Source organism: Pituophis catenifer, unplaced genomic scaffold, assembly GCF_029215685.1.
Source record: "Pituophis catenifer annectens isolate HBS135680 unplaced genomic scaffold, rPitCat1.0.hap2 SCAF_10, whole genome shotgun sequence".
Taxonomy (NCBI): domain Eukaryota; kingdom Metazoa; phylum Chordata; class Lepidosauria; order Squamata; family Colubridae; genus Pituophis; species Pituophis catenifer.
In genome coordinates this window covers 30,261,989-30,368,293 of record NW_027256890.1, presented here as the reverse complement: position 1 = coordinate 30,368,293, position 106,305 = coordinate 30,261,989, and the positions used below count along the sequence as shown (strand labels likewise).

At 46.1% G+C, this 106,305-nt stretch overlaps 4 protein-coding genes across 13 annotated transcripts in view; 2 read left to right on the top strand and 2 right to left on the bottom strand.

Moving 5' to 3' along the window:
• Positions 1-4,225: 4,225 nt before the first annotated feature.
• Positions 4,226-34,666, bottom strand: CTSF (cathepsin F). Of its 2 annotated transcripts, none has more exons than XM_070950968.1 (14): positions 34,437-34,666; positions 30,553-30,675; positions 29,393-29,468; positions 27,902-28,014; positions 26,562-26,637; positions 24,767-24,880; positions 19,984-20,129; positions 18,944-19,040; positions 10,834-10,914; positions 9,229-9,348; positions 8,639-8,703; positions 7,119-7,209; positions 6,151-6,209; positions 4,226-5,655 (listed from the first exon to the last, which is right to left on the bottom strand). In XM_070950968.1, the coding sequence occupies exons 1-14, from the start codon at positions 34,647-34,649 to the stop codon at positions 5,581-5,583; spliced, it is 1,449 nt and encodes a 482-aa protein (XP_070807069.1). In that variant the 5' UTR covers positions 34,650-34,666; the 3' UTR covers positions 4,226-5,580. The 2 variants fall into 2 exon arrangements, with proteins under 2 accessions (XP_070807069.1, XP_070807068.1); XM_070950967.1 differs by having other exon boundaries at positions 27,902-28,018; positions 29,394-29,468.
• A 1,912-nt stretch (positions 34,667-36,578) lies between these two features.
• Positions 36,579-49,152, bottom strand: BANF1 (barrier to autointegration nuclear assembly factor 1). Of its 9 annotated transcripts, none has more exons than XM_070950700.1 (5): positions 49,070-49,109; positions 43,067-43,205; positions 42,246-42,307; positions 38,438-38,582; positions 36,579-37,220 (listed from the first exon to the last, which is right to left on the bottom strand). In XM_070950700.1, exons 4-5 carry the CDS (start codon positions 38,558-38,560, stop codon positions 37,074-37,076), a joined length of 270 nt encoding a protein of 89 aa, XP_070806801.1. In that variant the 5' UTR covers positions 38,561-38,582; positions 42,246-42,307; positions 43,067-43,205; positions 49,070-49,109; the 3' UTR covers positions 36,579-37,073. The 9 variants fall into 9 exon arrangements, with proteins under 9 accessions (XP_070806801.1, XP_070806804.1, XP_070806803.1 ...); XM_070950703.1 differs by having other exon boundaries at positions 42,251-42,307; XM_070950702.1 differs by having other exon boundaries at positions 43,080-43,205.
• A 459-nt stretch (positions 49,153-49,611) lies between these two features.
• On the top strand, positions 49,612-73,856 carry TAF6L (TATA-box binding protein associated factor 6 like). The gene is made up of 11 exons (XM_070950699.1): positions 49,612-49,671; positions 52,198-52,381; positions 55,355-55,441; positions 56,342-56,492; positions 58,046-58,096; positions 58,897-58,991; positions 59,376-59,450; positions 63,808-64,028; positions 68,465-68,597; positions 68,681-68,809; positions 72,779-73,856. Exons 2-11 carry the CDS (start codon positions 52,235-52,237, stop codon positions 73,568-73,570), a joined length of 1,881 nt encoding a protein of 626 aa, XP_070806800.1. The 5' UTR covers positions 49,612-49,671; positions 52,198-52,234; the 3' UTR covers positions 73,571-73,856.
• A 22,382-nt stretch (positions 73,857-96,238) lies between these two features.
• Positions 96,239-106,305, top strand: part of TMEM179B (transmembrane protein 179B) — a 14,536-nt gene continuing 4,469 nt past the window's right edge. The window contains exons 1-3 of the mRNA XM_070951305.1: positions 96,239-96,345; positions 98,718-98,902; positions 98,981-99,115. Of these exons, the coding sequence (XP_070807406.1) occupies positions 96,247-96,345; positions 98,718-98,902; positions 98,981-99,115 (419 nt within the window). The 5' untranslated portion in view covers positions 96,239-96,246. The remainder of the gene's footprint in view (positions 96,346-98,717; positions 98,903-98,980; positions 99,116-106,305) is intronic.

The window sequence follows — 106,305 nt, the reverse complement described above, 5'->3', positions numbered from 1 at the left end:
TATGTTGGGGTCTAAATTAAAGGAGATAGGGGTCCCCACGTACTTGCCTAGCGTCTCCTCAAAAACGTCCCGAAACTCGTGAAGAAGGTTTTCTTTGAGGGATGGCCCACCGATGCTGTGGACGCATCGTGAAGCCCATGCCGAGGGCTCGGAACCATGCCATGCCCAGACGACTTGATAGCGGCTTGCTTACGATGGTCAGGGGCAGCTCTTTCTGGAACTCGCCGTAGGTGACCCGGAACGTGCCCACGCCTTCTACGGGAATTCGGTTTCCCTGGTAGTCGAGGAGGCGAACTTTCTGTCGAGACAGCTGGGCTTTCTGGAACTTAGGCAGGAGCGCTTTGAGTGTTGTCGAGGACATGATTGACAGTGTAGACCCGGTGTCGATTTCCATTTCGCACGGTCTGCCTTTGATTTCTACTTTTGTGTAGACTTTCTCATCGTCGGTTGTGCTGGCTTGGCCAATTCTCGTGCTGTAGGTCTCCCGCTTTTGAGATTCGCGCTGTTTTCTCGCTCTGTCATCTTTGATTGGCTGTTTTGAACGAGCCAGTTCTGGTTGGTCGCGGTAGTCACGTGGCTTGCGACTACGCGGAAATTGAGCTCTGCAAACTCGTGCTAGGTGGCCTTTCCTATCACAACGCCTGCAAATGGCGTCTCTGTATTTACACGATTGTCTCTCGTGATCCCCGCCACAGCTAGAACAGTTCTCGTGGCAGCGGCTTTGCTCGCTCTTTTTCTTCTCCGTGTGGAAGACGTCCTCGTCCGACTCTTCCTCCGTGCTGGTTCGCGCCTCCTCTCTGTGGACGGGGGCTGTTTTCGGGCCGTCTTTGCTTGGCAATGGCCGCTGTAGTGCTTCAGAAGCTTTTGTAGACGCTTCATGTGCTCTGGCTTCGTCAAGCGCACCGGCTAGCGTTAGATCTGGCTTGGCCAGTAAGCGCCTCTGTAGTCGAGTGTCTCTAACGCCACAAATCAATTGCTCGAGTAGCGCGTTGTCTAGATCTCTGTAGTCACAATGTGTTGCGGCTTTTCTAAGTGTGGCCACATATGCACTGACCGGTTCTCCTTCCCTTTGTACACGTTGCCGGAGTTTGTAGCGCTGTACAAATTTCGAAGGAACTGGAGCGTAGTGGGCTTTCAGATTTGCTTGAAGGACGTCCCAGGAGACCGTCTGGACTGGGGTTGGCTCGCAGAGGGACTCGGCCATCTCAAAAACGTCTGGCCCGCAGTGGCTTAAGAACAGGGCTCTTTTTCGGTTCGCTGAGAGCCCTTGCATCTCGCTTGCTTCCAGGGAGCACTTGAACCTGGTCAGATACGATCCCCACTTCTCTCGGGTCGGATCGAAAGGTTTGGGCGGGACGTAGGCAGACATCGCAATATGTCTCCATAGTCCACTCGTTACCCTGGCTGGAAGTCCGAGCTCTTTTAGTTTGCTTCTTGTGGCCTTAATCCCACCTTCGTCGCCAATGTTGTAGCGCGGGAATAACGAGAGGCACAAGCAAGCTAGTGACAACAGCTCTTTAATTCAGGGTGAGACTTCAGCAAAGAAACACAGGCAACAGTGTTTATATACTTTTCAGAGGCAACCATGAACCAATCAGAATTCACTGCACATTTGAATTTCCCGCACAAAATAGATACATACATAACACCTTATCTAGCACCAATTGGCTTCCCTGTTAGTAGATCAGATTCTTATGTATAGGTTGCATGTAATAAACGTTTCGTGCTTTGAACTCAACTCCTGTTCCTTGTTCCTTGCCCAACCCAAGAGCTGATATTGAAGGATCAGGTGATTGAATATATGTCCAGATGAGGCCCTGGGGATCAGAGGAAAGGTCACATGTGGAGATAGGACCCAGGTGTGGATGGAATGGACAGGAGAGTGAGGAATATGAATTCTGATAAAACATTTTTTCTTGTCTTCATTTCTTTGCCTTACAACAAACAATTAAGAGCTTTGCTCTTTCCTGTCTTCTCTCACTGCAGAAGGGGGAGGGGGGTCATGGGGAGTGGTGGGGGTGCTGCCTCAGACAAAGACTTAAAACTGCTTTTACTTTTCTATGCGGAGGGAGGGTGGGTGGGGGTGCTGCCTTGAGCTGCTCTGTAATAGCACTTTACCTGTTAGAAGACCACTAGCCAGGATATTAGACACAAGAATAGCTCACTTATAAGAAAAAACCCGAAAACCAAATAGCTGGCACACTTTGCAAAATACCCGTGACCTGGAGTGAAAAACAGGTGATGCAACATTTAGCTATTTAGCATAAAAGGTTTAGGGGGGCTGAAATCCAAATAACCAATCAATATTATCTGTTATGCACGCATTATTAGGGTGTTGGAAGAAATCTCCTTCTAGGTTCTGCTCCAAGTGGGGAAAAAGACACTGGAAACATGGAGACTGCTTGGAAAGATGGTTTAATGGTTGAGTTCCTGAACAGAAAAGGGGCAGATACAGTAAATCCTCGGGTTTTTATGCTCTCTCTGGCTCTGCATTTCTTGGGGCCACAAAAGAGTATCCTGATTGGTTGTCAGACTCCCGGGGGGGTTGGGGTCTTAGCTAGCCTTGCTGTCTGATGGTCACATGTGCTTCCCAGGTCACATGTGGTGAGTTTCTGCTGCTATTGTGTAGAGGGCTAATCCTATTTTTGTTGGATCTTTGGCAATTCCTACTATGGCTCTGCCTGAAGGAGGCAGATCTTTGTTATGTAGAATAGACTGGCCCAGGCCTTAATGGCCCATTGACAAAGGGTGGGGGCAGGAAGATGGGAGCTGCTTCAAAACATGCTTATCCTAGGGAAATATAATATTCTGCCTTTTTCATATTTCCTAAAATATTTCACTCTTCCAGGAAAGGGAAAGGGTGCTAACTTCCTACAAGGGGAAGGGCAAAGGGTTGAATGTGACCATCCCTTCGCTATAAAAATTGCTGTAAGATTCTAATCTGGGCCTTTGGTTAGCTTTTTGAATCCGGGTCCTTTTATCTTGGTATCAAAATAAAAGTATCATTCTGTATCACACCTTGTGTCCGGGGACCTATCAGCTTTGACACCAAGCAAGAGACCAGTTTTGGGGACAATATCACCTGTCACTTGATTTGGGATGTACATTATGCTTGCATCATATAGCAATAGCACTTACTTATATCCCGCTTTACATTGCCTTGTTACAGCCTCCTCTAAGCTGTTTACAGAGTCAGCATATTCCCCCAACAATCTGGGTCCTCATTTTACCCACTTTGGAAGGATGGAAGGCTGAGTCAAATAACTAATAGCATGTTTCCCCAAAAATAAGACTTTTTTTTTAACCCTGAAATAAACACTTGGCCTTATTTTCAGGGAGGTCTTATTATTTGGGGGCGCATGGAGCAAGATGGGGCTCCTCTTGCCGTCTTACCTGATTTCCAGCTCTGCCTTTAAATATTTTCAGGGAGGGCTTATTTTCAGGGAAACAGGGTACATCTATTTGCTTTAATGGTATTTCAAAATTTGGAGCATTGTTCTGAGTTTTAAAGAATCTCATAATTTATGGATGTTTAAAAGGTATCTCTTCTTAAGACCACAAAAGATTTGTATTTTTGTTCTCTATCTTTTCTTCCTTTCATCTGTGATATTTTGCTTGGTTCAACAAAGCCAAAATTAAAAGCCAAAAGACAACCCTCTGGATCTAGATCGTGCAAACCAAATTATAGTAAGAGTAACAGTGATTAAGTCAAGATTCCACCGTCACAGCCCTTCTGGGGTGGTTCAGTGCATACATGTTTGGCAGTTGCCACTGTGTCAGTTACTCTACGTGCAAACGCTGGAGTCTCACTTAAGGCAGACTTAATGGTCCTTGGAGATCCTACTAAGAAACAGCTGGAAACAGGCTCTGTTTTGGGGGGAAATCCTGCAGAGGCCCAGAAGAAAAGAAACATCCATTGCCCAAGTTGAGCTCGACCAATTTTAGATGACTTTAAATTGCAATACTGCCAAAATTATTTTCTTGAGCAGGTTGACAGCCTGGGGATACCAGGACTAAAAATAAGAACTTGGAGACCTTTTGTAGGTCCCCAAACCTCTTCTTCTCCAAGTCCTGCAAGGACAGCTCAGGCAACACCCCAACACAACCCCAGGCACCTTGCAAACACCTTACAAATATCTCGTAGCTCTTCAGGCTCAGGAAACTACCCCGTTTATGATTGCGGCAGAAGGTAAGAAAGGAGTAGAAGGAAAAAAGGAGGCCGGTGTTTTGATTCTTAAGATATTTTTGTTACAAGTGCATTTTATTGGGTCTCAAAGCAAAGAAAAGAATACTGATGTTGACCTACTGACAGAGCTCCTAAAAGGGGCTCTCGCAAGGAAGAGGAATTTCTCAGAACATCCCTCTAATACAGATTTTTTTTTTAAGTTAAATTACAAGAAGTCAGACCACACGTTCAACTAGCACACTACAGACACCTCTATACTTCTGGCAGAAGTTCTCAATCAGGACTCTCCCCTGTAATTAAATGAGAATATAATTTATTCTGTCCTCCATAACTTATTAAGTCACCTTCCTGCACAAAAGCAGGAACTGTCATCTGAAAACTTAAATGAATGAAAAATAATTGTTGAGGTTGGAGCTCCAAGGATCAGCTCAGAGTTCCAAAAGTTTGCATTGATACTATTTTAATGTATTTATTTAATAGATTTGTTTGACACCCAACTCGTCTTATAGGAACTCTTAAATTTAGCTGTGGGTAGTCCTCGACTTATGACCATTTGTGTGGCAGCCACTCAAAACACTGAAAAAAAGTGTCTTATTCACGCTGCAAGCATCCCCGGGGTCATGTGATCAAAATTTGGGTCTGTGGCACCCAAATTGGGTCCATTTTTACAACGGTTGCAGCAGCCCAGGGTCCTGTGATCGCCATCTGCGACTTTCCCAGCCAGCCTCCAACAAGCAAAGTTAAAGGAGGAAAGCTGGATTCACTTAATGACCACCTGATTCATTTAACAATTACAGTGTTTTGCTTAAGCAGCCCTGGGCAAAAAGCTAGTAAAATCAGGCATGACTCGCTTAACATTTGTCTCGCTTAGCAACGAAAAATCAGTTCCCAATTGTGGTTGTAAGTCAAGGATTAGCTGCCTTTCCAATCCTGTTTTGCTCAAACAATACACAGAATCATAATCACTTGCTGGGTTTACACACACACACACACACACACACACACACACACACACACACACACACACATTAATCAAAGTTAAAACAAAGCAAACTTAGGATCTTGCAGGTCTGCAGCCCACAAGAAGAAAAACGATTGAAAAATCACTTTGGTGGAAGTGGTGAGAGAAGAGGTCAAAGGCCGATTCACGGAGAGGGGCGATGCGTATTCCACACAGGTATACAGTCGAGAGATACGCCATTGCCGATTCTGGACCCAGGAGAAGTGGGTGTGGTGTGGAGGTTCTATCCTGTGGCATCAGCTCCACTTCTCTGGGCTGCAGCTTCCCACGGGGGACGCCTGCCAGGCTCTGCCGGAACTGGTGGGACTCCACAGCAGATGCTGCCCGGATACCATTACCAGCACTAAAGAGGCGACTGAGAGGACGAAGCTGGCTAGTTTACCACCGCAGAGCTGCACATGGTGTTCATGCCACAGGAGTGGCTCCCACGGTACAAGTAGTAGTAGCCCTGTAGGAGAGGAGACAAGCGGTTCAAAGCTCGGAAGGAGGAGTGGCCTACAGCCAGGTAGTCCTCGACTTACGGCCAACTTTTTCATTGCTTAGCAAACCAGTTGTCGAGTAAGGTTTTGTCCCACTTTACGACCTGTCTTGCAACAGTTGTTAAGCGAAGCATGGCCGTGGTTAAAATTAGTAACACGTTTGGTTAAGTGAATCTGGCTTTGCTTGCCAGAAGGTCGCAAAAGGGGATCACGTGACCCCGGACACTGCAACTGTCGTAAGTACATGCCAGTTGCCAAGCATATGAATTCTGACCAGGGATGCTGCAGTGGTCCTGTCAAAAACGGTCATAAGGCACTTTTTTCACTGCCATTATAACTGAACAGTCACTAAACAAATGGTTGTAAGTTGAGGGCTACCTGTAGTAGCAGAGTCCCATTGGAGGACTCTCTCCTCCCACCCTTCCCTCCACTGATAAGGATGGGGAAGAGGAGGGGTCCCATACCTTCTCCCCCCAGTTTCCACCCCAGCTGTTCTTGATCGCCCAGAAGGGAATTCGGCCACCTGTGGGAAGAAGACACAACTGTCAAGAAATGGCCCTGCCTGCTACTTGCTTCCAGGGACCGACTCAGAGAAGAAAGCAGAGCAGGCTCATGGGAAAGGCTGATCACAACTCCCATAATCCTCAAATGAGCCAAATGGAGTTGTGAGAAATAGAAATCCCATCCAGAATTCAACATGTTGGACTAGACAGTGTTTCTCAACCATAGCAACTTTAAGAGGGGTGGACTTCAACTCTCAAATCCCCCAGGAAGAACGGCTGGCTGGGGAATTCTGGGAGTTGAAGTCAGGCATCTTGAAGCATGCTAGCTGGGGAATTCTGGGAGTGGAAGTCCACCCATCTTAAAGCATGCTGGCTGGGGAATTCTGGGAATTAAAAGCCACCCTTCTTAAAGTTGCCAAGATTGTGAAACACTGAATCAAAGAAATCCTACTCCAAAAGGGATCTTCCTACTGTGTTTTGCAGATAGCTGACAATACATTCAGGGTGAAAATGGTCTCCTCCGTATTGAATGCAATGTCCAAAGTAATCGCATGAAAGGAATCCACTTCTGTTCAGTAGCATTCATGCTCCAAAAATAAACTCACGTGTTTCAAAATAAACATTTTAATTTATTCTGGGTTCCATCTGCCAGGGGAAGAAGAGGAAGGGCCATTTTGTGTTTTTCCACCCTGAAATGCTTTGTTCAAATCTATCAGCTCCAAACGAGCTTGGGCAGCTCCTCCGAAGCATCATTTCCAAAGGGGTGGCCCAGTTCTGCCATCTCAGGGAAGAGAATCAAAAGCACACAGGAGGAGTTAAAAAAAAAAAAAGGAGGTTCAGAAAGAAAAATCCAGAATAAAGAAGCAGAAATAAAGACACACGAACACAGACGGCCCACAGGATTTTCTCAACCCAAAACAGCCACTCACGTGTGCCGTAGCCCACCAAGAGGACGGCGTGGTCGATCATCCAGGGATTACAGAGCACGAAGAAGGGGTGGGAAATGCCTTTACGGTAGAACTGGAGAGAGAGAGAGAGAAAGAAGAAAAAAGCAAATTAAAATGTAATTATGACAAGCGAGACCACAGAATACCGAGAGTTGGAAGGCTTTGGAGGCCCTACTCCAATCCCCTGCTCAAGCAGGTGGCTGGGGAACTCTGGGAGTTGAAGTCCACAAGTCTTAAAAGTTCCTAAGGTTACACACCTTTACCCCCCATTCCAGACAAGTGGCTGTCCAGTCTCTTCTTTAAAATCTCCAAAGATGGAGCCCCCACAACTTCCCAAGGCAAGCCGTTCCACTGGTTAATTGTTCTCATTGTTAGGAAATTTCTCCTTAATTCTAGGTTGGATATGTCTTTAAAAAAAATATTCCTACCTATTATTTCTTGTCCTGCCCTCTGGAGATTTGGTGAATAAGTGGGCCCCTTCTTCTTGTGGCAGCCCTTCAAATATTGGAACACAGTTATGAGCTCATCCCTAATCCTTCTCTTTCTTAGACTAGACATACTCATTCCCTGCAACTGTTCTTCATATGTTTTAGCCTCCAGTCCCCTAACCATCTAACTATTTTCTCTGCAGACTTTCTAGGGTCTCAGCATCTTTTGGTGCCGAAGACAAGCTCAGGATCCAAAAAAGATCTTGACAGACTTCAACAATGGGCCCTATCCAACAAAATGAATTTTAACGAGGAGAAAAGCAAAGTTTAACATTTAGGCAGGAAAAAATCAAAGGTATAAGTACAAATTAGGCGAGACCTGGCTCAAAACAATAACTGGTGAGAGGGACCTTGGAGTCCTAGTGGCCAATCACTTAAAAATGAGCAGTCTGCAGCAGCCGCCAAAAAAGCTAATATAATCCTTGGTTGTACAAACAGAGGAATCAAAATCACGTGAAGTATTAGTACCACTTTTTAAAGTCTTAGTAAGACCACAGCTGGAATACTGCATCCAGTTTTGGTGACCGTACTAAAAAAAGATGTTGAGACTTTGGAAAAAGTTCAGAGATGGGCGACTAAAAAGATCAAGGGCCTGGAGACAGAAACTTATGAAGAACGGCTGCAGGATTTGGCTCTAGCCAGTCTAGAGAAGGACTAGCGGGGATTTGATGGCAGTCTTCCAATATTTGAGGGGCTGCCACAGAGAGAAGGGGGTCTATTTATTCTCCAAAGCACCAGAAGGCAAGACAATGGATGGAAACGAATCAAGGAGAGAAGCAACCTGGAACTAAGGAGAAATTGCCTGAGAGTGAGAACAATTAAAACAGTGAAATAGCTTGCATTCAGAAGTTGTGGGTGGTCCAACACTGGAGGTTTTTAAGAAGAGATTGGACCAGCTACCTGTCTGAAATGGTATAGGATCTCCTGCTTGAGCAGGGGGTTGGACTAGAAGACCTCCATGGTCCCTTCCAGCTCTATTTTGATTGATCGATTGATTGATTGGGAGTCTCTCACCTGCATAGCAAAGGCGTTCAGAGCAATGGAGATGGGACCGTTCTTGGCCAGCCAAGCTGCAATCTCTGTCCAAGAAGAAAGGAGCATAGGTAAGACGGAGGGTCACCTAAGGAAGAGGGGGGGCTGTCTGAGGTCCCACCCTTCCCCCCATAACAGAAAATCTCTCACACATCATTCATTTCAAGTGAAAACTCCTTACAAGTGTGGATATACGTGCACTGCAGGGGTTACATCACTTATATAGGTAGTCCTCAATTTATGATCAAAATTGTGAACGGAATTATAATGATATTGTAATCATAAGTTAAGCCTTTCCTTTCACTTCACTTCTCTTCCCTTCCCCCCTTCTTTCTATTTTCCTTCCCTTCCTTTTTTTAATTCCTTCCCTTCCCCTTTTTCTTCTTCTTTTTCCTTTTCCCTTCCTTTCCCTTCCTTCCTTTTCTCCTTCCTTTTCCTTTCCTTTCCATTTCTGTTCTGTTTATCATTTTTCTTTTACTTTACTTTCTTTTTTTAAAAAAAGATTGTACTGTTTTTACTTTGTAAACAATTTCTTTCCCAAAAGCTAACTAAGCAAAAGTCGTAGAACGCACCGCTCTCGTCTTGGGAGATGGCCACGCTGCTGTTGATGTAAACGGCCACTTTCTCCTTGGAGAAGCCACAGTTTTGTTCGAAACCTTGGTAGCTGTAATCTCCCTCGGTCTCCAAGCCCCCTGGAGGAATGCAAGGCAGAAAACTCATCAAGGAAGGTTCCAGAAGGAACTTGGGAAAATCAGAGGGGAAACAGAGGCTACAGTTGGGAAGCAAACAGACATTAGAGTAGCGGTCTCCAACCTTGGCAGCTTTAAGCCTGGAGGACTTCAATTCCCAGAATTCCCCAGCCAGCTGGCTGGGGAATTCTGGAGTTAAAGTCCTCCAGGCTTAAAGCTGCCAAGGCTGGGGACCCCTGCTTTAGAGCCATGTTAAAAACAGGGAAAATTCTTCCCTTATCATTAGGAAAACCAAGTCCCGAACAACCTCAGGTCTTGGATCCAGCTTCCAAAGGTTGTCATGCAATTCTTATTTTTAAGTCTGAGAAGAAAAAAGCACAATACACTAGAATACAGCTAGTCCTCGACTTATAACAGTTCATTTAGTGACCGTTCAAAGTTACAACGGCACTGGAAAAAGTGACTTATGATCGTTTTTCACCCTGATGATCATTGCAGCATCTTCAAGGTCACATGAAAGCTCAGCTACTTGGCAAATGGCTCATACTTATGACCGTTGCTGCGTCCCTTGGGCGACCTTTTGACAAGCAAAATCAACGAGGAAAGCCGGATTCACTTACCAACCTTGTTTCTAACTTATCCACTGCAGCGTTTCACTTAACAAGTGTGGCAAGGAAGGTCGTAAAATGGGGGCAGAACTCACTGAACAGATGTCTCGCTTAACAACAGAAATTTTGGGCTTAATTGTGGTTGTGAAATACTCATCCTTACCCCCCCCCTTAATTTTGACCCACCAACTATTAACCTCACATGATACCCAAAAGGACAAAGCAGACTTTTGCTTGAAAAAACTGGGCAGCAGAAGCTTCACAAGTTGATGGCCTCAAAATCACCAGTCCAGGACTGCCCACTCAGCAAAACACCACACAAAACAATTTGTTTCACTGAGTTGCCCAGAAAGCCTGGCCTTGTTCTCTGCTTAAAAAGTCCCAGAGTTCGGGCTGAAGCAAAGGCCAATTTAGCCTCTTCCTCCTACTCTTGTTCTACTCCTCAAACTGCCTCCCCTCCCAGTACAGTTAATGAAACATCTGCAACAAAACAACCAAGTTCAGAGAGCACCAAGGACACCCTAATCCTCCTCCTCTTTTTCTTCTTCTCCTAAAATCCCAATCCCTTCCAGCACTGGTGATATTCAGTTGGATCATGAAACATCTGCATGAAAGCAACCAAGCTCAGAGAGCACCAAGGCCCCTACAGTCCTTCTCTTCCTCTTCTCCTAAAATTCCACTCCCTTCCAGCACTGATGATGTTACATAATTAGTGAAATGTCTGCAAGAAAACCACCAAGCTCAGAGAGCACCAAGGACCCCACAGCTCTCCTCCTCCTCCTCCTCCTCTCCTAAAATCCCAGTCCCTTCCAGCACTGATGATACCCAGTTGGGTAGTGAAACATCTGCAAGAAAGCAACCAAGGACCCCACAGACTTACCCAACTTCTCAATAGCCTCGTAGGCGTTAGAAGGCAAGCCGCCTCCACAGGCTTTGTCTATAAGGTCACAGTCCACCAGCTCTGCAGAGGGAGAAGGTCGGATGAAGATCAAGTGGATGCTGGAGATGGGTGCAGGCAAATGGACTACCTCCTAGGCAATGTTTTTGAATATCTCAACAATTTGGGTGAATTAAGATGGCTCAGCTGGCTGGGGAATTCTGGGAGTTGAAGTCCACCCACCTTAAAGCTGCTATGGTTCAGGAACTCTGCTGGGGAGACAGCTACATCCAACATGGCCTTTCCTATAAGGGCTGAACTTACACCTTGGGGGCTCTAAGCTATGGGGAGCTGCAACAGGCCTACCTAGCCATTGCTCAAAGGGCATAAGGTTGTAGAGCTTCTGAACATGTCAAGAAGGCCAAGAAGGGTGGAGAATGGCTTTATTTACCTTCATTTATTTTGTTAATGATTATCAGGGCCAACATGGTGTAATGGGGAAGGGACAGGCTTCACAGCTGGAAACCCAGATTTGGGTCAGAACTCCAGTCTAGAGGTTTCCTAGGGGACTCCAAGGGGGTCCAGTGGGGAAGGGGCTGGCCTCTGAGCAGGGTGGGAACTCAAGTTCCAGGCCTCCTCAGATACAGAAGACACCTGGGTGACCTCAGATGGTCCTTCTCCCTCAGGCTGAAGGCAACTGAACCCCATTCTTGTTGCCTCTGGCTCTGAGACCTTCTTTAGGTCCTCCACGTCAGACCAACACTAACCACAGCAACATTTGTTGTCAGTAGCAATGGCATGACCCAAAAGAGTTGCTGAGTCTTCACAAAGCCTGTTGACCAATGGCTGCTCAGGACACAGAGCTTCCTTCCTCCTGGCTTTGGGTGAACATCACTAATCAAGGTGAGAAGCAGCCACAAAGCTATATTATATATACTATAATATATATATATGTTTTCTTTTCTTTCTGTAGGTCTTTATGTGCATTTTTCTTTAGCCGGGTTCTTCCTACGTAAACCAAGATTTTTATGCAGCCCTAGTTCAGTGAAATCCCAATCCACTAGTTTCTAGGCTTTTTCTTTTTTTCTCCAGCAGCCAGCAAGCTCCCTGCTGCCCATTGGGAGACCCATTGGGAGCTTGCTGGCTGACTTAGTCTCCCAATGGGCAGCAGGGAGCTTGCTGGCTGCTGGAGAAAAAAAAAAAGCCTAGAAACTAGTGGATTGGGATTTCACTGAACTAGGGCTGCATAAGAATCGTAGGAAGAACCTGCCTAAAGATGTGTGTACATATATATATATATATATATATTTATGTACACACAAACACACACTATAATAATATATAATATATACTATATATATGTATGTATGTATGTATGTATGTATGTATGTATGTATGTATGTATACACACTGCTCAAAAAAATAAAGGGAACACTTAAACAACATAATGTAACTCATGTGTCTGCTCAAACGGTCAGAAACAGACTCCATGAGGGTGGTATGAGGGCCCGACAGGTGGGGGTTGTGTTTACAGCCCAACACCGTGCAGGACGTTTGGCATTTGCCAGAGAACACCAAGATTGGCAACTTCGCCACTGGCGCCCTGTGCTCTTCACAGATGAAAGCAGGTTCACACTGAACACATGTGACAGACATGACAGGGTCTGGAGACGCCGTGGAGAACGTTCTGCTGCCTACAACATCCTCCAGCATAACCGGTTTGGCAGTGGGTGAGTAATGGTGTGGAGTGTCATTTCTTGGGGGGCCGCACAGCCCTCCATGTGCTCGCCAGAGGTAGCCTGACTGCCATTAGGTATCGAGATGAGATCCTCAAACCCCTTGTGAGACCATATGCTGGGTTCCTCCTAATGCACAACAATGCTAGACCTCATGTGGCTGGAGTGTATCAGCAGTTCCTGCAAGATGAAGGCATTGATGCTACGGACTGGCCCGCCCGTTCCTCAGACCTGAATCCAATTGGGCACATCTGGGACATCATGTCTCGCTCCATCCACCAATGCCAGGTTGCACCACAGACTGTCCAGGAGTTGGAGGATGCTTTAGTCCAGGTGTGGGAGGAGATCCCTCAGGAGACCATCCGCCACCTCATCAGGAGCATGCCCAGGCATTGTAGGGAGGTCATACAGGCACGTGGAGGCCACACACACTACTGAGCCTCATTTTGACTTGTTTTAAGGACATTACATCAAAGTTGGATCCGCCTGTAGTGTTTTTTTCCACTTTAATTTTGAGTGTAACCCCACATCCAGACCTCCATGGGTTGATAAATTTGATTTATCAAGAAGCCTTCTCTGGACCCGGCCGTTTTAGCAAACTACCGTCTGGTCTCCAACCTTCGCTTTGTTGCGAAGGTTGTGGAGAGTGTGGTTGCGCAACAACTCCCACAGTTCCTGGATGAAACCGTCTATCTAGATCCGTGCCAGTCCGGCTTCAGGCCTGGGTACAGCACGGAGACGTCATTTGGTCGCATTGGTGAATGATCTCTGGAGGGCCCGGGACGGGGGTTGTTCCTCTGTTCTGGTCCTGTTAGACCTCTCAGCGGCTTTTGATACCATCGACCATGGTATCATGCTGCGCCGGCTGAAGGGATTGGGGGTGGGAGGCACCGTGCTGCGGTGGTTCTCCTCCTATCTCTCTGACCGGTCGCAGTCTGTGTTGGCAGGGGGGCAGAGGTCGACCTCGAGGCGCCTTGCTTGCGGGGTGCCGCAAGGGTCAGTCCTCTCGCCGCTCCTGTTCAACATTTATGTGAAGCCGCTGGGTGAGATCATCCGTGGTTTTGGGGTGCGATGCCATCTGTACGCTGATGACACTCAGCTGTACATTTCCACCCCAGACCACCCCAATGATGCCCTCGAAGTGATGTCCCAGTGTCTGGAGGCCGTGCGGGTCTGGATGGGGAAGAACAGGCTTCGGCTCAATCCTTCCAAGACCGAGTGGCTGTGGATGCCGGCGTCCCGGTATAGCCAGCTGGTGCCATCGCTGGCTATTGGGGGTGAGTCACTGACCCCCACAGAGGGGGCCCGCAACTTGGGCGTCCTCCTGGACACACGGCTGTCTTTAGAAGAGCATATGACGGCCGTGGCCAGGGGGGCTTTTTATCAGGTTCGCCTGATACGCCAGTTGCGCCCCTTTCTGGATCGGGACTCCTTGTGCACAGTCACTCATGCCTTGGTTACGTCACGCCTGGACTACTGTAACACTCTCTACATGGGGCTCCCCCTGAGGAGCACCCGGAGGCTCCAGCTGGTGCAGAATGCGGCCGCGCGGGTGATTATGGGAGCGACGTGGCACTCCCACGTAACACCTCTCCTGCGCGAGCTGCATTGGCTCCCGGTGGTCTTCCAGGTGCGCTTTAAGGTGTTGGTTCTCATCTTTAAAGCGCTCCATGGCTTAGGGCCAGGGTATTTGCGAGACCGCCTGCTGCTACCGATAACCTGCCACCGGCCAATACGCTCTCACAGAGAGGGCCTCCTCGGGGTGCCGTCGGTCAGGCAATGTCGGCTGGCGGCCCCCAGGGGGCGAGCCTTCTCTGTGGGGGCACCCGCCCTGTGGAATGAGCTGCCTCCTGGAATACGATTGATCCCGGACCTCCGGACCTTCCGTAAAGTCCTGAAGACGTTTTTATTTCATCAAGCCGGCCTAGCCTAAATGGTTTTAATTGGGATTTTAAATTTTATGGATTTGGGGTTTTAAATTGGGTAGCCAGTGATTTAATTCTTTTAATTATCTTAACTTTTGCATTTGTATGTTTTTTAATTTTGGCTGTTCACCGCCCTGAGTCCCTTCCGGGAGAAGGGCGGTATACAAATTAAAAAAAAAGAAAAAAAAAGAAAGAAAGAAAAAGATTTCCATTGATAATTTTTGTGTGATTTTGTTGTCAGCACATTCAAGTATGTAATGAACAAAGCATTTACTACGAATATTTCATTCATTCAGATCTAGGATATCTTATTTTTGTGTTCCCTTTATTTATTTGAGCAGTGTGTGTATATATATTATACATATATATAATATATATGTGTGCATATGTGTGTAGGTCTTTGGTTATTTGGGTTTTCTCCTGTGTAAAATTGGAAGTACCTTGGCGACTTCCAATTTTATGCGGGAGAAAACCCAAATAACCAAAAACCTATATACAAATACCCGAGAAAACCTCAGAATTAAACCTCTTGTCGTAGGTTTTAAAAGTACCGTATTTTCCGGCGCATAAGACGACTGGGCGTATAAGATGACCCCCGAATTTTCCTATTAAAATATAGGTTTGGGCTATACTCGCCATATAAGACTACCCCTCTTCCAACGCACACCAAATAAAAATTAAAAAAACATCAACTGGCTCACCCACAATGTAAAAGCAGCTGTGCTAGACCCAAAATGGCCCCTGAAACAAGCAGGAACCTCACACAGCCACAAAAAGCCCAAAAACCCAACTTTCACACTTTACACACACAAAATTCCACATACAGCTTTGTGAGATTTTGTGTGTTTGTGTAGTTAGAGTGAAACACTACAGAAACACACTAAATCTTAGAAAGTTGCACAAATATTATTTTATTTTATTTTTATTTTTATATGAAAGCTAAATTTAAAACTTCCTAAACTTTAAATGGCTAGGTCTAAAAAAGAACAACTAAAAAAACCCCAATTAACTATTTTTTTTAAAGATCCCAAAAGGGAAAAAAACTTACCCAATAGAACAGGGGTCTCCAACCTTGGCAACTGTAAGACTTGTAGACTTCAACTCCCAGAATTCCTCAGCCAGCTTTGTTTTGCTGGCTGAGGAATTCTGGGAGTTGAAGTCCACAACTCCCTGCCTGCTTGATTGCAGGCAGGGAGTTGCTTGCTGATGGAATGGATTCAGGCAAGCGAAGCAAGGCAAGCAGCTAAGGCAGTGGTTCTCAACCTTCCTAATGCCGCGACCCTTTAATACAGTTCCTCATGTTGTGGTGACCCCCAACAATAAAGTTATTCCTAAAACCATCAAAAATATGTGTTTTCCGATGGTCTTAGGCCAGCGGTCCCCAAAGTTTTGGACCTCAGGGACCACCAACTTCATAATTTTAATTTCGCGGACCACTAATACGAATCCAGTGCGCCGCTTGCTGAAGCACCTGGACTCCCAGTACGGGATGGGGTCCTTCAGGCACTCTCCCTCCTCTCTGTCTCTCTCTCTCTGTCTCCCACTCTTTCTCTCTCATTCTCTCTCTCTCTCATTTTCGCTTTCTCTCTCTCTCTCTCTTTCTTTCTCTCCCACTCTTTCTCATTCTCTTTTTCTCTCTCCACCCTCTCTCCCCCACTCTCTCATTCTCTTTCTCTCTCCCCCTCTCTTCTCATTCTCTTTCCCCCACTCTTTCTTTCTCTCCCCCCCTCTCATTCTCTTTCTCCCTCCTCTTTCTCATTCTTTCTCTCTCCCACTCTTTCTCTCATTCTTTCTCCTCCCTTTCTCTCACTCTCTCTTTCCCCTTTCTCTCTCCCCCCACTCTCTCTCATTCTTTCTCTCTGTCCCTCTCTCCCCCCACTCTCTCTTTCTCTCCCCCTTTCTCTTTCTCTCTCCCACTCTTTCTCTCTCATTCTCTTTCTCTCTCCCCCTTTCTCTCTCTCTCTCCCCACTCTCCCTCTCGTTCTGATTCTCTCATTCTGATTCTCTTTCATTTTGTCTCTCTCTTATCTCATTCTCTCTGATTCTTTGATTCTCTTTCGTTCTGTCTCTTTCTCTGTCTCTCATTCTCTCTCTCACTCTCTCTCTCTCTGATTCTCTCTGTCTCTTTCTCTCATTCTCTTTCATTCTGTCTTTCTCTCTCTTTCATTCTTTGTCTCTTTCTCTCTCTGTCTCATTCTGATTTTCTCTCTTTCTCTCTCATTCTCTCTCTCTCTCATCTCATGGGCCAGCCAGTGTCTTGGGGCTGAGAGGAAGTCAAGCATCTCCCTGAGAGACTGAGGGCCGGAAGAAGTGTGGGAGCGAAGCACTACTTGAACTTGTGCGGCATGAGCATTCGCCTTGGTATATTTGCGCCAGCCGATGGCCAAGGCAGCCCTCATTTCTCTGCTGAAAGTGCAGCATCAGGATTCTGCCTTGGTATATTTGCGGCGCAAGGCAGCCTTCGGTTCCTGCTGCTTGGGACTCAGAGCGGTAAATGGTGACTGGTCCGGGGAGCAGCTGGATTTTGCTCTCCATTGCGGACGCCAGATCGGCCCCCTGCGAGATCTCATCTTTCGAGGAGCGCTCCCTGAAGTGGCACTGGAAACTTTGGTTGGGCTCCTCGAGAGACGAGAGCTTGCAGGGGGCCGATCTGGCATCCGCAATGGAGAGCAAAATCCGACTGCTCCCCAGGCGGAATCCTGATGCTGCTCTTACAGCGGAGAGAAGAAGCTGGATTTTGCTCTCCATTGCAGACACCAGATCGGCCCCCTGCAAGCTCTCCTCTCTCAAGCAGCCCAACCAAAGTTTCCAGCCCCGCTTCAGGGAGCGCTCCTCGAGAGACGAGAGCTTGCAGGGGGCCGATCTGGCATCCGGATTAGAGAGCAAAATCCAGCTGCTTTCCGGATCAGACGCCATTTACCACTCTGAGTCCCAGGCAGCAGGAGAGGAGGGCTGCCTTGCGCCACTGGCTGGCTGGCACAAATATACCAAGGCGGAATGCTGTTGCCGTACAAATGAAAGTAGTGCTTCACTCCCACAGCTTCCAGCCATCGCAAACGCCGCTTCTTCCCGCTTCTGCCGCCCCCTCCCCCACCGCCACAACAGCACCATTCATTCCGGATGGCGAGGGCTGCGCTCATTTTTCTGTATTGCACCACCTGCAAAAATGCAAAAATACAAAAATTTCTCCGTGGACCACCAAAGGACCACTGGTTGGTGACCACTGTCTTAGGCGACCCCTGTGAAAGGGTTGTTTGACCCCCAACCACTGAGCTAAGGTAAGCAAGCTGGAGGGGGAAAAGTTTTTCCCTTCTCCATGGCTCTGGCGATCCCAGCTGCGTTGCCTGATTAACAGATCGTCAGAGCTTGGATCGCCAGAGCCATTTAAGCCTCATCAGAGCCTTTCGGGCTGGTCTGCCTGGTTACAGGAGAACGACACCCAGCGTATAAGACGACCCCCGACTTTTGAGAAGATTTTCATGTGTTAAAAAGTCGTCTTATACGCCGGAAAATACGGTATGTATTTTTCTTCAACCGGGTATTTTCCTACGTAAACCAAGTTTTTCAAATTGCAGCCGTAGCTCAGTGAAATCACATCCACTATGATTTCACTGAGCTCTGCTGCAATTTGAAAAACTTGGTTTACGTAGGAAAATACCCGGTTGAAGGAAATCTAGTTCCTAGTACCGGAGCTCGCAGAATGTCTGTTTCTTTCTTTACAAATATACCTGGAACTCATACAGTATAGTCTATAGAAAAAAGAATAAAAACTTGATATTATACAACATACTTGTATCTATTGTATCCATGGTTGTAACATACTTCTCCTTTGTCTTTAACTTCCATCGTTAACCTATCCATCTAATGTTTTCTTTCTTACCATTTCCTCTGTGGGTATTCCATTTTTCCAATTTTGTGCATACGTAATTCTAGCCGCTGTTATTACATGTAACATTAAATATTGGATTCTTTTATTGCATTTCCCCATTAGCAGGGGTGAAATCTAGCAGGTTCTGACAGGTTCTGGAGAACTGGTAGCGGAAATTTTTAGCAGTTCAGAGAACCGGTAGCGGAAATTTTTAGTAGTTTGGAGAACCAGCAAATACCATCCTCTGGCTGGCCCCCGACTGGGGTGGGAATGGGGATTTTGCAATATCCTTCCCCTGGAGTGGGGTGGGAATGGGGATTTTGCAGTATCCTTCCCCGGAGTGGGGTGGGAATGGAGATTTTGCAGTATCCTTCCCCTGCCACGCCCACCAAGCCACACTCACCAAGCCACGCCCACAGAATCAGTAGTAAAAAAAATTTGGATTTCACCACTGCCCGTTAGTATGGGTGAACATCACCAGTCGAGGTGAGAAGCCGCCACAAAGCATGGCACTGGGGTGGATCTATCTTTTCCAACAGGGCAACCCCCCCCCCAGCAGATTGTGAACCCAACCCCTCACTTACCTTGCTCAGAGAGGGAGAGCAAGGTACCCTTATGAAGGTACCACTGTCCTTCTATGTTGCCCGTTACGGAAAAGGCCCAGCAGGAGCCACACTCGCCCTGCAGAGAGAAGAAGAGACAACACAAACAGCATCAGAAAAGCCCCATCCAAGCTTTAGAAGCAGTGCTCCTAAACCTTGGCCACTTGAAAATGGTGGACTTCAACTCCCAGAATTCCCCAGCCCGAACCATGTTTCTCAACCTTAGCCACTGGAAGATGGGTGGACTTTAACTCCCAGAATCCCCCAGTATTAAACAATGATTTTCCCAGCCCAATCCCCAGGCTTCCTTGTAGACCAGGGGTGTCAAACTTGCAGCCCATGGGCTGGATGCGTCACGTGTTGGCCCCGCCCAGTTTCACGAAGGGGATAAAAGTCCCGATATGTCATGTGACGCCGCCGTGAGGGCGCAGGTTTGACACCCCTGATGTAGACAGTATTAAAAAGTTCTCTTTGTTGTGGGAACCATCTGACTTCTTCTGCACACCTTTTGATCTGACCTTGAAAGGTTTCCAGAGTCTCACAAACTCTCATGGAACTGCATTAAGTTTCATTTCTCTGAAGTAACCCATTAGTAGTCAACATCCCCACTCTCCTAACTCTAATGACAAGTTGAAATGAAGAGGCACGTAGCTGCCTACGTTTCAATTTTGGCACTAGTGTTTCTCAAGCAGGAGAAGGCCACTGGAGGACAGGTGGACTTCAACACCCAGAATTCCCCAGCCAGTAAAGCTAGAGAAATTGAAGTCCACCCATCTTGAAGTTGCTATGGTTTAGAAACACGGTCCTAAAGAGACATCGAGCTTAATTCAAGGAGGATCAAGCTGTTCAGGTTAGGGAATTCTGGGAGTTGAAGTCCGCAAGAAGTTGCCAAGGTTGGACGCCCTATTGACCAAACAGACAGGCATCACCACCTAGGCAGAACGACCACCAGCCCCACCCAGGACCCCATCTCAGAATCCATCCAACTGTTTGTCCAGAGGACCTAGCCTAGGAAGACCCACCTGGTTTTTGACCCCTGTGACAGCTCCATGGTCCCGCCAGTCCCATTCCTCAGGAAACGAACCATTCGGGATGGAGGCCACTTTCATGGGCTGGCCAGGTAGCTTCGTCAGCAGTGGATTCAGGTACCTGGAACGGAACTCTTCCTCTGCAAGAAGAGAAGCAGACCATGAGTGACGAATCCTGCCCCAAACCTCGTTCTCCATTTCCATAGAAGATAGAATCATAGGGTTGGAAAGGAACTTGGAGGTCTTCTAGTCCAACCCTCTGCTCAAGCAGGAGACCCTGCACCATCCATTGTCCACAACTCCAGGAAGCAAGCCACCCATCGTCTCTCTCATCTATCACGTCAGACAAACAGATAAAATAGATAGATAGATATAGACAGCAGATGAAGTAAATGATGGATGGATGGGTAGATAGATAGACAGACAATCCATCTATCCACCCATCCATCCATCCATCCTTTACTTTGTCTGTCTGTCTATCTATCTATCTATCTAAACCAGGGGTCAGCAACCTGCGGCTCTGGAGCCGCATGTGGCTCTTTCACCCCTCTGCTGCGGCTCCCTGTCACTCAAAATATGCATCATAACCAATTTGCAAAATTGCCGGCACACAATTTATTGAGCTTTTCAACCCCCGGTAGGCCAACCATGGATAAATCCAAAAAAAAGTTTCAGAAGAAAACAGAACACTTAATTCAACTACATATGCTAGTTTTGTGGCCGCTCAAGAAATAGTCAGGCACTGGAAGGGTTTTGTGGCTCCCGGTGTTTTCTTTTCTGTGGGAAAACGGGTCCAAATGGCTCTTTGAGTATTTAAGGTTGCAGATCTCTGATCTAAATCTAGGGCTGGAAGGGGATCCAGAGGTCTTCTAGTCCACCCCCTACTCAAACAGTAGACCCTATACCATTCCAGACAAATGGCTGTCCAGTCTCTTCTTGAAGACCTCCAGTGATGGAGCACCCCAACTTCTTGAGGGAAGCCATTTCACCATTTGGTTGTTCTCGGTGTCTGGGAATTTATCCTTAATTCTCGGTTGGCTCTCTCTTTAATGTTCTTCCACCCATTTATGCTACGACTATTTTTTAAGGTTTATTTTATTGAAAGTGGTTTTTTTAAAAAAAGACAAAAACTACAAAAGATCCCTCAAACCTAACTATCTACCAAAAACAAATTAACAAAAATTACAAAAAAATAATAATTGAAAATTAGAAGAACATAACAGCAAGCAATAACAAGCAAAACAAAAGCAGGAAAATATCAACCCTTGAGGCATATCAAATATTAAAAGCATGAGAAAATGTCCACGTTTCAAAACAAAAGTTTGCAAAATGACCATGACATTTATTTATTTTATTTATTTGTTCAACTTGTATGCCGCCTTTCTCCGAAGACTTTGACATCTGTGCCAAAGGGAAATATACTGAATCTGTTCTTCCTGATAAAGGTAGAAAACTCTGCCTTTTGCTCTCCCAAATCCTGTTCCTACATATACCTGCAACTTATATCTTTTAGACTGGGTTTTGCACTCAGTGTCATGATTTGCCTAACACTGGTTTAATGAATAAATCTTGTTCTCATTCTAAATAAGAATAAGACAAGAGTCTGAGCCACCTTAATTTGAAATAGATTTTCTTTTAAAAAACAAGGCAGGCATTTAAAAATCTCCAAGGAAGTCTAGAGGATTTCCACTTCACGCTTGTGAATCTCTAAAACATTTTCAACAGCAAAAGTTCCACCTTCTCATTGGAAAGGAAGTCAGGCCTTACTTTTCAATCAAATCATGACTCCAGGTCATCGTGGACCGACATTATATTGACTTAGCAAATTTAAAACATGCCAGGCAGGAATAATAAGTGGAGCCAGGTTGAAATCAGAACGTCATAAGATCGGGTCATGTCATAAAATGCGGCTGAAGAGATCCACTCAACCCTGACTAGGTGGCTCAGTGACTAGGACACTGAGCTTGTCGATCAGAAAGGCTGGCAGTTTGAATCCCTAGTACAGGTCTCCTGCGTGAGCAGGGGGTGGACTAGATGACCTCCAAGATCCCTTCCAACTCTGTTACTGTTACATGTTATGAGTGGGGGGACGACCAAAATTAATTGCAGGATTATGCTGGAAAGAGACCCCAACTTTGGCACAGCTTCTCTGAGAGAGACATCTCCAAACTGCCAAAATTAAATAATTAACCTCGCGGCCAGATGGACGGCAAACAAATTTAACTAACATTTCCTGAAACTCAACCGGAATCCTTTGTGATTTCCTGCTCAAGAATCAACAGGATTTATGACCTTAATTGAGCCTGCGGTTTTGGTCCTAAGTGGTCATCCTTTTACTTACTTACTTACTTACTTACTTACTTACTTATTTATTTATTAGTTCAATTTATATGCCGCCCTTCTCCGGAGACTCAGGGCGGCTTACAATGCATTACTGTGCCTGATTTTATGACCTATTTTCCAGTGGCCGTAAAGTGAATGTGGGAGTCATTCAATGAACGCATTTTCCCTATGGGATATTTTATGCCAGAAACCAGAAATTTCTGATAAAAACATCATAAATCACACGACCACAGGACATTGCAAATGGCAGGCCATACATTGAGGCTAAGTAACTGGTCATAATTCGAGGACTACCTGTTTATTTTTTCCCCAGAAACAGACTACGTAGGTGCATCTATCTACAATTAAGGGATCTATCCAACACACAACACACAAAGCCACAACTAAGCACCACAGTCTTGATAAACAGGACTAAAATGAGGCTGACAGCATAATTAAAGTGTTCCCTCTTATTGGTATTATTATGACAGTTATTGTTAAAGGCAGTCCTCAAATTACGACCACAATTGAGCCCAAAATTTGTTGCTAAGTGAGAAATTTGTTAAACGAACTTTGTCCCATTTTATGACTTCTCTTGCCACATTTGTTAAGTGAATCACTGCAATTGTTAAGTTAGTGACATGGTTGTTAAGTGAATTTGGCTTCCTCCATTGAGTTTGCTTGTCAGAAGGTCACAAAACGGATCACGTGACCCCGGCACACTGCAACCGTCATAAATGTGAGTTAGTTGCCAAGCATCCACATGTCAATCATATGACCATGGGGATGCTGCAAAGGTCATAAGTGTGAAAAATGGTCATAGGTCACATTTTCAATGCCGTTGTAACTTCGAACGGTCATTAAGTGAAGTGTTGTAAGTCAAGGACTAGCTGTACTCTGTTGCTTTGCATGTACACTGAGAGTTCCTGCGCTGGAGAAAAATTCCTTGCGTCTCTAATCACACTTGGCCAAATAAAGTATTCTATTCTGTGTTCTTCTATTATTTCTATCCTATTTGGACAGATCAACTGCAGCCAGCCCAAAAGTTTTTTTAAAAAATGCTGAATAAAATAGCAACAGGAACTCAAAAACAGGAACTGTGAGAGGGACCTTGGAGTCCTAGTGGACAATCGCTTAAACACGAGCCAGCCGTGTGCAGCAGCAGCCAAAAAAGCAAATACAATCCTGGATTGTATAAACAGAGGCAGAGAATCAAGATCACATGAAGTATTAGTAATGCTTTATAAAACCCTAGTAAGGGCCACACCTGGAATACCGTATCCAGTTTTGGTCCCCACATTACAAAATAGATGTTGAGACTTTGGAAAAAGTTCAGTGAAGAGCAACTAAAAAAATTAAGGGTCTGGAGACAAAAACATATGAAGAACTATGCAGGATTTGAGTTTGGCCAGTCTAGAGAAGGACTGGGGGGATATGATGGCAGCGTTTCCAAAATTTGAGAGGCTGCCACAAAGAAGACGGGGTCGAATTATTCTCCAAAGCACCAGAAAGCAAGACAAGAAACAATGGATGGAAACTAACCAGAGAGAAGCAACCTGGAACTAAGGAGAAACTTCCTAACAGTGAGGACAATTAACCAGTGGAACAGCTCGCCACCAGAAACTGTGGCTGCTCCATCACTGGATATTTTTAAGAAGAGATTAGACAGTCACTTATCTGAAATAGCATCGGTTCTTCTGCTTGAGCAAGGGGCTGGACTAGAAGACCTCCAAGGTCTCTTCCAGCTCATTCATTCTATTCTATGTTACATCCACAACGTATACCACTCCTGGCTGTTTTGATTGAGAAATAATGGCTTGCAGATGAGACGGGTAGTTTCGCACGGAGTACATTTGGATCCACATTAGGGGTGAAATGTAAAATTTGTTACTACCGGTTCTGTGGGCGTGGCTTGGTGGGGGCTGTAATGTGACAGGGTGGACGTGGCCAACTTTTTTTTTTTTAACTTTTCAAAGCATTTTTTCTGCAAATGCAAAAAAATACTTTGAAAAGCCTCTGCCGATCAGGCAACACAGCTGGAATGGTCAGAGGCTTTTCAAAGCATTTTTTTAACCACGTCTTCCACTGAAGAGGTTGCAGAAAAAAATGCTTTGAAAAGTCTCTCTGACGATCAGTCAACTCAGCTGGGATGGTCAGAGAGACTTTTAAAGCATTTTTTTCTACAACTACTTCCCCCGAAAAAATGCTTTTAAAAGTAAAAAAAAAAAAAGCCTCTCATGATTATACGGCTCAGCTGGGCATGGTGTGGCGGGGGGGGGGGGCAGGGATTTTTGCTACTGGTTCTCCGAACCACCCGCCACCATCGCTACCGGATCGGGCAATCCAGTCCGAACTGGGAGCATTTCACCCCTAATCCACATGCAAAATATTCATCCACTTTACCAGCAACTTTTGCCATCCAGAAAAGAAACCAGAAAGCAAACTTTTCACCTACCTGTCAGGTCGCTAAATTTGGTGACTCCGTATTCTGCGGTGCCCTGATCCAGTTCCTGATAGAGACGGGCCTTCTCCAGGTTCTCGGCAAAAATGCGGAAGCGCCTTTGGGTCTCTGAAACAAAGCAGCCCGTGGAAACAGCCCCTAATTAGAATTAGGACTAGACCAGGGGTCTCCAACCGTGGCAACTTGAGGACTTGTGAACTTTAACTTTAACTTTAGCTTTGCTGGCTGTGGAATTCTGGGAGTTGAAGTCCACAAGTCTTCAAGTTGCCACAGTTGGAGACCCTTGGACTAGAGAGCCCATGACCCCCTGGAATCATCCTCGACTTACGACCAAAATGGGATCAGAATTTTGAGTTACTCAGTACTTAGTTAAGCACTCTGTGCCCAATTTTACTGTTTCTTTTTTTGCCATGGTTATCAAGAGAATCACTAAATGAATCGTTGCTAAACGAATCACATGGCCGCTAAGTGAATCCAGCTACCCCTATTGCCGCTGCTTGTTGGAAGTCAGCTAGCAAACTGGGATGCTCCGACCATTATAAATACCTGCTGCTTCACAAGCACCCAAATATTGTTTATATATTTGGAGCCTGATCTTTATTATCTTTACAAATAGCTCAAGGTGGCAAACTTATCCAACACACCTCCCTCCTCCTATTTTCCCCACACCAACAGCCCTGTGAGGTAGGCTGGGCTGAAAGGGAGGAACTGACCCAAAGTCACTCTGCTGGCTTTCATGCCTAAAGGCAGAACTAGAACTCATAGTCTCCTAGTGATTGGCTTTTGGGGCTAAGGCAGGACTTGAACTCATGCCCCCCTGCTTTCTAAGCTGGTGCCTTAACCACTAGACCAAACTGGCTCTCGGGGCTGATCGAGCCTCACTTCAAAAAACTTTTATCTATCTATCTATCTATCTATCTATCTATCTATCTATCTATCTATCTATCATCTTTCTTTCACTTCCTTTTCATTATCTATATTCTGTCTTTATTATCTCTTTTCCTTTCTTTCACTTCTAGCATCTATATTGTCTGTCTTTATCTTTCTTTCTATCCTCACTATTTTTCTCTTTCACTTTATCTATCACCTATCTATCTTCTTAGGGTCACGGTGGTTCAGTAGCTAAGACGCTGAGCTTGTGGATCGAAAGGTCGGCAGTTCGGCGGTTCGAATTCCTTGTGCCGCGTAACGGGGTGAGTTCCCGTTCCTTGTCCCAGCTTCTGCCAACCAAGCAGTTCGAAAGCACTGCTAGGTTGAAAAATAGGGACCACCTTTGGTGGGAAGGGAACAGCATTCCGTGTGCCTTTGGCGTTGTCTCATGCCAGTCACATGACCACGGAGACATCTTTGGACAGCACTGGCTGTTCGGCTTTGAAATGGAGATGAGCACCGCCCCCTAGAGTCAGGAACGACTAGCACATATGTGAGGGGACCCTTTACCGTCACATTATCTATCTTCTGTCTATCTTTTTCTTTCTATTTTTCTTCTTTCTTTCTTCTTCTCTTTCCTTTCTTTTTCCTTCCTTCCTTCCTTTTCACTTTCTTTATCATCTAGCTATATTCTGTCTCTCTGTCTCCATCCATCCATTTCTATCATCTCTCTGGTTTTTTATGCTGTCCATCTCACTGATTTAGAGATTTGGGCGTCTTACATGATGACTGGAGTTCTGTTTTGAAAGTGGGTCATGCACTGCACATGCCTGCCCTTGAAATTGTGCCATGGGGCCTGCCGCCCCCCAACTGCAAAGGGTAACCAGTCCCTCCCCAACGCCCCCTGTTCGGAAATCACCTCTTTCGTCCAGGTAGCTCTTCCTGTAGGTAGTCAGAAAGTCCTTGAAGAGGGAGACCAGGTGGGCGGAGGCGTTCTGTGGAAGGAAGAGACCCCCAGGATGAGAACCAGAGACATGGAGGACAACCACTACCGACCCCACCACGGGCCTGGCCACACCCCGGCTGCAGCAGGCCAGCCCTTGGCAGAAATTTAAGGGAACGGAGGCTCCAAAGAGGGAGAGCAAGCAGCCATTTTTTGGCCTGGGCTGGGGGCCACCCTCAGGTTTCCCACCCTGAGTAAAGGGTGGGGCTGTGATGTCACCAGAGAACAGGGGACTCTGGGACCCTCAAGAAGAGGTTGGCAGGCGGACTTCCAAGTCCTTGATTTGTTGTACGATGCCTTCCAATGGGAGAAACTGGCCTGAGCTGGGAAGGAGCCGTTGGGGTTTAATCGCTGAAAATTTGAAAATCTACCTCGCCCCAAAGCAGCAAAGATTATAGCCTTGACAATTTGGGGGGTGGGGGCACAAATGGGGTGTGGAGGAACTGAATTCCTCGCGAAGGAGGATCTGCTACACCAGACACCTCCCCCTCCCAGTCTCCTCTGCAAAAGGAAAAATTCAGCAGAAGAAAGGACAACATAGCCCATGCACCCCTTCCAGTTTCAGTGGACAGTCTCCTCCGTCTTTTTGGGAGCCAAAGGGAGAAAGAGAGCAGAGTCCCGTCCTCGGAGGAAGCCAGTCTGGCAAGCCATGCTGATGCAGGTGCTCCTCGACTTACGACCGTTTGTTTTACGACAGTTCAAAGTTACAACAGGAAAAAGTGACTTTTGACCCATCCTCAAAAGTTACGACTGTTGTACCACCCCGTGATTAACATGATCAAGATTTGGGTGCCAGGCAAATCTTATATTTACAACGGTTGCAGAATCTCACAATCACATGATCCCAATGTATGATCTTCCCAGCCAGATTCCGACCATCAAAATCAATGGGGGAAGCTGGATTCACTTAATGATCATGCAATTTATTTAATGAATGCATGATTCATTTAATCATCATCTTCTTTTAACGACCCCATAATCCTTTGCGTGGTGGTGTCTGGGTAACTGAATGGAGCTAGCAGAATGTTTACTGGCCGGATGCCCTTCCTGTTACCAATACGGAGTTTTTGTTCAGCAGATATATTCTCACTGTGCCCAGAAAGAGGCATGATTCATTTAATGCCCCTTTTAAAAAACAGTAATAAAATCAGGTCCGGTGGTCTCGTGATGCCTTGCTTAATGATGCCCTAAGGATGTCCCGGGTGCGGTCATAAGTCGAGGACTAGTGTATTCTCCAGGGGAAAAGCATCGCCCACCTGGAGAGATTCCATCTGCCTCAAAGGTGTCCCCGCTGTGCCCACAAAAGGGCCAGTCAGAGGAAACGTCTCCCATGGACCCAGCATGGACGCCTGGATTTCAGCCAATGGTTCTGCCGGGAAGAACGGAGGGGGAGGGGAGAAATATTACAAAAGGAAATTTTGGTTGTCATTCTCTTTTGCCCCAAACAGCCCCCCTCACCAAGGTCAAAGCGGGACCCTTCGGCCAAACAGCCGTTACACCCGGGGGGAGGGGGTTGTCCACCATTGATAACTTTGGGGACTTTAACTCCCAGAATTCCTCAGCCAGGCATGCGGGCTGGGGAATTCTGGGAGTTGAAGTCCACAGGTCTTAAAGTGGTCAAGCTTGGACACCACCACTCCAGCTTTAGGGCAAATCCTTCTGACCCCTATCAGAGGCCCAGTAAAGGGAGTCCTCAACATACAACCATTCGCTAAGTGACCGAGGTTGCAACAGCACTAAAAAAGTGACATGACCTCATGACGTAAGACTTATGCACTCAACATATGACCACAATGGAGTCCAAAATTTCTATTGCTGAGTGAGACAGTTGTTAGGTGAATTCTGCCCCATATTATGACCTTTTTTAAAAAAAAAATTGATTTATATGCCGCCCTTCTCCGGAGACTCAGGGCGGCTTACAATGCATTAAGCAATAGCCTTCATTCTTTTGTATATTTTTATACAAAGTCAGCTTATTGCCCCCACAAACTGGGTCCTCATTTCACCTACCTTAGAAAGGATGGAAGGCTGAGTCAACCTTGAGCCTTGGAGAGATTCAAACCAGCAGAAATTGCAGGCAGCTGTGTTAATAACAGGGTGCACTAAACCACTGTACTATCAAGGCTCTTTTGCCACACTTGTTAAGTGAACCACTGCAGTTTGTTAGCTTAATAACACGGTTAAGTGAAGTGAATCTGGCTTCCCCATTGACTTTGCTTCTCAGAAGGTCGCAAAAGGGAATCACGTGACCCTGGGACACTGCGACCGTCATAAATATGAACCGGTTACCAAGCGTGCAAATTTTGATCATGTGACCACAGGGATGCTGCAAGGGTCGTAAGTGTGAAAAATGGTCCTAAAGTCATTTTTTTCAGTGCCGTTGTAACTTCAAACCATCACTAAATGAATGGTTGTAAGTCAAGGACTACCTATCGAGCGAACCAAAATTACAGGAATTCACCATGCACTAAGCCCAAACTCACCACCCGTATTGTGGGTCAGCACAACGTGCAAGCCCGCCCGAGCCACAAGGGCTTGTTTAGCAAGCCATGGTTTAAAACCACCTGGCCTGATGCAGGATCCCAACTTCTCTCTCTTGCTCTGAATGCCTTCAGGCAATTTCCCACTTTCCCCTTTCTTTTCCCAGCCCTGATCTGTGAGGCAAAGCAGACGCTCGGGGAATCCGCTGAGGCTGGCAGAGATCTGGCGCCCGCTTGGTGCTGCAGGCAGCCTGAGAGCTGACTTACCGGTGGGATGGCAGTCTTGCTTAAGCAGATTCTTGTTGCTTGCCCAGGGCTGGCTCCAAACCTCGAAGTGGCAGGACTGGGTGGCGAGAAGAGCCATGAGTCAGAAATGCACAAGGGGCGGAATTGGAAATCGGATTTACTAACAATCCAAATCAGGGTTGCTCAACTTCATCACAGCCACCCAGAGAAGCCTTGGTGGGAACTCTCTCTCGTCTAACGTCCTGACTCTCTGGGTGTTGGGAGACTGTCAGCTAGCCTGGAAGGAGGAGCCAAGCGAGGCCCTAGCTCGGAATCCTTGCGCAGCATATGCTGGACCTTCTCCGAGATCCGTGAGTCTCACCTCACGGAAGATTATCAACTTCAACCTAGAAGTAAGGAGAAATGTCCTGACAGTGAGAACAATTGATCAATGGAATTTATGGGTGCTCCATCACTGGAGATTTTAAAGAAGAGATTGAACAGGGGGCTGGACTACAAGGTCCCTTCTGATTCTAGGATTCTATGCTCTATATCTAATGCCCTGTCCATAGAAGTGTGAAGGTTACAGAATACAGAATAACAGAGTCGGAAGGGACCTTGGAGGTCTACTAGTCCAGCCCCGTTCAAGCAGGAGACCCTATACCATCCTGGACAAATGGCTGTCCAGTCTCTTAAAAACCTCCTGCCATAATGGAGCACCCACAACTTCTGGTGGCAAGCTGTTCCACTGGTTAATTGCTCTCACTGTTAGGAAGTTTCTCCTTAATTCCAGGTTGCTTCTCTCCTTGGTTAGTTTCCATCCTTTGCTTGTCTTGCCTTGCCTTCAGGGGCTTTGGAGAATAGGTTGACCCCCCCCTCTCCTTTGGGGCAGCCCCTCAAGAGTGCTATCATGTCACCCCTGGTCCTTCTGCAAAAGCAATCAGGGCTGCCCTAACTTCTGACCAGCCCAAACCATTTTCAATGGAACGATGCAAAAACTTGGTGCTTTGAAAAATTAGTCAACACTATTATTTTTGACTGTTATGTCAAAATAGTTTTGACTATTAATGGTAAGTACTATTATGAAAACTGTTATTTATTTACTAAATTTATACAGTGCCTATCACGCTGATAAGGTGATTTATATAATCATAGCCATCCTCTTAATTGGAATCGAATGCTTTGGGAGGGTCCCTGCTTACCACGTGTTCTGGTTTTCCTAGAGGACGAGACCCCGAAGCATTGTTGCAGCCTGCAATCTCACCCCTCTTGCACAGACTCTGGAGCAGGACGACATCCAAGTAGTGTTTGACTCCATTCACCACCTGTTCTCAAGAAAAAACACCGGGAATTAAGAAATTAATGAGAAGTTTTCTGAGATCAAAAGCAATCAATCAATGAAACAGCTTCCCTCCAGAAGTTGTGGCTGCTCCATCACTGGAGGCTTTTAAGAAGAGACTGGACAGCCATTTGTCTGGAATGGTGTAGTGTCTCCTGCTTGAGCAGGGGGTTGGACTAGAAGACCTCCAAGATCCCTTCCAACATTCTATACCATTCCATTCCTATTCTTATTCTTATTTATTCTATCCAGAATTTATGAGTCCACTGGAGGCTTTTAAGAAGAGACTGGACAGCCACTTGTCTAGGACAGAATATGATGTGGTGGGGGGCTCGCACACGTGCCCACACCCATAATTCAATGCCCCCCACACCCTGCCCCCCGCATATGCGTGTGCTCCCCCCTACACTCCCTCCGCTTTTGGCACACGATGGCAAAAAGGTAGTCCTGCCCAGGCTTTCTTGGAGCCTGGGGTGGGTGAAAACCGTCTTCCCCCTCTCCCCCGGAGGCCAGAAATGCCCCGTTTCCTGACTTCTGGTGGGCCTGGAAGGCCCGAAAATTAGCTGGCCGGCATGTGCATGCATGCTGGAGCTAAGCCAGGGCAATGCTCGCATGCCCACAAATATGGTTCCGTGTGCCACCTGTGGCACGCGTGCCATAGGTTCGCCATCATGGGACTAGAAGATCTCCAAGGTCCTTTCCAACTTTTGTTATTCTGAGAAAGAACCAAAGCTTTGGAAAAAGGAGGCGAAGCAGGTTTGGTAAGAATTGAACAGGAGGGGCTGTTCTTGCCCAAGACTGTTTTGCTCCCCCTCCCCCTCCGGCCTCCTCCATCCCTTCTTCTGGGAGCTTTAAAGAGCTCACAGCTTTTGCAAAGACCAGCAGAAACCTGGGAGAAGCCAGAGAGAAAATGCTGCAATTTCATCTCCATTAAGATGTTGACATTCCCGTCCCCAGAACTGGATCTTTGGGATCCAGTTATAAAATGCAGTCACTGAATAGGTTATTTCTGTGCCTGCAAGGCTCTCATGCTAGATGCACAAGGCACCAGGCAACCGTAAAAGTTGGCTGGGTGACCTTGGGCCAGTCCCTCTCTGTCTCAGCCCAGCCCACCTCACAGGGTTGTTTTTGTTGTTTTATGGGGAAAATAGGAGGAGGAAGGAGTATTAGGTATGTTTGCAACCTCAAGCAGCTTTTAAAAACATAAAATAACAGAGTTGGAAGGGACCTTGGAGGTCTTCTAGTCCAACCCCCTGCTCAGGCAGGAAATATAATAAAGGTGGGATTTAAATGACACCAAATAAAATGAACTGAGCTAACATGAACTAGAAAAGGAACTAAAATAAAAGGAACTAAAATGAACTAAAATAACATAAAAGAATCATGTGTTAGCCCCCACATGAGTGGCGTCGTTAATCCTGGTTTAGGTCTGGAGCCTGGAGCTTTTGAGACCATGGTGGCCCAGTGGTTAGAATGCAGCATTGCAGGTTAAATCTGCCAACTGCCAGCAGTTCGATCCTGACCGGCTCAAGGTTGACTCAGCCTTCCGCCCTTCCAAGGTGGGTGAAATGAGGATCAGATTGTTGGGGGGAAATATGCTGACTCTGTAAACTGTTTAGAGAGGGCTGTGAAGCACTGTGAAGTGGTAGATAAGTAAGTTTTCTTGCTATTGCTCTCAACAAGATTTAGAGGCTATGTTGAACACTGCAACAATCCCAGATCCAGGTAGAATCTTGCAGAAAAAAACACCATGTTTGGTCTAATCCTCCAGTGCCAGTTGCTCATCCACAACTGCTCAAAGTCAAGGGGGAAAGCACTCTGTCCATGCTCAGAGGACCGCACACAAAGGCTATCATCTAAAGACACCCATTTTTAAAAAAAATTTAAGGCATGATTCCGGCTCTACTATCAAAGGTACGGGGGGGAATTCTGTCCCTGCTCAGAGACTGAGCATACATTCTCACCAGCTCAAAATTGACTCAGCCTTCTGTCCTTCTGAGGTCGGTAAAATTGTTGGAGGCAAGAGGCTGACTCTGTAAACTGCTCAGAGGGCTGTAAAAGCACTGTGAAGCGGTATATAAGTCTAAGTACTATTGGTATTCCTTCCTTCCTTTCTTCCTTCCCTTCCCTTCCTCCCTTTCCTTCCCTTCCCTTCCCTTCTCTGCCCTGGTGCACAATGTAGTATTGCAGGCTAATTCTGCCGACTGCCAGCAGTTCAATTCTCACTGGCTCAAGGTTGATTCAGCCTTCCATTCTTCTGAGGTGGGTAAAATGAGGACCCAGATTGTTGGGGGCAAGAGGCTGACTCTGTAAACCGCTTAGAGAGGGCTGTAAAAGCACCGTGAAGCAGTATATCTAAGGGCTATTGCTAAAATGAACTAAAATGAAACAGCACAAAATAATAAAATATAGTAAAATAAAATCCATAAAACAAAACAGAACAAAACAGAACCTCAGGAATCCTGCCCTAAAAAAAAAAGAAGAGAAAAAGGAGGTCAACCAGCTTAGGGACTCTTTGGCTGGCTGGTCAGCTGAGGCGCATGTGGCATTTAGTCAATGATTTAATCCTCTTACGTAACACATCCAAAGCCCATGAAAAGGCCATCCTCCAGGCTCAGCTCTGAACCCAAATCAACGTTAATTGGAGTCAACAGCTCCAGCAACATTATTCTGAATCCCGGGCTTCATTTCAGGCAATTGTGGGGGGGGGGGGGGGCAGGAAGCTCCTGGCACCCTCTTCCCTCTCTCTTTTCCAAGGAGCTTTCTCCGATCGCCAGATAAACGGGGGTCACAAGCCTCCTAATTCCAAGAGGCTGATCCAAGGATGATGGGCATTGGAATCCAAGTTCTATGGAGACCAGGGGTGTGCGAAGTTATACGGTATGGCTTCAGCATCAGGCTGTTAAGAAACGGCACTTTTTTTTTCAGATGCAAAAATTCTCTGTCCTGCATCACTAAGGGTGCAAATGATATTGGCTCTAATTCCTCAAGAGCAGGGGTGTCCACTCTGGGGAACTTGAAGACCTGAGGATTTCAACTCCCAGAGTTCCCCAGGCAGCCAAGCTTGGCTGGCTGGGGAACTCTGGGAGTTGAAGTCTGCAGCTCTTCAAGCTCCCCAGAGTGGACACCCCCGATTTAGAATGTATTCCGTTCCTTTCTGCTTTACAACAACGGATGGAGCAGCCGCTGAGTAACTTGTCGATCAGAAAGGTTTGAATCCCTAGTACAGGTCTCCTGCGTGAGCAGGGGGTTGGACTAGATGACCTCCAAGGTCCCTTCCAACTGTTACTGATTCAGAACTTCCGAGAGGATAAACAAGGGAGGTGAGGAGGAGGAGGGGACATCCTTGGTGGCGGGGAAAGAGGAGAACATTCATATTCTTCTGCCCATGCTTTGAATAGACTTTAGGCCGGATGGGGGTCCAGGCAGATCCTGGAGCAGGGGAAGGGCCTCGGTGCCTTGGAAGGGAAGGGAGCCTGGCCCTTTGGACCACAACTCCCACCAGCTCAAGCGCTGGCAAGGGCTCATGGAAAGTGTAGTCCGCAATGCCCAGAATGAGGGGTTCCCCCTGGTCTAGTTTGGAGAGCCATTTTCTAAGAGGGGGGAAAGACCCCCCCCCAGCCCGTCCAGTAGTCGCCCCCTCCCTCCCTATCCTGCAGAGAAGGCGCCCCCTCCCCTGCTTCCCCGGCTTGGGCTGCGCGCAACTCCAACCTGGCGCCCCCCGCAAGCGCTGTCCCGGCGGCTGACCTGCGTCCTGGCTCCGCGCAGCGCCCACAGTCCTCGGGGATGCCCTTGGGGGAAAGCCTCGGCCAGGGCGAAGCGGGCCGCCTCCCGCACCGAGTCCCCGCGCACGTCCACCGGCACAGCCCAGCCCGGAGCCGCCAGCGCGGCGGGCGCCGCCAGCAGCAGCAGCAGCAGCAGCAGCAGCCCGAGAAGCGCAGTCGCCGTCGCCGCCGCCATCCTCCAAAGCGCCTGAGCCGCCGGCGGCACCGACAGGCTGCAGCGCTTCCCCCGCCCCCCCGGCTGCCCACTCCCCACCCGGGAAAGGGGGCGGGGCCTCCTTTCCGCCCGCCCCCTGTTTTGTTGGGTCAGTGCTCGGCACGCAGCTCAGGCGCCCCCGGGCGCCCCGCTGCAGCTCCTCGCCGCTCGTAGCCTTTGCGAGCTCGGCTTCCCTGCGCGCAAAAGCGGCCGGCTCTGGGGAGGGATGCAACTCCCCCCCGTCTCGCCTCCAAACGACCTGGTCAATTGCAACCCTTATATAAGGTCTCCTGCTGGAGCAAGGTTGGGCTAGGAGAGGTCCAACCCCGATTCCAAACCCTGGTTTGATTTTGTGAAGCTGCCTGTCTTGCGTAAATGCGGCTGTTGGGATCCTTTGCACGTGCAAAGGCAGGAGGGACGGAAACCGGGCTAAGCCTCTTTGCGGTGGAATGCATGTAGTCCGGATTCCCGGGAGGGAGGGGCTGTGCATACTTAAACGTAGAATAATAGTTGGAAGGGACCCCGGAGGTCTTCTATCCGGCCCCCTGCTCCAGCAGGAGACCTTAGACCAGAGGTCTTCAAACTTTAAGACTTGTGGACTTCAAGTCCCAGAATTCTCCAGCCAGCATACCATAGCTGGCTGGAGAATTCTGGGAATTGAAGTCCACAAGTCTTAAAGCTGCCAATGCCTTAGACCATTTCAGACAAATGGTTGTCGAGTCTCTTCTCTCCAGTGATGGAGCCCCCACAACTTCTGGAGGGAAACCGTTCCACTGATTAATTCTACTCACTGTATGGAAATCTCTCCTTAGTTCTAGGTTGCTTCTCCTTGATCAGTTTCCATTCGTTGCTGCTTATTCAGCCTTCTGGTGCTTTGGAGAATAGCTGGACCCCCTTCCTCCTCTCTGTGGCAGCCCCTCAAATGTTGGGAGACTGCTCTCCTGTCTCCCCTGGTCCTTCTTTTCACAAGGCTACCTATACCCAATTCCTGCAACCATTCGTCATATATTTTAGCCTCCAGTCCCTTAATCCTCTTTGTTGCTCTTCTCTGCACTCTTTCTAGACTAGAGTCTCAGCATCTTTTTTACATCATGGCGACCAAAACTGGATGCAGAATTCCAAGTGTGGCCTTCCCAAGGCTTTATAGAGCGGTATTAACCCTTCACGTGATCTTGATTCTATCCCTCTGTTGATGCAGCCTAGAACTGTGTTGGCTTTTTTGGGCAGCTGCTGCACACGGCTGGCTCCTATTTAAATCTTTGTCCATTAGGACGCCAAGGTCCCTTCCACAGTTAAGCCAAGTTTTACCTAGTCTGTATCTACACAGTTGGCTTTTCTTGCCCAAGAATAAGACTTTCCTTTTATCTAAGCTGAATTTCATTTTGTTAGAAAGGGCCCAGTGTTCCAAGTCTGTCGAGATCCATCTGGACCTTGAGCTTGTCTTCTGGGGTGTTGGCTATACCTGCCAGCTTAGTGTCATCCGCAAATTTGATGAGTTCCTCTTCTTTTCTCTAAGTCATTTATGAAGATATTGAAGAGTCCTGGACCTAAGACAAAGCCTTGTGGCACCCCACTGCTTACTTCCCTCCATGTGGATGTCATTCCATCCTTGGCAATATTATCACTTGTGGACTTCAACTCCCAGCATTCCCCAACCAGCTATTCTGGGAGTTGAAGTCCACAGATCTTGCAAAGGTTGATCACCCCTATTGTATAGTGAGATTAAGAGAGCAACTCCCAAATTTTCTTTCAACTCAGCGACTGATGCAACCGGGAGTGGGGGGGGGGGCAGACTTGCCACACACCCCTACATGGGATCTACCCCCAACCCACACCTCTTCCAGTAACCCTCAGGCATGCTGCTGACAAGCAGACACCACCCCCCTGCAATAACTTTTCAAGCACCCCAGATTTTAAACACAGCTGATTTTTATTGATTTAAAAACATGGCAATGTTATTTGGGTTCCTGACGTTCAGCCACACTGCTGTCAAGTTACCCAGAGATCTGAGAAGAGACCAAGAACCTCTGCCCAATTTTCATAATACAAATCTCAATTTTTTTGGAACCAGGAGTTTTAAACTGCAAGCCCAGGAAAGGCGAGAATTCAGCAGGGAAGTGCTAAGGAAGAATTCAACAGACGAAGCTACAAAAGGGGAAAACTAGTCAGGGGTCAAGACCGGAACACGGTGCCCTTCTCAACTCCCTCTTTGGAGGGGCCGGGGTTGAGGGGGATTAAAAAGGCGCAATCGTTTTTGTCTAGTTTTCAGAGGGAGATCCCGAAAGGAGCCTGGGGCATGCTGCAAAGCCGAGAGGGAGTTTCTGCGGAAGAGGATCAGGGAATGGATCAACGGTCAGCTACCTACAGAAGCCCTCAGAGCCCCCACCCGGCTTTGACCCGCCACCTTCACAAGAAGGCGTCACACCACTCGCGCAGGCACCCGTGACAGTCTCTGGATTGTTTGGCGTTGGCTCCACACGTGTCCTTCAGCCATTCGCGGAAGAGGTCTTCGTCCTTCTTCAGCACTAAGAACTGGCCCAGCACTACGTATGCCTGGGTGCAAGGGAGGGGAAGGGAAAGGAAAGAAAGGGAAGGCAGTGAGCAAAAGGGATTGGTGTCAGAGCGCAAAACAGGGGTGTCAAACTCAAGGCCCTCGGGCTGGATCCGGCCTGTGGGGCCGCCCTAGAAACAGTGAAGGATCGGCCTGCGGAGCCTCTGCCGGTGAAAACGGAGTCCGGGAGGGCTGCATGTGGCCCTCCTGAGCTCTGTTTTCACTGGCCGAGGGCTGCAGATCCCTCAGCCACCACAAGTGCCCCCCACATGAGTGACATCGAGCTGGCCATGCCCCCCCCCGAAGTCAAACACAACCCTGATGCGGCCCTCAATGAAATCGAGTTTGACACCCCTGATGGAAAACAAAGCCACGGGGAGGCTAAAGAGTCGTTGGATAGCGAGATGGGCAGCGCAGGAATTTAGGTCAATAAATACAATGAATAAAGCAAATAAAGGTTCTGGTACCCCAGAACTGTGAAGATCTCCGCTTTTGATCGTGAGTTCTAATTCTGCTTTAGGTATGAAAGATGGCAAGCTGACTTTAGCTCCATCACCAGGAGGCGGCAAGTTCTTGTCCTGCCTTAGGCATGAAAGCCAGCTGGGTGATTGTGGGCTAATCACCAGGAGACGGTGAGTTCTAGTCCTGCTGTAGGCACCTTGGCCCCCACCCTGCTTTTTCCAAGGCTCTAAAAACGTGTTTCTACCGGTGGTCTCCTGGGGCCCCCAAATGGAGAGGAGCCAATCAAGTGACTGATTTGATTGTGTTGTTGCCACCTTGCGGGGTGGCTGGTTTTTTAAAAAACAGGTCTTTATTATGCAGAGTTTTTTTTATAAAGGTTTTCAGTCACCCAGAGTCAGCTATGTGTGGCTATATGAATTTATCAAATAAGTGAGTTTGCACTGGAAATGGAGGCACTACACTTTTACCCCGGGTCTCCTGGGGGCAGCCTGGGAACAGGATGGGCGAAGCATTGACCGACCTCTTGTCTCTGGCTTAGTTCTAGGTCTCTCCAGACTGGCTCTTCCAGTTGGGCCACGATCGGCTCTTCCCCTGGGACAGACCGTAGAAAAGCGAGGCTGCTTCCCCCAAAGTTACAGAGACCCCACTAACATTTCTCAAGGGCTCAGAATGATTTACCCAGGAAAAGAAAACGGCATCGGCCTCTCTGCAGCTACGATCCTGGTTTGGCTTTCAGATTTAGGGGCTCAAAGGATACCTTGTCAAATCCTTTGTCTTCCAGCCTCTTGCCAAGGACATCTCCAATCCCCGCTAACGTGCCAACCGGCTTCTCGCCCATCGGCTCAGCCACAAAGTCCCGGTGCTTCTGGCTGGTTGTCATGTCGGCTGCTGCCTTGCCCTGGCTGGGAAGCAAGAGATCGAGTGTCAGTCAGAAAAGAAAGACTCATGTTTAGCCCAGAACATACTTTATTAGAACCAAAGTGGTTACAGCAGAAGCAGGGTGGAACTGATTTAAATCAAGTTGATTTAAATCATGATTTAAATCACTAGTAAAAAGGCTTGATTTAAATCAACTCAATTTAAATTATAATTTTTAAAGAGCAACTGTCGTCTCTGTCCCACAGTGGCTCCTCCTCTGTCCCGCTATTGACTGACAGTCCCAATATTGCAGAATATACAGCCTCATACTACATAACTAAGCTCCATTTCACGCTGAATAAACTAAATTATGAATGTAACTTAAAAATCTATCTTTAGATAGATTTTTAGTCCGAAAGCATTTTATTAAAATAAATTTGATAAAAATAAAAAAAAATCCAATTTAAATAGAAAAAAATCTGATTTAAATTTTTTAAAAATCCGATTTTATTTTTTTTTAAAAAAAAAAATCATTGATTTTTATCCACCCTAAGCAGAAGCAAAGCTGGATCTGAGGTTTTCGCGTGCAAACATTACAGTTAATTTTCCCTTTCCCCCGGCCACAGTGACAGTCCAAAGAGGTTTTAACAAATTGTTTGGGTGACAGTCCCTCATTTTGAGGACTTGCTGATTCTGCATTCCTTCGGCACGTCCTTGGTAACATGGTTCCTTCTCACAGGACCAGCACAGCTTGGTTTGGATTCCTCGTGGTTCCCTCCCTGCCTCCTTCCCCCGTTACTAAAGTCAGGCTGTCAGTGTGCGAGGCGTAGCTCAGCCGAATGGCAGCTGTGACATCTGGTGCTGGCTCAGGAATAGTGGGATTTGAAAGTCTACAGGTTGGACTTAATTCCTATTTTATGCCTAATCTCAGAAACAAAGCTTTGCTGGATGCAATTGTGCCATTAGTAAAAGAGGGACAGGAGCAGTTCGGGACGGGCAAGGAGAATTTAGCTAATTTAATGTAGTGACTGTAAACAAATTCTAGTCTCCAGAGCCAGATGAATGTCAACCTGAAGGAGCTGGTTAGTAGAAGTGTCAGCCAATCTGCCAAGCATAACCTTTGAGAACTTGTGAGAGGATTAAAGGAGAGCAAATACAATATCTCTATTTTTAAAAACAGAAAGGAAGAGGACCAGGAAAAGTATGTCAGCTTGAAGTCTCTTTTAGGTCAGATCCTTTAGCAGATGATTAAACAGCATGTTGGTGATCCCAGGACAACCCAACTGTCTTATCTATACAGTTGCTACTTTGATTGAGGGTATGCCATGGACATAATATACCTGGACATCAGCAAAGCATCCAAAACACTGTCAGGTATGCCTCCTTTCAGTACTCAAGAAAGAAAACCCCCGACTCCATTTTCATAGAGAGAGGTACTTTTACTGAGTATGAACTGAATGCAACCAAGGAAAAGCAAGGTCTGAGGCAATAGGTGGAAAAATCACATATAGAAAACATTCTTAAAACTCTCCCCCCAAAGGTCCAGTCAGGATTATCCAATCCACATCCCTCCCAGGGTGTCATGTGGGGTGCAGCTTCCGATGGCCCCATCCTTCTGGTATGCCAGGATGGTTGACCTTGACTGGTTATCAGCATGCCTCCCAGCTGCAGAGAAAGCGCTGAGGAAAACTTTCTCCAATTCACTCCACCAGCTCACTTCCCCCCCCCCCAGACATCCAGACAGTCCCCCCCTCCCCCCGTTACAATGGCAGCCGTAGCAGGCAAGTAATATAAAAGCGGAGGCTGACACACACATAGATCCTAATTATCTCCACAATGGAGCCCCAGTTCAGCTCTGTCCTAAGCTCTGCGCTATTCACAACTTTACTAATAATCATCTGCTTGAGCGGGAAGGGAGCATGTTCCGACAGGTAAGAGCCCATCCCATATGCAACAGCTGCATTCCAATACCCATTCAGGCTGATTTGATTCACCTGAAATAGTTTCGCTCTATTCTGTCATTTATTTCACAATTTATTGATTAAACTTATTTGCCGCCCATCTCATTTCTAAGTGATTCTGGATGGCTTACACTGCAGGGGTCTCCAACCTTGGCAACTTTAAGCCTGGCTGGGGAATTCTGGGAGTTGAAGTCCACCAGGCTTAAAGTTGCCAAGTTTGGAGACCCCTGGCTTACAGCATTAAAAAACATTCAAACTGTAAGATAAATATTGCTAACAATTTTTAAAGGGACTTAGGAACCTCTTGATCAGGCTCTACTTATACAGGCAGTCCTTGACTTACAACAGTTCCTTTAGTGACAGTTCGAGGTTACAACGGGCCCTGAAAAAAGTAACTCATGACCATTTTTCGCACTGACCACCATTGCACCATCCCTGTGGTCACGTGATCAAAATTTGGATGCTTGGCATTATTAAGGTTGCAGGGTCCCAGAGTCACGTGATCCAATATTTTCCCCCTTTTGCAGCTTTCTGACAAGCAAAGCCAATGGAAGAAGCCAGATTTACTTATCTACCGTGTTACTAAGTTAACAGCTGCCGTGATTCATGTAACTGTGACAAGAAAGGTTGTAAAACGGGGCAAAACTCACTTAACGACTGTCACTTAGCAAAAGAAATTTTGGGTTCCAGTGCGGTTGTTAAGTCAAGGCCTGCCTGTTCACTTCAGGTTGGGGCACTGCGATCTTCCCAAGGACATTAACAAGCGGAAGCTTGTGCAGCCAAGGGCTACCACACCAAAGATGGCGAGAAGACGGAAAACCAGGTGGGCAGGATTAGCAGCAGAAGGAAAGGCCGATAGCAGCCGACAGGAAAGGGCACACCCAGGCCCCATGGGCTGAACCACAGGGGAGGAGATCTGGATCAGATGCTAGGAAAAATTCCTGCCAGCAAGAATTGCCAAGAACAGGCTGTCTGATGAAGGGTGCATCCCCCTACTCCAGGCCCTGGGGGGGCGCCCTGGAAACACTGAAGGACCGGCCCGCGGGGCCTCTGCCAGAAAAAAGGGAGCTCGGGAGGGCCATGTGCAGCCCTCCTGGGCTCTGTTTCGAGCTGTGACAGCCTGCAACCCTCTGCCGGAGAAAAGGGGGCTCAGGAGGCTGTGCGTGGCACTCCTGAGCTCCGTTTTCACTGGTTGAAGACTGCAGGAGGCCATCGCGGCCTAAAATGTAGCCCAAGCGGGCTGTGCACAGCCTCCCCAAGCTCCATTTTCACTGGCAGAGGGCTGCAGGAGGCCATTGTGGCAAAAATGACATCGAGCTGGCCACGCCCACCCTGGCCAGTCCACTTGCCCCCCCCCCGAGGTCAAACACATGCGGCCCTCAATGAAATCAAGTTTGACACCCCTGCCCTACTAGGAAGCTGGCTGCCATATAGCACAGGTAGTCCTTCACTTACAATAGTTCCTTTAGTGACCGTTCAAGCTTAACGACGGCACTAAAGAAAAAGTGATTTATGAACGCTTTTCGCACAACTGCTACAGCAACGCCAGGATCATGTGATCAAAATTAAAATGTTTGGCAACTGACTCATAGTTATGACGGCTGCAGTGTGTCTTGGGGTCATACCACCCCCTTTTCGGACAAAGTCAACGGGGAAGCTGGATTCACATAACTACCGTGTGACTCGCTTAACACCTGCAGTGATTCACTTAACAACTGAAAGGTCATACAACGGGACAAAACTCACTCAACTATCTTGCTTAGCAATGGAAATCTGGGGCTCAATTGTGGTCGTAAGTCGAGGACTACCTGTAATGAGAAATAGCAAGAGTTTAATGACTATCCCTGAGCATAAATCAAATTATTTTTCTCTCCAAATTCGGCAACTTTTAAGACCTTGTTGGCTGAGGAATTCTGGGCATTGAAGTCCACAAGTCTTAAAAGTTGCCTAGTTTGGAGACACACACACACACCCTCCCCCCCCCCCCGCTTTGGTAAGATCCTGCACTAAGCCAAGGGGGTTGCAGTAGGTGTCCCTTCCAATTTTATGATTTTTAGAAGCTGGAAAAACAAACTACTTTCAAACTTTAAACACTGGCAGCGATACGGTTACTAACTCTAGCATATTAGTAACAGAGGCTGCACCGTGTCTCTTGTCACTGACTTGAGTTTACACAGGCGAAATTTGTCTCCTCAACCGGTTTTACTGGTTTCCCTTTGAGGAAGGGAAAATTAGACAAGTTGATTCACAATCTGAAGGAAGAATGGGAACCTTTCCACAGACGGAAGCCAGATCGTGTGGGAAAACAGCAGAGCGATCCTGCTAAGGTGTGAGGCTACTACACGGCAATTTACAAGGGGTTGCATTTGGAAACTAAGTGGAAAATGCAACTGATGCTCTCTCTCTCCGCCAGACTCACGCAAGGAGCTTTGAAGTCCAGGTCAAGATGCTGACAGTGCCCTAGAAATCCTTCTGTTACTTAGCAGCTAAGTACAGTAGTCCTCGAATTATAACAGGGCATTAAGTGACCGCTCAAAGTTACAATGGCACTAAAAAAAGTGACTTACGACCGTTTCTTACTTCACCACTATTGCAGCATTCCCTCGGTCACGTGATCCAAATTCAAGTGCTTGGCAGCTGACTCATCTTTAGGACGGTTGCAATGTCACAGAGTCCCGTGATCCCCTTTGGCAATCTTCTCACAAGCTAAGTTGACGGGAAAGGTGGAATCACTTAGCAACCGTGTGACTAACTTAACACTTGCAGTGATTCACTTAACAACCGTGGCAAGAACAGTCGTATAAAAATGGGCAAAATTCACTTCAGTCTCATTTTGGGCTCAATTCTCATTGTAAACTGAAGATTTACCTGCAGCTGCAGGACCAGCCATCCTATGCAGAATCAACCCATCCATTGTGCATACAGGCAGTCCTCAACTTACGGCCCCAATTGAGCCCAAAATGTCCATTGCTGGCAAGACGGCTGTTAAGTGAGCTCTGCATCATTTTAGGCCCTTTCTTGCCACAGTTGTTAAGCGAATCACCGTAGTTCAAAGTTCGTAACGTGGCTGTTAATTAATTTGGCTTCCCCGTCGACTTTGTTGGCAGGAGGTCACAAAGGGAATCAATCACAGGACCCAAGGACAGAGCTGGGTTTCACAGAATTTTACTACCGGTTCGCTGTGTGCTGAAAATGTGAGGTCGCGCTTTGCTCGCGCGGGTGGCTTGCACACATGAGTGCAGCTTAGAAAACGTGGCTAAATAGGACAGCATAGCGCCTGGGCGGGGTGGGCCCACCACTACCGGTTCACCTGAACCGGTCTAAAGCGGCTGAATATCACCACGGCCCCAGGACTCTGCCACCGTCATAAATGCGAGCTGGTTGCCAAGGGCCTGGGTTTTGATCAGCTGATCATGGGGATTGCAAGTGTGAAAAACGGTCATAGCCACTTCAGTGCACGATGCAACAATTCACCTGGGCTTGGCAAAATACGGGTGCTATAAAAAAAAGGATCAAAATAAAATTAATGCCAACTTCTGAAAATCTGGTCTCCAAACACTTTCATTTTACGAAGCTCTAACCCTGTATCAGAAAGAGCAGCAGCCTTGTGGGGATTCCTGCATGGCTGCTCTCATTTCCCGGGAGAAGAGGATTATTTCCAAGGGGGTGTGTGTGTGTGTGTGTGTTTATACACTTAATGCAACTAAACAAAGCAATGTTGTGGTCAGGAGAGATAGCAAAGTAATACAACAGCACCATCTGCTGGATCAGGGATGGGAATCTCTGGAGATTCTCGCCCATCATCCAGGTCGTGGGTGTCCCAAAAGGGCTTTTTCAGGAGGCAACTGGACTTTCTTCTTTTTTCCGCTTCCCATCCAAGAAGCTTCTTCACCTCTGACTGGATGGTGGGGAATGGAAGGACCCTTTACGACCTGTGGACTTCAACTCCCAGAGCTCCTGAGCCAGCAGGAACTTTGGGAGTTGAAGGCCATGGGTCGTAAAGGGGGCAGAGTTGCCCACCCACATAGGTGCTAGATCCCTCAAGTGCAATGACCTGGGAATGGTACTTGGATTTTCTAACATCTGGCCAGACTCAATGCAGCCGAAGCGAAGACTAAGTTGCCTACAATAATACTAAGAGCAGCTGCCAGAAATATGCAAGGAGAACAACGGGTAGGTAAGGTAAGTGGAATTTCTTCCTACCCTGTGCATTTGCCAGTCTCCTTCTCACTTCTTCCAGCCAAGCATAATGAAGTTTAAAGCTCATGTAAGGAAGAAGCACCTAGAAACTGTTTCAAGATATCCTATTACATCTCCCTACATCCGTTACTATGGGAAACTCTGGTGTGGAGTTACTATAAGGCTAGTCCGGCTACTTTGCAAATCTCATTGGGCAATTTCTGTTTAAGGGCAAGAGCGATCAACAGGTTACAGTAGTCCTCGACTTATGACCACAACTGGCCCAGAAAAGGGGACCGACAACCAAGATTCAAAGTTCTAATGGTCGGGCACCCTCCCTGGTCATGTGAACTCAGGAACCTGGTGGCATTTAAAGTGGTTTGCAGTCAGGTGACTGTGTTCTACAATAGTGTTGCTGAACACAGGCACTTACAGGTGATCCTGTTAACAGCACTGAAAAAAGTGACTTATGACCGTTTTCACGGTCGTTGCAGCATCCCCGTGGTCACGTGATCAAAATTTGGACGCTTGGCAAGTGGCATGGATTTATGAGGGTTGCAGGGTCCCCAGGATCACATGACCCCCTTTGTGATCTTCTGACAAGGCAAAATCAATGGGGAAGCCAGATCGTCAGACCAGCCAGCACTTCAACCTCTAAACAGAAACGACCCTTGGCTCCATTTGTTGAGAAAGGTACAGCTTGATTAGAAGTCAAAGGTGTTGCAGTGGTGCATAGCCAGACCTGAGAATCGTGCACCAGAATCCCTAAGCTCAATTTTTCCCACCCTTAGCTACCTCCCATCAGTTGCCCCCCCCCTCCCCCGACCAATCAGGTTCAAGCAAGATGCTTCAAGCGGAGGTTGGTATGTAGCTGCATTCTTCTCCCAGCCAGGTGGCCTTGAAACAGCATCTTTGGGGTGGGGGAGGGATACAGCAGTTACTTTTGCTTTCCCCAAGCAGGTGTTACTTTCACTTTCCCCCCCAAGCATCCACCCTTCCTTCCACCCTCCCCACAGCTGATGGCAGACTGTCACTGCACAAGTGAGTGAGGTGGCAGCTGACAGTCATTTAATTGTGTTACTTAACAACTGCAGTGATTCACTGAACAACCACGGCAAGAAAGGTTGTACAATAGGCAAAATTCAATTAATAGCTGTCTCACTTAGCAACAGGAATTTGGGGCTCAATTGTGATCGCAAGTCAAGGACTTCCTGTGTTTCTGGTTTTCGGCAAAACAGCATCCCTTAGCTTTAACAGCCACAGAGATTTGCTTAAAACCACTGCAAAACAAGGTCATAAGACCTGATGGATTGCTTGTTATGACATGCAACTGTAATAGGAAGGCTCCATTATGGTTGTATGTCGAGGACTGCCAGTTTACTGCACAACTTTGGTGGGAAGGACAGAAAACCCACGCCATGGGACAATCCTTAATCCGGCCATGGGGCTGGTGGGCAAGGCTGAAAAAAGAAGCCCACAGAAAGGCATTCTAGTTGCCCACCCCTGCTCTGTGCTACTGTGGCTGAATGTTTTTCTCCCCATAGATAAACACGATCATGAATGTTTTTTATTAACTGTAAAAGTGAAGCTTTGACTCGCGCAGATGCCTTCAGGGCCAAACCAGTTAACGGGGCTGCAACAAATTAAGAAATGGGTCAGATGCCTCTGGCCATCCCTCCTGAGCTGGCTTTGTTTCCTCTTGGTTTTATTCATCTTACAAGTATTTTTTTCATTTCATTTTATTTACTGAACTCCTGTCCCACCCATCTGGCTCACTAGGTGACTCTGGATGGCTTATAAGATATGAAACAAATGAAAAGTAATTAAGACATTAAAGCATTCATTACTAAATAGATTAGAATAATGTTCAGCATTAAGCTTACATTTACTTTCCTTGTTCTCGCCCTTCAAAGAATGAAGGGGGACACAAGTGACTTATGACAATCACCACAGCGATGGCCATTTACATAACCCTTGTGGAAAGTCTCCTGAAAGTCAAGTTTACATATCAGGCTACATCCACACTCTCTACCTGGGGCAGTCCTTGGAGGCAACCAGAAGCTTCAAAGGGCCCCTTAGTCTAATGGTCGGAGTGCAGGTGCTTTTGCCACCTGGTTCAAGGCTCTCCTATGGCCTCCCAGGGTACCCTCAGGCACCGCCCTGGTCCTTGCGGGGTCCGTGGCTTTCCTCCAAACTCTCCCCACCACCGTATTAGCTCCCCTGGGCCATCGATAGAGCTCCATCCGGGACTTTCTTCACCCTGCGTAACTTTAGGCAGCTTCTCTTGCAAGGATTCTTCCCTTTTACCTTTTGCAAGGAGGTTCCACAAACCCAGCCACCTTAAAGAGTCTACCCACTCATGCACGCACACACACACACACACACACACACACACACACACACACACCATGCACACAGTTTTATATAGATACACATACAGTGGGGCAAAAAAGTATTTAGTCAGCCACCAATTGTGCAAGTTCTCCCACTTAAAAAGATGAGAGAGGCCTGTAATTGTCATCATACATAGACCTCAACTATGGGAGACAAAATGAGAAAACAAATCCAGACAATCACATTGTCTGATTTGGAAAGAATTTATTTGCAAATTATGGTGGAAAATAAGTATTTGGTCAATATCAAAAGTTCATCTCCATACTTTGTTATATATCCTTTGTTGGCAATGACAGAGGTCAAACTTTTTCTGTAAGCAACTCAGCATTCTCTCTCCTCCAAACACGACGAGTTGTGTTTCTACCAAACAGTTCTACTTCTGACCATATGACATTCTCCCAATCCTCTTTGGATCATCCAAATGCTCTCTAGCAAACTTCAGACAGGCCCGGACATGTACTGGCTTAAGCAGGGGGACACGTCTGGCACTGCAGGATCTGAGTCCCTGGCGGCGTAGTGTGTTACTGATGGTAGCCTTTGTTACGTTGATCCCAGCTCTCTGCAGGTCATTCACTAGGTCTCCGCATGTGGTTCTGGGATTTTTGCTCACCGTTCTTGTGATCATTTTGACCCCACAGGGTGAGATCTTGTATGGAGCCCCAGATCGAGAGAGATTATCAGTGGTCTTGTATGTCTTCCATTTTCTAATTATTGCTTCCACAGTTGATTTCTTCACACCAAGCTGCTTGCCTATTGCAGATTGAGTCTTCCCAGCCTGGTGCAGGTCTACAATTTTGTTTCTGGTGTCCTTCGACAGCTCTTTGGTCTTCACCATAGTGGAGTTTGGAGTGTGACTGTTTGAGGTTGTGGACAGGTGTCTTTTATACTGATAACAAGTTCAAACAGGTGCCATTAATACAGGTAATGAGTGGAGGACAGAGGAGCCTCTTAAAGAAGAAGTTACAGGTCTGTGAGAGCCAGAAATCTTGCTTGTTTGTAGGTGACCAAATACTTATTTCCACCATAATTTGCAAATAAATTCTTTCCAAATCAGACAATGTGATTGTCTGGATTTGTTTTCTCATTTTGTCTCTCATAGTTTAGGTCTACCTATGATGACAATTACAGGCCTCTCTCATGTTTTTAAGTGGGCGAACTTGCACAATTGGTGGCTGACTGAATACTTTTTTGCCCCACTGTATATCCATATCCACATAATTATAATCACCCACATAATTATATATATCATTATCATTATACACATAATTATATTAATTATATATATACATCATATATGCAATTATTATGCACCCCCACATACACATATTATACACCCACACACATATACAAAGTTAGATATTGTGTGTGTATACGTATATATTATACATATGCACACACACATTACTAATTATATATGTACACACACATATCACATATGTCTTTTTATCATTGTATTGAGGTATTCTCATATTTTCTTTGTCATTGTTTATTTTATTGCTCTTATTATTTTACTTCTGCTTAGTTTCCACTTTTGATTTCTTCCTTTCGGTGTGGTGAGCCCCGCGGCAAGAAAGGCGACAAATAAGTTTAAATCATTAAATTAAATATAAACACAAACCCAGACATATGTATAAGCATATATATAAGATTTTAAATATTATACATACACACACACACACATACATATACATAGGCCTATATTTCTAAATATATTTCTTGCATATATGCTTATACATCATCATCGCACAGAATTGCATAGTATAATTTTATAATACACTATAAAAATTACTTATTATCGGGGCCTGCGGGACGATTCCCCATAGAAGACCCCATCGACGTGATTCTTTCCCCCCCTCCTCGTTTAGTGACGAGCTCGGCCTCCCGCGCCCGCGCTCTCCCTCCCCCACACTTCCCTCTTGACCTCTGACCCCGCGAAGGCGCCCCCTGCCCCAGCGGCCGCGACAGCCCCATCGTCCCCCCCCCCCCCGGACTCTCACCTACTCGCGCTCCAACCGTCACTCCCGCGCAATCCGCGAGTCTGCTTCCGGGTCGCGGGGGGCGGCGGCTTTAAGCGCGCTAAAGCACCGAGGAGAAAGGGCGCTCTGGACTTCCGACGGCCTCGCTTTCTCTACGGCTCTGGGGGCGTTCTAGGCGCCCGGTGGAGTCTCTATGGCCTTTGGAGCCTGTTCCGTTTCTGCCCCAGGTCTGGTTGGAGGAGAAGATTAAACGATCTAATGCAATTAAAATGATTGACTAATTGGAAAGATGGGTAGACAGTGAAAAATACTTTGTTTTTACCAATATTCCCCATCAAGGCCGCTTTAAGATGGGTGGACTTCAACTCCCAGAACGCCCCAGCCATCTTAAAGTAGAGGAGGATGGGAAACGCTGCCTTACACAGATAGGTTAGTTGAGGAGCCCCTGCCCCTTTAAGGAACTGACACGTGACAAACTTCTGGCAGAGGCGGCTTCTGCCCTTACCTGATCACGTGGCCGTAAGGCTCCCAGAATCGGCCAATCGGAGCGCGGGGATCAGTGAGCCCTCCTCGCGGCTGGCGCTGCTGCTGCTGCTGCTGGAGCCGCCCCGACGGGGCTGAAGGTGAGTGGCGCCTCTTTCCTGCTCCCCCCACCCCCAATTGCTGCCCCCTTGCTGGCTTTGCGCCAGGATTTCATTTCCCCATCGCATTTGGGAGGGATGTGATTCCCCCTCTCCAGCCTTTCTTTCTTTCTTTCTTTCTTTCTTTCTTTCTTTCTTTCTTTCTTTCTTTCTTTCTTTCTTTCTTTCTCTCTCTCTCTCTCTCTCTCTTTCTTTTCTCTCTCTCTCTCTCTCTCTCTCTCTCTTTTTTCTCTGTTCCTCTTGTATTTTATGATTATGATCATGATTTATCACTTGGTGTTTGTATGTGCACTGAGAGCTTCTACACCGGAGACAAATTCCTTGTGTGTCCAATCACATCTGGCCAATAAAGAATATTCTATTCTTTTCTTTCCTCCCTCCCTTCTTTCTCTCCTTTCTTTCTTTCTCCCCTCTCTCTGTCCTTGGGAGATAGCAGCTGAGAGGTGTAAGGCAGGTAGTCCTGAATTTACAACCACTCATTTAGTGACTCTTTGAAGTGGCATGGAAAACAGTCACTTATAACCGGTCCTTGTACTTAGGATCATTTCAGCATCCAAATTTGAGCAACTGGCCTGTATTGAGGACGGTCGCAGAGTCTCAGAATCGCTTGCTCGCCATTTGTGACTTTCCCGTCCAGCTTCCAATAAGCCAAGTCACTTGGGGAAGGCGAATTGGCTCAACAACCACTTGGTTCGCTTAACAACCTCAGTGAGTCACATAACGACCAGGGCAAAAAAAGATCATAAAATCAGATGTGACTCATTTAACAACTGCCTTTCTTAGCAAGGATCCCAGTTATGGTCGTCAGTTGAGGACTGCCTGCATTGTGGTTGGTTGCCGAGTCAGCCAGGTGTTCAGATCGGATTTGTCATTTTTATCCATCTATCGAGTCCCTCCCAAGGACTTGGGATGGGCAGACATTGTTGTGTTAAAAAATATCCTCATGGGATGGAAGCTTTCGTTTTCAGTCTTTGTGCATTTGTGAGGGGTAAACACCATTTCCTCCAGTAGGCCTGCAGCTCCTGTTTGCTCAGCCAAGAGTCCAGAGTCCTGAGTCTTATTTGTCACCAGATGTCTGGGAACAGGGGAGTTAAGAATGAGAATTCTGCTTCGTTTTGCATGAATGTGAAAATTACATTGTGGCACCCAGCCCATCTTTCCCACAGAGTGATTTCGGGACTCCCTTAACAAGGCTGGAAGGGACTTTGGAAGTCATCTAGTCCAACCCTCTGCTCAAGCAGGAGACCCTGTACCATTTCAGACAGTCTCTTCTTTAAAAAAAATCCTCCAGTGATGGACCACCCAAAATTTCTGGAGACAAGCAGTTCCACTGGTTAATTGTTCTCCCTGTCAGGAAGTTTCTCCTTAGTTCCAGGTTGCTTCTCTCTTTGATTAGTTTCCACATGTTGCTTTTTGTCCTACCTTCAGGTGCTCTGGAGCAGGGGTCCCCAACCTTTTGGACCTCAGGGACCACTAAATTCATAATTTTAAATCCCGCAGACCACTAATATGATCTGCCTAATGACCGGCTGGGTGGGCATGGCTAGATGGTCATGTGACTGAGTGGGCATGGCCAATTTTATGTCACTCACGTCGAGGGACACCTTGCCAGCCTCTACTCACCCCTTCCCTCCCAGCCCCTCCTTGCCTGCCCGCCCGGGCTCCTTAGGGCCCCAACAGGAAGCAATTGTTGGAGCTAAGCAGCCACCATGAGAAAGAGTTGGCAAAACAGCTGCTCAGTTCAAATTGGATCTGACCAAGAAGGAGGCTCAGCAGAAGCACCTCACTGAGGACTAGGAGCATAGGCTTTCCAAGCAGAAGGAAACCTGTGGGAATGCAAAGCCAGGTACCGGTGACTGTAGGGCTCAGTGGGCTGAGATGGTCAGCCAGTTCCAGGCCATGAGGCAGTCCCACTGGAACGAGGCCCTCCAGCTCTTCGCCACCAGCAGCGCTTCCCTCCAGACTTCGCCCAAAGCCCCACACCACGAAGCCGAAGCAGACCCCAAGTCGGAATTTCTGCCCCCCTCCGACCCACACAAAAAGACCCCAAAGGAGGAGACTCCCTGCAATAATACAAGCGTTCATTGCACGTATCTGGCCCAGGGGCTGTAGTTTGAGGACCCTTGATTTAGTGCAATATAAAAAATGCAAATAATTTTTCTGTGGACCACCAAAATTTTCTCGCGGACCACCAGTGGTCCACAGACCACCAGTTGGTGACTCCTGGTCTGCAGAATAGGTTGACCCCCGCCCCTTCTTTGGAAGAAGGCTATCATGCCCTCCCTAGTCCTTCTTTTCTCTAGACTGGCCATACCCAGTTACTGCAACCATTCTTCATATATTTCAGCCTCCAGCCCCCTAATCATCCTTAGTTGCTCTTCTCTGTGCTCTTTCTAGAATCTCAACATTTTTCTGCACTGTGACGACCAAAACTGGACGCAGCATTCCAACTGTGGTCTTACTAAAGCATTTTTTAAAGCGGTGTCCGACTTCTGTTTTGTGTGACAGCTGTGGGGCTCCACTCCTTCCTCCCAGGACCGACATCATGTCTGAACGGGAAGAACGGCGCTTTGTGGAGATCCCGCGGGAATCAGTCCGGCTGATGGCTGAAAGTGCGGGTGTGGAGCTGACCGACGAGGTGGCCGCTCTGCTGGCAGAAGATGTCTGCTACCGTCTGCGAGAAGCAACCCAGGTGAGGGCCGCAGTTCTAGGATACAGTAATTGGGTTAGAAGGAACCTTGGAGCTGTACAGGTAGTCCTCGATTTATGACCGGCTGCTTAATAAGACACAATAAGAAAAACAGGTGGCTGCAAAATAAGACATGCCCCGAAAATAAGACCTAATGGGACTTTTGGTCCAAAAAATTATAAGACCCGGTCTTATTTGTGGGGAAACACATTACTATGATTTATGTTGATTGCTTATTTAGTATCCATGACTAAGTATTGTATCTAATGTTGAATGTGTTTTTACGATGACTATTGTTGTATGTACGCTGAGAGCTTCTGCACTGGAGACAAATTCCTTGTGTGTCTAATCACACTTGGCCAATAAAGAATTCTATTCTGTTCTGTTCTGTTCTGTTCTGTTCTACTCTACTCTACTCTACTCTACTCTACTCCATTCCATTCCCTACCCCTACCCCTACCCCTACCCCTACCCCTACCCCTACCCCATATTATTCTATCATTAATGGTAAAAGTAAAGGTTCCCCTCACACATCTGTGCTAGTCGTTCCCGACTCTAGGGGGTGGTGCTCATCTCTGTTTTAAAGCCGAAGAGCTAGCGCTGTCCAAAGACGTCTCCGTGGTCATGTGGCCGGCAATGCCAAAGGCGCAGGGAACGCTGTTCCCCTCCCACCAAAGGTGGTTCCTATTTTTCTACTTGCATTTTTTATGTGCTTTTCGAACTTTCAAACTGCTAGGTTGGCAGAAGCTGGAACAAGTCACGGGAACTTACCCCGTTACGCAGCACTAGGGATTCGAACAGCTGAACTGCCGACCTTTTGATCGACAAGCTCAGCGTCTTAGCCACTGAGCCACCACGTTCCTTATATTCTATCATTATTCTATTCTATTAAAATGATAGCTGCAGTGGCGCAGTGGTTAGAGTGCAGTACTGCAGGCTACTTCTGCTGACTGCCAGCGGTTTGCAGTTTGGCAGTTCGACTCTCACCAGGCTCAAGGTTGACTCAGCCTTCCCTCCTTCCATCCGAGGTTGGTAAAATGAGGACCCAGATTGTTGGGGGCAAGAGTCTGACTCTATAAACCGCTTACAGAGGGCTATAAAGCACTGAAGCAGTATATAAGTCTTAAGGGCTATTGCTATTAATGACTATTTGAATTTACAACAGAAACCTCTGAAAGTACTTATGACCCAGTTCCAATAGCCACCACTTGTCCCCCCACAGTCCTATGCCTGTCTACCTAGGGCTCAGCATCTTGCCTGCATTTCTGCTGTTTCTGGTGTCCTGCAGTTTGATTTTACTTTGGGTTTTTGACAAAATCAGCCGACCGTGAACAATGGATTCCTTTTATGACCACAGTCTTTACTTTACGTGAGTTGTGTTACCACCATGACAACTTGTGACTGTAGTGGGCAGGCTCCACTATGGTTGTAAGTTAAGGAACACTTGTAATATTACTGCCTATAATATGGGTTTTTTCATTTAGGTGTTGCATGCTATGAACACAACTCCTCTGCTAACGCAAGCTGAGTGTTTTTTTTTAATTTAAAATAAACCTTTATTAACATTTAAAATATTAAAATGCAAGTAAAAATACATCTATGACAAAAATACATCTGTAGTAATTTAACGTCATTCTGGCAGTACACAATTCTTAACTTTGTTCATATATTCCCAAATATTCCTACTTAATCAGATATATATAAACACAATTTATATCTTATTTTATTCTATACATTTCCTATTTTTATTTTCTATCCATGGATACCAGTTTTCCCAAGCTGAGTAATATTCCGAGTTTTCCGGATTATTACACCATCTGTCCGGTGTAGTAGACATTTTCTAGGCTTGTGCGAATACAATTCTCGCTGCTGTAGTAATATAAATGATCAAATATTTAATCTTTTTAGGGTATTTTCCTTTAATGATCCCCAGAAGAAACAAGCTGAGTGTGTTTTATGCTCTTACAGGTAGTCCTCAACTTACAACAGTTCACTTAGTGACTGTTCAAAGTTACAGGAGCAGTGAAAAAAGTGACTTATGACTGTTTTCACACTTAATGACCACTGTAGCATCCCCATGGTCACATGATCAAAATTCAGGCGCTTGGCCACTGACTCCTATTTACAACGTCTGTGGTGTCCCAGGGTCATGTGATCTCCCTTTGCGATTTTCTGATGAGCAAAGTCGAGGGGGAAAGCCAGATTCACTTAACAACCGTGTTACTAAATTAACAACTGCAATGATTCACTGAACAATTGTGGCAAGGTCATAAAATGGGCCAAAAATATTTACTTAACAACTGTCTCACTTATCAACAGAAATTTCGGTCGCAATTATGGTTGTACGTCAAGGACTACCTGCATTTATTTAGCTATTTCTTCCTTTCATTTCTTTGCCACCCATCTGGCTGCAAGGCCACGTCCTAGAATAGGACAGGAATATCATAGCTCGGAGCAGCAAGGACTTGTAAGGTCCTGCCTCTCCTCTCCACTCAAGAAAGTGGAACTCTTGAAATAACTGGCATTTCAGAAGGAAACTTTTATTGAAAGGAAAGTGATAGCAAGGCAAAGGAAGCAGGATCTGAAGATTCCCGCGCAATTCCGTTAGGTTAAAACAGTTAGAAACTCCTCCCCTCAGTCCGGTGTTGAATAAGCCAATCCGCAGGTATGAAGATGTTTTGAGAAATGCAGCCAATAAGAAGTTGTTCCCAGGCGTCTCTTGCTGGAGACTCCGGAGCTGAGACAAAACAGATGCCCCTCCCCCACCCAGGCCCCTTCCCCACCAGAATGGCAGCATTCCGATGGGGATCTATGGGACCTGACAGCTGGCTCACCTGTTGATCGCTTTCTGATTGCTCATCGGCACATCTGGAAGGCAGGAGCCCTCACGAAGGGCAACTGTGCAGTGCTTAACCCGACGGGCTGCATGGTGGGAGGCTCTGTGTTTACATCCTACTCCTCCTTGCCTCGCTTTAGAACAGTTCCCAGTTCATGAAACACACCAAACGGCGGAAGCTGACGGTGGAAGACTTCAACCGGTCTCTCCGATGGAGCAACGTGGAAGTGAGTTGGGCTCCGGGGCCACGGGAGGGGATTTGTCCACACAGATGCCAAATTGCATTCTACCATAGTAAGGGACACATACACTTTTTCCCTGAAAATAAGCCCTCCCCGAAAATATTTAAACACACGCGTAGCCGGTCCCCGCCATTTCCTCTGGTTTCCTCCATGTGTCCCAAAATAATAGGACCTCCACAAAAATAAGGCCAAGCGCTTATTTCGGGGTTCAAAAAATATAAGACAGGGTCTTATTTTCTTTTTTTTTTTTTTTTTTTTTTTTTTTTTTTTTTTTAAATTTGATTTATATGCCGCCCTTCTCCGAAGACTCAGGGCGGCTTACAATGTGCTCAGCAATAGCCTTCATTCTTTCAGGGAAACATGGTAGATTCTCAACTTGCAACAGTTCATTTAATGACCGTTAGAAAGGCAGTGGAAAAAATTGACCTTTTTTCACACCTATGACCGTTGCAGTCGCCCCGTGGTCACGTGATCCAAATTCAGATGCTTGGCAACTGATTCGTATTTATGACCCTTGCAGTGTTCAGGGATCCTGTGATCCTCTTTTGTAAGCAAAGTCGACGGGGAAGCCGGATTCACTTAAGAACCGTGTGACTAAATTAACAACTGCAGTGATTCACTTAACAACTGTGGCAAGGAAGGTCGTAAAACGGGGCAGAGCTCACTTAACAACTGTCTCGGTTAGCAACAGAAATGTTGGGCTCGATTGTGGTCGTAAGTTGAAGTCTACCTGCCTAGGCAGTAAAATTCCAAACTATTTGTGGACTTCAACACCCAGAATTCCTCAGCCAGCCATGGGTGTTGAAATCCACAAGTCATAAAGTGAGCAACTTTGGAGACCCCTGACCTGGAGCAATGCTGAGCATGTGGCTGTGGCTGTTGCAGGTGGTGTGTGGCCATGGCTCTCCGGACCCTCTGCCCTTCCGGGCCATTAAGGAAGGAGAACTTTACTTCCAAGAAGACCATGAGGTCAACCTGGTGGAGGTCGCGTTGGCCACCAACATACCAAAGGATTGTGCGGAGACAGCGGTGAGAGGTAGGCCAGGGGGAGAAAGAAGGTGTTGTGGCCTGTTGGCCACCGGCCCCATCAGCAGTCGAATCAGAGGAGGAGGAGGAGGCGTAGTGTGGGAGTCAGGGTCAGCATCAGGGCAACCTGAGAGCTCCGAGGGGGAGGAGGGAATGGAGCTGGCAGAGAGAGGCAGAGGCTGAGCCTGGGCCATCCGTCAGCTCTCAGATGGAGAGTCAACAGTCCCCAGGTCTGGAGGTGGCTGATGAGGAAGAGGAGGAACAGCTGGGCCCAGTGCCTGACGCACAAATGCAAAGAAGGCAGAGGAGAGGAGAGCAGTGGAAATCTATGGGCCGGTCCTTGGGACGGAAGAGCCACCACTGCTAGCGAAGCCCTGCCCTAGCTGTGGGGATAAAATACGGGGCAGAGATGAACACTTGTTAGCCTGCGGTGAGAGAGAAACTTTTTTCCGGGGCTGCTGGCACTCCTAATAAAGCCGTTTTTTGAGTTCACTTCAGAGGATTTGCGTGTTTGAGGAGCTGGGTCAGAACAGAAGGGGGATGGGAGGCCATCTGGTGATCTCCCGGTCACTTACTGACTATGGAACTGTCTTCCTGGGGTGAAACGGCCTTGCCTTCCCCTTTGTCTAGCTTAGATCGCATCTCAAGGTGTGTTTCATTACGTGGGTGGCCCAGGAACAAAAGGTTAGTAAAATATGTCTGGGTTGTTGATAAAACCAGATTTCACTAATTTACAATCATTCATTTAGCGACTGTTCATGGTTGCCGTTTACATTTTTTACTAGTTTGTCAATATAAAATGCAAAAAATTTTTTTGAAAATATCAGGGAACTATTCAAAGCTACAACTGGAAAGGCATAAATGGTCCTCAGACTTATCATCGCAACATCCCCTGGTCACATGATCCACACTTTGGCGCTCAGCAGTCAGCATTTTAATGAATTTCCAACCTTCCCAGCCAACTTCTGATAATCAGAATTGAGCTGGAAGGGACCTTGGAGGTCTTCTAGTCCAACCCCTGCTCAAGCAGGAGACCTTGTACTATTTCAGATAAGTGGCTGTCCAGTCTCTTCTTAAAAACCTCCAGTGATGAAGCCCCCACAACTTCTAGAGGCAAACTGTTCCACTGGTTATAGAATAGAGTAGAATGACAGAGTTGGAAGGGACTTTGTAGGTCATCTAGTCCAACCCCCTGCTCAAGCAGGAAAACCTATACCATTTCAGACAAGTGGCTGTCCAGTCTGATAAGCAAAGTCAGCGGGGGAAGCTGGATTTGCTTAACGACCATGTGATTCTCTTAATAACTGCAGGGATTTTTTTTTAATATGCAGGCTGGGGAACTCTGGGAGTTGAAGTCCACTGGTCTTAAAAGTTGCCAAGGTTGGACATCCCTGCTGTCGAACGAAAGGGGTTTAATGGGCCAGGGGTCCCAATCCCCTGCTGGCCTCTGAACGCATCTCATCAAAGGTTCAAACGTCTCTGCCACCCACTCGGACGGTCTTTGCTAACTTCCCGTCTGTTTCTGGGCAGCGTCTCTGCTACTGGTTCTCTCTTCTCTCCTAGTTCACGTCTCTTACCTGGATGGGAAAGGTAACCTTGAGGCACAAGGCTCAGGTAAGGATTGTTAACACGGGTTTGGTTGTACTTCTTGAAATGGGCCAGCACAATCAGGGATGACAATATTTATTTTCCAAAGTCTGAGAGCAACAATTGCAATTTTTTTTTTACATCGTTCGTCAGAGGTCTTTTTTTTTTTTTTTTTAAATTTGATTTATATGCCGCCCTTCTCCGGAGACTCAGGGCGGCTTACAATGCGTTAAGCAATAGCCTTCATTCTTTTCTATATTTTATACAAAGTCAGCTTATTGCCCCCACAAACTGGGTCCTCATTTCACCTACCTTAGAAAGGATGACGGCTGAGTCAACCTTGAGCCTTGGAGAGATTCGAACCAGCAGAAATTGCAGGCAGCTGTGTTAATAACAGGGTGCACTAAACCACTGTACTATCAAGGCTCAATATATTGGAGCATTTCTCCATCTAGCCAACTTTAGGATGTGTGGACTTCAACTCCCAGCATTGGGCTGACTGAGGAATTCTGGGAGTTCAAGTCCACCCATTTTGAAGCATACTGGCTGGGGGATTCTGGGAGTTGAAGTCCATCCTAAAGCTGCCTGGGTTGAAAAACATTGGTGAGTTGTGTGACCAGATATATAAAACTGGGATATTTCAGGTGTGCGGTGAATGCTTTATTGCACAAATGGAGAATCTCAGAATATTTCTCAGCAGCTTCCTCTGTGAAGAGATGGGGGATCCTGGGAACTGTAATTCAACTGGTAGAGTCTATTGGTTTCCCACTCTACCCTATCACTTCCTTTTTGGGGTTCCAAGATCTCCTCTTCGTTTCTGTTTCCAGTGCCCAATGCCGTCTCCGTGCTGACAGACGACCTGTTGAAATATTACCAGCATGTGACTCGAGCCGTACTGGGCGATGACCCTCAGCTGATGAAGGTGAGTCAGGGGCTTCTGCTGATACGAGAGGACAGGAGTCGGAGGAAAATGAAGGGATTTGCAAATGGTGGGCCCGCAACAACCCTCAAATTGGTCCCCGTGGCTGATCCCACCTCTACTGGGCGGCCATTTTGGGGACCCACCTGAAACATTCAGTTCTCAGAGAAATTTTCTGACAGAACAATCCACCCATGGAACAGAAGTTGCCTTCAGGAGTTGTGGGAGCTTCATCCCTGGAGGCTTTCAAGAAGAGACTGGACTGCCATCTCTCAGAAATGGTGTAGGGTCTCCTGCTTGGGTGGGGGGTTGGACCAATTCTGTTAATCTGTTACAAATGTTGACCAATGCCAACAAGTTGAACCCTTCTTTCTCCTTCCTGCCTAGGTTGCCCTCCAGGATTTACAGACCAATTCAAAGATTGCGGCTCTCCTGCCTTACTTTGTCTACATCGTGAGTGGGGTGAGTGAAGACTGCGTCATTCATTCATTCATTTATAAATTGCTCCTCCTTCTCCATTCAAGAGGAGCTGACCAAGATCATTTACCATTTTAGTTTAACTTTGCAGCATCGAAAATCAAAAATGTTTCCTTTTTTATACACATAACAGGACTTTTTGGAAGTTGACTTTAGCCACCAATAGTGTTCTGTTTTATAGAAAATTATGGGATGCAACCCGATATTTCCGTAAGGATCAAGATGCCAACTGTCCATCTAGTGAACCCAAAATAAGGAATATTGAAAGAAGCAAAGCAGTTCAATCTTGACAGGAACAATGGGTGCTTAGGTGGCCTTAAAACAGAAAAGAGACTCTCTGTGGAGAAAGTCAACCGACCAATCTTTTACGCTCACTAGTGTGAGGTTCAACTATTCTGGAAGATAATTTATCTCCGATTCCAGATCATTTATACCCATATCCCTTGGAGGAAATAAATCAATAGCGTGCAGCCTCCTTTAATAATAATAATAATAATAATAATTTTATTTCTATACCGCCCTTCTCCCGAAGGACTCAGGGCGGTGTACAGTCTATTTAAAAACACAGACAAAACAACAATGTAAAATTTAAAATAATTAAATTAATTGGCTCAGATTTAAAACCCCAAAAAATTTAAATACCCCAATTTAAAACTATTGTGTTGATAGTCCGGCCTGGCGGAACAACAGGGTCTTCAGTGCGCAGCGAAACACCCGGAGGTCGGAGATCTTACGAATTTCCGGGGGCAGTTCGTTCCACAGGGCTGGGGCTCCCACAGAGAAGGCCCTCCCCCTGGGTGTCGCCGGCCGACATAACTTGGCCGATGGCACCCTGAGGAGACCCTCTCTGTGGGAGCGAACTGGTCGGTGGGAGGCTATTGGTGGCAGAAGATGGTCTCGGAGGTACCCGGGTCCTATGCCATGGAGCGCTTTAAAGGTGGTAACCAACACCTTGAATCGCACCCGGAAGACCACTGGGAGCCAGTGCAGCTCGCGCAGGAGGGGTGTCACGCGGGCACAATGGGTTGCGCCCATAACCACCCGCGCGGCCGCATTCTGAACCAGTTGGAGCCTCTGAGTGCTCTTCAAGGGGAGCCCCATGTAGAGAGCATTACAATAGTCCAACCGGGAAGTAACAAGGGCATGAGTGACCGTGCGCAGGGCGTCCCGATCCAGAAAGGGCTGCAACTGGCGAATCAGGCGAACCTGATAAAAGGCCCCCCTGGCCACGGCCGTCATGTGCTCTTCTAAAGACAGCCGCGCATGCAGGAGGACACCCAGATTGCGAGCCCTCTCCGTGGGGGGCAAAGATTCACCCCCAATAGTCAGCGATGGCACCTGCTGACTATATCGCCGGAAGCCACAGCCACTCGGTTTTGGAGGGGTTGAGTCTGAGCCTGTTCCTCCCCATCCAGACCCGCACGGCCTCCAGGCAGCGAGACATCACATCAAGGGCATCGTTGGGGTGGTCTGGGGTGGAGATGTACAGCTGAGTATCATCAGCGTACAGGTGGCACTTCACCCCAAAACCACGGATGATCTCACCCAGCGGCTTCACATAAATGTTGAACAGAAGGGGCGAGAGGACCGACCCTTGCGGCACTCCCCATGCGAGACGCCTCGAGGTCGACCTCTGTCCCCCTGCCAACACGAACTGCGAGCGGTCGGAGAGGAAGGAGGAGAACCACCGCAAAACGGTGCCCCCTATTCCTAACCCCCTCAACCGCTGCAGCATGATACCATGGTCGATGGTATCAAAAGCCGCTGAGAGATCTAATAGGACTAGGACAGAGGAGCAACCCCTGTCCCGGGCCCTCCAGAGATCATCCACCAACGCGACCAATGCCGTTTCTGTGCTGTACCCCTGCCTGAAGCCCGACTGGTACGGGTCTAGATAGATAGCTTCATCCAGGTGCTGGGGAAGTTGTCGTGCCACCACGCTCTCAACAACCTTCGCCACAAAACGAAGGTTGGAGACTGGACGATAGTTGGCTAATTCAGCCGGGTCCAGGGAAGGCTTCTTGAGGAGGGGCCTCGCTACCGCCTCTTTCAAGGCGGCAGGAAAGGCACCCTCACTCAGAGAAGCACCTATAATCCCCTGGAGCCAGCCTCGTGTAACCTCCCAGGAGGCCAGTACCAACCAGGAGGGACACGGGTCCAATAAACACGTGGCGGCACTAATCTTACCCAGAACCCTGTCCACATCCTCGGGAGTCACAGGATCAAACTCCTCCCAGATAACATTCTCAAGACCTGCCCTCGTCTCCTCCCCTGGACACATCCAATCGGAGTCCAAGCCCTCCCGAATCCGAGCGACTTTATCGTGCAGGAATTGCACAAAATCCTCAGCACGACCCTGCAAGGGATCTTCCCGCACTCTCCCCCGAAGAAGGGAGTGGGTCACCCTAAACAGGGTGGCTGGGCAGTTCTCTGCAGATGCGATAAGAGCGGAGAAATGGTTAGATTTCGCCGCTTTTATCGCCACTAGGTAGGTCTTGATATAAGACCTCACCTGTGTCCGGTCGGAATCGGATTGACTAGTCCTCCAAATGCTCTCTAGGCGTCTTTTCCGACGCTTCATCTCTCTCAGCTCCTCAGAGAACCAAGGAGCTAATTGAGATCGGCATCGGGTCAGAGGCCGCAAAGGCACGACGCGGTCCAAAGCTCCAGCGGCCACCCTCTCCCAGGCGGCCACCAACTCTTCAGTCGAGTCGTGTGTTAGAGTCTCAGGAAACGGCCCAAGCTCCGTCAGGAACCTTTCGGGATCCATCAGGCGCCTGGGACGGAACCATCTGGTTGGTTCCGTCTCCCTGCGGTGGGGGCAGGCGATAGGAAAGTCTAGTTGAAGGAGTGAATGATCTGTCCATGACAAGGGTTTAATATCTAGGTCCCCTCTACCAAGATCATTCAACCACTGACCAGAGATAAAAATCAGGTCCAGAGTGTGTCCCCCTATGTGAGTGGGGCCTTGAACTAACTGGGTCAGGTCCAAGGCCGTCATGGAAGCCATGAACTCCCGAGCCACCTCTGACACCTCACCTGCGGATGGAAGGTTGAAATCCCCCATGACAATAAGTCTGGGGGTATCGACCGCCACCCCGGCAATGACGTCGAGTAGCTCGGGCAGGGTCGCTGCCACGTGGCAGGGAGCCAGGTACGTAGTCAGCAAGCCCATCTGCACCTTACGGCCCCACTTCACACAAAGGGACTCACATCCGGCTATCTGAGGAACAGTGGTCTCCCTCGGACAAAGACTCTCCCTAATGATCACCGCCACTCCCCCACCCCTCCCCTGGGCCCTTGGCTGATGAAATGCATGGAAACCTGGCGGGCACATCTCAACGAGGGAGACCCCCCCCCCTTGGCCCAACCAGGTCTCCGTAATACCTGCCAGGTCTGCACCCCCCTCCAAAATAAGATCAGAGATGAGGGGGGCCTTATTAACCACCGACCTGGCATTACATAACATCAGCCGCGGACCCTGGGCCTTTGTGGTTACTCTTGTATTTAAATTGCTTTAAAGATTTAATTATATAGGGCTGGAAGGGTCTTGGAGATCTTCTAGTCCAGGGGTCAGCAACCTACGGCTCCGGAGCCGCATGTGGCTCTTTGGGCCCTCTGCTGTGGCTCCCTGTTAGGTGATCCCAATACTGGCTGGCTCCACCCCTCGCCCTCCCCTCCCAGTCACTCCTCGCCTGGCCTGAGAAGGTAAGGGCGACGGTGGGGGATGGAGAAGTGGCCAGAGCAGAGACAGGGAGATACAGAGAGAGGGGTAGAGAGGGAGGGAGAGAAGGGAGAGAGAGATGTGTCAAAAGGATTTTGTGGTTCCCGGTGTTTTTTAACAACTGGTTCTCTGCCCTAATGACCGGCTGGGTAGGCGTGGCTTGGGGGGGGTCATGTGACAGGTGGAAGTGAGTGACATTGAGTTGGCCACGCCCACCCAGGTTTTGTGGCTCCCGATGTTTTCTGTGGGAAACGGGTCCAAATGGCTCTTTGAGTATATAAGGTTGCAGACCCCTGTTCTAGTCCAACCCCCTGAAGCTCAAGCAGGAGACCCTTTCAGGCCAATGGCTGTCCAATCTCTTCTTAAAAAAACCTCCAGTGATGGAGCAGCCACAACTTCTGGAGGGAAGCCGTCCCACTGATTGTGGCTTCACGCAGTGCCTCTAGCCAGAAAGACAGACAGCCCCATGATGGCACCTGAAGCTCATCTGCCTGGAAGTGGGGGCCTCCCCACTGTTTTCAGATTGTTATCCTTGACACAACGGTAGTAGGCAGGACCACTTCGGGAAGGCTGGAGTCTGCCTTGGGTGAGATGTTTGCTCTCTGGCTTCCTTTACAGGTCAAGTCGGTGAGCCACGACCTGGAGCAACTCAACCGCCTTCTGCACATGGCCAGGAGCCTCATCCAGAACCCCTACTTGTGCCTGGGGTCTTACGTCAAGAGCCTCATCGCCAGCGTCATGTACTGTGTCCTGGAACCTTTGGCAGCCTCCATCAACCCCCTGAACGACCACTGGACTCTGCGTGACTATGCGGCCCTGCTCTTGGGCCAGATCTTCTGGTAATGTCCCCGAGACCACTGGCCCAGCTGACTTGGAGCCCCATGCTTGCAATTGCTGGCCACAGACCACAGAGGGTCGGAGGCCTCAGTAGAAGGCCTGAAATCAAAATTGGAAGAAAATTCTCCGTAGCTCAGGGTTAAACTGTGGGGTCCTTGGTGCTCTCTGCTTGTTTTCATGTAGACATTTCATTATCCAACTAGGTTACACCGTCAGTGCTGGAAAGGAATAGGGTTTGCAAACAATATGCTTTAAATTTCTTTCAACACTATGCCCATTGTCCTGGAGTCCATCTGACTCATTGCTGTTTGTGGGGCCCTTGGTGCTCTCCCAGTTTGGTGGTTTTCTTGCAGACGTTTCATTACCATACTAGGTAACATCATCAGTGCTAGATAATGAGAGGAGGAGGAGAAAGACTGTGGAGTCCTTGGTGCTTTCTGAGCTTGTTTTCTTGCAGACATTTCATGACCCAAGTAGGAAACATCATCGGTGAATGAAATTTCGCAAACAAATATGAATTTATTTGTCCTCCCTCTGGGGAAGATTTCTTGGGCTATACCAAAGCTGTGGGCAACCACAGGTTGGTGTAAAGATTAAGGCTGAGGCCATAATTTCAAGGTGATTCAGTATCTCACAGTTTATGACGGCCCAAGCTGGGGAATTCAGCCAGTGACGAATGTTGTAACATGGTGGATGTAAAATTCTGCCAGGGGAGATTTTAGCAAGTTATACCAATGTCAGGTTTCCAAGTGATGAAACCCATTCAAAAAGAAATAAGCAAAGTCCATCTTCCAAAACAAATTTCTTTTATTTAGGTAAAATGATTTTTTTTTATTTGGGTAGTCATCAAATTGTCAAAGTCTGTTGTAATTCTGGATCTGACACAAACGGGAATTACACCACATAATATTGCAAGTTAGAAACTTCCTTCAAAAGTCACATTCTCCAATAAACACTGAATCCACATTTCCTGGTGTCTTCAAACTCCACCTTCCATTCTCACCAGCAGCAGCCTCTGTTCCCACGGGAAAGAAAGTCACCTGGTCAAAACAATCCTCACTATCTCTTCCCCCCACCTTAAGAACGTGGCGAGCGCGAAAACCCCCCTTACATAGGAAAGAGAAAGAAAAGGATTAAATGGGTATCTATCTATCTATCTATCTATCTATCTATCTATCTATCTATCTATTTATTTATTTATTTATTTATTTATTTATTTATTTATTATTTAAATTTGTATACCGCCCTTCTCCCGAAGGACTCAGGGCGGTGAACAGCCAAAATTAAAATACATACAATATAAAATTTAAAATAATTTAAAAGCAGAATTAAATTGAATTGGCTTCCCAAAAATTAAAACCCATTACCCATAAAATAACCCTTTAAAATTTTAAGCCAGCCCAGCTTGCTGAAATAGGAAGGTCTTCAAAGCTCGACGGAAGGTCCGGAGGTCCGGGATTAGTCGTATTCCTGGGGGTAGCTCGTTCCAGAGGGCGGGTGCCCCCACAGAAAAGGGTCTCCCCCTGGGGGTCGTCAGTCGACATTGCTTGACTGACGGCACCCTGAGGAGGCCCTCTCTGTGGGACTGAGTTGGCCGGTGGGAGGTTATCGGTGGCAGAAGGTGGTCTCGTAAATAACCGGGCCCTAAGCCATGGAGCGCTTTAAAGGTGAGAACCAATACCTTGAAGCGCACCCGGAAGACCACCGGAAGCCAGTGCAGCTCGCGCAGGCAAGGTGTCACATGGGAGCGCCATGTCGCCCCCATAATAACCCGCGCGGCCGCATTCTGGACCAGCTGGAGCTTCCGAGTGCTCCTCAAGGGGAGCCCCATGTAGAGAGCATTGCAGTAGTCCAGGCGAGAGGTGACGAGGGCATGAGTGACCGTGCATAGGGAGTCCCGATCCAGAAAGGGATGCAACTGGCGTATCAGGCGAACCTGATAGAATAGTAGATAGAATAGTATAATAGAGAGCTAAATAAAATATGTCAAATTCAAGCTCGATAACCATGTTTCCCTGAAAATAAGACTGAGTCTTATTTTCTTTTGGGCCCCAAAATAAACACTAGGGTTTATTTTTGAGGGGGTGTCTTATTTTTTTCCATGTACCGGAGGCCCATTCCTGCTTGCTCGTAGCAGGCCAGGAGCCACGTGGCACCCTAGTGCCACCACGAGGCAGGGGAGTGGAGCTGCCCCATGTGCCCCACACTGCTTACCTCAGGGCCCCCGCAGCCAGGCCACCCATGCTCCAACACTTCCCTCACCTCGAGGCAGCAGCCCCATCCAGCAGGACCCCACGTGGCCACCAGCCCACTTCTTCTGATGGCTCACAGCCACAACGGAACGATGCCAGGGCCACGAGGCAAGGAAGGGAGAGTGGATCTGCCCCATGCGCCCTGCACCGGCTTACCTCAGGGTCTCCTCAGCCAGGCCATCCTTGCCCTGACACCTGCCTTGCGTAGCAGGTGTGGCACCAACACACCACTCAACCTCCTGCTCCGTGGTGGCCACGAGCAAGCCAGAAGAAGTGGGCCAGCGGCCATGTGGGCTCCTGCTGCACACGACTGCTAGTAGATAGATAGTGGCATGGATGGCCTGGCTGTGGGGGCCCTGAGGTAAGCTGGCGCAGTGTGTGTGGGGCAGCTCCCCCCGCACCTTGCCTTCTGGCCATGGTACCGCAAGCATCCAGATGGACTGGGCAGCCACCTGGCTGTGCAAACTCTTAAGTAGGGCTTATTTGGGGGATAGGTCTTTTTTTTTTTCAGGAAAACAGGGTAGTTTAAGGCGGTGATACTTAACAAATACATAGTGAAAGCAGTACTAGCACTGATTATGTTACCTAGTTTGGTAATGAAATGTCTTCAAGAAAACAACCAAGCTCAGAGAGTACCAAGGGCCCTCCCAGCAGGCTGGGGAATTCTGGGATTTAAAGTCCAAACATCTTAAAGTGGCCAAGGTTGAGAAAACACTGCTGAGAAGGCTGGGAAGCTGAGGAGGCTTCTTGGCGAGCCTGGCTGGGGAATTCTGGGAGTTGAAGTCAACGCCTCTTCAAGCTGCCACGGTTGAGAAATCCTGGTTTGAGGCTGTGTGTCAACTCACCAATGGGAGGCAGCCAGGATTAAGCCAAGGTTATTTAGATTGTGCATAACAGATTAACAGAGTTGGAAGGGACCTGGTAGATCATCTAGTCCAACCCCCTGCCCAAGCTGGAAGCCCTACACCATTTCTGACAGATGGCAGTCCAGTCTCTTCTTGAAAGCCTCCAAGGATGAAGCTCCCACAACTTCCGAAGGCAACTTCTGTTCCATCGCTTGATTGACTGTCAGGAAATTCCTCCTTATTTCCAGGTTGAATCTCTCCTTGTTCAGTTTCTATCATTATTCCTTGTCTGGCCTTCGGGTACTTTGGAAAATAGCTTGACCCCCTTCCTCCTCTCTGTGGTATTGGAGCACTGCTATCATGTCTCCCCTGGTCCTTCTCTTCACTAGACTAGCTAGGCCCAGTTCCTGCAACCGTTCATCGTATGTTTTAGCCGCCAGTCCCCTAATCATCCTGGTTGCTCTTCTCTGCACTCTTTCTAGAGTCTCACCATCTTTTTTATCGTGTGGTGACCAAACTGGATGCAGGATTCTAGGTGTGGTCTTACTAGGGCTTTTCCTGCCCTTGACATCATTCATCTTCAAGTGAATAGAATAGAATAGAATAGAATAGAATAGAATAGAATAGAATAGAATAGAATAGAATAGAATAGAATAGAATAGAATAGAATAGAATAGAATAGAATAGAATAGAATTTTTATTGGCCAAATGTGATTGGACACACAAGGAATTTGTCTTTGGTGCATACACTCTCGGTGTACATAAAATAAAAGATATGTTCATCAAGAATCATAAGGTACAACACTTAATGATAGTCATTAAGGGAACAAATAAGCAATCAGGAAACAATATCAGTATAAATCATAAGGGTACTAGCAACAAGGCTATAGTCATACAGTCATAAGTGGGAGGAGATGGGTGATAGGAACGATGAGAAGATTAATAGTAGTGCAGACTTCGTAAATAGTTCCACAGTGTTGAGGGAATTATTTGTTTAGCAGAGTAATCGTTCGGGAAAAAACTGTCCTTGTGTCTAGTCATTCTGGTGTGCAGTGCTCTATAGTGTCGTTTTGAGGGCAAGAGTTGAAACCGTTTATGTCCAGGATGTGAGGGGTCTGTAAAGTTTGCAAAACACCACTTTGAATGATGTGTGCTCACTTTTAAAGAATGTGGCAATTATTCTCTAGTGCTCTTGAATGACCTACGCAGGTCATTCAGTTTGCCGCTGCACACGGCTGGCTTCTATTTAAGTGGTTGTCCACTAAGACTCCAAGATCCCTCTCACAGTTCCTGCTATTAAGCCTGGCTAATTAAGATTGGATTTTCTTCCCACTTTCTCAGGACTCACGGGGATCTGGTGAGCAGCTTGTACCATCAGATCCTGCTCACCCTCCAGAAGGTGTTGGCTGACCCTGTCCGACCCCTCTGCTCACACTATGGGGCCGTGGTGGGGCTCCATGCCTTGGGATGGGAGGTAAGTTGTTGCTTGCCTCATTGGTGGTTTTGGGGTGCCTCCCCAGTGGGTGCTGATCTCTTATGGGCCTCTTCCCCCTTCAGGCGGTGCAGCGGGTCCTGTACCCCCATCTCTCGACCTATTGGTCCAACCTGCAGGTGGTGCTGGATGATTATTCGGTGTCCAACGCTCAGGTCAAGGCTGATGGACACAAGGTCTACGGGGCCATTCTGGTGAGTCTCATGGTGGCAACTGCAGCCAGAGTGTTTTGTAAGAACTGCAACATTTGCTGGTAGTCCCCGATTTAAGACCGATGGCCCTCTCCCAGCCAGAGGATTATTCTAAGCAGGCAAGAACTGCAGGATTTGCAGGTAGTCCTCGATTTACAACTACAATTGCCATGGCTCAGGGATTCAATTAATAAGGGAGACACACCTGATTTTACAATCGTTTTTTGCTGTGGTCATTAAATGCATCCAACTTTCCCCATTGATTTTGCTTATCGGGAGCTGGCTGGGAAGGTCACGAATGGTAGTCACGTAATCTCAGGATGCTGCTCCCGTCATAAATACGAACCAGCTTCCAAGCGCCTGAATTTTGACCCTGTGACCATAGGGATGCTGCAATGGTCATAAGTGTGAAAAATGGTCGTATTGTTTTGAGCCGCAGTGGTCAGAGTGCAGTACTACAGGCTACTTCTGCTGACTGCCAGCTGCCTGCAATTTGGCAGTTCGAATCTCACCAGGCTCCAGGTTGATTCAGCCTTCCATCCTTCCATCTGAGGTTGGTAAAATGAGGACCCAGATTGTTGGGGGCAAGAGGCTGACTCTGTAAACCACTTAGAAAGGACTGGAAAGCACTGTGAAGCGGTATATACAGTCAGGTCCAGAAATATTGGGACATCGACACAATTCTAACATCTTTGGCTCTATACACCACCACAATGGAGTTGGAATGAAACAAACACAATGTGCGTTAACTGCAGACTGTCAGCTTTAATTTGAGGGTATGTACATCCAACTCAGGTGAACGGTGTAGGACTTACAGCAGTTTGCATATGTGCCTCCCACTTGTTAAGGGACCAAAAGTAATGGGACAGAATAATAATCATAAATCAAACTTTCCCTTCTTAATACTTGGTTGCAAATCCTTTGCAGTCAATCACAGGCTGAAGTCTGGAACGCATAGACATCACCAGATGCTGGGTTTCATCCCTGGTGATGCTCTGCCAGGCCTCTACTGCAACTGTCTTCAGTTCCTGCTTGTTCTTGGGGCATTTTCCCTTCAGTTTTGTCTTCAGCAAGTGAAATGCATGCTCAATGGGATTCAGGTCAGGTGATTGACTTGGCCATTGCATAACATTCCACTTCTGTCCCTTCAAAAACTCTTTGGTTGCTTTTGCAGTATGCTTTGGGTCATTGTCCATCTGCACTGTGAAGCGCCGTCCAATGAGTTCTGCAGCATTTGGCTGAATGTGAGCAGATAATATTGCCCAAAACACTTCAGAATTCATCCTGCTGCTTTTCTCAGCAGTCACATCATCAATAAATACAAGAGAACCAGTTCCATTGGCAGCCATACATGCCCACGCCATGACACTACCACCACGCTTCACTGATGAGGTGGTATGCTTAGGATCATGAGCAATTCCTTTCCTTCTCCATACTCTTCTCTTCCCATCACTCTGGTACAAGTTGATCTTGGTCTCATCTGTCCATAGGATCTTGTTCCAGAACTGTGAAGGCTTTGTTAGATGTTGTTTGGCAAACTCTAATCTGGCCTTCCTGTTTTTGAAGCTCACCAATGGTTTACATCTTGTGGTGAACCCTCTGTATTCACTCTGGTGAAGTCTTCTCTTGATTGTTGACTTTGACACACATGCACCTACCTCCTGGAGAGTGTTCTTGATCTGGCCAACTGTTGTGAAGGGTGTTTTCTTCACCAGGGAAAGAATTCTTCGGTCATCCACCACACTTGTTTTCCATGGTCTCCCAGGTCTTTTGGTGTTGCTGAGCTCACCGGTGCATTCCTTCTTTTTGAGAATGTTCCAAACAGTTGTTTTGGCCACGCCTAACGTTCTTGCTATCTCTCTGATGGGTTTGTTTTGTTTCTTCAGCCTAATGATGGCTTGCTTCACTGATAGTGACAGCTCTTTGGATCTCATCTTGAGAGTTGACAGCAACAGATTCCAAATGCAAATAGCACACTTGAAATGAACTCTGGGCCTTTTATCTGCACATTGTAATTGGGGTAATGAGGGAATATCACACACCTGGCCATGGAACAGCTGGGAAGCCAATTGTCCCATTACTTTTGGTCCCTTAACAAGTGGGAGGCACATATACAAACTGCTGTAAGTCCTACACCGTTCACCTGAGTTGGATGTACATACCCTCAAATTAAAGCTGACAGTCTGCAGTTAATGCACATTGTGTTTGTTTCATTCCAACTCCATTGTGGTGGTGTATAGAGCCAAAGATGTTAGAATTGTGTCGATGTCCCAATATTTCTGGACCTGACTGTAAGTCTAAGTGCTATCGCTTTTGTCACTTTTTCTATGCTGTTGTAACATTGAACTGTCACTAGTTGTAAGTCAAGAAATACCTGTAAATGTGAGAGGATCTCACAAGTCACTGTTTTCAGCAACACTGTAATCTCCAATGGTCCTTAAATAAAGCATCATATGTTGAGGACTAGTTTTTTGCTTGATCCAGTCAAGGGAGGGAAGGAGGGATCATTGTAAAAAAGGGATCATTGTGTTGTGGCTTGTCACCCTCTGGCCCCTCCAGCAGCCGAATCAAAAGAGGAGGAGGAGGAGGCGTAGGTGTGGGAGTCAGGGTCAGCATCAGGGCAACTTGGGAGCTCCGAGGGGGAGGAGGGAATGGAGCTGGCAGAGAGAGAGACAGAGACAGAGGAGGAGCCTGGGCCGTCTGTCAGCCCTCAGATGGAGAGTCAACAGCCCCCAGGTCTGGAGGTGGCTGATGAGGAAGAGGAGGAACAGCTGGGCCCAGTGCCTGATGTGTGGATGCGCAGAAGGCAGAGGAGAGGAGAGCAGTGGAAATCTATGGGCCGGTCCTTGGGACGGAAGAGCCACCGCTGCTAGTGAAGCCCCTCCCTAGCTCTGGGGATAAAAGGCAGGGGGGGGAGATGAATAGACGGGGCAGACAACTATTCCTCTCCCTATCGGACGGACTTGTTAGCCCGCGGTGAGAGAGAAACTTTTTGCCGGGGCTGCTGGTGCTCCTAATAAAGGAATCTTTGAGTTCACTGCAGAGGGTTGGTTGTTTTTTTTTTGTTTTGTTTTTTTAATTTGATTTATATGCCGCCCTTCTCCGGAGACTCAGGGCGGCTTACAATGCTTTAAGCAATAGCCTTCATTCTTTTGTATATTTTATACAAAGTCAGCTTATTGCCCCCACAAACTGGGTCCTCATTTCACCTACCTTAGAAAGGATGGAAGGCTGAGTCAACCTTGAGCCTTGGAGAGATTCGAACCAGCAGAAATTGCAGGCAGCTGTGTTAATAACAGGGTGCACTAAACCCTTGTACTATCAAGGTACAACCATTGGTTGTGTTGGGGGAGCTGGGTCAGAACACATTGGCTGCATCTGATTTTGTTCATATAAACGATGCGGTGCTTCAATTAGACGCCCTAAACGTTGGTATCTGAATTATTTCATTGTTTTTTTAATCTAAGGGTTTAGTTTTATTATTAAATATATATTATATTATATTATATTATATTATATTATATTATATTATATTATATTATATTATATTATATTATATTATTATATTAAATAAATATAAATATATTAAATATTAGTTATTAAATATATTAAAAATTAATTTTTTAATCTAATATTAATCTAAATTAATACATATCGCACATCCATACAGGACAAGGGTGGGGAATTACAGCCCATTTATGACCCGTAGACTTCAACTCCCAGAATTCCTGGGGCAGCCATTCAAAGGGCCATGCCGGCTCAGGAATTCTGGGAGCTGAAGTCTACAGGTCGTAAAGTATGACATGCCACCCGTGATGTATGAAATGCCACATGCTAAACAAATCAGGGGGCTGCCTTGAATTCTTTTCAGCAGAACGGTGCATAAACTGGATGCCTTGAGAACGAACTAGTGCCTGGAGTTGGGGGGCAATTATGGTGTTTAAATTATGCCAATCCTGGGTCTCCCCACAGGTGGCTGTCGAGCGGCTTCTCAAGATGAAGGCCCAGGCCCTCTCGGTCCCCATCCAGGCTGACGGTGCAGGTCCCGAGGGGCGCCCGCGGGACGGTGTGCCTTGGCTCAGCCCCCTCCAGGATGCTCAGGTGGAGTTCGGCTTTGGCATTGCCAGCCACCTGCTGCAGCTGGGCAGCGGGGGGCTGCAGGCTGGGGTGGGCATCCCTGCCAGCCCCCCGGCTGTCTCGCTCAACGAGATTTACCAGGAGCTCTACTACTTCTTCGGGGATAGCCTGGCCACCCGTTTCGGTACCGGCTCGGGGCTGTGCCCAGCGGGGCCAATGCCCGCCAGCCCTCCCAAGACCACTGACACCAAGAAGGAGCAGCCAGCCTTCGGCACTGGGGACGCCGTGCGCAAGATGCCCCAGCTGACCGCCAGCGCCACTGTCAGTCCTCGGGAAGAGGAGAGCCCCCGCGTGGACTTTTCAGCCAGCCGGCCTGCCTTGCACCGCTCAACCAGTCTGGCCCGTTCCCGCAGTGCCCTGCGCCAGCAAGGTCACCGGCCCGTCGCCCGGGATGTCTTCCAGAAGTGCCGGTTTTCCCTGCAGGGGGCGCCCCACTTCAGTTTTGTTATCGCGGGGCGCCAAGTGGAGCGCCGGTGCCAGGGGCGCCTCTTCCAGACCTGTTTCTTACAACACCATGGCCCCACCCACATCTCGCGCTACGCCCAGAAGCTGCCCATGATTGGCCGGACCAGCAAGCCCGCGAAAAAGTGGGGCCACTCGGACTATTCCCTCTACTTACCTCTCTGAGCAATGGGTCTTTTCCAAGCAGGAACATCTGTTTGGGAGCTCCTGGTGCCCCACACCCAGAAACCCACCACCAATACCCTGGGGCCACTTCCATCCAGGACTTGTCCCCAATCCGTTGGAAGGGCCCCCGAGGGATTGCAGCATGGAAATCTGAGGCTACCCCCTTGGAATAACCAAGTCCCTTTAAAAATTCAGAGGGAGTGAATTCCCCAGCCATGTGCTTATTTGTCCTTCTCTCAATTTTGTAATAAAATGGAACAATAAGATTGGTACTTAACCAAAAAAACTCCCATATGTTGACCAGAAGCCCAACCTGCAAAAAAAAAAAAAAAAAAAAAAAGGTGGGGGTGGAGGGAGGCAGGATTTTTGCTGGAGGTTTGGGTCATTGTTTGAATTTTTGTGGGGCAGAAGGAGAGAAAGCAAAAGAATTGGCTTTGAGTGTTTTATTTTTTATGGGACAGGAAATATATGTGATTTGCTAATGGAAACCTTTTTAGCTAAGCTAAATTGACTTGAAAAACTTTGGAAAGAGATCCAGTTGAAATAAGGGCGGGGGCACTCTCTGCTGATTTCCCCCCAAAAGACGGGCCTGGTGGCTCAGCAGACTGATAGCATTGTGATTAACACCAGCTGCCTGCAATTACTGCAGGTTCGAATCTCGCCAAGGCTCAAGGTTGACTCAGCCTTCCATCCTTTCTAAGTTAGGGAAATTGAGGACCCAGTTTGTGGGGGCAATAAGCTGACTTTGTATAAAAATACAAAAGGATGAAGGCTATTGCTGAGCACATTGTAAGCCGCCCTGAGTCTCCGGAGAAGGGCGGCATATAAATCAAAAAATTTTTAAAAGAAAAAAACTAGATTCAAAACCACAGCAGTTTTGCTTTTGCCTTCCTGCTGAAAGATAAAAAAATATTTCCTGAATTTATTCTTGGAATTCAGTTCCCAACATTGGAGTGTAAGGTCCCAAAATACACTTGAGTCACCAGAATGCCAAAGAGAGAGACTCAAGACGAGGCTTGCAAAAAAACAGATTTTATTTATGGCCAAAAACAAAATACTGGGTGGAACTATATCCAGAACATACAGATACAATGTATGCGAGGAGATAGCCACACCTTGGGGAAGGTATGGTGTCCTTTTATACCCTCAGAGACGTCAGCTTAGTACCCAACTCTGGCCTCCCAATCCAGGCCCGTGCATTCCTTGTTCCCCTTCAAGGGGGAATAGAAACTTCCCAATTAGTCATCTTAAGCATTTATTTATTTACTCAATTGGCCACTTTGGCCCCCTGGCCCTGGAAAGTAGGAGTTTATCCAGATCAAACATAAATTAGGGCTGAGGTGTAAATTATCCCTTTGTTGATGGCTAGTTTCAACTGAGATACGTACCATGCTTTTAGATGGCACAAGAAAAAACAGGGAGAAGATCGATATGGGTTCAGGTCAAATGGCAGGGGCATACGTTTGACAAATACCAGATACATTACAGAGGCCTAATAACAGAATATGTCTGTTACAGGAGATACAAATATAAAGGCATATATGTATTACAGGAACCTAATGGTTACAGAATCTAGTATACCAGTATATCATATTCTAGTATTATTTATTATATTCTTACTATTGTTTCCCTTTCATTCCACACTTTTTATTTAAATGATGGAATGCTTTCCATCGCGGGGATCATTTTAAGAATCATGATATTTGCAGGCATATTATGAGGAGTGGACACAGAGGATGCTATGACTGCAATCCCAGAAATAGGTGATGTGACTATTCTTTGGATTAAAGGAATGAGACAAGGGAGAAGAAGACCTCCAAGGGTTAACAATCATCAATTTTGCAAACAAAATTTGTGAGATTAATTTTTCCACACACACCTACTTTTGCTAACAAATAGTGTACAGCAAGTCTATTCTGGGATATTGCTGTTTTCAACAGAGAGTGCTGTTTAACTAAGAAATTTAGAGCATTAACAGTTGTATTAGGTATCATTGCAATCATTGGCTGTAACCTTACAATTCTATTCAGCATATAAAGGGAGTTCTACACCATCTTCTGCCCAGGTGGCTGGTCCGTATACCTGAACTATTATTTCTGGAGGCCACTCATCTTTCTGTGGCCTACATCCACATAAATAGGTATACCCAGTCTTTCACCTTGTTGTATGGGCAGTAGAAAAAGGAAGAAAAATAGATTTCACAGTTCCTAGTACACATGCTTCATACCATCAGCTAGGCAATTGCACATAGGCAAATTTTCCATTTATCCAATATAAGCCATCTGGAGCATGCCAATTAAGAGTTACCACATCCGTCCATAACCCACTCAGTCTAGGTATATTTTCAAATGGGTTACTAGGTTGTGTCAGGTTAATTCCAGACTGAAAAGTAACAATAAGCAAAGAAAACACCCTTACGTGTAATATAATTTTTCACACTGATCATTGCATTATATTCTCATATTAGTCCTATGCATAAGAAAATTAGTCCCAAATATTGAACCATTGCATTAAATCAATCCATTCTATATCTTCAGGGATCATGATATCACTATCTCCTAGGACTACTGTATTCAAGTCAGGTTGATCTGATTCAATGCCTCAATTCTCCAGTGTAGGATAGATATATACATAGGAATAAGTTTCTATGGGGAGCAATCCCTTGCACATTTACACAAGCACAGTGTCCCATTATTCCCCACAGGTGTGTATAAGTTCACAATTACAACAAGAATAACAACATTCAGTGATACAGTTACAATCACGGGACCAACACAATCTGGAGAGTGTGAAGTTGCACAGCTGCTGTTGGGATCTTCAAATGGAATAAGAGAGGCCACCACTCAGGCTGGAAAGTCCAAAAAGTTGCTTCTCCTGCAACAAGAAAAATCACAAACAAAACCCATTCATATCACAATGACCACACCAGTTTTTGGAAAAGTTTATTCTCAGCAGGTCGTCTTCAGGAATCACTTGCCACTCTTTAAGTTCTTCCACTGCTCCTTTTACACGGGTGTAGTGGTCCACCCTTTGTCTTTAGGTTGGACTGCTGTTTCAGTAGTCAGCAAGACTTGGTAGGACCTGTCCCGGGCTTGGCTAAGTTTGTCCTCACATCAGGTTTTATCAGGACCCAATCACCAGGCTGGAACTTATGAACAGCAAAATCGAGAGGTAGGGTTTGAGCTAGGAGTCCTTTGATTCTGAGGTAAGATAAAGAAGAATAGAGGCCACGTATACAGTTCTTTACAAACATGTCTTTAGTTTCATTTGTGGAATTTCCCCTATTCTGTCCAAACGTGGTAATCCAAACATCATTTGGCAAGGCAAGGGTAAAGATTTGGTTCACAGCAGAGATGATTTTTGCATTCTGAGCCAAAAACAGTGAAACTGCAAAGGCAGGTATCAGATATCACCCTTTATCCCGCCTTTCTCAGGCTGGTTCAGCAGAGAACCAGCCCGCAGCCCCCCTTTTTCCTGCTTCTCTCCTCCAAGGGACAGGGGGGAAAGGAAATACAGGGAGAAAAAATGTTTAAACTACATAGAATGTCAGGGTAAATGTCTAACTTCACCATAATCATAGGCCCACAGCCATGCAAGTATTAACCGATCACACATCCCATCATCCCCTTAACCACACCTTACCTTTAGGCTCCTCCCCCTGGGTATAAGATCTCTCCCCAAGTGGAGATTGTGGAGATCCAGTAACGTACCTGTAAATGAAAAGATCTGATGTCAGTAAATGCTATGCGTGATAGGCCTGGAACAAGCCAGGCTAGAAATAAAAGATACCTGAAACTTATAATTACTTGTCTTTTGAGTTATTGGGCTAGATCCATTCTATATCAATATGGTAGCAGAGGATGGTTGCCCATAACTCAGATTAATGGCAGAATCAGTGATTCATCCTGAAGCTGAAAACAGAAGAATCACGAGATCCCACTCCAAACAGATGGCCGAGCTGCAAGCAATTGAAAAGGCCACAACAATGATGGAGACAACTGAGGGTGAGCAGGACTGCAATCCAGACCCACTCATCAGAAGCGAAAGGCCACGAGCAAAAGCAAGCAACTGTGAAAGAGGAGCCACCAGAAAGAGACGAATTCAGGGCGACCATACTGAAGATGATGGAAGCGCCCATCAGCAAAATGGAGCTCATCGCGAAACTCCAAGGCCTCCTAGACAGCCATGGAGCAGCGATGATCAGCCAGTAACGAAACCATGAAGACGCCAGTCCGGTAAGGGAGAGGGATTCCCAAGCTGAAGCACCGGACATGGACTATTTCAATTCCGCGCCATGCTCCCGGTGGCCATCTTGGGATGGCCAGCAGCCAATGGGAAGCCGAGATTTAAACCTAACGGCGCGAAACAACGAGGACCCCAAAACAAATGGGGAAGAACCTGAAGACAACCTAGAAGAAAGAACCCAAGCCCACAGGAGCTCACCCAGTGAGCTCGAAGTAGAAAAGGCAATAGAGACTTTAGCGGCAGCATTCGGCTCCGCATTCAAGCCTCCCACGCCAAACGCAAACTACACCGACACGCAAAACAATGGGCTGGCCACCAGAGTCGAAGCATCGACCCAGCCAAGCCTCAGAGAACCGACACGCTCGGAAACGAGCACCAAAACCCGACCACCTACAGGGTTACTCAACCGCAGGATTCGAACTCGCCACCTAACGCACCAACAACGCGAGGCCCCAGAGTGGAAGGGCGAACCGGCTACCTACCAGCTCCACGACCACCACCAGGCTTCCCTGCTCGCTCAGAGACCAGCGGACACGGACCAGGACCCACCGTCGTCGCTGCCGCGCCACCGAGTCCCGGAGATCCTCGACTTACATCTGCCGCCATCACCGCACCGCCGAGCTTCAGGGATCCTCGACTTGCGACCGCCTCGCCTCCCAATCTTCTCCCGTTCTTCGCCAGGGATCCAACCACCCAGCAATGGTGCCCACCGTCCAGGGAAGACTTTGGATCCACCAGGGGTGAGTGCAGCCTCCCACCGGCAGGCCTAGGCCTGGGAACCACAGCAGCGAGCTCCTCCTCCGACGGCCTCCGGCGCGAAACGGGCTTCGCGCATGCTCAATCGCCTCCTGTAACAAGAGAAGCAAGGAACATAGAGACAAGTCAGTTCAGACTAGCATCAAACATACCATTGCCTTATTGTGAGTTTGCTCATATCCTGGACCATGGACAGCTGCCTCCAGTAAGTACTTACTATAGCAATTCAGGGACAATGTCTATTAATCTACCAAAATTACAAATTGATGGAGGTAATCTTATAGAGTGGAGTCAACAGTTGCAAGTTGCTTTTATGAAGGAAAATGCACTCTTTCTAATTAACAGACCTCCACAAAAGCCTTGGTCCTTAGAAATTGACTCTGTTCACCATAAAGCTTTTTATATACTGTTAACTACCATTCCTTCAACTATGTATCCCACCATTGGTAATAACCTAACTGTGTCTGAAGTAATTCAAAAATTGTATAGTTTGTTCTACAGCCAGAGTAGAGCCACAACAACTAGGACAGTGATGGCTAACCTTTTTGCCATCGCGTGCCAGGAGAGGGGGGGGCGGGGGAGGGTTGCACGCGCACCTGCCCACGTGCATGTGTGTGCAACCCCCTCCCCCCCGGCACATGATGGCCTGATAGGCCCGTTTTTCTTTCTTACCTGGCTCCAGATCCTCTCTGTGTATCTGGGAACGGCGAAAACAGCCTTTCCCACTCCCTTGGAAGCCTTACGGAGGTTGAAAGGGCCCATTTCCCAACTCCCGGTGGGACAGGAAGTGACATTTTTTGCTGTCCCCAGCCTCCAGAACCTCTCTAGGAGTCTCTAGGAGCCTCTCTAGGAGTCTGTTTTCGCCGTTCCCAGATACACAGAGAGGATCTGGAGCCAGGTAAGAAAGAAAAACGGGCCTTCCCCACCACCCCCAGGCCCTCCAGAGGCAGGAAACAGCCTGTTTCCCTACTTCTGGTGGGCCCAGAAGGCCCGAAAATCAGCTGGCTGGCGCGCGCATGCACCCCAGAGCTGAGCTGGCGTGCCCATTAATATGGCTCCGCGTGCCACCTGTGGCACGCGTGCCATAGGTTCGCCATCACGGAACTAGGATATCTAGGGAATTCCACTCAGCCAGACATAGACCAGGGGTTCCCATGAGCGAGCACATATTGAAGTTAAATGCAACCAGGGCTGAGCTCATGCAAAGGGGAGAGATAATAACAGAAGAAAGTATGATGAGTATTATTATCAACTCATTAGATAGCAGCTGGGACAACTCCGTAACCCAGTTAGATAGCCTCAGCATAGAACACATATCGCTAGGCACACTAACAAACAGGTTAATAGCTGAGGATAGTCTGAGAAGGGACCGCCACCTATCCAGGAGAGAACCCAGACCAATAAAGAGAGTTGAATTTCAGGATAGGTCAAAAAACAACCCAGAGTGTTTCTCCTGTGGGTCCAGGAACCATTTAAAGAGGGACTGCCCCAGGAACAACAGAGACAGAGGTTATAGCGACAGCAGAGGGAGGCGGTCACCAGAGCGCAGACCATTCAGAGAGGGAGGGCGTGGGTGGTCACCCAACCCCAGAAGACAACATGAACATAGGGATAGCTCTAGGGACAGTCACCCAGGCTACATGTATGGTTTTAAATGTGATAACCCAGATACCAGACAAAAGATAAGAAGGGACATGTGGCTCCTAGACTCAGGGGCCACTAACCACACCACGTGTAACCCGAAACTATTTAATTCACTCACTGAGACAGACTTCAACCTAAAGGTAGCCAATCAGAGTAGTGTCCAAGTAGTAGGGAAGGGGAACGTGCACATTCCACAAATTGGAGAAATAGAGGGGGTATTGTACGTACCTGAGATACCCTATAACGTGTTAGCCACCACCAAACTCACACGTGACACAGACAGTGAGGTAGTGTTCAGGGATGGGCAAGTACATGTGCTCAAGCAAGGAAATAAGATTGGGAAGGTGGCCATACTAGAGGGCCTACCCTACTTCACACCTGACACGGGCAACGAAGGGAGCATTAACATGAACACGGTCAATGAGGAAGAGGGAAACACAGAGTCAGAGGGGGTACACCAGGGAATCACCAACTGTAAACAACCCAGCAAGAATGTTGTATCTATTGGGAAGCCCATGCATGACAACTGTGCCCACCTCCTCCACAGGAGGCTGGGACACATCAGCTTCCCTGTTGTAAAGAAGATGCTAGAGTGTACTGAAGGACTCAAATTAAAAAATTGTGCAAACTATCTAGAGTGTTCAGTTTGTAAGCGCTCAAAGATTAAGGTCAAGGCTAGGCCAAAAAGGTCAGAATGAACCACCGAGTCTCCTTTCCAACTGATACATATGGATTTAGTAGGGCCATTCAGGCCTTCTATCAGACATAGAAAGAGGTTCTTTCTAACTATTGTGGATGATTACAGCAGATATGGGTACGTCTATTCACTTAGACACAAGAGCGAGGTATCACAAAGATTCAAGGAATTCCACAAAAGAATAGAGTTACAGCACAACACAAAAATAAAACAGATAATGACCGACAGGGGGTCAGAGTTTATGGCCAAGGAATTCACAAGATGGTTAAGGGAGCAGGGCATAGTGCATTACCCCTCTTTGCCTTTTTCGCCATTCCAGAATGGGGTCGTAGAAAAGAAAAACGGGGTGCTCCAAACTAGGATGAGGTGCGTTTTGGAGGACGCAGAACTGGGACAATCTTTTTGGTCAGAGGCGCTGCACTATTCTAATTATAGGTTGTGGTCAAGCTCCATTAACAAAACACCATATGAAATGCTGTATAAGAGAAAATCTAATCTGGCTCACCTACATATATTTGGCGCCCCAGCAGATGTACACATACCTAGGCAACTGAGAAGGAAAGGGGACAAAATTTCTAAGAGACTGAAATTCATGGGGTATGAGCCAGGGACTAAAGGATATAGGTTCATAGATAACAACAACAGGTTTATAGTCTCCAGATCCGCTGACTTTCACGAAAACTCAAACTGGTCAAAGCTCCACTCAACGACATCCTCATCAACAAAGACACACACGGACTTCCGGGTTGGCTCCGCAGCACCATTGACGGTCTTTTTAGACCGCCGCCCCCGTGATTCCGTTGAGCCGTTCTGACAGCGTTAATCAGCTGTCAAACGGCTTGAATATCTCCCCTTCGGGAAAAGAAGGGGAGGAGAGCAGGTGGGTGAGGGTAGAGCTCCCTGAAAACCCCTGGATTAATTCCAGGGGTTAGGAGGGTGAGAGCTCCCCGTTCAGCCCACTGAAGCTCCGGATCCGGGGGGACTCTGTTTTTTTTACAGAGCTAGGTGTTGCGTCCAATTTCTGCTGTCAAACAGAAGATTAAATGATTTCAAAAAAGCAGGCGGAACAGAAGCAGGAGGACAAGCTTTTTGCAAGTATAACACTTAACTCCGGGGATACAATGTTTCTAATTGGATTTTCTGAGCTGGAAGTTAAGATGGCGTTTCTTTGTTGCGATTTTAAAAGGGAAAGTTAGAAAAAGTTTTTGCTAATAGACTCGTGCTCAGAGACTGGCTTTAAGTTGCTGGAATAGATTTTGAAGAGCTGTTTGGGAAAAGATTGTTTATAAAGAAATTGCTGAATGCTGCTCAAAAGGATGGCTCTGACTTTATGATTTTATGGCTGTGGGAAGAAAGAAAATTTCTTTAAAATAAAATGGCTTCTAAGAAAGGAGATCTTGAAAGTGCTGGATGCTATTTGGAGGTGTCAGAAACGAAACAGTTGTCTGATTTACAGAGTTGTAAGGATTTTGATGCAGAACTTACAGAATTTATAAAAGAAGCCATGAATAATCATACTGCAGCTATAAGTAACCAAATAGCAATTCTTAAAGGGATAACAACAGAAATGACTGAGGAAATCAAAACAACTACGGAGCATGATGACAACTCAGGAGATATTGCAGCAGAGAGGGTGGAAGAATTTTCTCAAGAATTTTCGAGCTTACTCTCTGCTCTTTTCAGAAAAATTGATAGAATCCTTCAAAATTATGACTTGGTTTGGAAAAAAGTAGTAAATGACCAGACTTTCGAAGTTTCAGAAGATGAAGGAGACTTGTCAGTGGCATCTATACATTTAATAGAAAAGAAACAATTGAACTTTTCTTCACAAACTCTTGACAAACTTTGGTTTTACAGACGAAGGAATGAACTGATTTATATAAGCATGAAGAGGCGATTTGGGGGCTCTAAATCAGAGGAAACTTTTTTAAAAAGGGGACAATTTTTGCAGTTATATCAACCTCAAATTAAAATGAAAAACCTCCTCAAAATAGAAGTAGGAGGGATGCAGAAAGATTGGAAAAAATATAAAAAGAAAGCAAGAATGGAAGATTAACCTTTTCTTTTGGCTTTGTAGTTGTTCTACTCATGGTTAAAAATGATTATGTTGTAGGTATTATAACTACTGAGGGGGGAAAAAGTATAAAGTTAAATATTGATTTTTAAATATGATGTACTAATGGTTGATTAATCCTTTTTGGTTTTTTAGTTTATGTATTAATGGTTAATTATGTTGTTGATTATCTTTTAAATTTTAAAAATTGGAGGGAGGAATAATGAAGGGGGGAAATTTAGAAACTTAAAAAATGTAGAAATTTAATCAGTGAATATCTAAGGTTTATTTTTTGTTATGAGATTTCAAAATAAGAAACCAAGAATGGAAGATTATTTTTTTTTTTTTTTTGGCTTTGTAGTTGTTCTATTCATGGTTTAAATTGATTATGTTTTAGGTGTTATAACTACTGAGGGGGAAAAAGTATAAAGTTGAATATTGATTTTTAAATATGATGTATTAATGGTTGATTAATCTTTTTTGGTTTTCTAGTTAATGTACTAATGGTTAATTATAAAAATGTAGAAATTTAATTAGTGAATATCTAAGGTTTATTTTTTGTTATGAGATTTCAAAATATCTGAACTTTGAGAAAAGTAGGAGGGGGAAAATGTTTTTAGGTTTGAATGTTTAAGATTTGTTAATGGTTTTAAAATTCTTAGAGTTATTGGATTACATGTTACTTTGTGTTTATATAAAGGGAGGTTGATGAAATTGTAAAAGGGGAGTTAAGGGGTCTTGGGAGTTATTAAATCTTGCAGTTAGCTAGTTTATTTTAGCGAATGTTTGGTGAAATCTATGCCCTGTTTTTGTTCTGGGAAGTCGGGGGTGGGGGGTGGTGAGGAGGGGTTGAAGATTGAGTTTACCAAATTGATTTTTTTTTCTTTTTTTCTGATGATAGTATGAATGATTGTTTATATTGTATACTTGTTTGATCAGAAAATAAAAACTTTTTTATTAAAAAAAAAAAACAAAGACACACACGGCCATGGTCAGAGGGAAGAGGAACTAACCACAGAGAAAACAAAGGAAGCTAAAACAGACAAAACCAAACATCACAAAATAAGCACAAAAGACTGGAAGGAAGGACACCCCACTCTGAAACTAGACAGCCTAAAGAACAAAGAGGCCGAGTGCATGCACGAGGCAGACACCCCCCCAAGTAGGCCTGTAAGGGGAAGTAGAAATAAGCTACCAAAAAGGCTAGAGGATTACGTAATGACCATTCATAGCAACAACGCCACACCTAACTCCTATAAAGACATACTCAATCTTCCACAAGAAGAAAGAGAAAAATGGAAATTAGCCATGGAAAGGGAAATGGACAGCCTCAAAGACCTACATGTGTACTCACCGGCCCAAGTTCCAGAAAACAAGAAACCAATTGGGACAAAATGGGTGTTCAGAATCAAAACACTAGAAAACAACAAAGCTCTATACAAGGCGAGGCTGGTCGCACAGGGGTTTGCTCAGAAGTACCCAGAGGATTACACGGACACATACTCGCCTACCGTCAGAGCTGAAAGTGTTAAAAGTGCACTAGTAATAGCAACTGTTCTGGGACTTGAAGTATTCCAGTTCGATGTGCAGACTGCATATCTCCATGTTGATTTGGACAAAGAAATATACGTTAAGGCACCTCCAGGGTACAACAAGGGAGAAAGCAACACTTGGCTCCTGAATAAAAGTTTGTATGGACTAAAACAATCAGGCAAGAGGTGGTACAACTGCTTAGCCAAAGCCCTCAACTCCATGGGCTTTACAGCCACCTCTGCTGACAAATGTTTTTTTTACAAAAAGAGAAAATGACTTATTCGAGGGCATACTTGTGTACGTGGATGATATTTTGTACATGGGCAAACACAAAGAAAAATGCCATAAGTTTGCCTCTGAATTGGGAAGTCACTTCTCATTAAAATCGCTAGGTAAAATTGACAAGTACCTAGGAGTCCACGTAGCTAAGACTAACAAAGGATTCAGACTTTCACAAAAGGAGATCATTGAGCTACTGTCCAAATGCAACATGTCAGAGGCAAAGCCCAGTGATACACCCATGCAGCCAGACTTTCTGAAAAGTATGTATGATGAGTCCGAACCCTTCAGCGACAACAAATTGTACAGGTCTACCATTGGGTCGCTATTGTACATAGCTAATTGGACTAGACCTGACATTGCTCTGGCGGTCAATTTACTATCCAGACACGTAAGCAAGCCCACTATTTCTCACTGGGACGCCATCAAGAAGTTGCTCAGATACCTCAATGTGCATTGATGCACATAGCTGTGCATCAATGCACAGCTATGCCTTGAACCAGAGACTTCCACTAAACCAAGACTGACCTGCTTTGCCGACGCTGACTGGGCGGGGGACATCAAAAGCAGAAAGAGTACCTTAGGTTATGTACTCTTCCTCAGTGGAAGTCCCATTCATTGGTACACAGGAAAGCAGAAACTGGTGGCCACTTCCACCACAGAAGCAGAATTCGTCTGCCTATCCAAGGCCGCAAATAACCTGGTGTGGTTTGACGACTTACTTAGTAACATTTGGGATGAGCCATCATACCCAATAATCATCCACGAAGACAACAAGGCAGCTATAGAGATATCAAAAGCTGATGCCGTGGGTCAACGATTGAGGCGCATTGATATCAAGTGCAAACATGTAAGGCAATTCTCAGAGATAGGTTTCATTAAGGCTGTTCATTGTGATACCGAGGAGCAAATTGCAGATATACTAATTAAACCCCTACCGCATAAGCAACACTCATATCTCATGTCTGAAATATGTGTTCATACGTAATTATGTATATGACGTGTATGTATGTAAATACCATGTACCTGTACCCTGTTAGACATTTAGAGGGGGTTTTGTCAGGGTAAATGTCTAACTTCACCATAATCACAGGCCCAGGGCCATGCAAGGGTTAACCGATCACACATCCCATCATCCCCTTAACCACACCTTACCTTTAGGCTCCTCCCCCTGGGTATAAGATCTCTCCCCACGTGGAGATCCTGGAGATCCAGGAACGTACCTGTAAATGAAAAGATCTGATGTCAGTAAGTGCTATGCGTGATTGGCCTGGAACAAGCCAGGCTAGAAATAAAAGATACCTGAAACTTATAATTACTTGTCTTTTGAGTTATTGGGCTAGATCCATTCTATATCATAGAATTCTCACCTCCTTTCACCTCTCAGCATCTTTTCAACAACACAACCTTCTGCATTTCTCTCTAGTCTCAACAACTCAGAGTCATTTTTTTCCACAAATTTATCTCCCACATCCTCAACACACAGGCATTCACAGGTCTCAGGATCACTTCACTTTATCACTCCTTATGAGCTTCGGGACATCTCACACACACACATTCACCTTTGTACTGCAATCAGACTTTTTGTATACACCAATTTCACATACAAAAATATCATTTAATGCTTCCTCCATGTAAACCAAATTATTTCAGGGAGCTTTTCACAAGCCAATGAGCTCCATTTTCTAAATAACTTTTTGTGTACTGTTGTTAGAGGGTCTCATCCTTCCTGCAGGTTTGGAAATGATTACATACATACACATACACACACATACCATCAAACATTTCCAGACCTGTGGAGGTTGTTTTTTGTTTTTATTTCCTTGGGCAATCTATAGCTTATTCTTAAAGCAGTGGGAAAACTCAGAGAGCAGTTTAAATCATAAATATGATTGTGGGCCCTAACTACTTTCTGTTTCCCACAGCTCCAAACCGAGATGTTTACTTAATTTGCAGGCTGGCCAGACATATCACAATCATATCACCAGGCTATTATTATAGATGCATATCCAGGAATTTTGTAACAGAAATCACACCAAATTGATCAAATCAAATTATATCAGTCTTCTCATTTAGGCAGGTTTTACATTTTTTTTGTATTACCTGCTAAAACCCAGGAGGAAGAGTTGAACGTTGTCTGAAATAATAATGACTCTGAAAATTGTGGGTATTTTAGAGGGGGTCAGAAAGAGCCACGGATGGGCCAAGGCCAATCCTTGATCCGTTTGGAAAGTACACTAAAAATAAACGGTGGGAATCATTTGAACCTGTTTCCTCTTCCAGTTGTAAAACGGAAACGGTTTCTTTGAATGAGCAGTTTTGCAAAGAAAAATAAGAGAAATTGAATTTCCTGTTTGTGCTAGGAAAAGGCTTGGGGGTGGGGCAGGAGATGCGGTTTCTCCTTTTCTGTCACTCTTGCCTGTTTGCAAAAGATGCTGCTAAAATGGACAGGCCTTGCTGACTGGGAATTTAAGGAAGCCAGTTAGAATATATTCCAGACTGCCTGATAGGCTAAAATGCAGATGGAGTAGCTTACGATCCTTTTATCTTTGCAATTTTCACCCCCTTCTATAGCCTGTCCGAGATCTAGTTTGGCATTTATAAAACTTGGTAACTTTAAGATTGGTGGGAGGGGGAGGAATTCAACTCCCAAAATTCTTAAAGTTGCAAAATTCTTAAATGTCCATCTTAAAGTTGCAAGGTTGAGAAAGATTGAAATTGCAGAGGTGTTTGGATTGGCCAAACCACGAATGCTGGATTTGATTTTTCCCTGGTGCTGAGTAGCCCATTTATCACACAAGCTGGGAAATTGCAACCTGGGTGGTCCTTGGTGTTCTCTGAGCTTCGTTTTCTTGCAGACGCTTTCTTTTAACACTGATGATGTTACCAAGTTGGGTAATAAAACATTTGCAAGAAAACCACCAAGCACAGAGAGCACCAAGGACCCCACTGAGGTAAAGAGCAAATAAAGAATAATGTAGATAAAAGAAATAATATGAATAAAATAGGAATCATACAGAGTCAGATATATGGGCTCTGGGGGACCCTCTCTATTCACATTATTATAAGGGGAAGATGTGCTTGGATACATGAACTCTGAGAGACTCTATCTATTCACATTATTATAAGAGAGGAAAGTGCTTGTTGGAAATTACATTAACAAACAGTTAAACCCTTTTAAGTGGTAATATATCTTCTGATACCTAGATGTCAAGGAAAGGACTGCTATATGGAAAAACATCTGAGTGACCTGACTGTGAATGACACAAAGACCTATATGTTACAAAGAGTTACTTAATCTAATGAATTTACCCAAGGATAGTAGTAACTCTCCCATTAGCGACTCTGAGCACTTAAGAAAAGTTGTGTGGCTAAGATAATTTTGTAAACTAAAGATTAATGCTTTAAGTAATTAGATGAACTTATTAACAAGTAAATGTAACCATAGAAGGAAAATCGGATGTATGATCTCATGATTAACCATATATGGAAAATGTATGATCTCACTGAATCCTTTGTCTTAGAAATGTATAAAAACCATTGTATCAGAGTTCTTTCTTTGTTCAAAGCTTCAGGTACAAATCTGGCTCTGAACCTTGCGCAATAAACTGTCTCTGACTGGCCTGGGAATGTTTTTTAGTCCTTCCATTCCACAACATTTATGGCACCCTGGCAGATGGGACTAGAGAACAAAGAACTTTTGTTCTGCCACACAGCCTGCCCCAGCGGAACCGACGCCTCCCCAAGGAAAATCCACTGGCCGGCCATTAGGACTCCTTTGAAGTCCACGGAACTTTTCGGTGAGGAGGTGCCGTAACCCGCTGGCGAAACAGGCTAGTCAAGGATCCTTAAAGGCTAGCCAGACACAGAGACCTTAAAGAAAAGAAAAAAAGAAAGAAAAAAAAAAAAGGAAAAAGAAAACAGGTAAGCATAAATCAGAGAGTTAAAGTCTCTCTGTTTAGAGTACCCACCCGTTAAAGGGGTGGCAGAGGGGACCTGATCACTCTCCTGGGAGACCAGATGGCATTCTGAAGTCTCTGGAATTAAGTATTTAAAGTATTTAATTAAGTATTGTGTGGGATTGTGCGGGTGGTTAAACCTCTGCGGTTCTCATAGACGACTGTCGGAACGTCCAGCGTCGTGAGCCAGGGGTAGTGTTGTTAGAAAGGGTGGTAATAAATATTGATCAGTGGAAGACTAAAAGAAAAAAACCCTTAATTACTCAAGTATCAGGCAGAGTTTGCTAGGGTCTGTTTGATGAAAACTAAAGAAAGGGGAGAAAATAAAACCTTATGCAATAAAAGTTTTTTTAAAAAAATGTGTGATTTTATGTGTGGTAAGAGAAAAGAACTAATTGCAGTGTTATAAATTTTCTGATAAGTTGCCGTTCTTAAAAAGCTAGAGAACTCTGAAAGACATTGTTTACTGTTCTTTCCACCCGGGGTTTAGCAGGCCGTAAAGAGGAAAGCCTGTCTAAATGGGAAGACTTGATCAATTTGGTGTGATTTCTGTTAAAAATATATATATATGATAGTGTGTAAATTTGAATGGAACTGATTGTGATATTTTTGGCTGGCCAGCAAATTAAGTAAACTTGTGTTTGAATAATTGTAATGATTGGTTTGCATGAAGTGAGATTTTTGCATGTGAGATTGGTGTACGCGGTTTGCTTGCAGCGTGAATGTGAAGTGTGTTGAGAGTAAAAGTTGGTGAAAATGCACTTTAATTCCCCTTCATATAATTTGTGGGAAATGTCTGTGAATTGTGGAGGTTAGAGAGAAATGCAGAATGTGTTGGTTTGTTGGAAGAATGCTGAATGAAGCAGGTGAATGCTGAACGAAGTAGGCTTGGTTGCCTGCTGTAAAACTTTTTTTTTCCTCCCCCCCCCCCCCTCTTTTCCTTTGGAAGTGAGAAGCAGGAAAAGGGTGGGCTGTTGGATTTTTTTTTTTTCAGCGGACATCTCTCTCTCTGCTGAAAGAGCAGAGAAAGGAGGGGGAAAGATCGGCTAATGTGGTTTTTGCTGCTGATCTCTTTAATTTGCATACGAAAGCTTTTCTGCTCTGAATACAATTTTGATTTTATTTTTTTCTGGAAATTTTTGAGGTTTAAAACGCTTAATTAAACCTATATAAAAGAAATGATTTTGAAAGATTTTTTAATCTGACTTGCATTTTACTAAAGGCAGAGAATTGAAACTAAAGTTTGATATATTTCAGATTTGTTTGTTTGATTGTTAGCAGCATAAATTGTTGTTCCTTTCGAAGAAGGAGCTAATTTGTTTATAAAAGAGAGATATTCACTAAAACACGGAGGTGGCAAGCTGAATAATTATAGGGAACAAACAACTACAAAGGGTTAGGAAAAACAGAGAGTGAACTATACAACTATTACTTATTTGCCAGATCCAGGACCGAAGAACCTAATCACAAACAAAGACATTTAACCACCATAAAACCACACACACACAAAATAAAGAATTCACACGCCAAATCAAAAGATGTTTTTTTTGGGGAAAAAAGGGAAAAAGGGTTACTCTTACAGTTACGACAGGCTAGCCTCGGAACGCTGTGCTTGTGTTTGTTTCTTGCCTGCCTCCCCAGAAACAATAAACTGATTCTACTCTCAAGCAGCTGACCTCCAATCATTTCGAAGTAATCTCCCAGCCGGGAGTTTTGAATTCAGGAAGGGAAAGCTCTGCCTTTCAACAATCCTTAAAGGGAAAGGCTTCTTTTTCCTTCCGACAGGAGTAGCGTCTCAGCCTCTAACAAGCAAAAATTAAGATAGTTCTATGCAAAATTAATTGTATCTGGACCTTGGAGTTTCAAATGGGAGGGACATGAAAGAGGGAGCCTTGAAAATTTGAAACAAGCTTTGACCAAGGCTCCTATATTAAGTTTACCAAACTTGGAAAAGCCATTCAATCTCTTTGAAAACACACACACACACACACAAATGAAACAATTTTAATGCAGCAGACAGACTTGATTGTAACCACAAATCACAATTTGAATCAAGCACAGTTCTTAGCCAACACCAGATCAATGGATCAGTTTGGATTAGAACATTATGGTGCTGAAGTGATTGATTTACAAACAAAAATAAGACCTGATTTGGAGGAACACCCCCTGGAGAAAGGAGAAGCAATTTGTATAAATGGTTCCTCTAGGGTGGAAGGGGGAGTACGGAAAAATCCTGGAAACAAGGGGTTTGCCTCGAAATTGGTCTGCTCAAACCTTTGAATGGTATTCATTAAATTAAGCTCTATGGACAGGGAGCCTGGATAGCTCAATAGACAAATGCATTGTAATTTAACACCAGCTGTCTGCACTTACTGTCAATTCGAATCTCACCAGGCTCCAGGTTGACTCAGCCTTCCATCCTTTCTAAGGTAGGTGAATTGAGGACCCAGTTTGTGGGGGCAATAAGCTGACTTTATGAAGGCTATTGCTTAACGCATTATAATCCTGAGTCTCCCGGAGAAGGGCGGCACATTAATTAAAAAAAAAAAAAAAGGGAGGGGGGATGCTGGATACTGTATGGGGATGCTGTATGCTGGATACTGTATGCATTTGGGATAGTGCATTCATTTGGCAAAATATGGGTGGAGTCATTGGGGAATTCAAGCTATGCAGATGAACTTTTAAAAAAGCTATGGTTGTATTGGGATATATCCTTTAGTAACATCAATTATAAACAAATGTTTGATTTGTAAAAAGGTGAACAAGCTGTCAGGAAACAACAGATGAGTGGGAGACCACCAGCTTTAAGACCATTTCAATGTATTCATGTGGATTTTACAGAATTGCCAAAAGTGGGGAGAGTAAAATATTTATTGGTCATAGTGGACCACCTCACAGGGTGGGTTGAAGCTTTTCTTTGCAGAAATGCTACAGCAACAGTGGTGTCAAGAGTTTTATTATACCCAACCTAGAAAGATTATCATCATATGAACTGTTGTTTGGAGTAGTTTTCACTACAGGAAGCATATGCATTAATTTTCTGGAAACCAGAGACAAAGTATTGAAACAATATGTGTATAAACTGTCCAGATATTTTAAAGTTTTTAGGAAACAAGGACTATTAGCCCAAACACCACCTTTGAAGTTTCCAGTCCATAAATTCCACCATGATGATTGGATGTTCCTGGAAGGAAGTGAAAGGGCCCATGCCAGCCCCAAAGGAGTGGAAGGATTGAGTGGTTGCCTATGCTGTTTCCCAACTGAAGAGGACTACAACTGCTCAGATCCCTTTGCGCTCTCTCCCAGATGTATTGGTTTTGTAATTGTGCTTTTAAGATCTTAGGAGGACGGTCCTGGATTCACTGGACGAGACTGAAGCCTGCAGACCAAAGTGATCCAGTCACATACCAGGTGACAACAACTGACCAGCCCTTGGTGTTGAGGTTTAAGAAGAATACACCCGGCTACCGGCAACGGACTCTCAACGCGCGGTGGTGATCGTCAAGCTTTGCTGAACCACCCCGGAAGCTGGTTCTCTACGCACGGCCGAAGCTTGGAACGGAGGAAGACAACATTCCATTGCTGTAGTTTGTAATGTAAAACCCATTAACAGTGATAGTATCCAGTAAGCACTTATTAAAAACACTCATGGTTGAGGAAGATGGGGTGTGGGGACTCTGGGCAACAGCTACTTTAGCCCTTCTGTTGGTATTGTTTTAATACAATTGATATTGCCCTACCCCCAAGTTACACATATCCCTAACCCTCTTCCTAACATGGTGAACTTGTAAACTACGGGTCTTGCGCTCTTAAGGCCTTGTGGGTGTGGGAATAAAGTCACAATGATTTAATTGGGGTTGTGGGTACTATTAGCCAAGGGTCTAGTGAGTGATGCTAGCTTGAACAGTAGTTCCCCAGGTTGTGTGGATGTTCAAGAAATTCCCCTTGTCTCTGCGGAAGGATTTGAAGATGTCAAGAATCCCAGGGGACCTAGCAGCATCAAGACACTGAATGGGGACACTTTGGGTCAAGTCCACTCCCGCCAACAACGTGGCATCAGAAGGTGGAGTGGGTACCTTATTCCTAAACCAACTCCTAGACCTAAGGTTAAGAGTTTAACAATCCTGGTACAGGGGGGACTAGAAGGGCCCCCACAATAATTGAAAAGAGGAGATTGCATATCAGGGATACTGGAATTGGGTCGAAACCTGGTTAAATCATAGGGTCACCTTCCCTGTGTGTAGAGACATCAGAAACCTGGTAGGCCTATAGGATCCCTGATAAAAGAACAATGTCCATCAGAAGTGTACCTTGGTCCTAGAATGAACCTTAGGGATGTAAAACTAACCAAAGATCTTTTTTTTCCTTCTGCACACCACTCACTTTCTCATCACCACCAGCTGCCATCATCACAAAATGGTATCTTTTTGAAGGTCCAATCCTCGGAGATAAGCCAAAGGACCCTTCACTAAAAGTCCCATTACAGCCACTGACGGGAATGTTTGTGGTGGGGGCTTTTGGGGGTCTGGACTAATGCAAGGAACAACCGATCACATGCCTTTTCCGTAAATCTTATGTGAAAGGGATGCGTATTTATGTTTGCCAACAAATTGGACCGGAACATGCACACTAGTACTCCTTTTTCCTGAAATAGATGTTGTCAGGGGAGAACATGCCATCCCTGTTCCTCTCATGAGGCATGTTCAGAAACGGGTACCCATCCTAATCCCACTATTAGTAGTCATGGGAATAGGAACTGCAGTGGGTACAGGGATAGGTGGTTTAACACACTCAGTAATACAGTTTCAGCAATTATCAGAAGAAAGCCTGAACCAAATTGCTGGAACCCTGGTGAAAATCCAAGACCAGATAGAGTCATTGGCGGCAGTGGTCCTACAAAATCGACGTGCCTTAGACCTTGTGGCCGCAGAGAGAGGAGGTATGAGAAGATTGTTGTTTCTATATGAATAAATCAGGTGTGGTCAGAGATGTTGCCAAGGATTTGCAGGATAGGGCATCCAAGATAAGTCAGAGGTTACAAACAACTGACAGGTGGTTTTCTTGGTTGCCTGGATCCAGATGGATTAAACAAATGTTATTCTTGTTGATATGGCTGTGGCAGGCCTAGCTTTTATTCCTTGTGCAGGCCTAGCTTTTATTCCTTGTGCAATCCCTGTGCTGAAACAGCTATCTATCAGAGCAGTGAAAGAGATACAGACTGCGAAGGAATTAGTTTTGACAGAGCGCTTTCTTGAAGAAAAAAGTTTCTGAAACAGACACATATGTCGAAATAGGGTCTGGGAAAAGAATGGAGGGAGTACCTCCAAGGATTACTAGGGTGAAGATCAAGAAATACCTATCTCTTGCCTAGATTAGTCATATGTTGTGGGATATTATATGTTGGCTTTGTGTATTAAGGGACATAGAGTGTTGTGTAAGAAGTAATGGAAGTTTATGCATGGAAAAACTTCCACAGGGAGGAATGAGGTAAAGAGCAAATAAAGAATAATGTAGATAAAAGAAATAATGTGAATAAAATAGGAATCATACAGAGTCAGATATATGGGCTCTGGGGGACCCTCTCTATTCACATTATTATAAGGGGAAGATGTGCTTGGATACATGAACTCTGAGAGACTCTATCTATTCACATTATTATAAGAGAGGAAAGTGCTTGTTGGAAATTACATTAACAAACAGTTAAACCCTTTTAAGTGGTAATATATCTTCTGATACCTAGATGTCAAGGAAAGGACTGCTATATGGAAAAACATCTGAGTGACCTGACTGTGAATGACACAAAGACCTATATGTTACAAAGAGTTACTTAATCTAATGAATTTACCCAAGGATAGTAGTAACTCTCCCATTAGCGACTCTGAGCACTTAAGAAAAGTTGTGTGGCTAAGATAATTTTGTAAACTAAAGATTAATGCTTTAAGTAATTAGATGAACTTATTAACAAGTAAATGTAACCATAGAAGGAAAATCGGATGTATGATCTCATGATTAACCATATATGGAAAATGTATGATCTCACTGAATCCTTTGTCTTAGAAATGTATAAAAACCATTGTATCAGAGTTCTTTCTTTGTTCAAAGCTTCAGGTACAAATCTGGCTCTGAACCTTGCGCAATAAACTGTCTCTGACTGGCCTGGGAATGTTTTTTAGTCCTTCCATTCCACAACACCACAGTTCAACACTGAGCTACAAATCTTGTATAAATTGCAACCTCTTTATTAAATGCAACACAGAGAAATGTGTTCTCCGGACTAAATCACAAATCGAGAGCCACCCAATACACCAATTGCTGTTGCAGCTTTTATACACATTTGCAAAACAGCCATGGTCATTAGCAAACTATGGGGATTAAAGGAGCAATAAATAAATAGAATACCGCTAGTAAAGAATGGCCCTCCCAGCCAATCCGTTCGTTACTAAAGCATTCCAGCCTCTCACCCTTCTGTCCCTAACTGAGAAGGCTGGCAATTAAGTATGCAAAACTTTCTAGCTAATTTATCTGCAACAGAAAAAGGGAAATCAAACCCTGGCCTGGTTGGAGTTCTCCATAAGTCTTCTGGGAATTTTAGGGCAAGGACGGTTCAGAAAAACAGAAGTGAGCAAAATGAAGCTTTTTTTTTGGCAACAAAATGGGATTTCTCCAGCTCCTACAGTTGCATGCTTTCCCACCCACCTCCACTGGCCCCCTTTGGATAGGCTCAGGCTGAGTCTCTCCTGCCAAACCCTGATTTGTTCTACCTAGGTAGTTTGCCAAGCCCTGGTTTTTTTTCAAACAGATTTAACAGTTGGAAGGGACCTTGTAGGTCATCTAGTCCAACCCCCCACGCAAGCAGGAGACCCTGCACCATTTCTGACCAATGCCACTCCAGTCTCTTCTTGAAATCTTCCAGTGATGAAGCTCTCACAGCTTCTGTATTTCAGAATAACAGAGTTGGAAGGTACCTTGGAGGTCATCTAGTCCAAACCCCCCCCCCCCCAGGCAGGAGGCCCTACACCATTTCTGACAGATGGCAGTCCAATCTCTTCTTGAAAGCCTCCAGGGATGAAGCTCCCACAACTTCCGAAGGCAACTTCTGTTCCATTGAATATAGAATAACAGAGTTGGAAGGGATCTGGGAGGTCATCCAGTCCAACCCCCCACCCAAGCAGGAAACCCTCCACCATGGCAGTCCATCTCTCCAGTGAAGCTCCCACAACTTCCGAAGGCAGCTTCTGTTCCACGGGTGGACGGTTCTGACGGTCAGAAAAATCCCTCCTGATTTCCCGGGGCCAATGGCCAAGCCATCCTTTGTCCAGCCGGCGGCCTTTGTACCCGCGGAAGTCGGGGTTCCCCTAAACCCGGGACCTTGGCCGCGCGCAGCGGATCCCAGCCGTGGGACAAAAGCCGCCGCCAGGGCGCTGCAGGGGCAGCTGAGCTCCGAGCGGCCGGGGCGCTGCTGACGCGGAAGGCGGGCGGGGCGCTGCCTGGCTCCGGTCCCAGCGCGAAGATGGCGCGCCCGTCCGGCTGGCTGCTGCTGGAGGTGGCGCTCAACGCCGCCGCCCTGCTCGCCGCCCTCGGCTGCGCCGCCGCCCTCGGCCTCGCCCAGGTCAGCCGCCGTCCCGGGTGGGGAGGGGAGGGTGGGAAGCAAGCAGGCCCCCGCTGCCACCCCGCCCCGTCCGCCTCCCGTCTGTCGGGCTGCGGGGGCGTCCCGGGAAGGAGCCTCTCGCGCTCTTCTTCCTCGCCAACCGCCCCGCCGGGTCGCCCTTCCTTTAGCCCCCGCTCCAAGTTACAAGGGCCCGGGGGGGGGGGGGGGAGGGACTGGGACCATGTTTCACACTTACGACGGTCGCGGCATCTCTCCAGGCTCCCTGCGGGCTGGGTCCCGTGTTCCCTTTTTGCCCTCTTTCGCCAAGCAAAGTCAATGGGGAAGCCAGACTCCCTTAACAACTGTGTGATCATTTAAGAACTGCGGTGCTTCACTTAACGACTGACTGTGGCCAGAAAGGTTGGAAAAGGGAGCAAAATGGGCTGAGCAGCTGTCTCACTTAGCAGTGGAAATTGTGGACTCCTTTGTGGTCATAAGGTTTATTTATTTATTTGTTGGTTCGATTTATATGCCACCCTTCTCCGGAAACTCAGGGCGGCTTACAATGCGTTAAGCAATAGCCTTCATACTTTTGTATATACCTGCTTAGTAGGGCTTTCGCCCCCCCCCCAAAAGCAGTGTTCTTTTTTATACAAAGTCAGTTTATTGCCCCCACAATCCGGGTCCTCATTTTACCTACCTCAGAAGGATGGAAGGCTGAGTCAACCTTGAGCGTGGTGAGATTTGAACTTGCAATAATTGCTGGCAGCTGGTATTACTTAACAGCACTTTAGTCTACTGCGCCACCAAGGCTCTTTATTTACCAAGGTTTGGGTGATCCTACCTGTTCCTCCCCCCCAGACCTCCTTCCCCTCCCAGCCAGGTACCCTCGAGGCTGGAGAGACCCCAGGTGTGGCTCAGAGCCTCCCTGGAGGGGAGAAATGCAGAAGCCCCCTCAAGGGGGGGATTTATTTCAGCCAGCTGGCCAGGGAGGTCTAGCCCAGGGGTCCCCAACCTGGGGGCCCCACCCCATTACCAGGCCATGGCCTAATCACCACCAGGCTGTGTGAATGGCTGGCCAGGGCGTGCTCAGCTGGACATGCGCAGGGCCCCACTCACGTGAGTGTTGCTGTGATGGCACAGGCGTGTCCACGCACACCTGCCTGCCCCTCCCACAAAACCATCCCCTCTTTTCCCCCAAAGGTTGGGGGGCTCTGGCCTAGCCCACAGGCTGTGCCATGCTCTAAGGCAGGGGTCTCCAACCTTGGCAACTTTATGATTTGTGGACTTCAACTCCCAGAATCCCTCAGCCAGTGCATGCTGGCTGAGGAATTCTGGGAGTTGAAGTCCACAAGTCATAAAGTTGCCAAGGTTGGAGACCCCTGCTAAGGCACAGGGGAAGACAGGCAGGGGCTCTGGGTTCAGGTCTGGGGAAAGTACAGACAGCCCTTGACTTACATCCACAATTGAATCCAGCATTTCTGATCTTGAGTGAAATATTTCTTAAGTGAGTTTTTGCCCCATTTTACGACCATTCTTGCCACCGTTGTTAAGTGAATCACTGCAGTGGATAAGTTAGTCACACGGCTGCAAAGTGGCTTCCCCACTGACTTTGCTCATCAGACGGTCACGATAGGGGATCACATGACATTGAAACTGTCATAAATATGAACCAGTGGCCAAGCGCCCAAATTTTAATCACATGATCATGTGTGGCTGCTACAAAGGTTCTAAGTGAGAAAAACGGTCACTTTTTTCAACCCCGTTGTTCACTTTGAATGGTCACTAAGTGAACTGTTCTAACTCGAGGACTACCTGCATAATGTTACCTTTATTAAGGGCCTTCGGAGGTGGGTGGGGAGTTGAAAACATAGGATTTGTTTTGCCTAGAGCAGGGGTCTCCAACCTTGGCGACTTTAAGACATGAGGACTTCAACTCCCAGAATTCCCCAGCCAGCTCTGCTCTGAGATAGTGAGTTCTAGTACCACCTTAGGCATGAAAGCCGGCTGGGTGACTTTGGGCCTATCACCAGGCGGCTGTGAGTTCTAATCCCACCTTGGGCATGAAAGCCAGCTGGGTGACTGGCCAGCTCTCCCTCTCCGTCCACCTCACAGGGTTGTTGTGGTGGGGAAAATTGGAGGAGGAAGGTGTGATGGATATGCTCGCTGCTTTGAGTTATTAATACAAATAACAAAGGCAGGATAAAAGAAAAACAAAAATAGAAAAAGAATGGATGGAGCAACCACCTCCAGCCATTCTCCATTGCAGCCTTCAACCGGGTGTTGGGTTGTGGATGCCCACCCTCTACTGGGACGGGGGGGTCAACACCAGGACTCCCTTTTTTCGGCCAGCAGACCTGTCACCCCTCTTCTGCCCCCTCTTTCTTTCTCAGGGGGGCTTTGGCGGCAAGTGCATTCTGTACGGTTCAGTGGACTACAACGGGACGCTGATCCTCCTGAGTTCCAGCCCTCCCTCGCTCTGCTACTTCATTTCCGCCATCTCTGGGCTGACGGCCATCTTCAACCTGGTCTCTCTGCTCCGCGGCCTCTACAGCTTGTGCTTCGGTGATGGGCACTTGTGAGTGAGGGGCTGGGACGGGGAGGGGGGCAGGGCGGCATCCTGGGTCCTGACGCTGCTTCTCCTGCTCTCCTGCAGGGTCCACACCTGGATCAGGACCTCCTTGGTGGTCTCAGCCACCCTCCTCTTCTTCCTTCTCGTCTCCGCCTGCATTCTCCGCGTTGGCATGGATTTCTTCTGTGGCTCCATTCAGAAATCCAAAGCGGCAGCAAGGTAAGGACCCAGGCAAAGGAGGGGCTGAGCGAAAAGCGAGGATTTCTTTGGGCTGCATTCGCACAACATGTTTACCTGATTAGGGAACAAACCCTTTTCCTGGCTTCACATAGGACCATTAAGCAAGCAAACAGGTCGGATTATTTGCCCCGCCTGCTGAACCGCAAAGAAAGCTAACGGAGCTTTGCCTGTGGTGGAAATGGTCCTGGTAGGCCTTTAGCTGACCTGGTTACCTGTGTTGTGAGGATGCAGTGATTGTCATCAAATAGTGCAGTAGTAGTACGGTAGTACTACTAGTCGTAATAGAATAACAGAGTTGGTTGCCGCGGTTTCAGGGCAGCCGCCATGGCTGCTGTTCCGCTGCCGCCGGCGTGAAGGAGAAGCCTCCGGCCCCGAGGAACCTGCCCGTTCCTCTCGGCCGCCCAAGGCGTTCCTTCTTGTCCCCCTGTCCCTACAAGACAGGGGAGGTCCGCAGATCTATCGGCGGCAGCTTAGCAGAGGGGATTTGGCAGGGCTCAGCGGAGCTCGCCATTTCCCCGTCTCTGTCCCTGCGGCACCAACCTTTGCATTCACAACAGCTATTCCAGACAAAGGGAGATTTACTTCCTGGCACAAATAGTCTCAGTTCCATAATGTAGAGCTAAAGACACGTAGAGTCCCCAGCTGCTATGGGGCTCAACTCTTTTGTATAGAAGCAGAGCATAAATGAACTGACAACTTCTCCAGATGCAAGGGTGGGATTCAGCCGGTTCACTAGAACCAGTAGCTACCTTTTTGTGCAGTTTGGCTGAATCCCACCACTGATCGCCCCTCCCCTCCCCTCCCAGCCACTCCTCCCCTCGCCCCAAAGAGAAGAGGCGCCTGCTTATATGCATCTCCAACCTTTGCCCGGGAAAAGGCAAAGAAAGGCTTGTTCAAAGGAGCAAAGGTCATTGCACCTGGGAGAGGGAAGGGAGAGAAGCCAGGGGAGGCAAAGGGCCACCAGCAGCCCAACACACGCCCACTTTCCACGCCCCAAAGTCCAGCCCGCCCACCCACCAAGAGTGTATTGGTGCTTCCTCACCTGGTTGTTGTTGACTAGATAGGCCATCACTAAGGCGCCAGGACCTTTCTGCCGGCAGCCACTGGCCTGCTGAGGCTGCAGGCTCCTGCTCCCAGAGCCACTCTCTGGCCGGCAGCTGTTCCCACTGCAGCTCCTGGAAGGCACCGAGGGCCAGTCCTTTGATATTTCCAGGCCGGCCCCATGGGCCAGATCTAAGCAACCCGTGGGATGGAACTGGCCCGCAGGCCTCGAGTTTGACACCCCGGCCTTATCCCATCTCAGACAAACGGTTGTCCAGTCTCTTCTTTTTTTTTTTTTTTATTGAAAAAGTTTTAAAACAAACAAATTTTCCCCACAACCCCCCCCAACCCCCCCTCCCCCTCCCCGACTTCCCAGAGCAGAACACAAGGTATTTCTATTAATCTTAACAATAATCTAAATTGCATAACCAATCATTAAACTAACACCCCTATAAGAAAATTTCTTAACCCCCCATATGTAAAATCCTATTTCTTAAACATAATACTTCTAATATCACTTATATAACGCTTATACAAATAAAAAAGATCATTCATAAGCTATTTGGTATTTTTTGGTCTGATACTTATTTTGTATATAATCAATCCATCTTCTCCAGTCCTGTATGTACCTTTCTTGTGTGTGATCCTTCAGATATGCTGAAATTTTAGCCATTTCAGCTAAATTAGTTACTTTCAATATCCAATCATCAATAGTAGGCAAAAAGTCCTTCTTCCAGTATTGTGCTACCAACAATCTTGCTGCTGTTATCAAGTTCAAAATCAATTTAGTCTCTGTAACTGTACAGTCCGTAGTTATACCCAGTAAAAACAACTGTGGAGTAAATTTCAGTCTCTTTTTAAGAATATTCTGCATCACCCACCAAATCTTTATCCAAAATGCTTTGATTTTTCTACAAGTCCACCATATATGATAATAAGTTGCATCATCACAGTCACATCTCCAACATTTAGCTTGCACATTAGGATACATACATGATACTTTTTTAGGATCTAAATGCCATCTGTAAAACATTTTATAAAAGTTTTCTCTTAAATTTTGTGCCTGTGTAAATTTCACATTTCTAATCCAAATCTTTTCCCAAGTTTCCATCATTACTGGCTCTTGAAAATTTTGTGCCCATTTAATCATACAGTCTTTAACCAATTCCGTCTCAGAATCTATTTCCAATAAAGCATTATACAACCTTTTAATATGCATTTGTTTTTGATCTCTAATTTGTTTTACCAAGTTCTCCTCCTTTTGCACAAAGCCAGTTTTTTGATCTTCCTTCCATCTAGCTTGAAGTTGACCATACTGAAACCATGTATAAATTATACCATCTTCTCTCAGTGTATCTAAAGATTTCAAATACATTACCCCCCTTTCCATAATAAGAAGCTCTTTATAGGTAATCACCTCCTGTTTTTGTTCTATACTTATATTTTCTATTGCATGTCTAGGATTTGCCCATAAAGGTATCTTATAATTTAACTTATATTGATATTTTTTCCAAACCCTTAACAAAGCATTTCTTAATATATGAACCTTGAATACTTTATCCACTTTTTTATCATATAACAAATAGGCATGCCATCCATATAACAAATCATAACCTTCTAAATTCAAAATTCTCCCCTCAGTTAAGTTAAACCAATCACTGATTTGTGATAAAACCGCTGCTTCATAATATAATCTTAAATTAGGCATTTTAAGACCCCCTCTTTCACGTGTATCTTGTATAATTTTCATCTTTATTCTGGGTTTTTTCCCAGCCCAAATAAAAGTATTAACACCTTTCTGCCATTCTCTCAAATTTTCATCTTTCTTAAGCACAGGTATCATTTGGAACAGAAATAAAAATCTAGGTAAAACATTCATTTTAATTGCTGCAATTCTTCCCAATAAAGACAACTGTAATTTTTTCCAATTTTCCATATCCTTCTGTACCTTCTGCCAAAGTACCTCATAATTGTTTTTGTATAACTTTGTATTTGAAGCTGCTATGTATACCCCTAGATATTTAACCTTTTTAACTATTTCAAAATCTGTTAATCTTGCTAGTTTGTCTCTTTCAAGTATAGTCATATTTTTAACTATCATCTTTGTCTTATGTGAATTAACTTTAAATCCTGATACTTTCCCATATTGATCAATTATATCCAATATATATGGAGCCGACTCTATAGGTTGAGATAAAGTAATAACCAAGTCATCTGCAAAGGCTCTTAATCTATAATCTTGTTGTCTAATTACAATACCCTTCAATTTTTCTGAATCACGTATCTTATTCAATAGTACCTCCAAAGTCAAAATAAATAATAGTGGGGACAGAGGACACCCCTGCCTTGTTCCTTTCTCAATTTTAAAAGCCTCTGTTAAACCTCCATTAACTATGATTTGTGCTGTTTGCTGCTGGTATATCGCTCTAATTGATTGTGTAAAATATTCCCCAAAGTGCATTTTCTCTATTATTTTGAACAAAAATTGCCAGTTCAAACGATCAAATGCCTTCTCTGCATCCAAAAATATAAACGCTGCAGGGACTTGATTATTTTTTTCCAGATATTCCAGTAAGTTTACAATTTGTCTAACATTATATCTCATTTGTCTCCCTTTTATAAACCCTGATTGATCATTGTGAATTATTTGTTGCATAACTGGCATTAATCTATTAGCTAATATTTTAGCAAAAATCTTATAATCAGTATTCAGCAGTGAAATTGGCCTGAAATTCTCCGGTTTAATGGAATTTTGGTCCTCCTTTGGAATTAATGAAACAAAGGCTGTTTTCCAGGAAGGTCCTCCTCCTGCTTGTATTTTATTAAATAAAATTTTTAGTGGTTCTAACATTTCAGATTGTAAATGTTTATAGTAAACAGCTGTTAGACCATCTGTTCCCGGAGCCTTACCTATTTTTAATTGATTAATTGCCCCAACAATTTCCTCAGAAGTTATTGGCTGATTCAATCTCTCTCTCTGTTCCAACGTTAATTCAGGAATCTCCATCTTTAAATATCTATCAATATCAGCATCTTGAATTGCATCTTTAGCATATAATTTTGTATAAAACTCCAAAAAAGCCTTTTTTATTAAATTCTGTTGATAAATCTCTTTACCTCTAAATTCTATCTTATCTATAAGACGTGATTTCTGTTTTTTCCTCAACGTGTAAGCCAACCATCTCCCAGGTTTATTAGCATTACAGAATGTATTATGTCTGGCATATTGTATGCTGGTTGCTACTTGCCCAGCCATTAACATATTAAATTGCTCTCTTAAAATATTAATCATATCTTTTGCCTTTTTATCTCCCGGGTTAATTATAAGCAATTGTTCTTTCTTTTTAATTTCCTCCTCAATCTCTTTCCGTCTATTTTGTTGTTTTAATCTATATTTATTATTCAAAAAAATTAATGTTCCTCTCATATATGCCTTGCACGCGTCCCATACCATCTCCATCGAAGTTCCTTTATTCATATTATTAATAAAAAATTCTTTCATTTGTTTTTTAAGCTCACACAAATTCTCTTCATATCTAAATAAATTCTCATTTAACCTCCAAGACCTCCTTTCCCCTCTCTCCTGCTCTAGTTCCACCCAAACCGGGCTATGATCAGTTAAAGTTCTTGGACATATCTTCGTACTCTTCACCCTAGAAAAAAGATCATTTGTAGTTAATATAAAATCAATCCTAGAAAAAGATTGGTGCCTATCTGAAAAAAAAGTAAAATCACTCTCCAATACGTTCCTTTCTCTCCAAATATCTCTGAGCTCCAAATCTTCCAAAATAGCAAAAAAAGATTTAGGCAATTTGGCACGCATGGAGATCTTGGAAAGACTTTTTTTATCTTTCTGGGTATTTAATACCCCATTCCAATCACCCATTAAAAGTAAAGATCTATAGTCCCATTGTAATATTTTGGTATGTAAAAGTTTGTAAAATTTATCTTGTTGTTGATTAGGTGCATATACTCCAATTACAAGCAGCTTCCCACTCTGTGTTATTAATTCAATTGCAATATATCTGCCTTGAGTGTCAGCCTCAATTAAATTGGCCACTAAGCCTCTTTTAACATATATAACTAAGCCATTTTTCTTTTCTGGTGCCGATGCCACAAAATGTGTACCTAATTTCGAATTTATCAAATACTTTTGATCTGAAGATTTAATATGCGTTTCTTGCAAACAAATGACATCGTTCTGAAATTGCTTCAAATAGTGAAATATTTTCTTTCTTTTTTGTGGAGAATTTAAACCGTTAACATTCCAGGATAAAAATTCATTTGCCATCTCTGGGCGTTCCAAGCTTTGAGAGCATCAGCTGAACCTCCTCCGCCATTTTGGACTTCGGCCTAGCTCCTCCCACTGCTTGTGTTTTTTGGGCTTGTTGAGTTGGATCTTGAGGCTGTTGTGCCAGATGTTGTTTATAGGTAGCTCTTGTCAATCGTTGATCTTTTGGCAGCTGTATCATCGTTAATGACTCAAGGGTTGGTGGTGGACCCCCACTCAGTAATGGATCTTCTTCCAGAATAGCTCCTCCAACTAGTGCTTGAGCATAAGTTTGTGGTTGCCCTCCATCTTTCTCTTGTTGAGTGATTTCCAATTGCTTTCTAGCACCCCCTGGTGAGGGTGGCCTTCCAGCCTTTAAAACATTGGCATAAAAATCTTTTGCCTTTCCAACTGTGTTTAAGCGATACCTTTGCCCAGCGCATGTCACTATTATCCCAAATGGGACATCCCATCTGTACTGGAGTTGTTGGTTTCTTAGTTCATTCACCAAAAAGCCAAACTGCTTTCTGTCTCTTAGCATTTTAGGAGGAAGCTCTTTCAGGACCACCAACTCTTGTCCCTCCACTTTAATCTTATTTCTGTAGGACGCTTGCAAAATGTCATTTCTAAGTCTCCTTGTTGTAAAATAAATCACCACATCTCTTGGTAGCTGCTTTTGTTTTGCCAGCCAGGAATTAACCCTGTAAATTTTGTCCATTTGAATTGCCACATCTTCTGGCCTTTCTGAGATCAGCTCTGCTAAAGCATTGGAGCAAACATCTTTTAAATTTTCACCACTCTTTTCTTTCAAACCTCTCAGCCTCAGGGCAAATTCCATTGATCTGTATTGTAACATGACCATCTCATCATCCACTTTCTCTGTCTGTATCATAACCTCTCCTAGTTTAGTTGCAATCTCCAAGTTGGCATCATCAATTTCCCGCACTCTCTCCTCAATCTTTAACATGTGAGTAGCCAATCCTGAAACTGCATAAACAATGTCATCCCTTATTTCATCATGTTTTTCCTCCACCACACTTGTAAGTTTCTTTAACTCCTCTGAAAATTCTTTCATCATTTCTGTCTGACTATTCAGGGCACCCATTATAAATTCTTTAAGGTCTTGTGACTGTGTATCAGCCGGAAGTTGTTGTTTTTGAGTCACTACAGGGGAACCTCCTCCCCCTTTAGAAGTTGGTGGCTTTAGTTGTTTAGCAGCCATTTTATTTTAAAAAAAGTTTTCCTTTCAAAGCCACAAAATCTTATAAACAGTCTCACAAAGTATATTGCAAAGTTTTTCCAAAATAAACAATCCTCTCTTCAAGCTATACTCAATCCCCAGCAGTTTTCTCTTCAGGCAGAGGGCTCTTAACAAGCAGTTTCCCTTTAACTTTCCCTTTCCCTTCCGCCCATAACAAAGACTTCCTCTCCAGCCTCCAGCTCAAGAGAGCTCCGTTTGCAACAATGTATTCACGGAGTTAAGTTCTGTTTCTCTTAAAAAGCTTGCACTCTTGCTTCCGCTCTGTCTGCCTTGTTAGAAATCATTAAAACTCACTGTTTGCCGGCAGAATTGGACGCAGACGTCTTGCTCTGAAAAACAGAGGCACCAGCGATCCGGAGCAATGGGAGGGGTAAACTGGGGAGCTCTCACCCTCTGAGTCCCTGGAATTAATCCAGCGACTTTCGGGGAGCTCTACCCACCCCCTCCGACTCTCCTCTCCTTCTTTGCCCGAAGGAGAGTTTTTTCAAACCGCCGGACAGCTGTTTAGCGCTGTCAGGGCGGTTTTTACAGATCGGGTGGCTGGCGGTCTATGGAGACCGTCCTCGTCGTCTGCGGAGCCACCGGAAGTCCAGTCTC

Excerpts from the sequence above, each read along its gene's own strand:
- TAF6L (XM_070950699.1), top strand. The coding sequence starts at position 52,235 with ATGTCTGAACGGGAAGAACGGCGCTTTGTGGAGATCCCGCGGGAATCA. Across the intron at positions 58,097-58,896 it reads CCTTGAGGCACAAGGCTCAG|TGCCCAATGCCGTCTCCGTG; the intron begins GTAAGGATTGTT and ends TTCTGTTTCCAG. Across the intron at positions 59,451-63,807 it reads TTGTCTACATCGTGAGTGGG|GTCAAGTCGGTGAGCCACGA; the intron begins GTGAGTGAAGAC and ends CTTCCTTTACAG.
- CTSF (XM_070950967.1), bottom strand. The coding sequence starts at position 34,649 with ATGGCGGCGGCGACGGCGACTGCGCTTCTCGGGCTGCTGCTGCTGCTG. Across the intron at positions 19,041-19,983 it reads TCACAGGGGTCAAAAACCAG|GGCGAGTGTGGCTCCTGCTG; the intron begins GTGGGTCTTCCT and ends TTCTCTCTGCAG. Across the intron at positions 9,349-10,833 it reads CGAGGCTATTGAGAAGTTGG|GGGGCTTGGAGACCGAGGGA; the intron begins GTAAGTCTGTGG and ends GCATTCCTCCAG.
- BANF1 (XM_070950704.1), bottom strand. The coding sequence starts at position 38,560 with ATGACAACCAGCCAGAAGCACCGGGACTTTGTGGCTGAGCCGATGGGC. Across the intron at positions 37,221-38,437 it reads AAGACAAAGGATTTGACAAG|GCATACGTAGTGCTGGGCCA; the intron begins GTATCCTTTGAG and ends CCTTGCACCCAG.